The sequence below is a fragment of the Arvicanthis niloticus genome, chromosome 12 (genome assembly GCF_011762505.2).
Source record: "Arvicanthis niloticus isolate mArvNil1 chromosome 12, mArvNil1.pat.X, whole genome shotgun sequence".
Classification (NCBI taxonomy): Eukaryota; Metazoa; Chordata; class Mammalia; order Rodentia; family Muridae; genus Arvicanthis; species Arvicanthis niloticus.
Genome location: NC_047669.1, coordinates 58,874,991 through 59,019,169, shown reverse-complemented (window position 1 = coordinate 59,019,169; position 144,179 = coordinate 58,874,991). Strand labels below are relative to the sequence as shown.

Sequence of the window (144,179 nt, the reverse complement as noted above, 5' to 3'; positions counted from 1 at the left end):
CTTAGGTTTTTGGGCCTCAGCAACTGACTATTGACATTAAAAACTCTATATTGCTACTGAACTGTTTCTGTTACTGTTTACAGGTATTTTACGTTATTTTAGGTATTTATATTATTATAAGTGAACATGATTTCCTCGTGTTTTCATTAGTATTTCTTTCCCTGTGTTTATTGCTTATGATGATCTTTTGTCTAAACAATTTTAGGCCTACTATACAAACAACTTTAATACCATTTTTCTAAATGTTAACAATTGTTAGAAACCTGAGTCAAGCTAATACCTTCTTAGTATGTCAACCTCTAGAAACAGTTGGTATATGTTACTAATTAAAAATAATATGTATACTGTTTTTAAACATACATACAATCATACATCTGTGTTTCTAGATGTACACATATTTTAAAATGCTTAAATTATGGTAGAAGACATTCCTACATCCAGGGAGAGTTTTCCTGAAGAGAACTAGGTAATTGTGAGAGAGGGAGAAATTTATTTCCTCTATGTACCTTGTCTAGAGTATGGCTTTATAAATTGTATTTATAAAAAAATTGTATTTACTTGTGAGCACATACGTTGCATTGGCTTAAACGAATATGTGGGTTGTGAGTACTCTAGTTACTGCTCTATCTTCTTCTGATAATAAAAATAAGCAAAGAACCGATTTTAGAACTTATTCTATTTTTTAGTGGATTTTTTGAAATTAAGTAAAATAGACAGGAACGTATATATCTATCAAAAGGCTTTGAGACAAATCTTAGAACATGCCATCTCAAAAATGTGGATTTTCTTGTCCTTAAGAACTGAACACAGAAGTTATTGGTGGATGGTGGATCGGAACCTGAGACCACACACAACAATAGAACTTTGTTCTGTGTTTCCCTGTGCTCTGTGAACTGTATATGCCAGCAGATCAATTATTCAGAATGACTATCGAGTGGGTGCATCATCTAGACTATTTGACTCATATCCTAACTCCTGCCATCTGCCTTCTAATCATCTTCCTATTCGTGACCAGCTCCAGTGGGGATAAAGTTGAGACAAAACCCAGATACATTTATTTAATTCCTTCCACATGTAAAAAGGTTTTTATTGAGAGAAGGCGGTGAATAAAATGAGTTCTTTCAATAAGCTTATTATTTTATTTCCATTTGCATTTCTTTACGTCAATGAACTTTAATTGCTGCCTGTTCACATTTGTTACTCCCCACATTATTATCTTCATAAAGGACTAATTGAATGTTTACTAGCAACTCATTCAACTTTCTAGCATGAATTTCCAAATATCAGCCATTAAAAAAGAAATGGAGAAACAACGCATTGGCAGGTGTGGAAAATGCAGGATCCAGTGAAATAAAACAACACAAGAAATTAATAATGCTTCCTTATTTTTTTGACTATTTGTGTTTATTGTCTTGCTTGTTCCTTGACTATTTGCATCTATTGTATTGCTAGTTCTTCAACCTAAAACTGACCTTAATACTTGCATGTAATTAAAATGATATAAAAGCACACTGAAAAAAAAAAAAAACGTTAAAAAAAGTATTAAGATGGAAGGTCAGATCATCAGTACCACATAACTGCAAGGAGATATATTGTAGCATGCCTGTAATACCATCACTAGAGAGACGGAAACAGGGAACTCTGAGAGCAAGATGATTATCTAAACCAGATAAATTGGTGAGTCCTGGAATCAAGTGAGAGCTCCTACCTTAACATATAAGCAACTGAGCAAAGGAGTGATCAAGGAAGATACCACTATCAAACTTAGTAATCCATGTGCATGCGCACACGTGTGAATGAACACACAAATGCACACATGTGTGAATGGGCATATACCTGCATGTATAGCACCCAAACATACACATACTCACATGAGACAGAGAGAGAGAGAAAGAGACAGAGAGACAGAAACACAGACAGACAGAGAGACGAGAGAGAGAGAGAGAACTAGAGATTTAATTCAAACTGAGCACATGCCTGGAATGCTGGCATACCTGAGGACATATGTTCAATGTCCAGTACTGCAAAAAAAGGGGAGGGGGCAGAGAGGTTGCAGGTTAAAGACTTATTATCCTAAGAAATTAATAATGCTTAAAGGGCACAAAGTTAAATGATATAAACAAGACCCAAGGATGAATGTTGACAACCAGATGTAAGTATGAATGCTAAAAAACCCCAGCATCATAGAAAAACAAAACCAATTGTTTCATGTACCTAATAAACGACGTGCAAACAAATAGAGAATATATCCAAAGACATGAAGGAAGAGATCATTTAACAGAGATGGTCACTACTGGACAGCTATTGGCTAGTAAGTGACTAAAATTTTTCTGTCCTATTTTGATTTCTGTCTTTAGCTTAAATGATTCGGAAATACACTTGAACTCACTAGCCCAAGGAAATATTTTCTGAACTGCATACTGATAACACAGGCGTTAAAATCAACGGCTAATCAATGGGATCGCACAAAACTAAAAAGCTTCTGTATAGGAAAGGACACCATCAGTTAAGCAAACAGGCAGCCTACAGAGTGGGGGAAAAAAAGTTCACCCATTTTACATCTGACAGAGGGTTAGTTTCTAGAGAATACAAAGAACAACTAAACAAAATAGAAAACAAACAAGCAAACAAACAAAGCCTGGACCTAAGAAAACAAATAACCCCAGTTTTAAACTGGGAAATAGAAATTAAAAAAAAAAAAAAAAGAGTTCTCAAAGCTGAAGCACAAACAGCCAGGAACACTAAAAAGGAAAATAATGTTCAATATACTCAGTCATCAGGGAACTGCAGAGTAAAACTACTTTGGGAGTTCATCTTACCCTAGCCAGAATGGCCAAGATCAATAAAACAAATGACAGCAGATGCTGGTAAGGATGGAGGGAAAGGGTAACACTTATTCATTGCAGGTGGGAGTGCAAACTGACATAGTTACCATGGAGACCGGTATGGAGGCTCCTTTAAAGGCTACAAATTGATCTACCACAAATCCAACTATATGACTTTTGAACATATACCCGAAGGACCCTATATTTTACTACTGAGATAACTTGATCATCCATGTTCATTGCTGCTCTAATAGACAATAGATGCCCAACAATGGATAAGTGGGTCATAAAAATGGGGTACAATGATGATATATTATTTATCTGCTAAGAAAAGTAAAATTATCAAATTTGCAAGTAAATGGGTAGAGGTACAAACAGTTATCCTGAAAGAGGTACAGACCAGCCCCTCTCACAACAACAACAACAACAAAGCATTACATGTTTTCTCTTATATGAAGAAGTTAGTTTTTAGGCATCAGATTTGTGTGCTTCATTCGGAATATGCCCAGAGATTAGGAAGATAGTAAGAGATTAGTGGGAAGGAAGGGCTCTTCCAAAGAAGGAAAAATAGAATACAACATGATAAAGGGATATATGGAAATTAGAACAGGAAGATGAAGTGATGAAGATGCTGTAGGGGAGAACAGGGCAGAGAAAGGAAACTTAGGAGGAATACACAGGATCTGTGAAAAAAACCACATGGAAATCTACTAGTGTAAAAGCTCCTTAAAATATGCACAAATGTTAAAGGAATTGAAATGGAATTACCACACAGTGGAGTAGACAATGCCCGAACTACATAGGCTATGCAACCAAATAAACTCTCCAGTACCAAAAATAGCTCACATCTTTCTGAGTCATTGGCCAAAAGACTCCTATAGATGCCCCTCCACACACTGCAGGCTATTTATTACCAATTCTATTGGTTACTCTTCATAACCTGATAGGAAGAGCCTGGTGCTGAACCACATCTGTTAAGCCACTGAGCATGGAGAACCTCAGATGATGCTTTTACGTAGAGGCCTTACCCCTGCTGACAAACACTTCTAGTGCTGGAAGGAACTATGCATGTTCCTGGGGGCAAAAAGTAACCTATGGTTTACCCAGCTAGTAACTTTGTGAGCTCTATAACCTGCCTGTAATATATGCTCACTGGTGTAGTAATGGCACAAGGGTTACGGAAGTAACCAACCACTTCTTTATTTTCACTTCTTAAATTTACTTGTTTGATTGCTTATTTATTTATTTAATTTAAAGGCTGATCCATGAGCTGGAGCTGGCCTTGCTACTTACACCAATAATATGACTCTAGATAGGACATGAACTGAGGAGAAAACCCATCACTATTATTCTGCTAAATAAATACAGTAACAAAACAACTCCTAATGACACATTTCTATTTTCATAGATCCGTGCATGTTCATTGCTCATCAGAGAAACTTCTTAGAGTATGCAGTACTTAGCATAAAGACCCACATCTGAACAATTACAAAGAGTAAAAGAATTTGGAGTATTTAGCCCTTAATAGGATGTATTTATCATACCTCTTCCCTCGAGGCTTGGGAATCTATGCAGAAGTTGAGCTGGAAAGATGATAAGAGCCAGGGGTAATGTATGACTCCAAGGAACCAGCATTTTCTAAACACAACAGGACCGATGTACATACGCATTCACAGACACTCTAACAGCACACACGGGACTGGCACGAGTTCAAGCCAGGCAAAATCACAGCATAGAGCAAGGTAAGTAGGCCCAAAGTCACACCTGTTGCAAAGAAGCTATTTGCAATTAGTAGCTGCTGGGGAAGGCGATATGAGGCAATAAATAAAGGTTTATTCTGTAGAGTGACACTCGTATATCTACAGCATTCTGAGGTAGGCCCCCTGCTCAGGAGCAATCCACCATCATAAAATGAACTCCATGTTTTTGTTTTGTGTTTGTTGTTTGGTTTAGTTCTTTTGTTTGTCTATTTGTTTGTTTTCAGAGAGAGAAAGAACATGAAATTGGTTTGGTAAAGAGGGGAAAATCAGGAAGAAGTAGGGGAAGGGGAAAATGTGAGAGTGAAATTATGAAAAATAAAAATACAAATGAACATACAAAAATCTTGAGCGATCTGTCTTCCCTGTATCTGACTTCTTGTGTGGTCTCTGAAGGAGAAAATGACATCCTTACCCTAAAGGGAGTACAGGATGAAGAATTGATTATCAGAACACCTTTTGTTCCTGGGTAGCTCATGAGACAGGTGGGGTCAGTCAAAGCCAGAATCACTGATTGGAGAGAATGCTTAATGACTATTTTAGATATCAGATTTTTTTTCAAGCTGGACTAGGTAGTACTGTACTTAAATAGGGAGATGTTTCTATTATATTATCTCTATCAGGAGCTGAAGGTGAAGCTAACACCAGAGTGAAGAATAAGGTTGGCCAAGAAGACTGAAAGGAACCCAAGGCCACTGTTTGATCTATTACCTAATCCAGCCCAACCTGAAACCATCTCTACTCAACTCTTGCCATCTTTAGCTGAACAAGGGACTCAATTCAATCCTTTTCCTTTTAAAAGCCAATGTAAATTATGCTTCCACTCTATGAAGAAGAATTCTAATATCTATCTATCTATCAATCATCTATCTGTCTATCAATCATATATATATATATATATATATATATATATAATAACACAGAAGATATATATCATCTTCTGTATATATACAGAAGATATATATCATCAATCTGTGTATATATAATATATACATAATATACAATATATATATATTATAACACAGATGGGACTACAAGAAATATAGTCTTTAGTAAAAGACATTGGCTATTATAATATTACACAAATAACTTACCACTACTTCCCTTGGAAGACTCAGCCTAGCTCCTGTAACTGAGGGGAATTCTCTCTTCAACTAGGCAATGATTGAAGGTGTTTTACTTAACTCCATTTAAAAATGGCAGACTTTTCCTTTACCTTTACGATTGCCAAGAAAGTATGTAAAGTTGGCCTATTAAACATTTATCCGTAGGAAAAGCATGACATGTGAAGGAACATGGTTAGAACAGAGACTGAAGAAAAAGCGGGTGAATAAATGTGGGGTGATACAAAAAGAAGTGACAGTGACAGTTGGTTTCGGAGCAAAGTTTGGAAACAGCAAAATTACTTTCATTTCTAATATAATTGAAATCTCTTTGAACCCACGAGTATAATGCATACCTGGAAAACATTGCAAAATTTTGCTGTGACTTTGCAACTTGCTGGACAGCAGTCCCCTGTGCCCATCATACTTTGAAGTCTCAATCCAAGATTTGAACTCCTGGGAAAAGTTGAACAAGACCAAAAACTCTGAGTCACTAGTGTGATAACTCAATGCCAGGAAGCAAGGACTTTTTGGACGATGTCTACAGTGACATCAGTTTGCAATGGGTCACTAAGGATTGCTCAGGGGGACAAGGTTTTGTGCACTATCCTGTAAGAGGCTTCTTCCATGAAACACAAGACCTCCAATTCTAGCAGCATTACAAACAAACCTATGCAATTAAGGCTCTGTGCATGACTGGAAGCTGAGATAAGCTAATACAATTATGAAACAACTAAATAGATCCTAAAGCCATATGATGACATCATGAAATTTTAGAAGCTACAGCTGGCTTCTAGGGATATTTTTGCAGTTGAAAATATGTAGCATCTGGTCTTTCACTTATCATTCTTTGCTGAAGTCGTCGTCATCTTAAATTTCTTTTTATCATGTAGATGTGGTACGTTTAAAAATAATGTTGGAAATTTTGTTAGAGCATGCCATCCAAGTTCAAGTAAAACACAAGCCAGAATTCTTTGCTATTTCAACAATAAAGTGTTTATAAAGATGGACAGTACCCAGAAATCCTGTAATTGTTATAATCAGCTTCGTTATTGAGTTATAAAATTCTGTTTTTTTTTTCAACTGTACAATGTTCAGTTATTCACTCACATGTGTTCTCCATTGTGGGACCATGTATTCTTGTATAATACACAGATAATAGGTCTGTCTTTGGATATAAGTCTCTCATGTTCAAATCCAATTTGCCAACTGGTATCCAGGTAACATTGGATGAGTTATTTGAATTGTTTAATCTCTTGAGTTCCAGATTACTTTTTCATAAAACAGGATTAATAGCAATTGCTATTAAATGACACAATATTTATAAAGTATTTTGTAGCATGTCTGACATCCATAAGCCCCAAGTAAATATTATTTATTGTTAGTTGATTACCTAGCAAATATTTATTGGTTAACAAATATTTGTGTGTCTTGAGCACTGGGCTAATCCTTGGGAATACTTAGCCACAAAAAGAGAAATGATCTGATAAACAATAAACTTATGCATATAGGTATTCTCATACATATTTTCTCTGATATATATATGTATATCTATAACTATATATCTATATAGATAGATAGATACATATATATACATGCATGCATATACATATGTATACATACAGAGAATGTGTATACATATTCTGATTCTCTACTCAGCAGATTGTTTAGAAATTACTTTTCAGCAGATTTTTTAGAACTTACTTTTCTATCTAAGAATTCATACAGAGAAATAATAGTGAGAGTGGTAGATTTTATTAATATCTCCATGACATAAGTACCGTAACTGCTCATATAACCGCATGCTATTATCAAAAGTTCATTCTAAAAATTTTTCATGATGTAGGAGTGATTTGGGAGTACTCACTAGAATCTGAATCAGTTCCTACTGGGGAATGAAGCCAATCCTAATGGCTGCTTCTCCAGCCCCCCACTTCGCCCCCCACCCCACCATTTTGCATCTCTGCTTGATCCCCTTCCCCTTCTCCAGCAATACAGGAATGCCAGCTAGGTTTTCTCTACACCACCCTTAGCCCAGGCCTGTGCCATCTCATCTGCTCTGTGCCTCCTCAAAGGGCATCTCCATTCTTGCTTCCAAAGCTATCAAGGCCCCTGCCTCCTAGGAGCTTACTCCTAAGAGGAAAAGAAAAGACCAATTCAGGCAACAGCAAAACGTTCTAAAAAGATTGTCATTTCCATATTGCACACGTGTGCATACTGAAACACACACTAAACAATCATTTGGAGGTAGGATCCAATTTGAATTCTAAAAATCTAATCTTTATAAAATAACAGTACATTAAGCCTCTAGAGGTGGCACAATGGTTAAGAGCACTGGCTATTCTTTTAGAGGTCACAGGTTCAATTTCCAGCACCCACTTGACAGCTAGCTACTATTTGAGATTCCAGCTATGAGGGAATGGGCAACCATTTTCTGGCCTCCAGGGGCATCAGACATACAGGTCACGTGAAGATATAGAAGCAGGCAAAATACACGTAAAGATTGAAACAATAAATAAATACAAATTTTTAAAAAGAAATTTAAAAAGAGTCCACCACAGTGATACGAGTTCTTCCTCCTTTCTGCAGTCATTTATTTCATTTCACTTGTCATAAATATGAGACATTTGCGTACAAACCACCGTAGACTAATTCAAAAAACATTTAAGCATTTGAAAATTAATGACAAACTTTTATGTGGAAGACTTGGTTAATATCACACACGCTCATTATTCACCTGAGCCTTTTATGGGCTTGGTGCCTTTGATCTAACAGATATCTAGAAACGTCTAGGACAGGATGAAATGAGACTGTTCTGGCTCATGGTGTTTAGATATGTCAATGGGAGACCTTTAATGCCATCACAATAGCACTTCTTATCTCCTGTCGCCAGAGCCCGAACACAGCAGAGCAGGAGAAATGCATATGCCCAGGTCTCAACAAAGAGCTCATTACCATATTAGACTTAGCTGTGCGCAGTTAACTCCGAATGCTCAAAACACAGGCGAACGAGCCACGAAGTACACTTTATTGCCAAATGTTGTCCAAATTAAAGAGATGATTTCAGCAAATGTTTCATTAGTGTTTGACTTCACAGGCAAACGACTCTTTTCCCTGTGAGTATGTTTTCATCGAGATGAAGAAGGTGACAGATGCTGCCTAATAATCTTCAAATTTATACGGAAAAAAAAATTTTCTCCCACAGCCAGATACATTCACGTTCCTTTAAAGGTGACGTGAAGAATGCTTTTGCCCAAATTTCATAGCTCAGTTCACTTCAGAGCTTTCTTGCTATTTTATATCACTTCCCTTCCACACACCGTTCAGGCAGGATTAAATTATACACGCTTTAAACAGAAGATGTGTAAAAGTAATGAGAGTCCACCTGGCTTCTTGGATAGATTAATTAAGCACATGAGCAATCTCTAGGGTAGAAAGAACTATAAATTTGGTTCTGTGATAAAGAACAGGATGTTTCCCTCCCCATCATAAAAAAAAAAAAAAAAAAAAAAAAAAAAAAAAAATTGTCCAAGAAAAGTGTTGATCACAGGTAGGGCTACCCAAATCTTAAACTTTCTTATTCATGTTATGTACTTGAAGAAAGAAATTTAAAGTAGAGTTTGCAAAGAATAGGTCTTCTATTGTCTTTTGGTATATATTAAACTCCCACTTTTTAAGACAATCTTTATAATTTTCTCAAGACTCTTAATAAGGAGTCTACACCAACAATTTGCTACCTCACTAACAGAAGTTAGCAAATCTGTACCATGAGTAGGCTCCCTGAAGAATGAACTCAGTCAAAATTTCTTATGTTTGTTCAACAAACAAAATGGCTGTAGAACCCTCTCTCCGGAATTCTCTGAGAGCTTGTTATACTAAACTAAGTACGAATCTATGCTTTATGTAAATGTGATACCATATGAACCATGACTCTAGTTTCCCTATTGGTAGCACAAGCCAAAGACAAAATAGTGATTTTGAAGACTTCCTGGGAGCTAACTTAGTCCACTATTATCTCATTTTTAAGAATGGAAAGTCATCAAACATAGGTGTTTTTACAGTATAATCTGTGACCTGATGGATTAAAATTTTCAGTAGGAAAGAGGTTGAGAACGATAGTGTAGTTCTGAGAAGATTTAAGGAGTCCGATGTGCTGTATCGTCAATCTCTGAGAGGCTTGAACTGTCTGTGGACCTTACCTATGCTCCCAAAGAAATCATAGCTTTGCTTCCTTAATGTTGTCTTTGGGATTTCATGTTGGGTCAGCTAGCACTTCATCTGTCGAGGTCTACCTGACATACATCATGCTCAGTGACAATTAGGAGAGTCTCAGATAATGACATCTCTACCTTTACTTCTACCTCACAGAGCACCAGCTTAGCAGTTTAAGTTTTTAAGATGGCAAAAGAGCAGTCTTTAGAAGTACTGCATCAACAACATGTCTTGGTGGACAAAGAATACAATGTCATCTTTTAGAAGAGTAAACATTCATGTCTAAATCAAAAAGGAACTCTTAGGACCCATACTCAATGTGACAATGTTATAGGAATATGTTTAAGAACCTATTTTTTTTTACCTACATTAGCCTTGTATTTTTATGGAAGGCTGCTGTAAGAATATGTATATACATTTGAATAAAAATTTCAAAGAACTACCCCAGTAAGTATAAAAATTACAGTTCTATGCAATAAGACATAGCATTGTAGCATTGTTTAACTGATTTCAATCTTTCTTAAAAGTTCATGAAATATTTGATTTTGTGTGTGTGTGTGTGTGTGTGTGTGTGTTTAAGGTGAAACAAACAAGATACACAGACTTACAGCGTCATTTTAAAGTTACTGGGCAGCAAAGAGAGTGCTGTTCTAAACATGAATTAGAAATAATATATGTTTTGAAAAAAAAAAAAGGTTAAGTTGAGAATATTTTCCAGCTCTGTTTAAGGTCAGCCTTGAAAACTAGGAAGACACCAGACTGATAGCAGTAAGTCTTTCTGGTAAAGACACAAAGTTGGAATATGTATGCAAGTCATGGAAATGTTAAAAACAGGAAAAAAAAAAAAAAACCCTAGAAATAGCAGCAGAGAACTCTTGAGAAATGCTGTATCAACAACAGTGGTTTTCCATGGCCTAAGGGATTAAACTATGTTTAAGAACTAAACATTCATTCTAAATGTGCACATACATTCTATATGAAGAACTTTCTCCCTGTACATTGATGATCTGAGAGGGAAGGAAGAAAACTTAGTGACACCTGCAGAGCTTGATGTGAGAAGATGTCTTAATGAGTATAGAAAAGCTGATTAGTGCTAACTATAAGAGTAATGTGAGTTAGTAAATTCATTATTCACAACCTTAGTCAAAAAGCATTTGCTCAAAAGAAAAAAACATTGTTCAAGTTTCCAAACTATGAACCGTGGCTTCTTTTCCCATTCCCCATAGCACCTATCTTAATTACATCTTTATTTTAAAAATGTATGGAGATAAATATTACATGTCTCTTTCTTGTGGAAAGAAGAAGTAGCTGTTATTTGTCTACCAAGTGTCAAAGAAACATGATACAGTATACTCTGTTGACTTAGTATGCAATTAGTAAATGATTGGTAAAAAAAAAAAAAAAAAAGAATGAATATATTTAGTGTTTTTCACAGAAAAATCACAGAATTAATTTGCAAGCAGAGAATTTTTAAAATAAGATTAATGATGCCATTGCAGTATTACAGGTCCTAGCTTATGTGGAATAGAAGATAGTGACTATACTAGAGAATTAATTTATTCATCCACCACACTCATGTTATTTTTATGTTGCTAGTGCTATACACTGACTCAGGAATGTTATTTGTCTTTACTAAGTGAACTTTCCCTGACCCTCCCTGAATATGGCTGTGTAGGCTAGCACAGAATCCTGGCCATATAAGAACTGCTGGTAATGACAAAAAAGACCTGTGTAAGAGCAACTGAGTTTCTCCTTTGGAGAATCAGACAGTTATCCATGGTCCAAGCACACAAAGATTTAAGGCATGTAAGTGGTAGAGCATCAGGGGAAAGAGTATGGTCCCCTGGAGTCGATTATGGTAAGAAGTTCTGATCCAACTACATTTTACACATGTATGAAAAAGGTGATGATGAAGCCCATTGTTTTACACGATTAGTATATGTTAAAATAATCATAAAAATAAGTTGTTTTTGTTATGTCAGCCATCGTGGATACTTGTAACCACTGAAAGAGACTTGTCTAGGAGTCAGTAGAGTATTCTGTTAATACCAACCTGATCAGTATACAAGATATTAATCAATAGTCATTAGCCAGTGTTGCAGGAACTAAAACACAATGAAATGCAAACATAAAATTATCATATTATAACGTATTATATAGTGTTGGGTGAGTTGTGACTCACAATGCGCTCTAAACTACTATTATTGCCTCAGAATCTTTTAATATTATTTGTTCTGCTTTGTGTTCCTTCTTGAGTCTGAGTCGTGCTTACCTTGTACAAGGTGTTTCCCTTTCCATCAGACAGTTGCAGTAACTGGGTATTCATAGCAGCTCTGTGATAGCATCACACCATTTTCCACTCCTGTATCTCTACTAGGACACAAAAGGCTACACAAAAGGTCTACTATTGACACAAAAGGGCATCATCTATTAGAATAGAAAAGTATAGGAATGAACTGGAATTTATCTGCAAAAGGAAATATATATATATATATATATATATATATATATATATATATATATCAACGCTTTGAAAACATGACTAGGGTCTTTAACATAAAATGTTAGACCAAAAAAATTATAACATAGTACCCCAAAATGGGCAAAGGGAGCCCTGGAGAAAAGGGGGTCTAATGCCATATATATATCTGAATTTACTTCAGTTTTATGCTATTAATTAAAATGTTATTAAAGTTCAGAAATAAATCTTTGCCTACTGTGAGAGCCACCAGAGAATGGTGCAATAAATAATAATTTTTTTCTAGTGTACTTTCCAGTGCAGTCTGGCCATTTAAATCTTGGACTTAGGCAAAACTGGGTTTTTTTTTTAATCAACAAACTGTGTGTCTATGACACGGGAAGATGGGTATAAATTTTGGGAAGCCAAGTCCTCAGCAGTGCTAACTGAAGTGTTCGCTTGCATATACTTGTAATGCAGGTACTGGCGTTCGACATCATCTTGAATCTTCCTCAAAGGCTTGAGTCTTAAAGGTATGGAATGCAGCTGGTAGGATTATTGGGTATCATATAATGGAAATCCCACTGGAAACCTTAGGAGCTGGATCTTAGTTGAAGGAAGTGTATTACTGAGAGTGTGCACTTGAAGGGTATATTGGGGTGCACTTGCTTTCCCCACCTTTCTCCTTCCAGAAAACAGGCAACTTTATTTCAGTTCACGCCCCTGCTGTGAGTCTGGGCTCACAAGATTCGTAAAGCGACAAAACCAACCAACCATGAACCAAAGCTTCTGAAACCAGGAGCCAAAATACACCTTCTCTCCAAGAGCTGGGAAGCTGGTTCCGCGTGACATATGGTTGCCACTTGGCAGCTCCTTTGTACAGCTATTCTTTGTTCCTATGTGCCACCAAGCCTGAATCATCATAGAGCATAGGTTGCAGACCTATGATGTTATAATACATCCTTTCTGCGTAGATTAAGAAATGCAAATTTTATTCTTTGTGATCAAGAATCACGGTCATTAGCTGGGAGTGGTGGCACATACCTTTAATCCCAGTGGATGCAACCAGATCTCTGGGAGTTATGAGGCCGGGCTGATGTACATGATATGAAGAGTTCTAGGAGAGTCAGCTACAAATAGAGAGAACCTACATCAAAAAAAAAAAAAAAAAAAAAATCACAGTGTATTGAGTTTCTGCATGATACCAGTACCAATTATTTAATGGACTCAGTCAGTGACATAGATCCACTTTTAATGTGGTAAAAATATCTGGTTAGGCTGCTGTCTCCTCAGCTTGAAAAAACAGGCTGTTTGCTAGCGTAGGCTATAACGTTAAGAGATTTGGCATAAAAATTCAAAATATTGGTAGCAGGTAGCTTATGCCAGCAGCGTGACACTTCCTGCAGATTCATGTAAGTTAGATGAACGCTGACTAGAAGAAGTATCCCAGAATCCACAGTAGAAGAAAGCAAGCATTTGCTAGGAAAGGCACTCTGTCACTGTCGGCTGACTGCTCTGATGGTGAGCCCAATGACTTGAGTCTCGAGGTGCTAAAAGCGATCTGCTTTGTACCTAAAATTAAAGAAGTTTTCCGCAGTGACCATGAAACTGCAGGCATAGCAGGAGGCAAGACTCTTGCCTTGTCATAAAGCACCGGTGATTTTGCTAGCAAGAGGTGATAAATTGTATTGCCTTCCCACCTAAGCCTATTATTTCAGATGATCTCAAGGTAGCCACCATTAATTTAAGGACCAGAAGGATGAGCAGAGTCCAGGGCCTACTAAATAAAAGCAGAAAGTCTACAGACAGGAAAGCCATGCCTGGCAAGGCTTTTGACTGTGGTAGCTTGGCTACTGAATGGAAACAAATCAAGCTGGCTACACGGTTGACTATATCTTGCCAAAGAAGTCTCCCACATTGTCTGGTGCAGTGCATGATTGTGGGAATTTAGTTAAGCCGGTGTCATGTCGTGATCATTTAAAATTTGTGAGCTCTCCAAGAGCAAATATCCTCCCCTAGTACCCTTTTTAGGTGTACGTGTTGAGGAAATTTGTTAAGTATGAATGTCCCAAAGGAAGATCCAGGGACAGGCAGAGAGCAAGAGAAAAAGAACATCTGGGAGGAAGAACTGGTGAGTGTGGAACTGGTCAAACAAGACTGGGCAGAGTCTTGGCTATTCCGGCTCAGTGGGTTTTGCTAATTATTATGGAATGGTGGTGCATTCTTCCCTGTCCAAACAGAGAGGTTTAATGTGAAGATTCTCTTCCTTTTCCACTGTGAAAAACTTAAGTATTCTGGTTGCTGAAAATATCTTCAGATTGTTTGAGTGTCAACCTACCAAAAAACCCCAGTCCAGACCTATTGCAGAGGATTGAATATCATCTTATAATCTTGGACAGTCATAGATGTGGTGCCATATCAGAAAAAGATTTAAGTTTTTTTTTTCCTAAAGGTGACAGTGAGCCTGATCCAAGCATGTTTGTTTGGGAAACCACGGGGACAGACCAGAGCACAAACGCCCAATGTCTAACTGTGGTAGTTTAAAAACATGTCTACAAATTATTTGATACTCCTCCCTTCAAGATGACTTTCCCCTTGAGTATAGAATGAACCCAGTGACTCACTTCTAATTAAAATAAAATGGAAGTAATTGTGTGTGAATTCGACCAGGTCATGGAGGACAATGTGATGTCATCACTGCTCTTCTTGGATAATCCGCTTTAGCAGACGTTCACTTCCACTTGGTGACGTTACTCAGGCAACCTGTGGAGACATCCTCACTGCCCTGACCTGAGGCCTCCTGCCAGCAATCAAGTGAGGGAGGCATCTTAGCATTGGGTACCCCAGACCCAAGAAAACCTTCAGATATCTGCCACATCACCAGCACCATGTTTGCAGCCACGAGAGACAGAGTATAGCATGAGCATGGAACTAAGAAGCTCCTGCATCTGTTATCCCCAGAATCTTTGAGACAAACATTTGTAGTCCCAGCCCCCTCAATCTTTACTCTGTTTGTTTGTTTGTTTATTCACTTTATATCTTGATCTCAGGCCCCCCAGCTACTCCACCTGTTCCCCTATTCCCTTCTCCTCAGAGAAGGGGAAAGGCTCCTGGGCATCATCAAGTCACTGCAGGAGTGGGCACATTTTCTCCCACTGAGACCAGACAACATGGCTCAGTTAGAACAGGTTCCACAGACTGGCCCAACTTAAGACCCATCCCATGAACAAGATCCAATCTCTGACACTATTAATGATACTCTGTAATGTTTGCAGAAACAACTGGCATAACTGTCCTATGAGAGGCTCTAACTAGCAACCAATGGAAAAAGATGCAGAGACCCACAGCCAAACATTAAACAGAGTCTTATGGAAGAGTTGGAGGAAGAAATGAGGGATCCCAAAAGGACAAGGACTCTACAGGAAGACCAACAGAGTCAATTAACCTGGACTGTTGGGGGCTCCCAGAGACTGAATCACCAGCCAAAGAGCAAGCATGAGCTGCACCTAGCCCTGCCCTGCACATATGCAGCAGATGTGCAGCTTGGTTTTCATGCAGTCCTCCAACAACTGAAGCAGGGGCTGTCCCTGAATCTGTTGCCTGCCTGTGGATGCTGTTCTACTATTTGAAGTTTTAAGCCACTACATTTTGAGGCAATTTGCTATACAGAAATAAGGAATAAAAAGTGAGTGTTCCAATTCCTCCTCATGTCTCTGACAACAGTGTCTTTGTCCATCATCATAGCTATTCCTGCTGCATGGGAATTTTTGTCACATGGTTGTTTTGATTTGGATTTTCCTAATAGTTATATGGATCACATTCCCACGTATTTCATGTGTATCTTCTTCAGAGAAAAGCCTATCCAGAAACTTTGCTCATTAAAAAAAAAGAAATTTGTTGTTGCTTTTTTTTTTTTTTTGTATTTTTGAGTGGTAAGAGTTCTTTACATGTTCTAAAACACACACACACACACACACACACATACATATATACATATATATATTACATATGTCTTATTGTTGCATAAAAATTTCCATACACATACACATAAACACACACACACTTTAAAATACTTTCCACTATCCAATGTGTTGTGGGTTTATTGAGATTCATAGTGTTATCATTATAATTTACTTTTTTCCCCAATTAAAATACCATTTTAATTACATGCCACTATTAAGGTCAGTGCGAGGTTGAGAAACTAGCGATACAATAGCTGCAAATAATCAAGGAACAAGCAAGACAATAAACACAAATAGTCAAAGAAAAAGCAAATCATAAAACCCAATTACATAAACACTCCCATGATCACGTTTCTAAGAGCTTATCAGGATGACCAAAATATCTGAGCCTACTTCCCTGTCCTACTCCAAAGTTATTTTCATGCCTGAAGCCTACTTCCTTGCTCTAGCCTAAAATTTTGATTCCTGTCTGAAATTGCTTCTTTGTTCTAGCCTAATGTCAGATTCCTGCCTGAAGTCCATTTCCCTGTCCTTGACCAATGTCAGATTCCTGCCAAGCAGCTCCCAAATCTCTCCACATCTCCCCCTTTTTATTTCATAAACAAGACCGAGCCTGTCTTAGGTCGTTCTGACAAGAATGCCTTCCTTACCTGTCATGGAATTGCATTATTAAAAGCAGTACACTTCTGTCTCAGTTGGTAAGGTTCTGTGCAGAATCTTACCCATCCTTGGCTTGCCAGCCTATTAAGTTAATAACTTTGTCTGGAGGTCCATTTTCAGTTTCAAGGCATGTACTTTAGCTGTCAACATGTTGATGTTGTTAAAGACAAGCTGTAACAAGATGGGCAGAAATAAAAGTATTCCCAGGACAAAAAGGGCTAGCCTGATCAGGCCATTTTTGAAGTTTGACAAAAATGGAAATACTGACCTCAGGCCATGGATAATTTTATCAGCAGTAACTGCAGCATCAAAGCTCAGGAGAACAGCATTCTTAAAATTTATAATCTCACTATGCAAAGTTAAAACATCCAGAGAGGTGTTCAAATTACATCAAATACCCTGCAAGCATCTTTAAACTTTTTCCTAATTATAATGACTATCATTGTCAATTTCAGAAGTAACACAAATCCATTGGTATTTGGCATGACACTCGAGATGGCTCCTTACTCTTAATCTCTGAACCTCCTTCCAATAATTTGAATAGGATAATGAGCATCAATCAGTTGTTCCAAACACCTATCTAAATCCTCTTGTATACTCAATAAATTAGTAACTTTTTTTTTGCTAAATGATTAATAAAAGTAGCTGTCTTAACTCCTTGTGTCAAAGCAATTGCAGAAGCTGTGGTGCTAGCAGTTAATATAATTAAAGTTGTTATACCAGCAATAATCAAGCCCACTACCCTCTTGCTTCTCTTTAAAGCCTATGATACTCAGGGCAATAAAACAGAATCTGGTTGATAGACCCCCATAACAGACATGCCAGGTTTCAACACACTAACACAATTAAAAAGTTTATAATCAATACAACTTACATTAAATACTGTAGAAAAAACAAAAGTAATTTTAGCATGACAATTGAAAGAGCCTCAACAAACAAGTGCACTAACACTTGTTTGATATCCAGATCCTGTCCCAACTTTATCTCTTGCTAACATAACATCATAGAGAACTGCAGCTAACTTCCAAATCAGTCTCTGAAAATGTGTGTTCTGTTTCTAAATGTTCTAAAACCACAAACTAGTTAGCTATCCATTTAGGTCTATTATATGCTCATTCCATTTTCTTTAGTCACTAGTGCTTTATTTTTATGTCTCACATGATTTTGCCTCACCAGGGACTTAGGTCACCAAGATTTACTGATTTTTTTTTATTGAAGTACATAAAGGAGGGTATGCCCTCATCTGTGCCTGCTCTGGAGTATGCTTGTATATCAAGAATGAAGACAATTTGGCTTTGTGGAAAGATAATCTATATCAGACATTTTTTTTAAGGCTGTAAATCTATGCATATACCTAATTCTGTTCCTTTGGCGAGTCAAACAATTGCAAACATAGTAAGCATGCATATTGCAGTTTCTTTACAGCTTTTGTCACTATGGACCTCTGAATAATTTGGAAAATAAGAGGTCTACTTTATCTAGTTGAAGGCTATCTGAAGACAAGTCCAAAAATCAAAAGGATTACGTTTTGACTGAACTGAGTCCTGTTTCACATAATGTTCTCATATGTGTTTGTGAGATCCTGAAAATGAACGCTTGTGTAACATCTACTTTGATTGTTTATACTTAGGAAACTGATTTGCCATCAAAACTGGCAGATTTCCCTAGCTTCAGTGAGCATTGTATGTACTTCCTTGTTTGGGAAGGAATGAGACACATCATGCATCGTCCATAGCAATGTCTGCCTTTTTTATGCACACTTTGGGCTGCTTGTAGATAATCATTTCCAGACTTACATGTCTTTGAGATTAAGTTTTCCAGATCCATATTAGTGCAGAAACAGAAATGTCTTGATTTTGGCAGTCCTTGAGTCCCAAGTCCTACTGAAAGTGAGAGGGCTGCAGTCCCATTAGGGAAAACTGCATGGGACACCTGCAGCCAGTGTGTCTAAATGTCTTCACTTTTGCTCCTTTAGACTTTTTTCAGTCTTAGTGAGCTGCCATGCATTCATCCAGGCAGCTTGGGATAGGTGCCTGCCTCCAGCATGGTTGGGATGATTGAGATGGACTCTGAAGGGCCACATGTAAGTGCTGATAAAGGCAATCCGCCAGCTTCTTCAGCTACAAAGACTCTCAACTGGAACTAGTCCAAAGGTAGTCTTGTCTTCTAGAGAAGTTTTGTTTTGTTTCTTTTTATTTTGTTTATTGTTTTTGGTTGTTGTTTGTTTGTTTTCACTTCAAAATTTATAGTATTTTATTTCTGCTATAAATACGGTTTTACATTTACAGTCTACTACCCGAAGTTAAAAGAAATAGGAACAGTCGTCACTGCAGTATGGTTAATGAAGACACAGTACGTAAAATGTCAACTCTGCTGATTTTCTGATTGGTATCAAAGCCTCTACACCCCAAAGTGGGCTTTATAACACAGCATAAACACCAGTAACTGACGAATCAAATCTTATGCTTGACAAGCTTTAGGTTTCCCCTTAACAGATTGTTTTGTTGATACCATTAACAGTTTCCTGCAGTCTTCCTTGTCTAGAACTGTAGGACTCAATATGGCAGTGGTTTAAACTGCTGAGTGTGGTGAGAGGAAGAGCCACTGGATTTTGGAAGCCTAGTGTTCAAAAGAGTAAAAGATCTGGGCACAGTGGTGAACACCTATAACCCCAGCAGTCATCATGAGTTCAAGGTCAGCCAGGGCTACATAACAATACCATGTTTAAAAAAAAAAGAAAGAAAGACAGTTGAAATGTTTTGTATATATTGAATTAATTGTAGAATACAGTTCAAGCTAACAGCATTCTTTGTGCCTATGAGATGTAGCTACTGCAAATTTTAAATCACACATGAAACTCACCTTTTGTGATTCATGCCATATTTTTCGGGGTAAAGTTTACATGCTCAAGAGGCAAATGGCTAGTGATTCCATGTGTGTGATCAGTTACACACACACACACACACACATAGCAAACGTGTGTTCAAGTCTTTGTGATGCACATTTCTATTTTCTCATAACTTTCTACTGGTAATACTCTATTAATACTCTGTTTGTTTTTTTTTTTTCCTGAGAACCCCTTTCTTTCTTCTGTCTTTGCAAATTTTAACCTTTCATCAGACCCTGAAGCATCATTTTCCTGATACCATGTTTTCTAACTCCCTTGGCCTAATATCCACAAGTCAGATAAAAATAAACACTCTGTCCTCTAGGGCATGACAACGTGTTGGCCAACACCTACTGAATGGCTACTGTTTGTGGATCACCAAGCTAAGTGTTGGTGGTAGCTCAGTGTGAGCAGGGGCGGAGCTTAGACCCTATTCCTGCATACTGTCATTCTAGAAGGGAATGTTGCAAAAACTGTCTTGAAGGCGTCTGGACATGCAACATGCAGAGAACACATGAACATCTGTCTTTCCCAGGTTACTTGTAGATATGCATAGGAAGATAAACTAAAATATTGAGTTCCAGTGAACTGATAGACTTTTTAAAAAAATATAAATTGATTTATTTATATTTTATTTGCATAGGTGTTTTGCCTGCGTGTTTGTCTGTGTAAGGGTGTCAGATCCAGGAGTCACAGACAGTTGTGAGTCTGCCATGCGGGTCCTGGAAATTGATCCCGAGTGAGTCCTCTGACACAGTAGTCAATATTCTTAACCACTAAACCATCTCTCTAGAACCAATTGATAAACTTTTTATAACACATATGTTTAGGTATATAAACTGAATGACATTTTTTTTTTTTACATTGCACACACTTCTTATGAGATCTGGCTTCCAAATACAAATCATTGTAGAGACATTTGTACATCGCATATATCCCAACATCCATATAATGATCCTCTTAGCCTGGACATTTTTTATTTTTTAAGCATAAAATTATTACATAAACAATAGGAGATGGAGCATAGGAAATGGAGCTCACTGGGAGAGACCAGCCAGCAGGTATGAGGTTCCATTTCTGGGAAAAAAAAAATTTGTATGTATGTGTGTGTGGATGTATGTGCTATGCACATGTATAGAGTTCAGAAGACAACATAAGGGAGTCTGTTCCAAGGAGTAAATTCAGGTGGCCAGGCTTGTGCACTAAGTGCTTTTATCCTGGAACCATCTTACTGGCTCAGCACTGGTTTTTGTTTGTTTGTTTGTTTGTTTTGTTTTTGAAAAAAGAAACACAAAATGATCTTTACACAATTAGCAATTCTACATGAGGTATGCAATTAATTTATCACAAGTGTATTATCAAGAAGAGTCCAGGATTTTACTTATTACCTTGGGTTGGGGTGGTCAGCTTTGGCACATCACCTAAGATATTAGCACTGATATTGGGCAGGCAGAAATAAGATTTAGCCTTCTGGGCGATCTCGGAGATCTAAAACCTCTTTAAAAAGTGAGAACAATGTTTTACAGAGTAACATCTGAGTGGACTCAAATATCTGCTCCCAAGTCTGTCACTGTGCTCCCAGGTGGGAGATTCACTCTCTTACATACAATTTGTTACTTACTTTAACTTTATATTAATTGTGACAGGCTATCTGGACTTTTAGTCTGTTCCAGAGAAGAAACTGCCAATCCAAAGAGAAGAAAATGTTTGCCTATTGGTAAGAGAAACTTGAAATGTGATGTGATGTGATGTGTGTGTGTGTGTGTGTGTGTGTGTGTGTGTGTGTGTGTGTTTCGGGGGCTTGAACCCACTCCCTTACACATACTAGTCAAGTGCTGTATCTCTTTGCTTCATCCCTATCTTAGTTTTACAAAACTGGGTCTCATTTTGGAACTTCATCCTTGAACTTGCTAAAAAGTCCTATATGACCTCCAACTTCCACTTCCTGTCTCGGCCTCCCAATGGCTGGGATTACAGGCTAGTGCCATCGGTGGCTAACTGAAAGGAATCTGCCATAATCTACCACAAACATCACTTGTAATAAAACTGACATTATGTTTTCAAAAAAAGCTAAATAAGGCACAATAATAAACTGGGATACATTTAAAACGTCTTTGTATAATATTTACAAAAAAATTTTAAAGAGCTGTTACAAATATGCTGGTCATTTAATTTGCAATCATTTGCTTTTTGTCAATCGGGGATAAATGATGCCCTAAAGATAACGATGCCCGGGATAAATGTTGCCCTTACTAATTTGCTTTAAGCAGATTTTGACCTGTGGCATATGCAAATGCTACGAGGCTCCCTGAGATTTCCACTACATTAGATGACAACAGATTGCATAGGTGAGTCACTAGGAGAGATAATAAGTACTTTAAAATGCACCACCATCACCATTAAGGAAAATATTTCCAACGTGCTCAGGACTGTGCTAGGATATAGCTTTATTAAGAATTAATTTGAAAAATTGCTTTTACTTTAAAGATTGGGAAGATAGTCCAGACCTTGCTCATTTGAAAAATCTGAAAAACAGCTATAGAGCTATTATATAACAGTAAAGAATACAGTTGGGTCACTTGGATAATTTTTGGGTTCGGTGTGCATCCATGACTACTTCCAAATGCTACAGAAATTCGTAAGGATATGAACAGCATGAGAGTAGATAGCTTTAGTCACAAAATTGTCTTAGTATTTTAACGCAGGCTTAGCACTTCAGAGTTTAGGGTGAACCGAAGATATACTTTAGCCTTTTTTTTTTTAATGTCAAACAAAAACAACTTCTGCAACCACAACACTCTTCCTGCAGGTAATTCTTTTCATGGAATGATACTAGAGTCAAAAACAAACGTGCCATCTGGGGTAGGGGGAGCGTTAAAAGGAGGAAAAGAAGGGAGTAGAGAGAATAGAATTTTAAAGCAGAAACCACAAGGAGGGGAAGAGATCATGGCTTCATATTTTTCTCTCCTCCCTCCACTTTCTCGCTTTACCAATCTGTTAGCCCCCCTCAAATTTAGAGGCGGGTTCAGGAAGACCAGGCTGCAGGAAACCCAGGTTTCGCTGCACTGCCACCCTGGCTTCGTGATGTAATTGTTATTTATTGAGACTCCTGAACCCAGCAGAGCTGCTTAAAGAAGTGACAGCCCATCTCCCAGTCCTGTTGGGTCAGATCCTTCCTGGGGGTTGTGCAGATTGGCGGGCAGACCCTGCTGGGGACTTCACAGTGACAAAGCAGCTGAAGATAAACCAGGTTCCTGGGTCCTGCGTCCGTCTAGGGAGCTGAGCTGTGTACTCCTCAGGTCTCCTTCCCAGTTTTCCGCTTGGAACCATGCCATATTTATCCCTGGGTCCTACTAGGTGCTGAACATGGGGGTGGTCAAAATGACCTAGAGTTATAGCGCCGTAAGCTTCCGGGATTTAAGCGGGACACAGATTTCAAGGAGGTGGAAATTGAGGGTGGGTAAAGGGCGCCAAGAGAACGCGTGCTTGTGGGGTGAAACGGGGAAAAAAAAAAGGGAGACACTTAAGGTGCCAGCCCCTAGGTGGGGAACCTGGGGTAGAGTTAAGGCGCCCCGATTCCCCTGTGGTGCCCCCAGCGTTTGCCCCGGCATGGGTGACATGGGCGATCGCCTGGCCCCTAGCGGGGAATCTGTCCAGGCGGCTGGCCGGACGGGGCTGGGAAGCCAGGGATCCGGCTCGGGGAGCAAAGCGCCCCCTCCTTCTCCGGGTCCAACCGCGTCCTCTCTGTCTTCAAGGCCGCTCAGCCCCGGACCCCCACCCGGAGCACAAGCGAGGAGGCCTGCAGACGCCGGGTGGGCTCCCCGGCTCCCGCGAGCCGCCGGGTGCGCGCTCGGCCCGGGTGACAATGGGAGGGAGGGGCAGAAAAGGGTTAAGAAACTTGGCTGAAGAGCTGAATGGCGTGGAGCAGCGAGGGGAGGGACCCGGCCGCCGCGAAGTCGGCGGCGGAGGGAGGAGCGCGGCTGCGGCGGGCGGGCGGCGAGCGAGGCGCTCAAAGTCAGCCTCGCAGACATTGCAGCAGAGCCCCGAACTCGGGAGGCGACGGCGACCGCGGCGCAGGCGGAGGACGAGCCGGCCCCAGCCCGCCCGTGCGCAGCGCCCGTGGCCTCGCGCGGCCACAGGGCACGGCTCACCGGGGAAGGAGGGAGCGACGCGGATCGGCGGCCCGGAGCCGAGGCGGCCTCGGTGAGTGGCGATCGCGGCCCGGGCTCCGTGCGGAGCTCGCGGAGCGGACGCCGCGCCGCCCGGGCACGGCCTGGGTGCGCGGCCCGTGGAGGGCGGCGGAGGCCGGGGGAGGCCCGCGGGGAGCGCCGGGGACACGGATCTCGGGGACAGCCCGCCGCCGCGCCCCGCTCCGGCTCTCCCCGGGAACTCGCGGGCCCGGCCGGCGCAGCCGCCAAGTTGTGGAGTTCCCAGCCGCGGGCTCGTCCGTGCCAGCCTTGGCGCGAGGGGCGCAGCCGCCCTGGGTCTTCTGCGCCCGGACCCACGCGGGTGGCCGGGTCGCGGGGGCCCCGGTCGAGCTCGCCCGCCCGCTCGCCCGGCTGCCCCCGTTGGCCCCGAGCCCCGGGCGCTGGCTGCCTTGCCGCTCGGTCCTGCCGCCCAGCGGTGCTCCGGTGGCGCCCGCGCAGCTCCCCGCCTATCGCCGGCGTCTCCCTTGCGCGGTGCTCTCGGATTCCCAGCCGGGAAAAGTGACTCGGAGAAGGGACAGCGCTGAGCCCCAGGCCCGGCCTGCTGGGCACGAGCTCCCCGCCTGCCGAGGGAGGGCGAGGTCCCTTTCACCCGAGGCCTCATCCCAGTTCCCCCAGCATCCGAGAGGGGGTTCACTCGCGTGAGCCTGGTGAAGTCCTGAGAGACCGCTCTTGTCTCTGGTGCCACTGTCCTCCTTACTACTATTGTTGTTAGAGGAAACCCTCTAACGTGCAAACATTCCCCAGACCTTCCCATCCTTTCCAAAGTACTTTCCCAAATTTTAATCAGGAGTTGATATTCAGACTGAAGGAACAAAGGAATCCAGTGTGTTTAAAAGGCGGACAGGCAGTGAGTCTGACACATGTTGATCTCTGAGACATTCCAGGAGTTACTACCTTCCATCATGTCAGTAATTTAATTGGATTCTGGCGGTCGTAAATGAAGAACGGAACGTTAGGTAATTTTACGTTAAAATACTTTTTTTTTTTTTTTAAAAAATTAATAGGTCATTTTTAGTTGGGGGAAAGTCCGGACATTATTAGGTGCAAGAACTTGTAACTCATTTTTTTTGGTGGCACCAGACTGGAGTTTCTCTGCTCATGTAAACTGATTGTGACACTGAGAGAAAACCGTGGAGAGAGAGAGAGAGAGAGAGAGAGAGAGAGAGAGAGAGAGAGAGAGAGAGAGAATGAATAAGAGTCTAAAAGTAAAACAAGATCGGCATGTCTGTCTGTCTGTGTCTGTATATATGAATATATGCCTAAATGATGTGTAGTCTGTATTTCTTGGGTTTTGTAAAACAGGGGCTTCAGTAATTCATTCTTTAAAGTTATGAATTACATTGAACCCGCTTATTAGTGAATCATAGGTTTAGCAAGTGGGCGGCATCTTCCAGATGCAATTATCCCGTGGTTAATCATCAGGTTGCCACCTTTGTCTAAGAGACGGTGAAGTAAGTCGACGTTTTAAACGAACGGTGCTTCAATGTGCATGGCCCCCAAGAGTGGCTGCTGTCCACAGTATGTTGAAATCTTCCACTTCCAAGTGAGTTGCCCTGGTTTTCTTGCCCAGCAGTTTGTTAATGTCCACTACGGTTTAATTGATTCTGGAAGCCTGACTTCAATACCCACAGGAACTTTCTATATAGGACTTGGTTACTATAGACAAAAGAGAGTCAGTAAGGTAGCAGGCAGTACCTGCAGACTGGATACTTACTCCAGCCTGTTTTATACTCTACCACGGAGACTTCTCACCACACTAAGCCTTTCAAGTACAAGGAACATGAAGAAAATATACTTAAAAACTCTAAGGAGGGCAGTTCGGTTGCTGCTTGTGTACAGTTGGGTTCCCTAAAGTACCTTTAAGATAGTTGAAAACCAGGCTTACTGGGTACGAGAAGACTTAGAACCACCAATCTGTGTTTGCAAACTTTGTAGAACTTGAGTTTTTCTGATCGAGATATCCGAAAATATTGTGCGTTAGCAACGGAGAAATGTGTGTGGATGAGGCCAGGGCTTCTCTTGACTCCTCCAGTTTTAAGAGCAAAACACTGTGTTTAAAAAAAAAAAAATAATAATACGTATACCACCACCTAGAGTCTGCTTGTTAGTTTATTGCTCTTGGAGTTTGCTTACGTTGACATGTCCCTTATGGTTACTGTATAGTCAAAACATGATTAAGAAGTTCAGGCTTTCCAAAGGCCATGCGGAGAACAATTATTTAAGTAATGCACAAGCAAGTGCCAATTTAAATAATCCAGGCCACTTTCAGAATCCGAAAATCATGACATATCAACTCAAGTGGGCTAGTCTCCAAAAGATATTAATTTAAAAAAAATTTTTTTTAAGACACCTTCTTTTAGCTTATGCTCCAAGGAGTCTCTGACTGCACAAAGATTTTTCTGTGTTACTAGAGGTTCAAGAAATATTACAAAATAAGTGTTCTCAGTGCCTTTTGAGGTTCTGGGAGGGGGGCGGAACAAAAGCAATGATAAAAAAAATATAGAGGGAGGAGTGTTGCCACTACCAACATTTTAGATGTTGAGAAGGTGAGAGAGAATGTGGTCACTGCATGTGGGGTCAGGTGTTTGAGAACACAGTCAGTGTGACACACAGTGACAACCTGGGCTGCTGGAGGTTTGTGTGCAGTAAAGCAGTCTGTTAAACACAAGGCCTGAGGGAGGCAGCCTCTGCCATGTGGCTTATCACATTGTCCAAGGAGGAAGTAACGCGCCTCCTTTAACCGTGTAGCCTGAAAGATGGCCTCCAAGATCTTTAATTAAATATCAGCCGAACAGAGAGAACTGGAGCACTGCATTAATTCTGTCAGACGTCACTATTTTAGAACATTGAGGACAACTAAAAATGAATTAACTCATATCTGAAAGCAGAGTTTTGAGGAAGGTGACAGATGAGGCAAAATATGTCAGTCTAGTGGAACACATAGGGAGATCAGGATAGATATGCCATCCTTGGCTCTTGAGACAGTTGAGAGAAAAGGAGCTTATTACTAACCACATACATGTCATCGCACACCAGCAGAAGATCATTTTAACTCAGAGTGGCTTAGGACCTAGGAGGTTAAAGGTGTTAGATTTTTTTTTTTTTTGTAAGTCTGAAGATGGCAAGCAACTCCTGTCTTTCCAGAACAGCAATAACACTTTGATGTATGAAGTTAAAAGATCATTCAGCTAAAAATAATGTTTAAGGCATTTAAATTTTAATCAGGAAAAAATTGCTCATTTTAAACTGCAACGAGTCTCTTTTCTCTTTTATGTTTTAAGATTTAGGCTTCCCTGACACAGTTTTTAAAGTGTGGGTTAGTTACTTGGGTTTTCTCTCCACCCCCACTCCCTTCCCCTTCTCCTCTTTTCTCATCCTCCCTCTGTAAAATAAACAAGTTCCATATCCTTAGCCATTTTCCTCCAGTCCATGAGACTGCTTTAACTTGTTGACTTTGCTTTGTTCATGTGGCAGGATGAAGTTTATTCTGTACTTTTCTACCTTTCCTTTCAGGTGACTGAAACGCCCTGATCAATGCGCTTTTCATTTGCCAATGATGCTTTACTCACTCAGGGATGATGGCTGAGGAAAAAGCATTTGCTGTTCTTAGCAAAACCCTGTGTGCCCTTATTATCCAACCGGAGACAACATATTTATTTAAAATATCCTGACTTCTGTTGGAGAGTTAATGAATTGTTTTGAACAGAATTTGTAGGGCCCTTCCTGGATCTGTAAATTGAACTGTTTAGTTGTAGTTTCTCAAGAACCCAGGGATGAGCATGGTCTTTCAGTAATATTTAGATAACAACAGTCAGAAACCTAACACCAGAACAGACTGAGACAGGAGGAAGGTAAAAGCCAGGCTTGTCAGGGGATGAGGCAGCCAGCTGGGTGGAGCTAGGATCTGTGCAGCCATTGGGATGGACAAACAGTGAATGGAGGAAAGAGATCCTGTTTCCCTTTCCTGTTTGCATCTGATGCTGAAACGAGGGCTGGAACTTCTGATGGTAACGGATTCCCTTTTATGAGGCCAGCAATATTATATAAATAGTGATTGTTCGAGAGAATGAAAATGACAAGTCCTCCATTTGTGCAGATTCACATTTGGTTGTCGAATGTTCTTCAAGTGTATCTGAAGAGGAAGGTCAAAATTGGGCACCAGAATGGAACCAGGAGCTCGGTCCTTGGGAGACAATGAATATCATTTCCCTTTTCGTTCATCTGTTCTTTTATAAGGGCTGGAGTTCTATTAAGTCTTCCTGTAGAGATGGGAAACTGAGTTCTGAGGTTTGGATGGTGACATGGAGGTCTTTTAACAGAAAGACTCTCATGATGGAGAAGGCTGCACGTAACTGACTACAGGAAGAGGGCTTTAAGTATATTGTCTGGTTATCCAAGGGGGAATGGACAGCAGAGAGACCAGAGATCTCACCAGGGTTTCCTTACAAATACTGATGTCATTTTTTTTCTTTTTCATTATTGACCTTTAATGTTCAATCTGTATGTATACTGAGTGTGTAGAAATTCTAAAAGTTAAGTCGCAGTTTATTACAGACAAAACTTTTGTTTTGCTATGGGAATAAAAAATAAGTTTTAAGTTTTTCGTGATGAAAACTGGTATGTGAACTACTAGGAAGTTAAGTCATTTTTTTTGTTATATATACAGAATATATATATATATTCTGTATCGTGGGCCTTGATAATGTAGTTGACCCCCCGCCACACACACACTTTCTTGCAGACATGTCAAACAAAACGTTATAAATCTTGTGGTGTTATTGATCATTAACTTGCCTTAAACAGGACAATTTTTGTTAGGTTCACACAGTGGCGAAAAGGTGTGGACTTTTTAAAAAACCATGGTTCATTTTACAATGTATATGGGGATTTTGAATCATGCTAGGGGTGAATGTTTAGCCTAGAACCCTAGGAGCGCACTATAGAGAGAAGCAAGCCTTCAGAGTTCAGAAGGCTGGCAACCGCGAGTAACAAGAAAGAAGTTACTTGGGTTCTGAAGAGGAAAGCATACTTTCTGTAGGCTAAAAAAAAAAAAAAAAAATAATTTGTAATGTTATGCTAGTTTTGAAGATAGATTATTCTTGAAGATAATCACATGGATAATTAGAAGTTATGAGTCATCCGTTTGTTTGTTTTGGCTGAAGTAAGGGTAAGCAAAGCAGCAGCTTACACAGGCTGGAAAGGTGATTGGGACATCTGTATATCCATCACTTCTCTCCTTTCCTTCAATCTTCCTTTGTCTTTCAATTAACATGACTGGGGCCCTCCTAGGATTTTTGTCAAGACACTTGGCAATAGAATTAGCATGTGATAAGTGAATAGTTGTCATTGAAATCTTCACCTGTCAGGGTTTCCTCTCCCTCAGAGTTTTCACTTCCCACAAGTGGAATTCCCGCAGCTAGGAATTAAAAGTTCCAGTTTAAAACCCACCTCTTGTTGTTCAAATACACTTCCGGGTGGAAGGAAACTATGGGTTTGTTTGCCTTCAGTTTTGAGCGATGAGCCCAGACTTTCCACAAACATAGATTTCGAAGCCTGCTGCTAAGCCTCCAGCCTCAGTTTCCCATCCACGCAGATGAGGAAGACTGGCAGCCTCATGCACTGTTTACTGAGAGCTTAGTGCAAACAACTCTCTAGCCTGACTCTAGTTTTCTAATTAAGAAAGCCTGTTTAATGATAGGCAGGGCTATTCCTTTTGAAGCCTGCACTTTCTATCTTCTGTAAAGGATTGTGGGCAACTCCCGGAGCTAAGGAGTTGCCAGCTTGTATGAGTAGTTTGCTTTGAGTATTTTGCTTCATGTTTTTTTTTATCAGCTTCTCGAAGGTACGGACATAGGGCCAATTACCCTTAGAATAAAGGCAGTGGGATCGCTGATAGTAACTATAATATGCTTGCATATGGTGGCTAAGCTGGCTGCTTGTGGTTATGACCTTTTAATTGTTGAATTGGCATAGACATAACAGGTGACCGTGTTAAATATCACTTGACCATGTTAAATATCACTTCATTAAAAATGTCAGATGCCAATTTAGCGTTATAAGAGTGAGGTGAGGGGATTAAGCCTTGATACAAGCTTTAAGTGAGAATAAATACTAATCCGGTTTCCATGTGGGCTAGAACTGGATACAAACTGTTACGATCAAAATTTGAGATTTGGGAGTTCTGTACAAAATGGGACTTTCTCTAGGAATTGAGAGAGATGGCTCTTTGAGTATGTGTGTGAGTGTGTGTGTGAGTGTGTGTGTGTGTGTGTGTGTGTGTGTGTGTGTGTGTTGTTGAGGATAGAACCCAGGGCCTTGTGCATGGTAGGCTTATATGCGCTCTACAACTGAAGGACACCTGCAGCCCAGAGATGATATGTTTAAGCAACGAATGGTAACTCTAATGGGAAAAGCAAAGTTTTAAGTTCTCGATTTCTGAAATTTGAGTTTTTAGTAATCTAATCATTAGAGAGGATTTATACACTGGAAAGGAAACAACATCAGGATGGAAGGACAGAAGAAAAAACATTGGGAGACGTTGGAAAACTCCAAATGCATTCATGACCTTTTCCATGTTTACCCAGAAGGATCCTTCACGCAAAGGGTCGCACAGGACAGGGTAGAGTTTGGTTTTGTTTTTTGTTTTTGTTTTTGTTTTTTTTTTCCGAAAGGACATTAAAAATAGTACTTCCGCTTTTTCACTCTACTTTCTTTCTTTTGTGTAGCGTCTTCTCCTAAATCTGTTCACGGTTCTGGTAAAAGGGAAGTTTGTTTGTAGAGGTCGGATGTGACTTTAAATTCCGAGGTTCTGCTGTTGTATGTTAGTATAGTTGTTCGTGATTTCAAACTGGTGCTTTTAGAGAAGTGGAGATGACTGGGGGAAGACTTGGCCTGCACAGAAGTCACACTGGTATGAGTCTTCTACTGTTTTGCCCCCTCTGTCCGCCCAGCAGGAGGAGCAGGAGCAGAGGAAAGAAAGGGAACTCATCCTGAGGAGGCACCTGCATGTGCCTGGTGCTGTTCTGGCCAGCTCACATGCATTTTTCTCTTTTAATTCTTTTAACTACCCCCCACCCCGCCCCATCCCCCAAGAGACATGTAAATATTATTTCCTCTAGTTTACAGATACAGAAACCCAGCCACTGAGTTAGTTGCCAGCGTCACTTGCCTGAGGTCACACAGCTAATTTCATTTTCCATGAGAATATGCCATCTTTGGAAAAAGAAACTAACTGCCAGCTGACTTTCAGGAAGCCATAAGGAAACCCTGCTCTCCTACCTGATAGCCACAGAAGCCAGGATGCAAGGACAAGCCTCCCAGGCTGATGCTCACAGCCTGGTTTCTCTGGGAAGGCCTCTCTTTCATAGTTCCCTCAGCTGCCTACTCTTAACCAGAGGGAAATTTAGTTCCCAAGGGCAACTGGCCACTTTTCCCCAAACTTAGTCCCCAAGGGCACTCTCCTGCCAGTGCTAGCTCTTGTGAAGTGTACCACAGAATTACTGCAGTGTTCTTCAAGGCGATGAATGCCGCTGTGTTGTCTGATATAATTCATTAAAATAGCCTGTCATGGTCTTAATCTTGGTGTTCCCAAGGCTAACTGTGTTTGTCCACTTCAGAGGGCTGCTGGAGCCAGAGTGCCAGAGCCTTCCAGTTAAAAAATCGCTACTCTTAACTATCCTTAATGTGATTTTTTTTTTTGGGGGGGGTTTGTTTTTACTACCCTTTCCTCATCTACAGTAGTTTTCTTAAAGACTGTGACATGTTACTAAAGTAGTCTCCGAGCTCCAAACAGGTAATAGTTAAGGCATTTGCGAGTTTACTGAAAGGAGAGAGATAAGGAAGAGTTGGCTTCATTTGGGCCATAGACCTTGCTGAGAAGAGAGCTGTTAGTTAGGAGGCTTGCAGCACAGAGTACATTTTTAAGTACATACCAGCCATGTGCACTTTTATTGTTGAGGCCATGAGGAAGGGAGTTATAAACCTCTCCACCACCACCACCCCCCTTTTTTTTACTTTACTCATTTAAAATTTATGGAATGTTGAACCCCAAACCACTCTAACTGAGTGGCTCCTCAGACACAGAGAGGTACAAGTTAAAACTATATTGCAGACATAGAATGAGACAGAGAGTGGATATACATAATATTTTGTAGTGTGCTTTGGATGTCGAGTTTGTCAGTAAACATTGGGACATTTAGGATTCCCATAAAAGCTGCAAGAGAATGTTTTGGTTCTATCTTTTATTAAGAGGATAGATATTTTTATTGTAGCTAAATAAGAAAAGAGAGTTTCAAAATGAGCAGCCTGGGGACGAAAATCTTCTGTCTCAGATTAAGGATTCTCTAACCCTCCCATGCCTTTACTGAATTCACTGAAATAGACAGAATCTATGCCATAGCAAACAGGGTTGGGCTGAGAGGTTTTATTTGACCCTCTGGTGCTGTCTTAGTCTCCACATGCTTTGTACCCCTGAGGCAAAACCCAAGGCCTTGCATAGCTCTGGGGCTGGGGAGGTCCCAAACTCCCATTTGTACCAGTACTGAATTTTGAATCTTCACAATTGAAATAATGGCCTGGTATATCTTCAAGTCAGAAGAGGGCCTGATAGAAAGCTGTTGGACGAGAGACCATCTTGTATATTGTATGGATGTATCACCTGTCAATAATCTGACGGCCTATGGCTTAGGCGGGGAATAGATGGCCTATGGTTTAGGTGGGACATCTCAGAGGAGAATTTTGGGATAGAGCCAAGAGCAGGGGTTAGGGGGAGCCTTGGGAAAGCTGAGAGGAGAAGGAAGCATGGTACCTGAGTACAGGTAACCAGCCTTCGTGTGGCAAAACGTAGGTTAAAATAATTAGCTTATTTTACTTATGATTCAGTCAGAGTAGAGCCTAGCTATATGGTCAAGGCATTTGTAAATAAATTCTGAGTCTGAGACTTATTTCTGAGAGCGTGGGGCTGGGAAGAAAACCTGGAACAAACTCCAGCAAGCTGTGGATGGGGTAGGTTAGGCACACTGTGTGTGGGGTCTGGCCTAGCTGTGGATGGGTAGGTTAGGCACACTGTGTGAGGTCTGGCCTAGCTGTGGATGGGTAGGTTAGGCACACTGTGTGGGGTCTGGCCTAGCTGTGGATGGGTAGGTTAGGCACACTGTGTGTGGGGTCTGGCCTAGCTGTGGAGGGGTAGGTTAGGCACACTGTGTGGGGTCTGGCCTAGCTGTGGATGGGTAGGTTAGGCACACTGTGTGTGGGGTCTGGCCTAGCTGTGGATGGGTAGGTTAGGCACACTGTGTGGGGTCTGGCCTAGCTGTGGATGGGTAGGTTAGGCACACTGTGTGTGGGGTCTGGCCTAGCTGTGGAGGGGTAGGTTAGGCACACTGTGTGGGGTCTGGTCTGCTTCCTCTTTAGTACAAGCATTCAAGTCTACTTGCTCCCTCAGAATGATTTCTTTCCCCTCCATCCTAATCCTTTCTCTTTCATATTGGCCTGCCTTTACTTTTCGAATTTCTTATCTACCCACCCCAAGCGACCCAGGGGATACAATGGAGCCACCCATTTCTGAATCTGTTAATACTTTTTGTCATCGTTAAACGTGAACATTTTCCAAAAGGAGGAACTGAGCCTGTACGGATTTAACTGTAAAGACTATGTAGTTGCTGATTGGGTAGACCCAGGATGACAACTCAGTGTGTTGCTTTAAGTCTGTTTCTGTATGGGGCTTCTTGATACGGAAGGGAAGACGATCATGACTGGGTAGGAGAGATTTGTAATCTCCCCTCAGTGCTGGGTCCTGAGGGCAAGTGGTGGCCAGGTACATCTTTGTAGCCTTAGGACTTCGTTTTTGGGGGTCTTCACCGCAGCCTTGGATTCTTTTCATAGTTCTCTGACTTGGATATAATTGCAGGCCTTTCTGTAGTATAGATATGTGTGCGTTCGCGCAGAGACTTTGTTTTGTGTCTTCAGACCTTTTCTGTTCTGTTTAATTAGCGACCCGGTTGAGGTTTTCTGTTCTTTCTTCCTTCCAAAGTAGCTTGTCTATCGATGCCATCAAGTCTTTTTTTTTTTTTTTTTTAGGAAGTTTGGTGAGACTTCAGGGAGTGGCTTCTGTGATGTGTCTAAGTGACAGTGGGCGAAAGAGTTCAGAAGCACTCTGAAGCCCCTCACGTGTGTTTTTTCTCTCTTATACACTGTTATGTATTCACCGATCCCAAGAGCCCCATTTGTCTGCTGTCTCGTCTCAGTAGACAGTAAACTTCATGCATGCTCATTGTTAGATTGTTAGTGCCTTAGGACCTGCCACAGAGGAGACTGTCCAGTCCAGGAATATTTGTTGACTAGAATATTGCACCAATCTCAATCTTTGGTTCATGACATTTGATTATGAAGAACTTATGAATCATACCTGTTCTACGTTTGTCTATTTAAATTAGCACTTCTAAAAGGAATAATATTGTACGCTTAGATATGTCATCTTTTCAGTTGTATTAGTTATGGGAGAGAAAAACGAACATAACTGTTAGTGACGTAATTGACAGTTGAAATGAGAATGTGCGTTATAATAAATATTAAATGTCTTCAAATTATACAAATTAGATTAGAAAATATGTTTAGCAAAATCTGTGGACAACATTAAATTTCTTTCATGTTTATTTTTAAGGAAGTGAAACAGTATTTCTAGGTCTTTTAAGAAGTTTCCTTTGTTCACTTCTAGTAGTTTAAAGGGACTGTTTAATCCTGTGGAATTGACTGTTTTGGAAGATGGATGCATCTGTAAAACACATCTTAAAATTTTATTTCTAGCCAGATGCGGTGATGCAAGGGACCCAGAGCAGGTGGAACTTCTGTGAGTTTTAGGCCAGCCTGGTCTACAGAGTCAGTTCAAGGAGAAAGAGGGAGGTAGGGAGGAAGTGGGGGAGACCCTATCTCAAGCAAAACCAACAAACCAACCAATCAAACAAACAAACACCTAACAAACTTTATTTATAGACTTAATTTTAAGGGTGAAAATGTGGTTTTCTGTCAGTGGGACAGTATTTACTTTTTCTTTTTCTTTCTTTTTGGTTTTGAGGCAGGGTTTCCTTGTGTAGCTCTGGCTGTCCTGGAACTACCTGTGTATACCAGGCTGCCCTCAAACTCAGAAATATGACTATCTCTGTCAACTGAATACAGAGATTAAAGGCATGGCCACCACACCTGGAAAATTTTGGTTTGTAATAGTCTTACAAACTTAACATATCAAGAATAGTTGATGACCCAAAACCTGGTACATTGTAGGATGTCAGTAGCATCCAATTGTTTTAAGACAGGTCTGCTCTTCTCTGGACATGAATCCTGTTACGATATAGTGTCGTTGTATGACTGATAATTAATAACTGCTGATTGGAGGCAGAAAATAAAATTATATGGAAATGAAGTTCAGATATATCTAGCCGCTGAGAGATTTAGTTTCAAATGCTAAATAAAACATATATATTATCTAGGTATGTACATATTTTTAAAACGTATATTGTTACTAGCTTTGGTCTTTAACAAATGTTCTGAAAATGACTTTAACATAGGTTTATGTTTTTTGAAGACAAGGTTTTTTTGAAAACCATTTATTTGTGTTTGTCTGTGTGTGTGTGTGTGTGTGTGTGTGGTGTGTGTGTCTATGTGTGTCTGTGTGTGGGGTATGTGTGTATCTCTGTGTGTGTCTGTGTGTGTCTGTGTGTGTGTGGCGCACACACCCGACTGCCTGCCAACATGTCAGGGCACACTTATGATGCTTGGTATTCTTCCACTACTTCGGTTCCAGGGTTGAACTCAGGTCATCTGGCTTGGCAATACATGCTGCTACCTGCTGAGCAATCTCACCAGCCCACAACAAAGTTTTTAGTGGACATAACTTCACCTGTACCTGGCTATGACTGTCAGGTGTTTCTTGAGTTTGGTCAGTTATTCATCCACAAGCTTCACATTTTATTCCTTCTGGCATATTCCTCCCAGGAATGCCCCCAAATTCCTTTCTCTGAAGACATTGTTTTAATAACATGAATATATTCCCTGATTATTTTTCCCTTTTACAACTCCCTCCCTTCATAGTAGAATTATTAGTTGGCTTGCACACATCTAAATGGTACTGCTTTTGCAGACATACCTGTTCCATTTAATAGTAGCTTACCTTAAACCTGTGAGGTTGAGAATTAGAAGTAGTTAAGAATATTAATAAAGAAATAAGTTTTAAAATAGGTCCTTTTGGCAGCAAACAAAATGATAAAGTCTTATTTAGACCCTCTGAAAGGGTAAAGCTAAGTTATATTTAGTTTTATTCATGGTTATGCATGTATGTCTGTGTGAGTTTATCTGCACCATACATGAAGATACCTGTGAGCCAGGTGGCTTCAGATCCCCAGAGTTGCATTTACTGCAGTTTGTGAGCTTGAACTATTAGATGCGGGGCTGGGACCAGAACTTGGGTCCTTTTCATAAGCAGGTTTAACCACTGAGTCATCTCTCGAGCCGCACAAAACTAAACTCAACATGCCTTTTATCTTAGTTGCTATAGATATTTAAAAATTTATGGCATTGATTGTGTTTTAATTGTTATGTTACAGTGAAAGCAATAAAGGTTTTTTTTTTTTTTTTTTTTTTTTTTTTTTTTTTTTTTTTTTTTTTTTAGTAGTGGTGTGAGGTCTATGGAAGGAGAATGAATAACAGATTCCTATGTATAAAATAAAACAAGCATGCCAATTTGGATTGCTTTTGATTTATCCTGCTGTGGAGTTTTTAACATTTCTTGGTTCTGATTTTTGAGATTCTTGTAACTGAACAGAAATCCACTTTTACATGCGTAGAAAAGATCTATTCAGACAGATGTACGAGTGGTGTGTTTGTCTGGCAGCGCTGCATTCTGTAGCTCACATTATTGGCTCAATTGAACTTGTCAATAAAACATTAGAGAGACATTACCTGTGTGCATATTACCTCTGGGATGTCGCAGTACTTGACAGTCCTCGGTGGCCATGGCGATACTGTTTCTAAAAGGCAAAAGAGGTGAGCACGGAAGAGGAGGAAGTCTTGGAGGAGAAAGGAAACATCACTTCTAAACTATACTGAAGTTGTGGTTTATTGTGTTTCAGGAATATCTATCCATCCATCCATACACACACAACCATCAATCCATCCAACCATCCATCCATCTATCCATCCATCCATCATCTATCTATGACATATCCTAAAAGATACTTAAAAGTAAAATTGTATTCCTAATATTGTAATACTAACCATGGTAGTTTAGCTGTTAATCGCAGACACCCTGGTGTTTGATAGCCGTGGCCGAGCTATGGAATGGGTGAGTCATTTAATGTCTTTCAGATTGTTCCTTTTATAAAATAAGAGGGTTGGTTGAGAACAGCAATGGGGTTCTTCTCAACTCTGTAAAAATCAGCATGGCTTCAGAATGGAACTGGATTTTTTTTTTCCTTTTTAAATGCATTGAGTATCAAGGTGCCCAGAACCTAAAGTTAGGATGATGCCCCTTATGGTTTTTGGAGCTTGGCATTTAATATTTTACAGCAAAGTTTTTAGTGTAACATAATTGAACTTGTACTGGATAGGGTTAATAGGCTGGAACAAAAGGTCAAAGCATAAGGCATTAGGCTTAATTAAGGGCTAGCAGGAGTGGCAGGGCAGTGCGAGAGTTAAATGGGTCTCCCACAGACTAATGTCGGTTACAGTGCAACCATGCCTCAGCCTAAGCAAAGGGCTCCAGTGATTAGCAGTTTGACATGCCAGACACTTCTGGCCAATCCCATCTGATTTAGAGGTTAAAAAAGCACACCTTTATGAGCTGATGGATTGATTTGTGTGCCCGTCTGGGAAAGATTAGAAGTCCAAGGCCGATGCTGTAAATGTCAGTTATGGAAGATTGTACTCTCTTGGTTGGCTCATTCTTTTAACCGTCGACTGTTTTATAATGGGGGATAACTGCTGTTTATGGAGCTGAATGCAAAAGGGGTGGGTGAGCAGGTAAGGTAGGAACGGGAGTGTTTCCTAGACGAAGTTACGATGTAACATATTCCGGAGCAGGTGTGTCTAACTGTATGGAGTTCTCTGGGCCTCTCCTTTACAGTCGGCGGTGCAGTTTTCTCTTGTGTTAACCTCTAGGATTTCCTTTTGCTTACAGAATTGATAGGCGTCTTTACTTAGGCACCCCTTTTGCAAGCAGAAGAATGGTTTATCTTCATATCATTACACGTGTTTTACAAGGTGGAGAAAGAAATAAAAGGAGTCTCCATAGTCCTGCGCGCGCGCGTGCGCGCGCGCACACACACACACACACACACACACACACACACACACACACTATTCTTTGTTAGGAATGTATAGACACAGAAATGAGAAAGTCACTTAGAAAAAGAAGTTACTGTGCTCAATTCTTCTCAGAACATGTCAGGTCAGGACATAGTGATGTGGAGAGCACCAGTGTTGCCAAGAGACCCCAGGAGGAGCTAAGGAAGAGACCGGGCTGGCGTTTCCATGGGACAAGCATTGAAGGGCTGGGCAGGATGAGCAAGTTTTAAGACTAGGTAGTCTTAAATGGCTACATAGTACTAATGATGCACATCTTATATATAACAATATGATAGCTGATATTACATAGTTGCTTTCAATTAGCTGTGGATATATAACTGATATACAGGAATAATCTTAGTTTGCTTCAATGGTGTAAAGCAAGCAGAAAAATATTGCTTGTGGGCCACATGGAGGGGGTGGGATTTTGATTGATCATTGTGCTTGTCAGAGCACAGTGGCATCGTGTCCCTTGCTGTTCCAAGGGGTCTTTCAGATAAAAGAGGATATTAAGATGTTGGAACACCGTGATCTACAGGAAAGTAAAAGTAAAGCATGTGAGCCCCATGCATGCACGCATTGTGGGTGGAGTTTCTCCAGTCATCTAAGAATGAGATGCAGGATCTGCTTGTGTTCCTTCTCTCTGCAGAGGCCGGCCAGAACTTCAGTTTAACTGTGTTATAGGCCCAGCCCGCTTCGACCGATTCATTCCCACAAGGAACACAGTCGAATACATATTTAATATTACATTTCTAAATATCCAGTACCATGAGATCACCTTTCCTTGTATTCATCTTCATTTTCTGTGATTTTTTTTCCAGAAAACTATGGTATACAGTTAATATAGTTGATTTCCAGTCTAAGGTTATCGTATTATTTAACAATAGATGGAAGTTAAATTGCGATTAGAAAACTTGGCATTTACGTGTTCTAATGTCTAAGGAATGGAAAAATCCTGACTTTTTATGGACATTTTAGAACTTAAAGTAATATCCTAGTCGATTTCCTAAGGAGGTTAAGTCGCTGTCAGTGAGGTGGGCTTTGAAGAAGTGTGGAGAGAAACAATGTGGCCCTTTCTATCAAAAAACAAATATGCCATCAGAGGTGTTAGTTCAAATAAAAAAATGTAGCAAAGTCCACTGGAAGCGGTGCTGGGAGTATAACCTCAGCTTCCTACTCCTTCTGATAATAAAAATATGGGCCAGAATTTCCTCTTATAAAGCTAAAAATTGACCTTGAATTGTAGTTCAAAACGAAGCTCCTCCAAAGTGAATTAATTTGTAGATACAAATAAAGCCTTTTAATTTATTACTTTAAAAGGACACAGTGGGTGTAGGGAGAAGGTTCAGTCAGTGAGGTGCTAGCCTAGCCTTGTAAGCAAGAGGACAGGGAATTCCATCCTCAGAACCCGCAGTCACAACACTTGCGTGGTGGAGACAGGTCCCAGCTAGATCTGCAGGATGGATTGGTAAGCTCCGCATTCACGGAGAACCTCTGTCTCCGAGCACATGATGGACACCCGGCATCAGCCTCTGGCCTCCACACACATGAGCAAACAAAAGAGAAAGGTTAAATATGGGATCTCGTGGTATTGGAGTGTATTTAGACATGTCACAGGAAGTGTGCACGCATCCACGTTCTTCGTAGAGAAGGATAGGTTGAAGTGGGCCGTGCCATTGGAGGTGTTAGTTCAAATGGAAAACTGAAGGGAAGATCATTGGAAGAAGTGCTGCTGGGAGTTTGGGTTCAGCCTCATTCTCCTTCTGATAATAAAAAAATGAGCGAGAATGTCCTCTTATAAAGCTAAAATTTTTGCACTTCTCTACAGAGAGAGAAGGTGAAGGAGCCCAGCTTTTGTAGTGTCATTTCTCCTTCCCTAAGTCATTTTTAAATTGCAAAATGTTGGCTGAGGTGGCATAGTGTCAAACGGTTTGATTAGTAAATTAAATATAGGAGATTTCCCTAGTTTAACAGAGAGAAGCATTTTGGGACAATTTTCTGGGATAGTACATTAAACCCCAAACAAAACAAGCAAGTGTTTGATGCTTTATGTTGGTGCTAATATATATATATTATATTATATATCATATATATATGATATATATGTGACATGTATGTATGATATATAAGATATATTATATCCACAGATATAGATATAAAACAATCTAATATATAATATTGTGTACATATATATTAGTATTTTACAGCCCATCCGTGTAGTTTCCTTTCTTTTCTTTAGGTAAATTAAAGTGTTGTGATATCTAATTTATTTTAGGCTTGCATTTTATTCGGGTAGAGGACCTGTTTGATAGAGTTGTTGTTTCAGTGTATCTTGATATGTTTTGGCATTTTGAAGAGTATTTTTTGTGCCCTGTCATTTATGGTCGTGGATTTCTTTCAACCTATGGTATTTCCTTTCTTTTATTCATGCAGTATGATTGGACCCGAGACATTGGAAGCACGGTCCTCTAGCCAGTTAGTGGAACGTATGCTTGTTCCACTTATTAAAAATGAAACAGAAACTCTTGGCTTTTTTCTTTTTACACTGGAGATGGAAAAATCTTGTGCATGTTATGTAAGAACTCCACCACCGACCTACAGTCTCAGCCTCATAGATCTTTTTGTTAAGGAGGAAAGAAAATCGTAATTAAAATATAACTACATCAGTTCCCCCTACCTTTCCCAACCCCTCCCACGTAACCCCTATTTGCCCCCATCCAATTTTCTGGCCTGTTTTCCTCTAGTAGTTATCATTAAATAGGTAGCTGAATGCAAATCATATATAAAAACAACCTGACAAGTCCCTTTACTATTCTTGTGAGAAGATTTTTTTCTCCTGTTCTCTCATTCTTAGCCTCTCTGTTGTAGTTATCTGTAGTTCTGTGTCTATGCGTAGGGCCCTGTAAGATTTCCTTAGTCCCCCTCCCCCATGCTTGCATGTTTATAGGTGGTGTCATTGTCCAGACCTTGTTTACGCAGCCATATTGTTGAGGATTCATGGGTGAAGTCTCCCAGTTGTTTCTGTCAGATACAATCTCACAGAGGACTTCCTGTTCTCTGGCTTTTATAATCTTTGTGCTCCCCTCCTCCGTAATGTTCCTTGACCCTTAGGTAAGGGAGTTGTGTTGTATATATATCAATTAGGAAAACAATTATAAATAAAGGGTGTTGTATACATTTGAAGAGTTAGGATTTTAATATACATAACTTTTAATGACTTTTAATGACTTTTATGGATTATTTTTAGCTTCCAGAAATCATACTAGCTGTATTATATATTTTGATTTTTTTAATGCTGCTAAAGTATATGGAATTATTCTTTACCTCAATTTTAAGCGGATAAATTTTAGTACGAGAGCCAGAGTATGTGATGGACTTATTCAAACATATTGTTTTGTATATGATTGTAAAATCAGTATATGTGTGTGTGCATGATGCACAGATGTGTGCACCTGTTGATTGCATTAAGCTTTGATGTCTCCTAACTTGGGTGGAGGAGGTGCTTCCACGCGCTTTTCAGTGGATCATTTCTCCTAGGTGAATTCCGCACATCCTACTTTTCGAGTTCTGTGACCTTGCAGTCATGACTTCAGCCCAGAATAGTTTCAAAGTCATGTAAATGAATGCAATTAAGGTATTGCTTATCATCATACGTAGTTCAGATGGAACCTTACTGGATAGAGAGGTTTGTTTGCCTCATGAGGAAGGTCGGAATAAGGTTAGATTTTATTACATAAAATGATACAGGGATGTTTTTATTAAGCTGATGAAACAAATGTCATAATAGAGAAATCGTAATGTTTTTCTCTTCTAATTATCTGAATGTCTTCTTCATTTTTTCTTTTTCTTAGTTTAGTTTTCTTTGCTTGACTGTTTCTCTGTAGTAAATAACACTTTAAAGGAGATGCCTTTTGTCTACTGGTAAAACCTTGGGACATCATATTCAGTTGTAATTCTAGGTGTAGTGACTAACTCACCTGAACTGACACCTTGGCTGTTGGTGGGAGGTGGCTCTGGGCTTGCTAGTGTACATCCTTAGAAGACTTGTGATGTGCCAATTACCAGGCAGGTGGCACAGGACTTCTAAACTGTAGGAAAGACAGTCCCACCACACAGGTAGACCTATTGTCTGTGGGATAGACAGACCACGAAAGTAGACACTGGAGGCTGTACAGAGAAAGAACTGAAAGTGGGACTGTGTGGATATAAAGCAATTAAAAGAAAAGTACCATTCTCTTTCCTTCTGTGATATTTCAAAGTATGTTGTGTTCATTGATTCGGGATCTAAAGCTCATGTTTACTTAACAGCTATGTACTGAGAGTCAGCTAGATGCTGTTGCAACAGACATGACAGAGACTTGGGGAATATAAAAGAAAAATGAATGGCTCCCAGTCACAGTGAGAACAATAGACACAGAGAACATTACCCAGAGATGTAGTGTTACAAGCCTGCTTGGTTAGCATGGGGGAAGTACCATGCCAAGAAATCTGGTATCTGTGTAAGGAGACTGAAAGATCCTTGGAAAATGAAGGTGAACTAGCTGCTTCATTTTGTAGGTTTGTATTTTGGTTTATAGATTTTTTTGTAATGTTACGATCCTGGAAAACTTATCCTAAGTTATGGATGTTATGGATTAGACATTGAGGAAGCCAACAGTGTAAACTCTGAGCGTCCAGTGGAACAGTGCTGTACTGAGATCAGGGTCTATCCATTATACCTTCCCTAGCATGGCTGACTGTACCATTGGCCCATTGATCAGCATAACCATTAACAGTCCATGTTGGCCAAATGTATTCATCCACCAAGCATATTCATTGTAGCCTTTGGGATTCCCGCATCCCAAGATGGTTAAATACTTATTGATAGGGCCACAATATCCTAACTCCTTGTAAGAGCAGGGGTGGGGGGGGGGCTCAGTTGTGTGGTTCTTGAATTGAGAGAAGGGGACAGTTTGTGGTTTCAAAAGTTTGGACACACCACCAACCTTTTCCTTGTCTCTGCCACTCTGAGCTGAGGATGGTTCTAATTCTGAGTTTAACTTTCTCTTCCTACTGGGTGAGAAGCAGCTAGGTGTTTCAAACCCTTCCATGAATATCAAAGACTTCTAATGTGTTTTTCCCCAGAAACTCATCTCTATCCTAGCAAGGGATAGTCTACTGTTAGCATGAAGACAGGTGTCTAAGTAATTCTATAGCATAAGTGGTTTCACTAGACGCGGTCAGGAGCCACGGTCAAGGGAAGCGTGCCTACATGAGATTCTCTCAAAATACATTCATCTGTCGCTTCTGTGAGGTAGCTTTAGTCCACGGTTAATACTTTAGTCCATGGTTAATACTCCCATTTCAAACACATTATTGAAACAATTTCACAAACTCACAGTAACACGTATCTCTCTCTTGCTTTCAGAAAGCGTGGATTGTGAGCGGTTGCAGACCTGTTCTCAGGACCCTCCCCCCCCCCTTTTTTTTTTAACATCTGGGAGAAACACATCCAAAAGGTACTGATTGTACTTTGTCTCATTGCTCCATTTCTAAATTACTTATAGTCGATTCTTTCAGGGAAAGGACCATGAGACTGCTTTATTCTGTTATTCTCCTTTAACTTTCATCTGTTGACAAACTAGCTTGACGTTGGTCCCAGTCTATCCTCTCGAGACACATTATCTCTTGGCTTGTTGTGAGGCATGGTGGCACGTTATGGTGGCCAGGGATATGGTGGAACAAAACCTCTGAAATCTTTATGAACAAGGTGCAAGCCGGAGGTGGAGGTGGGGGTTGAGGGAATGGGAACGGAAACAAGATACACCATTGGGAGGTGTAGGGGTAGCATGCTACTTGTAACTAGGCCCAACCTACTAGTTACCTATCCACTTGTATATTCATCAGAGGTTCAATCCATTGATGTAGCCAATGCCCTCCTGATCCTGTTCCTTTTCAGTAAGCCTGGAGAGCTGCACCAAGCCTTTATAAGTGAGCCTTCTTGGGGACCACTTCAAAGCTAAACCCCAATGGAAAGGTTTCCTTCTTAATGTCCTGTTTCATATGTTTTCTGTCTTGAATGTGTCTCCATTAAAAAACACTGCTAGTTCTTTTGCCTGGAATAGAAATAGATGACAGGAGAATACATAAATATGGTTGATAATGTAGTGTGTATCTGGTATGTACAATGACTAATGAGTTTACTGGTAGGTCATATCCATGGGACACAGCAAATACCGGTCTTCTCTCTTATCTCAGCCAGTTCTCAAACAGCGTGAATACAGAGGATGGGGTGAACATTGCTCTGTTTCCCAGAATATGAGAATGCTTCATTCTGAGAGATCTTTCGCTCTGAAAAATTCTTGGAATTTTTACTGTATTTTTGGAAAAAGTAAGATCAGGATTTTTAAGGAGCTTGGAATCATTTTTATTTAACTGAAGATAATGATTAACTATTACAATTACATATTTAAAGATAGGAGCATTCAACTGTAGTAGTAAAGAGAATTGTTCTTTTTTTTTTCAAGGCCTGCAGGAGTTTCCATTTATGAAAATGTACCATTATCTCAGAAGACAAGTGTGTTTGATGAGCTTTGAGCTGGATGACACTATTAAAAAGAAATACAACCTTGAAATAAAGTATAAAGTGGACATCCCCTCTTATAAAATCAGAATAGGAATTGTTTTCAAGTCATGTCTTTCCTTCAATTGTTGCTTAGCTAGAAGACATTCTTTTTACCGAAGTATAACTTCCTCCTGGAAAGGAGACATTCTTCCTTGCAAGCTCTGAGTAAGTGTGTGCCTCAGTTGTCAGGCTCCACAGATGTGCCTAAGTTTCTCTGTGCAGAGTGCAAGGCAGCCTTCTGGCACTTGTTGAAAGTCACGTATGACTGAAACTCCATCTGGTGAGCATGTCCCTTCCTTACCCCCCTGGCCATTCACTGCACAGCCTCTCTTCATCTTGCTTACTTTGATGTCAAATGGGGATTAGCATGCTAACTCAACTCTTATACCAGAATCATGTAGAACAAATACAGTTCCCTCTTCCTGCAGTGGATTTGTCCCAACCCTCTGTGAATCACTGACGACTCATTTTGATTTCTGTGTACTGGCTTGCCCTGTACAGACACTGGTCCAGTGCCCCTTCTGTCTTACTTAAGCACCATTGCTTGTAAGTACGACTTTTGCAGTATGAGGTGTTATAACGAAACTAACAGAAGATTCTTTTCTCTTTTTCACAATTTCATGGGTTAGGTTTATTCTTCCCTACCACCACGTCAGCAACCTCAATACGAGCTTTTCTTATGGAGTAAAGAGTTCTGTTTGTCACTAAAGGAAACACTTTATGCTTATTTGACACACTTGTAAATAATGTGATACTCTGACAATGACCCTGATAAAAGGTGGGGACCCTGAGTAATGGACAGGTAACATATACAAAGTGGACGTGCTCGACCAAAGCGTTCTTCACCTTGTGGAAACGGACTGAGAGTTCTTCAGGTTCTTCACAGTGGTGTGTCGTTCTACCTACCTAGACTTTTCCAACTAATGTTTTTAGACCATAGTTGATCTTAGAAAACTGAATCCACAGGAAGCGAAACTCTGCATTGTTCTAGCACCTTCCGTGAAAATCCACAGATAGTCACATTTCTTATGACATGTTGTAGCATTTGCACAGAGCCCACTTCATTCCGACTACATCTTAAATCAATTCTAGAATATACCCAAATACACTATAAACGGCATGTAAATATCTGTCTGTGGTAAAGTTTGGAGCATAATGTCGAATTATTCTTATATGTCATCATTAATGTTGTTATATATCATTATATAATAATAATGCCATTACTCTCTAAAGTATATTGGGCATAGAACAGTCTGTATATTCTCAGGAAATAGACTACCTCCACTAAGTATTTTCTATCCAATTTGTCTAAACCTTTATACATGGGTGGATGCCCATCACCAGTGTTTGTATTTTACTTGTGTAGACACGTGGGGTCACTAGCTGTGTAGACATACGGGGTCACCACATCATGACAATATTTAATTTAGTTGTGTGCTGAACCCTTAAGGGCCTAAGAGTTACATTTAAGCCTGAAGTACTTCATGAAGACTCTTCATTAGCCGTTCTTTAGTTTCTAATTACAACCTGAGGCTACACTGGAATATTGAGAGAAATGAACAAGGAAACGTAGTGTGTGGTCCTTGGTGTCCTGTTAGAGAGAAAATGCAGCAGACCATGGTGGGGTATTTGACATTGTGGATGATCATGGAGACTCAGTTGTGTGTCCTTCTAAATCAGGACTTGTCTGTCCACCGATCACCAGCTTTTCTTTCTCTTCTTGGACGTTTAAGAGTTGTTCCAACTCTGTGGATTCTGTGTTTGTTAATTCCTTGCCTTTGAACATGTAAGGGTCTGCCAGCTGCTGAGGGCTCTCCATTCCTCTGCTGTCCTCGAGCCCCTTGCTTTTGTGTGTGCAGCGTGTAAACCAGTCCGAGTTTCATTCTTGCAAGCATCCAGATGGCAAGGGCTAGGGATGACAGTTTTATGACTTTGGGCTATAACACAAAGCAGTGTATTGGAAACAATGATTTTCATTTTTCCTCCCAGGAAATAGTGTCCAGGTAAATAATTAGTAGACTCTCACCTGGATTTGTTTTTCCTCTCATGGCAGGCTGTAGGTTTTCAAAAAGATTTCTTTTGACATATCCAGGTTAATAGAAGCCTTTCCCTGTAAAGGGTGAGTTTAGAAGTTGGCTTACCACACATGGAGCTGCTTCAACACACATGTCCTTCACTACTGTCTGTGCTCTTACAGGTTTATAGTTTTACTCTCTCTGCTTCAAAATGAAAGGCCCTGTCATTCTTACTGTGTCATGATTTATTTTAAAATATCAACTTGTTTTTCAGGATCTTTCTTTCTTTCTTTCTTTCTTTCTTTCTTTCTTTCTTTCTTTCTTTCTATTTACTTAAAAAAATATGTTTTGAAGATTTTTCTGCAAAATGTTTTAACCAGCTTTCTTCCAGTAAAGAAAATCCAGGGTCTTTATTCTCTGGTAGTAACAGAAGCAATGCATTTGGTAAGTTTGCTGCTGAGAATTGTCAGAGGCCAAAATACCTAATAATGTATTCTTATTCATGGTGCCTAACTGGGTAATAAAGGACTTGGATATATGTCTGCTTGTGCATAGTTGCAGGCACCGAATGTAGTGGTTTTTGAATAGGTTGTCTGTCTCTGGTGAATGACTGGGAGACTGGCTGATTCAGGCAGTTTTAGTGAGATGCTATGGAGGGCCTATTTGTGCTATAGGTGACTTGCATTACAAAACCAAACTGGTTCACATGTAAGTCTCAGCGCCACCTCTTACCTACAAATTACCTGACCTTACTAAGCTTTGGCCTTACCCTTGATTGCCATCCATTTTACAGTTAAATGGATCAGTATGTGATTTGGGACTATTGGCAATAATGTCGACTGGTCCTGTCCTAGCTAGGGTTCGTATTGCTTTGATGAAACACAATGACTAAAGCACCTTGGAAAGGAAATGAATTATTTGCCTTAGGCTGCCACATCATCAAGACAGGAACTCAGGGCAGTCACCTAAGGCCAGGAGCTGACACAGAGGCCATGGAGGGGGTGCTCTTTAATGGCTGGCTACCACCCATGGCTTCCTCAGCCTGATTTTTAAAACAGATTCAGTGATTGTGTTAATGCTACACTACAGAATTGTCTCCACCCGTTTGTTTGCTCCCAGAGACTCTGATGAGAAAATATTGCTGGAAATATCTCCATTAAGTATTGGCCTTATATGTTTTTCTCTGCACCATTGTTAGCCAAATTATTTTTTTTTAAATGCTAGCCAAGGGCCAGCAAGATGACTCAGCAGGTAAATGCAATTGCCTCCAAGGCTAATGACCCGAGTTCCATCTCTAGAACCACATTGTGAATGGAAAGAACAAACCCTTCTGACCTCCACTTGTGCACCCTCCTGCACATATACTCACAAAAATACACAAATAAAATATAATCGACTCGCTATAAAATGTAATCAAATATCTTCTAAAAATTAGACCTAATACTGATAACTAGTCATGGTCTAAATTACAGATATCATAAATGTAGGGTTAAGTTGAGCCTGTAGGAAAACTTTGTAATGTTGCCTATTTTGATCCAGTTATGCCCAGAGTACATTCTTTTGTTATTACAAGAATTTTATAAATTTGTAAATTTTTTTTTTTTTTTTTTTTTTTTACAGTGTGGTGCTCTGGTTCTGAGACCTTAAGTTCTCAGTTTAAAGAGATAGTTTGAGCTTTGTGACTAACCAAAGGTTTGGTTTTAAATTAACAATCAAAGGGCTTTTTGACTCCAACTGACATTTGCCCTCTCTCTCCCACTATATTTCCAGCCTAGGATTTGTTTGGGGTGAAGGGTGGCATGTATAGTGAATGGCAGTGCCCTCGGGCAGCATTCTAAAGAGTGTGCACACGCACGGAGAACATAATTACTGCTTGTAGCTTTGTATAATTCATTATCACTTTAGTATATTTGGCCTTGAAACCTTTCTGCCTATGTCCTTATACATAGCTTTCCCTGTCTCCTCTCCACTTTGAATGAGCGTTTATCATTTTAAAGAGTGTTTTATGCACGTAGGGATGTAAGCATAATCTTATAATCGAAATAATGTTAAAGAAATAGTACATGTGGATGGCCTCTGCTCTGGTCATGTTTGTTTTCTGTTCTTGTTTGTTTGTTGGCATTTTATTTTTTGGTGCAGGGTCTCACTATGTATCCTTGACTGGCCAAGAACTTGCTGTGTAGTCCAGGTTGGCTTGAATTCAAAGACATCAACCTGCCTCTGCCTCCCGAGTGCTGAGATTAAAGGCATGTGTCACCAGAGTCAGCCTATTTCCTGTTACATCATGGGGACATTTATAACATTGCCAGGAAAAATGGATTAATGTTAAAATGCCTTGTTTTCTTTTCTCATGGGTCATGTTCTATAAATATGCCATGTTAACAAAAGCTCCAGTCCCTCAGGTGAGTGTATCTACCTTTTTGTTTGTTTGTTTGTTTGTTTGTTTTTGTTTTTTGACTGTTTGTTGGACTTGTGTAGTTGAAAATATTTTTGTGATAATCGGTCCTTACCCCACACATGGAGATTGTGAGCAGTGGGCAGTTCATTCCCAGGATGGATGGATCCCTGTGCTGTCACTCATGATGTCCTGCCATGTTGATGTCTCAGCCCTGTAACTCATCCCATTTGCAACATGGTCACTTGACTGACTGTGCCATTTGCTTGTTATTCGAGAGAGAAAACAATTGCCAGTAAGCTCAAGGGGCAAAGTCTCATTATCTACTCCTGCTATGACCCCTATGATCAAAGAAAATAATAGTTGTCAATCATTGATAGCTCCACGTAGTTGGACTTAATGGGAGAGAAGTTGCCTGATTTTGGCCGGCTAGTCAGGGAAGGACACCAGTGTTGCCATCTGTGAAGACTGGAGTTTTGTTGGTTTCCAGAATCTGTCTTGTATGATCACAAAATACCATCATGTTTAGGCAGCGACACTCTTTTCTAGTGTTCGTTTGTGCTTTGTGGGTAGAGAAGTCAAACGCAAAAGTCATTGCTGTCGTCCCAGAGTGTGGCTGTTGGTTAGACAGGCAAAGCAGCTGAACACTGGCGTCTTCTTAAGGGCTAGATAGAAATGGAAGCTGAGAATGCAGCAGGGAGACATAGTGGAAAACAAGGACAAGTTTAGCTTGTGATACCGAAGGTCTCATCTGCCCGAAGGCTGAGAGATGGAAGTTGTAGAGAGTCTTGGACGGGAGATGTGTGGCTGCTCTGGGGGAGTGAGGAGTCACATGGCATGAGGGCGGAAGGGAAAAGAAACCCTCAGTCAGATTGCCATGGCACAGTGACCTGAGACAGCACCTTATTGTGTCATTTTCACTGCAGGTAAAACCACAAACAAATCTACAGTACATATTTACAAAACAATCCAATGTAAATAATCAAAAATAAAAGGGAGCGAGTAGTCTGTGTTAAACAAAAGGAAACATGGGAGTAACTTTAGAGCAAAGGACTCTTCAGATGCTGAATGTAGATTTAAGGCCCATTTTTTTTTATTATTCCAGTCTTTAAAATTACATATTAAATGATTTTATTTGAGTCAGTTCCTCAGTTTTGAAGGCACAAACCTTAAATTAGCCATGGTAGTTTTTTTTTTTTTTTTTTTCTTTTTTTTTTTAATAAGAAGCACATCTCAGACCCAACAGCATGGGTTGTTTGTTTGTTTGTTTGTTTTTTGTTTTTATTTGTTTGTTTGTAAACATTCTTTTCCTCAGTAATGTGATGCACTAGGCCTTCCAAACTGTATAAAGATAATCTTTCCCACCCCAGCTGCCTAGTTGTTGTTTAACAGTTTCCTCTGAGGTTGAGACATTCCATCTTACAGGGGAGGTTCTTAGACAGGCAGGTAAACAATTCAAATAGCTCCAGGAAGTCCCTAAAACTGACCAGATTCACTGGGCCCCTCCCTACCAGAGTAAGGAATAAAAACCTTGAGTGCCTCAGACAAGCCACGCTACAAAGAAGGCTCTGAGACCCTGGGAGAAAGTAGAAGCCAGCCAAGCTGTCTGAAGAGGTTTAGGCCAACTGAGTGTAAGGTCAAAGGACCAGGGAAAGACCACCCCAACCCTCACTTGACCCTTAGACAAGGGCTCAGGAAAGAACACCTCAACCTTGACTTTACACCAAGCAGCCGGTGTAAAGGAAAACTAACCTGACCCTGGCTTGATCTCAGGCTCTGAGACTTAGAACTTGAAACCCTCTCCCCCAACTCCTCAACCCCCATGTACACTCAGGGTTAATGGCCAAACAATGTGTTCTAGAGTAGGATACTTTCCTACTAAGCTCAATTCACATGCTCCAAAAAGTATAAAAGCCTTTCCCTGCGTTCAACCGTCTGCTGTCTCTCTTCCCACTCAGAGGCAGCTGCCATTCTGTTCTCCCTGATAATACCTCTTGTGTGAGGGTTTTTGTGTGGTGTGACTTTGTGGTATTCCTTGGCTCTCGACTGCCAAGATGCCCTTGCACTGGAAAAACCCTGTATATTGAGGCACCTGGAAAGGACACGCTCCACTCCGTTTAGCTGCCTGCAGTTTGTGGTGTGCTCCAGAGGGTTTGTGAGCTGTCATCCATGCTCGGGTGGGCCAGAGAGGAAAAAGCAGCTGCCTTTGAGTGGTTTCTGCTTCTGTGAGGAACCCCTCACCCTAACACTTGCTATGGGGTAGCAAGGCAGGGTAGTTTTCCTTTACACCGGCTGCTTGGTGTAAACTCATGGTTGAAGTGTTCTTTCCTGAGCCCTTGTCTGAGGGTCAAGTGAGGGTGAGGGTGGTCTTTCCCTGGTCCTTTGACCTTACACTCAGTTGGTCTAAACCTCTTCCAGACACCTTGACTGGCTTCTATAACCCCAATAGGACTTAATTGTTCACCAGGTTGAACCATGATGGTATCCGATCTGGGATGAGTAGACTGTGTGTCACCAGTAGGGAATGGGGACACAGCAGAGCCACAGATGCGCTGGTGAGGAGTGAGTCCTGGCTGTGGGGTAGCAAGGCATGCAACCTAGGCAAGCAAGGCAAAGCAGCTTGGGACAAGCATTCACAGAGGAAATCCCAACACAGTTCTTTTACCTCGTGGTGAATGTTGTGCGCCATTATTGCTATCCATGACAGGGGTTGTATGTTTCTTGCTATGTGTAGTGAGATCTGCAAGTGAGGCTGAGCCATCGGGGTTAGGAGTGTCCGGGGGAGGAATCCCAGGGCATCATGTATGTGGCATGAGGTGGCATGCCTACTGGATGAGTGGGGCCTACCACATGGATATGGAGCTATCCTAGGAACAGTTAAAGGTTTGGAGGAAATTTTGATGTCTTTAAGCTTAGCACACAAAGGTGGGGTTGCCAACAAACAGCAGCAGAGTTTGCCTGGCCACTGTTGTGTGCAGTTGAAATTCATCAGTGGACAAGATGGCTACCAGGCAGGAACTTGATTTTGTAAAAGAGCAGTTCCAGTAAGTAAGAGAGATTCTTTGTGTTAGCCTCTGGTTTGGCAAGTACCTTAGACAAACAAGAGGATGAGAGGTGGTAATAGCAGTAGATAATACCCTGAAGTCTATCCTTAAGTCGAAAAAGAGGGGAAATCTGTGATCCAGTGTGCAGAAACTGGCCTTTACAATGGATCCATATAAGAAACCTGGGTGATCAGTAAATATTCTACACTTGAACTGATGAAATTGGAAAAGACTTAAACAAGCAACAAAAGCCTATCACAGCCTCACTTGTCAGGCTGTGGAACATGGGAGCAGATGGGATCATTCAGACCTCTGAGGATGCAGGAAAAACTGGGTGATGTATACCAACCATCCTTTCTTAAGACAAAGGCTCATAACCTGAGACAATATGAGAGAAATCAGTCCCTGAGAGACCGCCTTACTAGCTCCATTAAAGACGGTTGCTTATTTCCATCTAAGGTCTCCACAAGGCAGGGGCTGCGGGGGGCGGGGGAGAACTATAGTGGGGGATGCTATGAAGGGAACCAGGCATAAGAGAAGCTGTGTTTGAATCCTGATCTATCCAGATAAAGTTAAAGAAAAGGCCGATCCTGCAGCAGCCGCCAGTCTGATAGGGCTGAGTCTGCTGGTGGAGCACAATCTTTATAATGTAGGGAAGGCTTTGGCTGGTCTCAGTAACTTAGACCAGAATGTAAAAAGAGTTGGGAAAGTGAGAGATGATCTTAGAGGAGATAAGAAAAGAGTAAAATAGAGAAAGACATCTCTGTGGGTTACTGGAAGACAGATGTGACAAGGTTTTTGTCGAGCTGGACTTCCTAAGGAAAGAATTAATAGAAAGCCAACCCTTGTTCTAAAGAGCTGCTGGAAGGCTTGAGGGCCCAAGAAACAATTCATAGAAGACACCTAGTATAGAACAGTACTGGTGAAAGTGATTCATCTGTCCCAGAAGCAGGTACATATCCCCCCAGAGTTAGGAGGCTACATTTCCGTCCACCAAGAGGCTGTGCTGGGGTGGAGATGGTTGGCCCAGCCAGAAACTCCCCCTCCAGCCAAGGATGGGAAATGGAAACCAACAGTATCAGCTAGAGCCAATATGGCCAACCCAGGGTCATGTTGACCCAGGGAGCCAGCAGGTGCAGCAGGGGGGCAGGGCATGCTCCTCCTTGGCCATGAGTAGGTCTAAGTGGAATCAAAGTCAGACTCTTGAAACTCATCATGTGTGAAAACCATGGAGGTGGGGGGTTGGGGGATCCATGGAAGAGCTGTCGGATATGGAAGCATAATGGCTCAGAGAGAATTCAGGAGTTACAGGGAGCTAAGAACACCTCCCGTGCGTGCTTTGTACACACTTTGATCTGTGGAGGAAGCAACCAGTACAGATGGATGAGACCTTTCTGTGCTCTGTGCATCTTTGCTGTGTTCCACTGTAGTATCGGCTTAGTTGGGAGGCTCTGGGGTCACCTGACACTGCTCACAACAGGTGACAGCAGACTCCGAGAGCTTCCCCGGGTTTCCCTTGTAATCCACTATTTGTTATGGGAGGGTGGTTCAGTCTGTTGCTTTGTCTGGACCATTGTCTAGAAAAGGGTTTTCTCATATAGATGACGTAAAGCTGAACGGAGTGCTTTTCACACATGGAACGCCATTGGAGAGACAGCTAGGTGTGATAGTGTGTCCACCTACCTTATAGTCCTACTGGGGCTGGGCTAGCTGAAAAACAAAATACAAAAGATACCTTGACTTGGGTGGAAAGGGACACTCCCAGAAGCCATATGGTTACTGAATGAAAACTTCTGGCCACGAATGCACTACCTCCTGTCAGTTGTTGGTGAGGGCAGCCCCTGAGGCACCCCCAAACTGTAAAGGATATTGTTACTGCTGTTGGCTGTATGCCAAAACGAGACTGTGAGCCCTATTGCTAAAGACACTACACGAGCATTCTCTGACTCCAGAACATGAAGAAATTAAGCGGGGACCGAACTGGAAACTCCCACCTTGGTGGCTGGTTTTTATAGAGCTAGAAGCAGTCACACAGGCTGCTGGTAGAACGCTGTCACCAACATTCCTGCTTGGCTAAAATTCCTGTGTGCTAAGATACCACATGCCAGTCAAGAAGTGGCCGCTTGTGCAACAATGACTCAGCTTTCGTGGATAAGATCAATAGCCTTCTCATGGAATTTGAGGCCCGATCTACAAGAAAGAGGTCACCATGTCTACAACAGTAAGCCAGGATAAAACCGTGTGCCTAGGGAGATTATAGAACCCAGCAGAGAAGAACATGTAGGTGATAAATGTGTGTTCACATCCAGAGATCACTGCTGTTATCAGCCTCAACTCAGAGCCATTGTCCCAAGAGCAAGTGACCATGCTAGGGTATGATAGCTTATTTCTTAGCCATAGGTGGACGTCTATGGTCACCCCCTCCAAAGCTCAGCCTAAGCAGTGAAAGCTAGGAGTCTCTTTCACAAAAGCAACCTACAAAGAAGACTCAGACTCTGGGAGAAGAGGACAGCAGCCAAGCTGCCTGGAGGAGGCTCAGGTCCACCGAGCTGCATGTAGTGTCTCCTCCCCAGGAAAAGTTCTGTCATGCAGCACTAGTGTAGGTCATGGCCAACTTACAGTTAAATGCAACTCAGAGCTATCAGAATGAATCAGTGCCCTCTGGTCATGTGATGTTGCAATGGGTGGCTTTGCTTCCCTTTCTTCTGAAGAGGAGTTAGTCCAAGAAGTCAGAATACTGCACTCATCTGAACACCACCAGGCCAGTAGTGAAGAACTTCAGCGTGAGCAGTTCATGTTCTCATTTCAAAATGCCTTTCCCATGGTAGATACTGTGAAAATATTTAAATAGAAAACTTGATCTAGAACATTATTACAATTCATGATTTAAATGTTTAAAGAATACTAGGTTTCATACAGCAGTTTTCTTAAGCAATATGCCCACCTCTGAAGCTGCATCATTGGATAGTGTTAGTTGCTTTTGAGCTAAAAGCAGTATATAACAAATATAAGGAGTTCTATGTTGGGCAAATACTTTGCTTTGAAAGATGAGTTAGGCTTTTCCTCTGACCCTTTTGGTAATCGTGACAGATCTGTGACTGTTGGCCTTTACCCTCAACTAGGGAGAAAACCTATAAAGACACCCAAAGCTCTTGGAGCACGCTGGGTGACTTCCATCACCATTTCCGGGGGCCATGAGCAAGCAAGTCTTTGGATCGTCTGTTTGAGACCTCGGTGACTGCTGATGAGTTAGCCTCATTCTTAGATTAGGCAAGCTGTAAGTGCTGCTTACCTGCAGGTCTGCTTTCACATTCTTGTGAATGTGTGCATCTTTTTATATTCTCCTTTGTTTTTATTTATTTGTTGTTAATTAAGGGGGGAAGATCTACCTCCTAGAGACTGCCATGCATATGTGGGCGTTTTCGAGATGCATACCCCGGCAGCTTCTCATCACAGTAGAGTTCCATTGGCCACAGCACAGCTCAGCTCAGCTCAGCGCAGCGCAGTGGCTCATTTATTTTTATTATGTCTCACTTACTGTAAAGGGGGCAGCACTTGAATGCCCCCTGTCTGAGGTGCTTCATACCTGAAAGTTCCTGCCATTCTTGATATCTGCATGAAATTTACTGGACTCATAACCCAACTATCTGAAATGCTCTAAAACCTGAAGCTTTTTCACATCATGGAATTTTAGGTTGTGGAGCATTTTACATTTCAGATTGTCAAGTGAAGGCTGCTCACCTATGGTTACATTGTGAGTCGCAGTATTGAGATGATATCACAAGAATTGGTCCCCTACTGCAAAGAGAACATCACTAATGTGATCCTTCTATCAACCAGCGCCCGTCCTGCCCACACAGCTTTGTTCTTACCGTTGCTTGCAACCCTGGACCATTCTGAATTTTATGTTAGTCACTTATGTTGTTCTTAATAGTGTGCTGCTTTTCCCACCTGGATACTTAAATTCTGTGTTAGTTAATTTTATGCTTTTGTTACATCTTGTGAAATCACAGTATTTTGAATGTAGTCTCCCGAGACTTGTTCTTTTGAATTCCTTGTGGGATTTTGGAAATCATTTATGCTGCTGTATTTATGGTCCATTTATTTTCTCTGCTGGATAATATTACATTGTGTGACTTTATTCATTCCTTTGTTGGTTGATATGTGGGCGCTTTTGTTTGCTTGTTTCAATTTGGTTTGGTATTCGTTACTTTCCTGTTGCTGTGATAAAATACCAAGACCATGATCAACTGATGCAAGAGTTTATTTTGGCTTGCGGTGGTTTCCAAGGTTAGAGTCCATTGTGGGAAGGGAAGACATAGCAGCTGGTGGCGGGAGCAGGAAGCTGGCAGATTACATCTTTCATCTATACACAGGAAACACAGGGAGAGGGAGTGCACACAGGAAGTGGGATGAGGCTCTAATCCGATAAACCCGCCCCAGTGATGTACTTCCTTCAGCAAGGCTGAACCACCTAAAGCTTACATCACCTCCTTAACCAGTGCCACCAACTGGGAACCAAGTGTGCAGTTATGTGAGTCTTTGTAAGACTCATCATTCGTCAAGATCACAGCAGCTGTATCTGTGGTGACACATGCAGACACACATATGATACACTTACTGTTATATACGTGTAACAGCTCTTACAAAGCATTGAGTTTATGGGTATTCACCAGGTAAGACTCTAGAATACATACCTGAAAGGGAAGTGTAAACAGTATCAGAAGCTGTCATTCAGCAATAGCTGTGCCAAATCTTGTCACTATCAGGGGCCCAGGGGCTGGTTTGTGTGTGTGTGTGTGTGTGTGTGTCGGGGTGGCGGGTGGCGGGTAGTGGGGGAGACATCCTGAGAGCTGAGAGAGACGCACAGAGACAGAGTATATTCTTGGAGATAGCAATTTTTTTAATATTAGTTTGCTTTTCTGTGCTTTCTGATGAGATGTTAAACATTGTTTAACTGTTCACTATTGTATTCTTCAATGAAGTGTTTATATATGGGCGGGGCATGCAGCTCAGTTGGTGTAGTGTTTGCTTAGCATGAACAGGGTCCTGAGTACAAGCCTTAGGACTACAAATAATAGTGATATGTTAGGCTGCCTTCTCTGCATCTTAACCTTTTTAAAATAAAATTTACTTACTAATGGATGGAAGGTTTTAATGTTAACGAAATTGACTTGATTATGCTTTCTAGTTAGTTCTAAGTCTCAAGAAACCTTCTGTGTCTTTTCATATTCTCTCTCTCTCTCTCTCTCTCTCTCTCTCTCTCTCTCTCTCTCTCTCTCTTTCTTCGAGGAGTCCAAGTTAGCCTTGAACCTGCTAGGTAGCTGAGGGTGGCCTTAATTTCCCATCCTCCTGCCTCAGCCTGTACCACTGCCCAGCTTGGGGGTCATAATCTCTTCTGTATTGTTTGTAAAATGTTGGACCCTTGCCTTCATATGTGAAACTTTAATTCCTTGTTTTCCGTAGATAGATAATTAATTGTTTCAGGACATTGAATGGCACTGGGACCGACAATGTAGTGTGTCCCCTGTGATGGCTCCCACCCAGATGTCAGTTGTCTGTTTTTCTTCATAGCACAGCTGTTTAACTTCCTGAGCTTTATAGTGAGTGAACCTTGGTGTTTGGCAGAGCAAGGCCCCTCTTGGAGTCTCTGTGGACTGATGGAGTAATGAGATTAGCTGTTTCAGGTCTGTTTAGTCAGTTTATAAAGCCTTTTGAAATTAGATTGACATTGTGTGAAATGTATTGATTTGATTTGAGAAGAATTGTTTTCTTCCATTGTGGCTTCCTGCACATGGCAAGTTAGGTTGTTTAGTTTATACCGATAATGTCTTCAATGTTCTTTCCCCAGACAGGAGTCGATGGTGTTTACAACTTACTTGTATTCTTTAAGTAAACTTCATTGGTGAGTGTTTCCATGTCAGTTTCTGTTTTTTTTTTTTTCCACCTCAATATACATACACATGTGCTTTTTGTTGACTGGCTATTTTTAGTATGTGTAAACAAATTGAAATGTTTGTAGAATGCAGCACTACTTTATTCTTTTTTGTGGTTGAATAATATTCCACTGGTCCGATTTAACACATTATTTACCATTTGGATACTGGACAGTGATAGTATCATGGGAATTCTTGTGTAGACCAAGTTATCACATCCTGTCTCTATATACCTAGGAATAGATTCTCTCCGAGGTATAGCAGCTATCAATTTTTAAAGAACTGTTAACTCTTTTCATGGCCTCTATGCAGTAGACTACATTCCCTCTGTGGTGTGTGAGGGAAATGAAACTACAGACTATTTCTGAATTCTCCAAGGACTAATTGTAATATGTTGGGTTTATCTTAGATTGTGATTTTTCTTTAAGTAATAGAAATGAACAACGCATGACTTCTTTTTACATGAGATTGCTTTTAAGAGAGTTTCGTTTTCAAAATGCTGTCGTGTGTGTGTGTGTGTGTGTGTGTGTGTGTGTGTGTGTGTGTGTTTTCTTTAGTCTCTGCTCCAGCTAGATCTGTCATTGAAACACCACATAGTTCACACACTGGCACTATTGAGTTTGAGGATTTCAAATAAATATTCAAGATGTCAGTCATTGCGACTGTCTTTTTTAGCAGATGATGATGTCGCCAGCAGCCTCTGCTCACTTACAGTGGTGTCCCTTCCAGGGCCAGGAGTTGATCTCCTTTCCTTGCCTCAGTTCGGCTCTTCTAGCTGCCCTTCCATTTGGAATATGGCTGTACAACATGGGGCTCCCTCCATCACTGATCCTTAGGCTCTGAGCCCTGGTCTGCAGTCACAGTGGCTTCCCTTTGTTTGTGTTTTGTTTCTGGTTACCGCCTCACACTTATCACTGCAGGATTGTTTGCTCTGTTTACAGTCTTGGCTATCGCGATTGATACCCATCTCATTTGCATGAAGGTTTTGGACTTGTTTTGGTTTCTCTTCCTTAAATAACCATGTGTGAAACTGTCGGGACATTGTGAATGTATACCTGCATGTAACTGTACGAAACTTTCCAGCTCTTTCCCAAAGTGAGCAGACCCCACTATCTGTTTGTCTCTCTCTCTCTCTCTTTCTCTCTCTCTCTCTCTCTCTCTCTCTCTCTCTCTCTCTCTCTCTGTGTGTGTGTGTGTGTGTGTGTGTGTGTGAACTTGACTCTAGCTATGTAGGACGTTCTGGGAAGAGGGAAATTCAGTTGAGAAAATGTCTCTACCAGTTAGGCTTGTAGGCAAGCTGGGGTGTAGGACGGGGTGGGGTTTCTGGTGGTGGGTGAGGGAGTAGAGGAATGGGAAAAGTGAAGGGGTGGAGTTTCTTCTGTAATGATTGGTATGGGAGGACCTAGCCCACTGTGGGCAGTGCCACTCCTGAGTAGGTGGCCCTAGGTTGGAAAGCAAGCTGAGAAAGTCAGGAAGAGCAAGCCAGTCAGCAGCACTCCTCCCTTGCCTCTACTTCAGTTGCTGCTTGAGCTGCTGACCTGACTTCTACTCATTTATGGACTCTTAAGTTACCGGTAAGATAGAGTAAACCTCTTCCTCTCCAATGTGGCTTTTTTGTTGGTATTTAATCACAGCAGTACGAAGTGAATTAGTACAACCAGATCCCCCCACCATCATTTCCAACTGACGAGTTTCTTCAAATGAAAAATGATAAATGTTGGTGGTGTGGTCTCTGTCACTTCATTGACAGTTCTAATGAGGAATTAGGATGGTTGCCATATTGTGTGTTGGTTAAGCCTTCTTCTTTGAAGTGCTTTTCAATCCTCATCCGGTTTACTAATTTTTATTTGATTGGATTATCTCATTCTTGAGTTCTAAGGAATTTAATACATGCTGGATGAATTTTTCCCATGTATGAGTTGCAAACATTTTTCCCTACTCTGGTGTTGGCTTTTCAGACAACTGACTATCTCTTGGAGACTTTGATGAGGGTCAGTTGTTCAGTTTTTATGGATTGTGCTTCTCCTGCTCAACACAGGAATCTTTCTTTAACCTAAATTCTCCTGCTCTTCTTCTACAAGTTTGGTTCTGTGTGTTGCTTCAAACCGTGATCCAGATAATTAGTTTAACACATAGTAAACTAAAGGGCGATACGTATTTATTTACTCGCGTCCTTAGGATTTTATGACTATTTACTGACAAGATTGTACTTTCTCCCTTGAGTTTCTATGGAAACTTCTTTAAAAAATAAACAGACACTGGGTCTGAAAGTTCCTTCTGGTGTCCCCTCCTACCCCTTCCCCTTCTGTTGTGTAGACCTTGCTTTACAAAGCAGTACACATGGCATTTTGTTTTGGTTTTGGTTACTGTCTCACGTTTATCCTGTCATAGGTGGATGGTTGCTTTGGTTACAATCTCCGCTAAGAGGATTGATACTGATCTCATTTGCATACAATTTTTGGATATACTTTGGTTTCTCCTCCTTAAAGAGCCATGTGTGAAATTGTTGTGATGTTCTGAATGCATGCCTGCATGTAACTGTCCGAGACTGCGCAGCTCTTTCCCAGAGAGGCCAGGCCTCTTATGTTCTTATGAGGTACATAAGAATGTGTTGCTTCTCACAGTACCTTTAGAGTCAGTTTGGGCATGAGGTGGTTTTAAGTCTTTTAAAGTTAACCATTTTTAAAAGGTTTATTTAATGTGTACTTGTTCATGTTTGTGTGGGTATGTGCACAGGAGCACAGGTGTCTGCCGAAGCCACAGAGGGGTGTTGTATCCCCTAGACCCAGGGTTCTCAACCTTCCTAATCCTGGGACCCTTTAATGTAGTTCCTCATGTTGTGCTGACCCCCAATCATAATATTATTTTAGTTGCTATTTCCTAACTGTAGTTTTGCTACTGTTATGAATCATGCTGTAAATGTCTGTGGTTTCTAGTGGTCTTGGGTGACCCGTATGAAAGGATTCTTTTGTTCTGGGTCTTGTCATCTGTCATAAACTTTTGTAAACTTTTTTATTAATCTTAAGTGATATGTTGTAGATGTCCTACAAGATTACAATGCCTCCGGACAAAGAAGATTTTTTTTTCTCTAATAATTTTTTTTACTAACAGTATATTATTTTAAAAAATATTCATATGTATGGGCGCATGCCTGCATGCGTTTCTGGGCACCTGCATGTGAGTTGAGTGCCTGTCGAGAGAACGTTGAGCGTTGGATATGGAGTTGGAGTTAGATAGAGATGATTGGAAGTTACAGAAGGGGTACTGGGAATTTAACCCAGGTTCTTTGGGAGAGGAAGCGCTCTTGCCCTCTGAGTCACCTCTTTAGCACCCCAGTAAGGTTGACTGTAACTTGCCCCAAGCTAGGTGTTTTCATATTTATTGCTTCAGTTTCACATTGAGCGGATGGTATTTCAGCATCGTAGGCAGCAAAGTCTGCAATCTTTAACGACTTGTGTGATGTTAACTGCATTTACACCAGCAAGGAAGGGTTGTTTTAACTGTGAAACAAACCTCAACACACATTAGTAATGGGATGGAGGGCGATCCCGCATGATGTCAGGAGCTGTAGCAAGAGCAGTTGATGATGTCCGATGTCCAGCACAATGACAAAGCCAAGTGTGGACAGGCAGGCACAGATGGTCCACCAGTACCACACCTGTTAGTGAATGAAGGGTTTTCTAGGAAGTCTGTCCTGTGGTCCTCACTCAAAACATCTGACACACTGAGTCATTGACTAACTTAAACATTTTCTTACATAAGAACTTTGTAAATGTTCATCTGTGAAAGTTGTTACTCTATGTTAACGTTTGTTGTTATGTTTCAGTATCTCTATTTTCTCCTGTGTTCAGACATAGTTCCAACGCTATATAACAACACCGGTGGAGAGTAGCCAAAGAAATGACTAGCTCTAGAATGTAGTGAGTGTCCACATAGATGTACACTTGGTTTTACTTCCTCCATGGAATAGACAGACGTCATCTGCTTAGTGGTTTTGTTTTCCAATGTGTCTGTGATTCGAGAAGCCAGGAAATGGATTACTACAGAAAGGTGACTATTAATATTTCAGATCATTTCCAAGGCTTGGATTTTTTTTTCAGATTAAATGTTACCAAAATTTAGTTTCTTCTTTTTTTTCTTTTGTTTCTTTTTGTGAGAGAGGTCTCACTTCACAGACAGGCCTTGACCTCACAGAGATCTGCCTCTCCACACCCGACCTTACGGCGTGATTTCTTCATTAGCTTCCTTTAACTCTGTGACTTGGGGTAGCTGACGTACAGTTTTCTCATCCATCAAATGGAAATGATAACAGTTGGCTTACAGGGTTCTTTTAAATTGCGCACATGCAGAAGGATTCACGTCGTGCCAGTCTCTGATAACTGTCCTTGGGAATGTGAGCAAGAGTTTTGTTGAGAAGGCTCCTATACTTTACCACCGTCACCGTTTAATATGTTACTCTGCAAATCCTCCCCTTTGCTCTAGTCAGGAGCAGGTAGCGTTCTTCATAGAGCATCCCTGCTTGGAGACTATACTAATGAAGATACAGCTTGAACTGTAAAGTTCCATCTGTGCTGCATTCTTAAACAGTGAGATCATGCTCTTCCTCCGTATTTAAAGACCAAGTAATGGTATTTCTCAGGAAGAGAAGAAATGTAATAACACTGAAAAAAGTATTAGGATCTCAGTGGTTTGATACTTGTCAACTAAGTCAAGGCCGACTTATCGGGGATAGTTTCCAAGGCTAGGAATTAGGTGTAGAGAATCCCTCAAGGTCTCTGTTGTAGTCTAATAAATGTAATCGCAAATGTGGTTGTTTTAAAGATCACATGTGAATAACTTCCATCTCTATATAGTCAGGAAAAATGATCAACCCTCCACCCCCTTACTTTACTGAGAGCTCCTGTCAGAATTTGTTGGCGAGGTCTGATTTGACTCCAAAATATAGAACTTGGGAACCTCTTCTGAGTCTGCTGTTCCTGTATAACATCACAATAAGGTTAAGTACGCCCAAGCCTAATAAAGTGCTCGGTAACTGGGAAAGCACGAACCTTAATTATGGCTTCTGGTTTCTCCCAGTGTACCCCGCCCTCCCTATTTTCTAGGTCACTAAATACTAAATAGTGGAGCAGGGTGACAGCAGAGCCACCTCCGATGTGGGATAACTCTTAGAGGTCTTTCGTTGTGCTTGTACCAAGCAGGTCCACTTTTTCCTGGTTCTTATATTCAGCTTTCATTTATTAGAAATATCCATTCATTGAAGAAAATTACAAAATATTTTATCAGCAGAAAGAAAAAAATAATTACGTCTGAATGTAGAAAGGATGCCATTATTTTGTATCGTTTTAATGAAAAAGTATTTGTGCTAAACATAGGGTTTATTTAATTCTTAATATATATCACTCAGCATAACTCAATTTCCTTAGATAAGACTTTGTATATTATACTGTATCGTATATACTATTTTATGTTGTAATAGATTATTATTTAGCTAATTTTAGGCTTTTTAATTTAAATATATATTAGCTATTTCTAATTTTTTGCTATTAGAAATAATACGTATTATAAACTTTTATTTTTGCTAATTACTTTCACCTTTCATGTTCTGTGTTTTCTTAGAAAATAGGGTCAATCTTAGGATTGGGCAACATTAAGGGGCATAAAACATTTTGTGGCATTTCAAAGCAGAATGAAACCAGCACCACAATTTACTGTAGCCTGTTTGAATTCCTGCCGTGTGTAAGCTCCTAACCCAGAAAACCCATTGATCTATTTTTTTCCCCATAGTAGATTAATTTGCATTGTCTAGGAGTGTGTGCAAATAGGACTATACTCAGTGTTTTTGTTTTCATCTAGTTTCTTGTACCGGGTAATTACTGTGTTCGTTATTATTGTATCAATAATATAGTGGCTCCGGGCTCTACAGGTGTGTGTGGACTTGCCGCAGTCTATTTATTTCAGCTGGTCTACGTGGTTCATTTTTTGTCTTTTCTCCAGTTTGAGGGCTGTTAACGTTAGAAGTGGTTCTAGGTTTTCTCTACTGTCCTTGTATGAATGTAAGATGGCTGATGCCTATTGTTTTGGAAAGCTTAAATTGTTTCTATTTTGAAAATGATGAAATTCAATATGATAGAGCCTACAGTTGTTTTTCTTGGTTTTCTTTTTTGGTGATGTCTTTAGGGGTACATAGCATTTTGGGGTGAATCATAATGGATGAGTCTGTCAGAACACTAGGAAGTTCGCCATTAACGTAGGTGAACAGGCACTTCATAGCAACAACACCATCCCTTGTCATGATTTATTTTGGCATAGCATCTTCTAATAATTAAGCAAATGTATTATTTGCATAGCGAGGACCTTTTGCATTCCTTTAATAAAGTACTAGATATAAACAATTTATATCTATCTGTCAAATGACTCCTTCTGTATTGAATTTGAGCAAGGAAAGATTCTGAGAAAAATGTATTATTGACTATCACAAAATAATGTTGTTTCTAAATCTTGTTTCGAATGGTTGCCAAAATGTCCTTTTCCTGTTCTGAAGGTGCGCAGTTGACAGAGGAGCACGGGAGAATCTGAAGACTCCGATGACATCAGAGCTACTTTTCAACAACCTTCTCAGCTTCCTTCCCCACATAGCAGAGGCTCAGGCCGAGACAGACGGTGAGAATCCTTTCCCTCCTCTCCTTTGGCTTCATCCTTGTGGCTTTAATCTGTTTTACACAGTTCTTTCTTGGTTGTAAATTAGCTTAGAGTTACCAGATATCTATTATGTATTTTATCTATACAAATTATCTCTTTAGGCAGTGTGGTTAAGAAAACAAGGTCCAATCTAAGGAATTTACAGTAAAGAATCAAATCAGTGTAAGCAAATGGTGAAAGAGACTAAGTGCCAGAAGAAAAGCCAAAAATCAAAATTCTCGTGAATAGAAGAATCAGGAGGATTCTTTCTGCAGAGATGGGCTGTGAAACGGAAACTGTGTCAGTGTTGATAATTTGCTTTTACCCAAACTCATAGAGGTTGTAAAGCTGATATCTGCAATAGAAATCCTATTCATGTACAAAGTTATTGTTTAGATAGGAAAATAGAAATGTTTAGTTTTTTGTGGGTATGGTTTCACATAGGTGGGTCAGTACGTTTGGAGTCGGTTACCTCCTGCAAGACATTTTTGAGAAATGATTAAATACTTGGTTTGAGTTAAAAAAAAAAAAAAAAAAGAGAGAGAGATGGGTGAATAGTAAGTTCTGGTTGAATTGACTCAACTGTTTTTCCAGTCTCGGGCCTTACAATTCGTTTCTGGGCTGCAGCAGCCTGTACGAGCTGGGAAAAAGCAGAACGCTCCAGTGTTGTGCTTGTAAGTTCTAGGGATGAGTTCACTTGTGGCCAGAGACCTGGAAACTCTGCTCAGAAAAAGCAGCTTCCATACCCTAAGCCACCATATGAGGTTGGGAAAAGTGGCTAATAACGTTGAGCCAACTTTTAGTCCGAAAACCTAGCAGTGAGCTTAGCTTAATTGCTTTCCTTAATTTTCTTCTCACCTCACGAAGAAAAAAATCCTTAAAACATTCTGTGTAAAAAGTGCCTAAAAGCAGCTGTAGATGGGCACTGGCTGCTTTCCAAGTTCGTGTCACTCCTCTTGTAGAACTTGTATCAGCTCTGCTTCTGTCTATTCCCAAATTCTTTCATCCACGCATGTCATGTGGTCCCACACTGACACCTGTTTACGTGGAACTCCTTTCTCAACTTGTGAGTTTGTTAAAGTGAGTCCAGACACTGTAATGAGTTTGACGATGGCCAACACCCTTGTTTTACTGAGTCACAAGAAGTTGCAATCACTTAAGAGTTGAACAGGTGACTCCGATGGCGAGCAGATAAAAACACAGCGAGTTCCTAGCAAGGCAGCACATTTAGCTGCTGTGGTGGCTCTGCAGTTCCCTCACCAGATGCTAAGACAGGACAGACTGGGCCACCTGCTACTAGTGAGGGACAGCCGAGCTCACAAAAGAGGTGGAAGAGGGGAAGCGGTCAGTGTAGATTTTCCTTCTAAGGAAACTAAGAATATTTAGAACAGCGGACAACTTTCAAAATACAAAAATTAAATAGTCATTGAGGATGATTTATTTATTTATGATCTATTACATATAATTAACATGAGTCAATATCTTTAACATATATTTAACATGAGTCAAAATTTTTAAGATATATCTATCTGGCTTTTGTAAAATGTGTTCATCGTTATCGGGGCTATAGCTTCTGTGTTCAATCCTAACATTGTATAAAACCAGGCCTAGTAGCATAGGCATGAAACACCAGCACACAGGATCATCTTGCCTACGTATATACATATATATGCATATTATATGTATATATAACATATAATGTACATATAATGTATTATATGTATGTGTATATCTGTACATATGTGTGCGTGTGTAGGTGTACGTGTAGGTATATATTCGAACACTCGTTCATCAGAGCCATGGTCGAGAAATCTTGGATACGGCAGGGTCATAATTTGTAATGTCTGTAGCAGGCTTCCTTCCCATCACTCAGTGGACTGTGTTTTATCCTAAGCAAGATGTGGTAAACAGCATTTGTCAAATTGAAGTTATTTATTATATGTTTTCTTTACCATAGTTTATCACACAACCACACTAAAGAAGCCACCGTTAAACTTTTAAGGATGGTAATACTTTTTGATTGAAGAAACAATTGGATTATTGAATATTGAAAGCCATATAAAACATGGAACACATAGGAAGCTTTTAATGTCCTATACCAGTTTTTTCGTATGTGTTAGCTTTATTCTTTCAAGAAATGGAGTCATTCCATATAGTAACTAACAAAAGAAATTTACCCTTAAGGTGAATTGTACAGGACCCTGAGCCTTGCTCGCTTTCTTTGTGCAATATTCATTAGTTTACATTTACAAAAAGTGATTTAATAAAATTGATAATTGACTCTGAGTCACTTTAACTTTAATATGTGACCATGGTAATTTTTCTACAGAAGGAAATGCTTTCTGTGATACACCTTTTCACTAGTAAATTTTGCATATTAATTAATTTTTTCTTTAGTCTGATTAAATTGTGGATAACATTCAGCAAGTGTTTTGAGTGTTCGCCTTTATGTCAGAGAAAGAAATTTCTGTAGAGACATGAAAATGGCCAGAGATTTAGTTGGTTCTGAGAGATGGGGATGCCAGGTTGCTAAAGTCAGGGGAAAAGGCACATGGAATTGTCTTCCTAAAATGTTCTCATTTACAAATAAGCTCTTTTGGGACTGATCGTTCCTTAGCACGTAAGGATGTGGTCTCCCACTCTTAGTTCAGGTTCTAGACTCATATGTAGAGGAGAGACACATTCTGGTCAATTGTTCTCCAACACAGACAAGCTGGCTCGTGTGTACTCATAAAGTACATCAAAAAAAAAAAAAAAATATATATATATATATATATATATATATATATATATATTTTATTGGAAGACTAGTACTCCTTCAGATCCAGAGGCCTCCAGTGTGTGCCTGATATCATGTAAAATACAGAATTTCGTAGGTACAGTATGCCATAGTTTATGTACGTGTTTGTGATGAAGTTTGATTTCATGTTTGCTGGAATAAGAGTTTAGCATTAATAACTAATGATAAGACAATACAGAAATGAAGTATAATAAACCTTCTGTGGAATTGTCTTTGTCTAGAAGCATCTTACACTGTGTTAACTGTTCTGGTCCAAGGTGACTTAAACCAGAAGCCCTCACGTAGCACTGAAGCAGTGCCTTTTGCTTAGTATGTGTAACAGTTTATGAAAGCATTTAGACTTCTACACAGTGGGCGTAGGAACGTGGTGCAGGCAAACCCCAGCTCAGTCCATTTAATTGGAATTAATTGCCGTAAGTCAGGTTGGCTGCCACCAGCCAGTTTGGCTGCCCCCCCTTGGAGCTTCTCTGGCTATGGACAACTCTGGTAAGGAGATCTAGATTCTTGGCTCAAAGGAAGTGTTGTTAATTTCCAACATTGCTTCCATCTACTTATAATTCCCTTCCTCGCAGCCAACCATCTTATTTCAGAGGCTGAGCCTGCAGCCTAGACATTGTCCCAATGTCTCAGCTACCACATTTCCCCCAAACTCCAATTGTCTTGTGTTGTTTTTCTAGTCGTTTTATGCTCGAGTGATTCCCACAGCTTAATGATCATAGGAAAGTAACAAACCTTTCTTAATTAATCCTGAGTTATCATTACAGTGGGAAAAGCGTAGTTAACATTTCTTCCAAATTTGATATCTGTAAAGAATGGCCTTCCCTTGACTCTTCTGAATAATTATACGACTAACGTCATCTGGGAGGGAAACCCCTACTGTACTAAACTTCCGGATGCGCTTGGAATTTTTGCTATTCTGTGATAGGTTCAAATGACGTAAATAAAACAATGAAAAACTTGCATGGCGGGCCAGCCTCAAGCCCACATTCTTGCTCAGATTGCGGTCTTTTTCATTTGGTTGGCTAACGAGATCTTCTTGATTACCTGTTTGCCACCCCAACTTAGCATGTTTCTAACAGTAGAGCCTTTTATTTTGGTAGCAAAACTTTCTGTCTGGAATCAGACATCAGTCTTATTTTCTAACCCTGTTGGTCCCTCTGTAATTTCGCACAGAAATCTGGTTCCTGGGGTGGCCTGAGTAACACATGGTGAGAAGTCTCAGTTAGTGTCTTTGCCTTTGACCCTACCCTTCCTTGCCATACCTATGTGTGTTCTCCATGCTGGTGCTTTTAGTGTGTGCACGATGAAGCTCTGCTTTCTCTTCTGTTTGCTGCCTGTTTCAGTGCTGTAGTAGCGCCCATTCTGTGGCTTTACAAAGGCCTCTGTCTTGTCAGCAAAAGGCATCCAGATCCCATGTCCCAATCTCACCAGACTCAAGGATACTGTATGAGTGCCACCCTGAGGAAGTCCCTAATTCCTGCCAAATTCTGTATTTTTGAGGAGGTACCAATGTTTCTAGAATGTGTTGTGTTACCTGCACACATCTCTTCCTTCCACGCCCTAAAGTGTTCCAGTTGGCAAAGCCCTTGATTGTCCCTTAAGCCAGTTCCTTTGCCACGTCTGTAACCATGGTCACCTTTAGTTCCCTGCTCTCTCTTCTCGGTGCTTTCTTATTTTATTCGTGGCTTTGTTTAACTCTGATCTCAGTATGTTGTTGATTGAAAAGCTTGTAAAGCCGGTTCAGGAGGGCTTGTCATTGATTAGCCTTGTAGCCTCAGTTCCTACCACACAGCAGCTTCTTAACCAGCGTCTGTGGATGTTACTAATGGTAGGGTAAGTGTGGAGTGATGCTGCCTGCGAAGATGGAAAATGGTTTAAGTCCTTTGCCTTCTCATTTACAACTAACACCCCTTTCTTTCTTCAGCTGGATCATGGGGAATTTTTGACATGGGATATCTTTCTCCTCCCCCTTTCTTGCTTTGCTTTGTCTTCTATGTTATGAGGGATTGAGCCTGTCCAAAGATTTGCCGAGCCACATCCCTAGCTGAGAGCATTCTTTACCTGGCATAGTTGTAGTGCACAGCCTGGAAGCTAGAAACATGTTTGTTTGATGGGAGTCAAGATGTTGCTTCTTGGCTTTTGCCCTAGTGTGTCATCTGTGGTTCCCGAGTTCTCAGGACCACTTCATATCCCTAATCTGTTGAAGATCCAGGTGAGTTTTCATCTAGGTCAGCCATGACACCTGTTCTTTATACATGAGCAATGTGAACGTAGAACATTTTGAAGTTAAAAAAAAAAGTATTCAAAGATGCATTTCAATAGTCATTAAAACAATGGCATGTGGTTTCTGAATGACACCGTGTAGACACGTTAGAAAGATACACAAAAGCACATATGTGTGATTCTGTGTGTGTATATGTGTGTGTATCATGAAAGTAGTCTTGATCTTTGTACGTCTTGAATAAGGACCTGTGAGTATCTCTTACTCATATTCTGAGACTGCTGTTATTAAAATTCACATTGCCAGCAGAATGGTCTACACATTCCTCCTAAAGTCACCTAACTCGTGTTTGCAGATGTGTATGTATGTGTATGTTTTCTTCTTAACTTCTACAGAGTTCATCATGTTACCTACTCTTCTATTAATGTCTAGACATAGACTGTTCTGGAACCTGTTACCAGTGTCAGCTTGGCAGTCATAAGACAGAGATGCTTACTCAAGAAGTCATTTTATTTGTGGATACGCATAAGGTCATTCCTAGTCAGGCACTGTCAGTAACCCTGGCTTTCAAGAGGTGTCCCTTTTTATGACTTGTGACACTCCACGCCCTTCTCCTGTGGAAGTCTCACTCTTGAGATTGTGAAGTTTGCTCATTAATGCAGTCTTAGGATGAAGTCCATGTCTTCTTTTGGGATTACGGTAGGCTCCCCTTCCGAGTGTTTCACTCTCTCCTCTGTGCGCCCTTCCTCTCCTCTTGCCTCAGCCTGACCCCTGATGCTGGCTTGCCTTTGTGCTCTGGCAGATATTTCTTTGGCCCTAGTGACTCCTGCTCCCCACACCCTCCTGTTCTACCTTGGCTGACACTCTGTTAAATTCCTTCTGAGGTCTTAGCAGGACAGTCGGTCTCTAGAGTATTTAACGACTCTTCAATTCCCTGAGTACTGGGTCTTCCTGAGAGTTCTGGGAATGCAGCGTGCACCTTGCAGCTGGATGGTAATCCCAAAATGGCTACTCATCACACTCTTGATGTATTAACAGTTCATAGTCTCTTATCGTATGGTGATGTCATGATGTGAGCTGGAATTTGGGACTTCATGTGATTACCAGTGTTAATCTGGAAGCACAGCAAGAAACCCATAGAACACTGGGAGTCCTTTAATCTTTTTATTTTTTAATTTTTGTTGTTGTTCTAAGCATAGTAGGCCCTCAGTTAATGTTTGTCAAGTATTTTTTTTCCTTTATTAGTGTTAGATGAAACTCATAGCTCCAGCAACGCAACGATATAATTAAGCCAGAAAGATACTTCAGCTTCTGGCTCCTAGCCAAAGGAAATATACCTTTGAGGTGGGCACAGTGACCCAGTCCTGTAATCCTGGTACTTTATTCAGACAGAGGCTAAGGCGGTAGAATCATGAGTTCAAGGCCAGCTGAGACTATGTAGGATCTAAGACCCTTTCTCAGATGAACAAACCAACAAAAAAAGAAAAGCAGAAATATGCCTTCACATTGTTTAAAAACGTTACACACTGCTTTCATAATAAACAAAGGCTGAGAATATATTTGTGTTATGTACAGTTCCGATTTTAAATTTTGATTTCTACTGGAATTTTTGTTTTCCCTAAAATTTTGTACAGATCATATCAACACAGTATCTTATATACCTGTGTTAGAAATCTGATAATTATGTTATTTTCATCTTTTGCACTTAATTAACATCTATTTTGTAGCATTCTTTATGTTACACAAACTGCTTTCTAAATGTTCGGTCCTGATTGTACTATTTCCTGAGCTGTGTTGAACTGGGCTGCCCACGCCTTCATTTGACTCTTCTTCTTAGCACCAGCTGGTCTACCACATCTTCTCTCTAACCCATCAACAATCCCACAGTTTCTTTTGTTTGTTTGTTTTGTGTTTTTAAAACATTCCTTTAATCATATCATTTCCTATAAGCCATCCATTCCCAACAGATAAAGGCCTAAGCTCCTTGGCATGGCCTTGACTCAAAAGTCCTTGGAGCTAGGAACACTGTTAGCTTAATCTCCAGTCACAATAAGTAGCTGCCCCTTCCTGTGTCACACCAGCTCAGCTCTGCCTTCAAATCCATTGCTGTGGCCTAGAATGTCACCATTATCTTCAGCCACCATGTCCCACCATTTGCACATGCAGAAAAGCAACACCTAGGTTATCCCTGCTCGGTGTGTGCAGGGCACGTGTTACGTGAATGCTTCCAGCATAGCACTTACGCTCCACACCGAGAAGAAGAGATGTGCCCCGCACAGCGCTGTTAGAAACTCGCTAGGGATTGCAGCCTGGCCCTGTGGTCTTTGCAACCACATACCTGAATTCATGTGAATGGAAATGTGGTCAAGGTTCAAATAGAATCTTGAACTTATTTATTCTGTTTCCTAAAAAGAAGTAATTTACAACCTCTTGCTTCTTCTAACTACTGGCCTTTTGTTGTTGTTGTTAATCGTGGGATGGAGTGTGCACATGTACAGGTCCGGGGACAACTCTGGCTTTAGTTCTTCCTCTCTAGCTTTATGTGGGTTCCAGGGATCAAACCCAATTAGCCTAGCTTGTGTAGCAAGTTGTTTTACCTGCTGAGCCCCTCACTGTCCAGTAACCACAGTCCCCAGTTTACTCCTGGGAACTGGAGTCAGTGCTAGAGCTGCTGTGTGTTTGGGGGTTTTGTTGTTGTTGTTTCCTGTTTTTTTTTTTTTTTTTTTTTTTTTTTTTACCAGACTGGGTTTCTCTGTGTAGCCTTGGATGTCCTGGAACTAGCTCTGTAGACCTGGCTGCCTCTAACTCACAGAGATCCCCCTGCCTCTGCCTCCTGAATTCTGGGATCAAAGGTGGGCACTACTGTGCCCTGCTCTGTTTGTTGTTTTGTTTTAGAATAATGATGTTACAACTTGCCTACTATAGCCCTGCATTAAAATGCAAAGGCACTGCTTAGCAAACAGCCACCTCTCTTTGGTCTGTTTTCTGTTGCTCTAACAACATACCCAAGGCTGAGAATTAGAAGAGAAATGAATGTGTTTCTGGGGCTCAGGTACTGAGCAGTCTGAGAGCACTGTGCTGACATTTGCTCGGTGTATAGTGAAGGCTTTGTGGTCCAGCCTAACAATCATTGGACAGCAGGGGACATGACTTGGTGAGAGCACTCAGAGCCCTGCCTAGTTTCTAAGTGCTAATTTCTTCCTTTATGATGTCATTCTATCCGATTAGTGCCATTAGTGGATGAAATTGAGGATGCAGTTTCTAACACATAAGTCTGGGGGCGTCACATTCAAGCCATAGTAAGCAAGCCTCAACTGCCATGCTCTCTTTTGGCCTGTATTCGGAGATGCTGAAACTAGTGTGGGGAAGGGCAAGTCTTCCTCTCCCAATAAACAGCACTAAGCTAGCTTTACCAGATTCTTCTCAGGTCCGCTCTCCCTCTGCGGACAGTCCTTCCCAGTGTATCTTTCTCTAGTCACACGATACTCTTTGATTGTCATCTTAGCAAGGTATATGCAGTTGCACGAAGTCTGTGATTTAACCAGCCCTAAGCTTATTTTTCAAACACTGAAAGTCCTAGATTCGTGTCGATGGAGTGATTTTCACAGTCTTAGCCTGTCACTGTGCTGCAGATCTCAAAGATGTAGCTGTAGTTTTCAGGTTTATCTCCATGTCACTAAAGAATAGGCAAGGGAAAAAAAAATACCCAGCTTGAATTCATTATAAACAAAATGGAAGAAGTGTTTACTTTTGAGGACTAATAGTCCCCCCTTCTTTTTTTGTGATTTCTTGCTTACATAATTTGTTATGAAAGAGTGTTTCTAGGTAAACCATCTCTCCAGAATGCCTGTAATGTGTTCTGTTCTGCTCTGGAAGGGTTAAGGGGAGACAGCATCCTGTCAAAGACCTTGTTTTTAATTTTGCTTCTCATACTGGCGCTGATCCTGCTAAGAGCAGCCCAGATTAGTTCGGGAAACCTTTGAAGAGATTTAAGATGTCCTTCAGCCAGTTTGAAGGTTTTTGTCTTGCAAATCCAGTACAAGGGCGCCTGCAGGCATCTCGACCCTTGCTGAGCCGCCGTAGCAGCTCAAGGTCACACTAACCCGCCCTGTGACATTCAACAACAACAGAAAAAAAATTATGCAGTGGAACTGCTTCAGCATTCAGCCAACCAACAACTTCCTCAGTGAGGGAACTAGGGAAGAAGTCTCCCCCCCCCCCCACTATTTCTTTTTTGGGGGAGGCTTTGTGAATTTTTTGCTGTAGGAAATAATCTGGGATTTCTGGTGTGCGTGATGACAAGGTCATTTCTTAATTAGAACACATGTAAAGAACAAAGCTAAATGGCTTCAAAACAGCTTTGTAGTTGATGGAGAGGATTTAAATTATTTAAAGAGATAGTCACCCATGTATGATGGAAACTGAATTCTAAAGGCATTAACTCCTTCCTCCCTGTCTCCATGCTGTTCCTTTGCACTCTTCATGTCTGATATTATGGGGTTGCATCCTAAAATAACGAAAATTTGTCCAAATGTCTAGTTTATGTTTTGCGGAAAAACATAATTTGTAAATGTAATCCTGAGATAAACTTTTAATGGAGTTTTCTCTCCATGACACGGGTCCTGCAAATTTTATCAAATGTCTGGAAGAACTAAGGCTGTCCCTCTGGCAGCTGTGATTTGTTTATACTCTTTGGAAGGGAGGTGAGTAGAGGGCCTGATATCTTTTTTCTCTCTCTGACACACCCATTTCTGATGGAGATGCCTCCCTGAACATGCTAGCCTCTGTTTCTTTAAAAAATCATCAGCTGATAGCGTACAGGTTTTTCAAGTTTCGAAGAATTAATAAGTATTTAAAGTGGACTTTATGAACTTTGTTTCTGAGGGCAGTTGACATGTTAAGGCTAATGACACCAGGCCCATTAATACTTAGCAGCCATTTTGGATTCCCTTTCCACTGAGGTTTGGTGCTCTACTGTGGGCTAGTGTTAAGTACCCAGTACCTCAATGGGATAGATTCCAGGAGAGTCAGTGTCTTCTGCTTGGACTTCATGCATGACCCTGGTGTAGTATTAGGACCCAATAATGAAAGAGAATAATTTTATGGTTGTTATCTTTATAGGCATTGGATATAAAAACCATTAAAATTCTTATTTCTTCATGTGAAAGAAAATCACATTTGGGCAGAGAAATTTGATTTGAGTTTTATGATATTGGCAGAAGAATTTCCTCAGAATTCAGACCCTATTGCTTTTCTGCAAATAGGAGTGAATGGGAATCTTGCTGACTAGAGTGTAAAGATGGATAGTATTTTTTGGGTATTTTAACAGAGGTTTTGGATGCTGCGGGCTAAACTTAACATTTTTAAGTTTGAGTGGATAATATGGTAGATTGTATAAGAACTATCTTGAATTTACTAAACCTGTTATTGTGCGGGATTTTCTTCCTGTCAAGAAACATTTGCTTGGGTCCATAAAAAGAAAAAGGAGCCTTACATGGAGACACATAGTTTTAGGTATAGGTATCTAAAGAGATTTCAGGTTTGCCAAGAGACGTATTAGAAGGGAATCTATATGCAAGGACATGGCACGAGGCAGTGAGCCTTGCCCTTGCCTAGAGTCTGGTATGCCCTAAATGTCATGTATGACCCAAGCTCACCTGCTACTCGTTCTAATTTACTGTCCTAATTCATCGATTTGTTATCGCTAATTGTTCTTCATTTACTTGTGTGTAGTTTCCAGTACCTAAAGGGTTGAAAGGTTGCTGTAATTGGCACCCGCAGCTGCTCTTTCTTTTGACAGGGGATAATTTTGCAGCCTATGCTTTGTGTGACAGCTGCCTAATTGGGCATTCTCCCCTTGTAGCAAGCCTGCCTCCTCCAGCCTCCCTGCTGACAAATGGTGGTGGATTATAGATGAGGACAAGCTGACCCATTCGACCTTGCTGAGACAGCGGGGAGGGGCCTCCTGCTACTTGAGGGAAGCTTTAGGTCATTTAGAGGACAAGGTCATGAGCCAGGTGGAGAAATGACATGATATCACATGACAGTAGCCTGATGACATGGCCAGCATGTCAAGGACAAAGGTATCAGTATTGATTAAGCATTCCTGCAATACTTCAGTGCGTTCCCTATTTCTTAATTATTGCTCCTGAGTTTTTTAGGAAAGGGGAAGAGTGCAAGGAGCAAAGGAAGGGCACAGAACGAGATAGGCGGTGGTTTAACTGTTCTGGGACATTTGTTTACATGAAAATAGACGTGGTTCAGGAAGCTTCCTAATGAAGTTTGCTCAGTTCCAGGGACTCTTCTGTTCTTAATTATAGTTTAGTTTGCAGCCCTTTGACTAGCAGGACTTCTCAAGGTATTCAAACATAGAGGCAGACAAATTAAAATGGGGTAATGTGCGTTGTTCTACAAGTATTTCCCTTCCGTCATCGCACTCCCCAATGACTGGCGTGTAGCTTTTGTGTGTTGAATAAAAGAAAAATAAGGCAAATGTGAATGGCTAATTAAAGAGAAACCTGAAAACTCTAGATTTAAGAGATCAAACACAGGACTGTGCCTCCAGACTCTAAAGTGTTACAGATACTCTTTAAACCACTTCTGAGACCTGAACATATTTTTAAACGGCATGGAATTATACTTAGTGTAATGGCTTCAAGATAAACGGAAATTCTTTCATTGTTATTAGTAAGGCACAGGCTCTTTTTGATAGTAGGTTTGAGCTATTCCATTTTAAGTGTAAAATCAGAAGAATCCATGCTGAATGTATTAACCCTGTCATAATACTTGGAAGTTCTTTCTGTGAGTTATGCACTGAATAGCACAATTTGTAGGGATGTCTCATTTTTTAAAACAGTGAGCATTTTTTTTTTTTTTTAATACTCAGGACAGATCATGATTCTCAGTAGTGGAAACAATTGTTTTACATGCTGTTAGGTAGAAGACCTCAGCAGAACAGTGGATCCTTCTGAGATTAAAAACTGAAGAATGCTAAAATGTGCGTGTGTGTGTGTGTGTGTGTGTGTGTGTGTGTGCGCGCGTGTGCGCACTCACATGTAAGATGATTTGCCTACACTAGGCATGTGTTGAGCTGTTCTCAAAGCCCGACTAAGGTTTGGTGGAGGTTTAGTGCTGTGCCCTTGTGCATGTACACTTGATTAGTGGTTGTGGTTATCTCAGCAGAAGACATACCGCCCTCCTCCTTGTATTGGTCGGGACCCGGGCACTGGGGAGTCAAGGCAAAGGAGAAAGAAGAGAGGTTTTGCATTAGTATGCTATGATAGCCTTACTGTCTGCAGAACAAATTGATTGCTCCGGTGTACCTGTGCTTGGCACCACTGCTGTGAAAGAAAGGTAAGGCTGGGATCTGTTTGATTGTGTGACATATTGTGACACTCCAGGAATATTTAGCATGCGCTCTTTCTGTGGCACGTGCTGGATGTGTAAGGAAAAAAAAAAAAAAACCGAAATGAATGAAGGTGTAGAGGAGGAGTAGGGTACAGCCTGGCTCACTTCAGCCATGAGTTCATCCGAGTAAGATAATTTTGCTAAAAGGCAGCCACTGGGAACGTAACCTGATTGATATTGAGACCCTGGAAGGTCTTGAGGCACTAATGTGTTTCCTCTCTCAAAATGTGTCAGGCAAAGACAAGATTCATGCTAACTCGTGAGATTTTAACTCTATAGTGGGAGGGGCCGTGGGAATTGTTATGCACATAATTAGTTTAGGAAATTATTTTTAATCCATCCTTTCCTTAAAGGTCCAGTGGAGTACAGTGGATAAATAAGAGATTTTTTTTTTTTCAGGTTAGCAGGAAGTGAAGCAGCCGCTACGTTGTCTTAAACTATATTAAGAAATGTATTATTTAGTTTGATCTTTTGATGGTTCTTCTGTATAAACATACTCTTAGTGTTCTGTGGTAGGAAAAGATATTATGTGATTTTGTTTTCTCATGTCTTTTTGGAAAAAAAAAATCTCTGACTTATTTTCCAATAGGGACTTGCAGCAGGCAATTTGGGATTAGGATATATGAACTGAATGGATGTTATAGAATTTTTAAATATGATTCATGTAAGTGCAGTTAGAGTTGGACGCCTCCTCTATCTGAGGCACTCCCGACCATGGTCACTGCATGTTTGGCTGTGTGTATGTCTGTCCTGTGAGGGGAGAGCCATACTCCCTCTTGCCTTAGCTCTTACCTCATGTGAACTCCTGGTGCTGGTGCCCTTTGCCCTCTCTGCCCATGTCTCAGTCTGCTGAATATCATCTGAGTGCTAGATCTCCGGCTGTTAATGTGTGATGGATTAAACATGGTTCATTGTTTACTTTTTTATTGTTGAAATGAATCCATAGCTTTGCTAGAGACTACAGACTTACTTTCCTGGTTGAATGCAGGGTTGGTGTGTGTATGCCAACCTTTAGACCTTATAAAGACTTCCTGATACAAATGGAGCCTTATAAACGGTAGGTTGTGATCTCAGCTTGCCCTGTGTTGTTTAAAGGTAAATGGATGACCAGGGGACGATTTCACACATTTGTAAACTCAAACACAAAGACTCTGATTCTTTGCCTGGTGAGGATATGATACCATTTTAAAAACTGTTATATTACGTGGCAAAATTAGCATTGCTAAGTATATTTTAAATTGGATATAGCCATTGAAGGTCTCAGTACTGTATTTTAGTGCAACTCATTTGTGGGTTACTTACGATCAGAAAAGATGAAGGACTTATAGGCACAGATGTAAGAGCCAGAGTATTTTATTTTCCAGGATAAGAAAGGTTGTTAAAGTCTTTGCTGGTCTTACATTTTCTCGTTATTTTAATTTTTTTGATAAAGTGTTGACATGTTTTTCCTCTTTTTAAAAACTGATATATATATATATTGCCAGGCGTTGGTGGCGCACGCCTTTGATCCCAGCACTTGGGAGGCAGAGGCAGGTGGATTTCTGAGTTCGAGGCCAGCCTGGTCTACAGAGTGAGTTCCAGGACAGCCAGGGCTACACAGAGAAACCTTGTCTCAAAAAACCAAAAAAAAAAAAAAAAAAAAACCCAAAAAACGAACAAACAAACAAACAAAAACCTTACATTTTTTATGTTTGTTCTTGGACAGTGTCACACAAGTGTGCAATGCGTTCTCTTGTTCCTCTGGTCCCACCCCACCCAGGCTCTCCTTTCCACTCTTGTCCACATCGCCCTTCCGTTTCTACATCGAACTCTTTTTCTCCTTTTTGTTTTGCTCTGTGACTCAACAAGTTGTATGAGGAGGGACCGTGTGACCAGTGTCACCATGGAATTGATGGGCTCACCTTGGGAACAGGCGGGCCTGGCAAAGACTGCCCAAGGATAGAGACTGGGGGAGCAGGGAGGAGGGTTGAATGGGAAATCCTCATGGAAGCCTGCTATATTGTAATCCAGTGACAAAAAGATTAAGGGTGGCATCACACAAGGCTGAAGAATGCTAGGTCTAAAAGCCAAGAGTTTCTTAAATAGAATTCCTAAGACGTTTCTTATGAGTGTTGGTGTTTCCCACTTTCAGAACAAATTTTAGGCATCTATATATACACATACACAGGTATAATCATGCATATATACCATAATAATTAGCCAAGGAAAATAAGGATAGAAGAAGAACCAAAGAAAAGTTTGAGTTTTTATATTTACTAGTTTCTTATCTAAGAACCAAGGCTATGATATCCATATCATATCCATAATGCTTACATGTTGTCTGGTACATAATAACTGCTCAATAAATGGATTTTGCACAACTGAAGATAGACTAGACATGAAACCCCTCCCCACACATATTCCTCCCTCTTGTCTGCTTCCATCTTCAGTGAGCACTGTGTCCATGGAAGTGAACTTTTTAGTATCTGTTGGCTTCTAGAAGTATTGTAGCTATTAAAGAAACAGGAATTCAGTTTCTTGGAACCAACTACAACACCTTTTCTTGTGCTTCTTTGTCTTAGTTGTTCAGATGTCTGACTGAGCGTCACATTGGGCCCCTTCATTTGTATGCTTAGGGGACCTTTTCCACAGCAGCTGCCTGCGTTCCCCCCCACCCCCTTGCTGATCTGCTGATCTATTGCGATCTTAAGTATTTTTAAAGGCTGTTTTACTTTAAAGCCATAAAATTCTCTAACGATGTCATTTGTGAATTTACCTGTTTGTTAACTGATATCTTGTTTAAAAGTTCAGGAAAATTGTATGCCAACTTTAGTCAGAGAGCCCTGGGTAATTGGGAAGGAAGTAAACATTTAGTTTTGACGATTAACTGAAACCATAAAGTTAAAATTGTTTACAAGAAAAGCATAATGTGTGTGACACCTTTCTAAACCTACTTAATAAGTCAGCGGGTTTTTTTGTTTGTTTGTTTTTTGTTTGTTTGGTTTTTTTCTTATTTGGCATTTAACCTTATGTGGACATGAACCAGTGTCTCTTGAGCCCCAGATCAAAGACATTAATGAAGGGAAATAAGGATGGGGGAATACAAATGAAAGAAAAGTTTGAGTTTTATTATTTGTGTTTCTTACCATTAGGAACCAGAAACATAGGAACTGCTGTCACAGGTCATGTAATCATTGAGAACACCAGACTTCATATATGTTGTTTCATATAGGCAGCCTACCACCTAGAGTGCTGGGTCTGTCTTTGTGAAACTATCTTTCTGTCATAGGAACTGTGTTGAATTAATTTTACTAAAATATTAAGACTGTTCGAGTTTTATACTCATAGCCACAATTAAGATAGTCTATGACTAAGTAGACTATAAATAGAAGTAAGATGACACTGTGCATGCACACATATGTGTATGCACACAGTATGTACATATTACCACCTACTCTTATGGATTGCCTCCCAAGGATATAAAGCCAGAATTATTTTTATGTCAAGGATGGGTGACAAAACACTGTGTACCACCAAGAAAAACAAAAGGTTTAAAGATGATTTTATAGAGACATGTAATAAATTTCTGAATAGTATATTCAGGAACACACTGTAGTCTCTTGGTAACTCACACTTTAGGACACTGTGTTCTTTAGTGGCATAGTCATACGGGAGCTGAGAGAGGAAGCACTTGCTAGACATGGAGTCTTTCAAGGCCAGTTACATACTGAGCTGTCAAACTTAAGAAACATGCTTCCTCTGATCTTATGGAGAGGTTAGACTTCAGGGGTAGACTGCAAGTCTGCGGGTATGTCCCTGCAGAACACGTCCTAGCAATACAAGAAGGTCCACAGATGAGGTCCTCGTTGGAGCAGTTGATAAAACGTGATTGAGCTACGGGTGCGTGAGTCCTTCATCCATCTGGGTTGGTATCAGTGACTGGGTTTTGTTTACAGGGGAGAAATGAGTAAGGGATTAAGGATTCTTTTAGAGAGCCGAGTCAACTGTGCATGGATGCATTGAGAAACCAGTGGGCATTGGGCATGTGGGTGGGGACTTGGCCTGTCTGGTAACACAGATAAGGTTAGTATCTTACAAGTCATAGGGTTGGCAGTTTAACTCTCTCTAACCCTTTCCACCCCATTCCTTTATGGAAAAGAAATCTCCAGGCCTGGGACCTTTAGGTCAACACTTGAGCAAAGTTTACAAGCAAATTAGCCTGGGGTGCAGTGTCTCCCACTGAAGAGACATAGGATTGTCATGGAGCATCGTGGATGAGACAGTGACTTTGCAGGGTCCCATTTCCCATGTGCCTCCACAGATGTTTTCTTATCCCACTTTTCCTATGACTAACAGGATGACCAGGTCACATACTGTGATACATCTAATAGCTGCTCTCGAACTTCTTAGTGACTAATGTGATTTTCCCCTTTTACTTTTGGCGTTTTTACTGATTTTATCTATCCACATTTGCTCAGACTTAACCTAAAATAAGGTCTATGGCTCAGTGATAGTATGAATCTCTCAGTGTGCACATTTTGCCTCTGTCTGTTACATAATGTTTATTTACATTGTTTTTCATTAAGATATCAAATCTTTACGTAAGTTTTAGTGAGCATGCTTATATGTCAGTGAACCATGACTTTCAGTGAAAAACACAGTGATGTTTTGGAAAAATGAGGCCCCGAGTAGCATAGGAGCATTTGCTTTCTTCAGGTTACTGCTCTGTTTCCAGACCTGTGGAGGCTGCAGCAGCTGCTCACCCTCATCCTCTTTCTCCTCTTCCCTCCTCCCTCTTCCCTCCTCTTCCCTCCTCCCACTTCCTCTTCCTCCCTCCTCCTTCCTCCTCTCTCCTCCTCCCTCTTCCTCCCTCTTCTTCCTCCTCCTCCTCCCTCCTCCTCCTCCTTCTTTTTTTACTTGTAGAAATTTCTGAGCGGTTATATAATTTTGGGTAGTTTCTTTTTATTTTTAGAGAAGATAGGCATGCCATGACTGTACAAGAATAAATGCCCAGTGGAATAGCAGTTGGGTGGGCTCTGACAGGCAAGAGACTGGGAATGTTAGACACACCTTAGGATTTGCTGTGAGTTTAAGTAGTGTTTCTCTTTTTCATCATACAGTATTATGGTTGTAAGAGAAGTATTTATTGATTCTGCGGGAATCATACAAGCATGGTGCTTACAGAAAATAACAATTTCACTTATAAAACACCTTCCTTTGTTTTACATGATGATTTGAATCCTTGCAAAGTCTGCTGTACCCGTTGTTTCCTGGGATTGTATGAGTGCGCGCATGTGTGGGTGTGTAAGGACCAGACATACATTTGCTCACAGATGTGCCTCATATGTCCTATCGAGAACAGTAAAACAACCCACTGTGGTCTAGTGGTGGTAGGAGCTAATGGTAAACAAATCATATTAAAAAAAGCAAAGGGAGCAGAAGTTACCATATGAAGAAGGGCCAACAGAAGGGTTCTGCTGGGTATTTGTCAGGGTATGTAAGCAGACTGTTGGTCACTGGGAAAGTAAACTTATTTGAGGAAGTGACATTTAAGCTGAATAAAGTGAGGAATTTCAGGTGAACAGGCCTGAGGTAGGAAAACAGCATCCTTGGTAAGGATACAAGGGATTCTGTGAGCTGCTGGCCCTGCAGGGCAGAAAAAAGCCACAGGTGTCTCCCCCCTCCCAACCCCCTATCCCCAAACAGAGAGCACAGTGAAGATAAAGTACACACAGCATACAACTAAAAGAATCTAGTAAAACTTAAGAATTTTTATTGTTTTTTACATGACAAATATTTTGGATTAGATAAAAAGTTCTCTGATTTTACCTTTTAACTTTTAAATGAGTTTTCATATAGGAAAATCCAAATAGTATTTATGGGCTTCCTTACAAGTTTGCTGAGCATTGACTGAAAAGACAAGTCTGGATGACCTGGGATAATTCTTTAGATTCAGATATTTCAAAGCCGTCAGGCCTTGGTCTCAATAGTGGGTTAGGAAGGAATTTCAGCTTGAGTCATGAGACATGATGCAGTCTCTGGGTTACAGGAGCTCTGACTACAGACTGTAGGATGTGCTCGAGGGGTCCACTTAGGAACAAGTAAGATAAAAGGTATGCACAAGCACAGCCTAAAGCCAGTCAGCCCAGCGCTTGCCAGGAGGATCTCGAAGCCCACCCTACGCTTCCTCCTACAACGCCATTCCTACTTTAGTACCAGACCTTTTAATAGTGTTATTTTCCATGGGCCAAGCATATTCAAACCACCACATTCCATTTCCCATGAGTCAGTCAGGGCCATACCTAGCCATAGCAGAACGCAAAATACATTTGATCCAACTTCAAAAAGTTTTATCTATAAAAGTCTCAACAATGTTAAAAGTCCAAAGTTGAAAATCTCTTCTTAGATTCATCTAATCACTTAACTGGTAATCCCCTATAAAATCAAAATCACACAGATCTCATACCTCCAGCGTCACAGGATATATGACCAAAACATCCTAGAGAGGAAATACTGGCCCAAAGCAAGACCAAAAACCAAAAGTTGGGCAAACTCTAAACGCTGCATCTGCATGTCCGATGTAAAAAGCATTCTTCATCTCTTCAACTCCTTTCATCTTTGTTGACTGCAACAAACTTCTTTTTCTTGGGTTGGCTCCACTCCTGTTAGCAGCTTTCTTTAGCAGGTATGGTTCTGGCTTTGTAATGTACTTTTTAAGTCTTTGGCCTCTAAGAATATTGTAGGGAAATTGAGTGGAAGCGTGATTTTTTTTCTTTCCATAAAAGAGTATATTAATTTCTTGAAAAAATAATTCTATTGCTTTTAACTACTTGTACGTGTGTGTATCTGAGTGTAGGTATGTTCTCATGAGTACCGGTGCTACAGAAGCTAGAAGTATGGAATCTTCTCTAGCTAGGATCCCCTGTAGTTTTGGACAGTTGCCAGCTGCCCACCATGACTTTAGGAATCAAAGTCAGGTCTTCTGCAAGAACAGTACGTGCTCTTGACTACTGAACCATATCTCTGTACCCCTATATTAGTTTCTTTATTAAAAGAAAACGTGGGAACTTGGAGTCATATATACTTTCCTTTTAATATCAGATAAAATTATCATTAAAACTTTACTGCAAAAAGTTTACTACAGTGTTATCCAGAAGTGATTCTTCCTCTTCCTCCTTTTCTTCCTCCTCTTCCTCCTTTTCTTCTTCCTCTTCCTCCTCCTCCTCCTCCTCCTCCTCCTCCTCCTCCTCCTCCTCCTCCTCCTCCTCCTCCTCCTCCTCCTCTTCTTCTTCTTCTTCTTCTTCTTCTTCTTCTTCTTCTTCTTCTTCTTCTTCTTCTTCTTCTTCTTCTTCGATTAGAAGGAAGATCAAGTAGTGTTTTATCCCATCTGGAGTGGGCAGCACATGCTTTTGCCTAGAAGGAACGTCTGTGCTAAACAGCAGAGCAGACCAACCAAAGGCAGAGGAATCAGATTTAGCTGTGACAGCCCTTTGTAATAAGGAGGCAAAGTATGCAGAGCCCAGAAACACGAAGTGAGATCTTATAAAGGCTCTTGTGGAGCCTTCTGCTTTTAAATGAGTAAAGCAGATAACACTGAGGAGATGCTATGCTTTGTTTTTCTTCAATATCTCTTATAGTGACAGAGTTCAAAAATTGGCCTACGTGGCCCACTCTGTGCTTCTGTCTCACCTCCCAGCCTTGACCTGTTGGCAAAAGGCAAGGTGCAGGAAGGGAGTAACACAGTGTGATGCACCCAGAGAACTGGAGCAGTAGAGCTTCTGCGTAAATCTGCCCAGATTCTTCCACTGTGGAGTAACTAATGCATCTAACTCTGCCGTTTTGCAACTGTCTAAACATTCAGGATTGTAATAGAAAACCAGGAACTACCAAAGGTTAAAAAGCCTTGGAGACATGTAAAGGCCCAGTAGTCATTTATGGTAGCAAAAGAAATGAGAAGTTTCCAGAGTGCTTAGATACAGCCAGCCTTAGTTATCCCAGAGTAACCCTCCATCCTATTCCACATCAGTGAATTCTGACAGAGTGAGGGCTGCTTGCTGTTAGAGCCAATGAATATTTTCTATGCAAAATGGGACAGTATTTGTCTAATGATATTACCAGTTGGCTAAAGCATGATGTGTCTGACCATCTGAGGAAGAAACATGTGGTCTTTGCTAGCCCATGTCAACTTAACCGTTCACTGCCATCTTTCACACGTTGTGCTTGGAATTTTCCGAATCTGCCTACTTACTCGGCTTTAATCCCATTGTCTCCTTTAATGCCTCATCACTGCCTCTCTGATTCTTACCTTTGCTTCCTGGCCTGGACTCCTAACATATTATACATGCAGCCCCAAGATTGCATGCTAGGTATAGGCGTTTCCTCTGTGCTTGCTTTTCTCTTATTGTCCAAGGTTCCCTTGAGCCTTGCTCAAGGCTCATCAGCTAAGGCTTAGGAAACCTCAACTCTCTCCCACAGTTAAGCATGAATCCTTGCATTGCTTAAGAGTAACCCATGGTCTGGAGAGATGGCTCAGCCATTAAAAACTAGGCTCACAATCAAATATATCAGAGTAACCTACTCCAGTGTAGCATTTCCCAATGTTATTTGTCTGTTTGCTTGTTTGTTGATTTATTTATTTAAACTTAACTGTTGTGTCAAGGAAAAGAAGCTGGAGGTGCTAACGCTGCAATTCAACTACTTTTCACTTCATGTTAGAAGCCTTTCTAGTTCTGAGTGCCAGGAGTTTAAGCCCTGAGAATTAATCAAGTGGAAAAACAAGGCATCAACCCTGTCCGACCAGGAGTCAGGAAGCAGGAACATAGGAGAGGAGGAACTCAGCTTACCTAATGCTGAGTGGCACTTAAGCTAGTGGCACTGAAAGTCACCGAGCTGCACTTGGTGGTTGTCTGTCTGGTCATAGGTATTGGCCATCCATCTCTCTTGAACATGTGACTTTCAGAGAGAGAGAAGAGAAATGAACAGGGCAGGAGGATGCACGTCTTCAAGCACTGCACCTTTTTCTTGGGTTGATGGGAGGACCCATATGTTTAGTGTTCGTGTGAAAAAAATTGTCCTTGCCTGAGTATTTACTTGCTAATAGTCTTAACTGTCTTCTTTGTGGATATGAGAATTTTATATTTAAAAACTTTCAAGTTCCAGATCCCACATCACCACCCATGTTCACATACACACAGGCAAATACATGACACACATATGCATGCTCGCACACAGGTGGTGCTTCCCTTCATGTATGTGCAGTAACTTCAAAGTCACTAAAATTGTGTGGCTCATATGAAAATAAAAATGGATCTACTTTCAAGTTTCATGGGATAAAAATTAATAATGTTTTTCTAATCTGACTCTGTCATGAATTTTTGTAGTTGTTTTTGGTGATAGATAAGTGCATGAAAACGTATTTTATATTGGAAATGTAAAATCCACCCCATAGTGCCATAGCTTCAGATTGCCTATTCTCAGAAACCACATGATCAATGAGATATATATACTTTGGGTCTGGTTAATTCAATGTGATGTTTTTTGTTTTAAATTTCCAAGGGTTTGGTTTTTTTTTCGTTTGTTTTGTTTTGCTTTGTTTTTGTTTTGCTTTGTTTTTACAATGAAGTTAGTTTAAAAGTTTTTAAATACATTGAATAGGCTAAAAGGGAAATAGTAAAACCATTTAAAGTAAAAAGTTCTTCAACATCACTGAGATTCACACAGCTGCAGGGATAACTTGAGGAAAGGACATGTGCAGCCAGATGGCCTGTGCTGGCCTCCTTCCCATTCCTGCAAAAGATATGTTATTCCCTCCCAGGGTAGCTCAGGCAAAGAGCTGATTATGGAATTAAAACAACCAATGTCCAATTAACCCCTGTTTTGGTCAGTGTTTTCTACACAGTCTGAGTAATTGGCACCCTTTCATTCCATCAGGGGAAGCAGCTGGGTTCTTGGTTAGTGCAGACCCCCGAGGAATAAGATATCTGAAAGGCCGTTATCATCAACTCGGCCCCTACAAACTTAAGTGTGACCTTGGACATCCTTATTTTCTTTGTGTCATTAGCTTTCCTTTCTTGAAAGTCGGAGGTGTGTATTGCTCTTTAACCGCTCGCGAGGGAAAGTTAATAGAGAAAAGTGAGGAAAATAGCACTTGTATGGGCTGACTTCTTCAGGATCCCAGACTGAAGATGTTTGCCTTCCATGTTATGAGTATAGTATGTCAGCAGAGGTGTGAAGACATGCGCAGACACTCCCTGGACCAAGCTCAAGGGCAGGGGTTTATAACAGATCTTCTGGAACATGGCAGTTTTCTGCAGCTCCCTACAACAGGAAGGCCTGGCTTCAGTTCCAGGCTGATTCTCTATCTTAACACTTCTCACAGTGTGACTACGCCACTCTCCTCTCTGCACGCGCGCTCCTAGATGCTTGTGAAACGTGACTTCATCGAGGCCACAAGTAATGACACTTTCTTGCTTTGTGTTCTGCATCCTAGGAGAGGAAGCAATAGATGTCCGTTTTAGTTAGGTTCACAAGTGCTTTAAGAAGACGGTCTGTGGGAAGAAGGCTTACTAGCCATCTTTCAGATGTGCAGTTTCTCCTTGCTTTAAACCTGTGCTGAAAGATTCTAAGGTTCCAGAATCTGCTAGGTCAACACCTGTCATGGATCCAAGTGCTCCCACCTCCCACGTCTACGTTGAATGCACTGGAAGATTCAACAGATAATTTCAGGACCTGTGAAATATGAGAACACAAAGACACATGCAGTCAACCCATCGTCTAGGAACCTGATAGTAGGTGACAAGCAAGTAAAAAAAAAAAAAATCTCGGCAGTCAGAAGGCTAGAGTGGGATTGTGAGTTAGTGTGTGCTACATACTAAGACTACCCCAAAAACAACAACGTAAGAGAATGTTCCCTGGTTTGGTGCTAAAGAATCATTAACACTAGTCTAGAAAATGCTAGGTAACTGTAGTAAATATTGTATGTATTTATGAGGCAGATGCTATTATTCTTTTTTCACAGTTTAAAGAAACAGAGTCCCAAACTTGGAAAAAAGTTGATCAGAGTTACTCGCCTGCTGAGTTGCAGAGTCAAGAATCAAATCACCTGAGTGCCTCCGTCATCAATGCACTTTGTAGCTGTTCTAGAATAATTTAAACAGCAACAACAGCCAAACAAAAACAAACAAACAAACAAAAAACCCAAGAAATTAGAATATCAGAGATAAGATTTTTGAATGGGAAAAGTAACCTTATATTTTTCAAGTGCTCCAAAAGTATTTGCTTGGCCAAATGTTTTCAAGCCCTTTTTTATCCTTGTCTGTAGCCATCTGATATAGCAAGAGGGGCTGGAATTCCAAGGACCTTCATTTGGTTTCCTGCCAGCCACCAGCTGAAGCCATCAACCGGTGTCTTGGTCCTTGCAAACACTAGTGCCCTTGCCTGGTAAAATGTGATTGAGGGTAAATACTACATCAGCCGCCTCCTGAGGGAATTCAAAGACAATCTATCCTACTGTTTCCTCGGAGCAGGGACTATGGCTGAAACACACCCCTGGGAAAGCACAACTTTGAAAGGCATAGTAGGCTTGGTAAGAGTCAACAGTTTGTGACAGTGTTTATCTGCTGTTTTGACCAGTCAAGGATGTACAAAAAATTGTGACTTTACAGAACCCAGACACCTGGAGTGGTTGTCCTCTTTCTGTACCCTTCGATAGAGTCCTATTAACAGCTGTTTCTGTCTCACCTAGACCTTTGGATTGAGAGAGGTAGTCAGTGGCATGGCACTGCTGTTTGCAGTGATCAGCCTTCTTTCCTGGGTCTCGCAAAGAGCCCATGATCAGACAGGAGCAGGGGCTGTGGAGGTGGCTTAGTCAGGGAAGGGTGTGCTGCATTGACCACGGGGACTTGAGTTGGATCCCAGCACCCAGATGCACTGGTACATGTTTGTAATCCTAGTACCGTGGAGGGAGGCAGGGACGGAAAACTGTCTGGGACTCACTGGCCAACCAGCCTAGCCTAACTGTGATCTCCAGAGCCTGTCTCAGAAAAGGAAAATGTGGCTGTCTCCTGAGGAAAACATACCCAAGGCTGACTTCTGACCTTGTGGACACACGTGCATGTTCACACACATGCGAACACAGGAAAATAAGTGAAAGAAGGAATAAATTAATAAATGAAATGGGAGGCAGTTTAGAGTGGGGTACAAGGGAGAAGCTCATAGTTTGATTTGTACCAATATAGAAGAAATTCTCGGTACAAGTGTATTCCCTCCCTCTGAGTATAGTTATTCCTCAATATGGTTGTATCAAATAGATACTGGTTTTGTGCATTTATAAATAATAACACTTTAAAGAATGGCTAGCTTCCCCAGGGTTAAACAGTTGATAAATCAAAGACCCAAAAATTGAACTGAACCTCCTCTGCCTTGAGCCTATGGATTAAGTAAGGTTTAACACTACGTTCACCACTACTACTACACAGTCTGGACTTCCTTTCACGAAATAATTTTTTTCCTGGGAGTTTTAAAAATCACAGAGTTAATTTTATTTAATAATATTGCTGAGTCTGCCAAGAGTGAGCTTGAACCTTCAGTTTTTAGTCCGGATCCCAGAAATGCTTTCCCTTGTATTTCTAATGATGGCCATGGGCCAGTGTTTTAAAGACACAGTAAACAATATGCTCTTCATCTGGGTCAATATTCCAGAAAGTCCAGCTTGGTGGGGAAGGGACACTTCCCTGTATGGTTCCAGCTCAGCAGGTCTGATGAAGGTGGGAGGAGAGGTGGCAGGGAATAGAGCTCCCCCAGGAATAGCAGGTTGCTTGGGGCTGAAAGTCTGGCTTGGTGATGTCTGTCTGTTTTTGATGAAATGGTTTTCAGTTTATCTCATTTTGTGTCTTGTTACCGGCATATATTCATGTGTGCTAATGTGTTTATGTGGTGTGTGTGTGTGGGGGGGTGTAGTTGTGCATGTGTACAGTGTGTGTGAACATATGTGCCCATGTTCTGCTTACGAATGCTGGTGTGTACATGTCATGGCATGTGTGTGGAGAGAGAAAAAGTCTCTGTAGATCCTCATGCACCTTCTGAATCGAGATAGCATCTCTGTCGTTATCAGACTACCTGCCTCACAAACTTCCAAAGAGTTACAAGTCTCTCTCTACCTTTTGTCTCTCCTGTAGGAGTGGTAGGATTACAGATAGTTCTGTGATGTGTTAGCTTTTAAGTGGCTTCTCGGGATTTGAACTCAGGTCGTCACATTTGCACGGCAAGCACTCTTAGCCACAAGCCACCTCCCTAGCTGCACTTTTACATATTCAAATGGAATCACTTTAGGTTAAAATACTATTTTTTTGTTTAGTCAAACTAAGTGAAAGCTTCCATTTGATGTTCTCCAACTATATGACTATAAGTGAAGTCTTTTTCTTCAAGTAATAAATGTTACTTCAGTGATTAATATTTAAAATGGGTATGAGGAATACTTTCTTGGTTATACTTGATATAGTAAAAGCAAAAACTTTAAAAAGATTTCTTTATTTTGTCTCATTATAGTTATTTTATAACATATGTAATTTCTTTGGTTTTAAAGAACAACTCTTTCAGCGTGACATTTTGTTTCTTAATATGTCTTCATCTAGAGAAATTCACAAATAATATTTCAATTACAAATGAGTGTTACTCATCTTTCTATCTGGTAACAATTGGAAAGGGGTGGGGCACCAGTATTCTGAAACATGCTCTTGCTTTTGACATGATCTTTGTATAATGACTTGTACAATAGCAAAAGAAAAAAAATGTGTATTCAAAAATGCATGTATCTTCTGGTTTTCTACCAGAATGGTAGTCTCTCATTGAAGATTAAAACAAACAAACACCTTTCTTTATTTACTTCTGGGGATTATTGTTGTTTTTCTGTGTTACTAAGGACTAACCTAAGGCCTTACATGTACGACACAGGCACTCTTAGCCCCCACCCTTGTTACATTTTAATTTTTTGTATTTTTGTTCGTTTACCTTCAGAAGAAACAAGTCTCCAATATAAAGCCAGATGTTAGAAGTAACACCGTATCGTTTTAAACACTGCCGGCTCTCACAGTTGAGATAGCCCACTCCACGCTTACTAGAACTGAGACCCACACGGGTTCACTTCTTTGTGCATTCTTGGATTACTTTGTCTGCCCAGTTCTGTGAACACAGGATGAAAAGATCTGCTTCTTGCCTGTAAGGAGTTTACCCTGCATTGAGGAGCAAGGCATACACAAACAAACAAAAACAGACGCAGTTTTGCAAGTGAGATGGTGGAAAATTCCTCTGTGTGCTCTGGAGCCACAGATAAAAGGCTACCCCTGCTCTGCAAGTTGGGGGGGGGGGCTGCCTGCACGAGTTGTTTTTTCGTAACTGTGACCCCTTGTGTGGAATGGGGATGGTGGTGGGGATTAGACGCACACATGGGAAGAAAATTACTGAGCACACGTTCCCTCTCCCATACCACATCAATTCTCCCCTGCACACTTATTTACGTCCTTATGTATACTGATAAGAATTTAAACATAAAACAAATTATCTGTGTGTATAAATGCTCTAGTGGAAGGCACGGTGAAAACAAAATCTCGGAGCCAAATGTAAATATGAAAAGCTATTGCTTCAGGGATCTAAGTGATTTCAGAGTTGGACAAACTGAGCAGAGGAGTAACCACCATAGTCACTTCCCTGCTGCACACACACTGCCCGCAGGAAGCCAGCAAAGCAGGCCAGGGAGCCGATGAGTGAGTTCCATATGGCTAAGGGAGTTAGTTCTTTAGCAGCGCACACTCAGTTTTATTCAATGCCAAACAGTAAAAGTTAGGTGTTTTCTATTGTCTTCATCAGTGATAAGTCATTCTGGCATATTCTCAGCCCAGTATGTGAAGTCAGAAAAGCTTCCCCTGGGTCCCTCACAGCACTGTTCTTCCTATTCCTCTGGCAGCTCACCAGGGTGCTCTTCTAAATCTCCCTTCCTAACCCTGACCCTGTCTAAATCTACTTCCTAGTGGCAGGTGCCATGGTGAGAGCTATCCACAAGCCACCCCTATGGCAGAGACTTAAATGTGAATAGCAGTAAAGCTGTCTCAGATTAGCAGTTCCTGACTGCAGCTAGAGATCACTTCAAACACTAGGTCATATGCACAGATGGGCCAGAAAGAGGTCAGAGAAAAGTATGCATGGCAATTTCTTAAATAAATAGGAAACCACTTAAAGTAGCCTACTAATGGTATGACAGTATCTTCCACTTACTAGTTGAAGGACAAGGGTATGTGCTAATATTTAAAGATGCAGAACTTTCCCAAGAACCTTATGCATATTGTATCCTTGTGCTGTGATTAACATCTGAATTCAGGTTTATGAAATTCTCCTTGTTACAAATGTTGTCACTATGCATGCCTGTCTGGCCACAGATTATGTCTGTAGTGGTATCAGTCTTACGTATCCTATTGAAACTTTCAATCTAAACATACTTGTGTTCTGAGCCAGCACTGGAAAGAGCAACAATACATTATGTTTACCATTTCTGGAAAAGTATGGTCCATTCACAGCAAGTCAGTACTTTGACCTAGGCAATGTGCAAAGGACCAACACTTCGTTAACTGATAAGTGCTCTCACTAAGACAGCTTGGATGGTGTGTTTTACTTGTTTTCTAGAAGAACTCATCAATGTAACTTGCATTTCTTGGCAGAAATAGATTGCAATTTTTAAAATAATTAATTGATAATAATTTATATATTACCCCCCACACACGCACCGACTTTCTTGACAGTCCTTATTATGTAGTTTTAGCTGTCCCAGAACTTGCTATACAGAACAGGCTGGACTTGAACTCACAGAGAGATCCAGCTGCACCTCTCCATCCAGAGTGCTAGGATTAAGAGCATATGCCACTGTTCCCAGCTACATTTCTTGCATCAGAAGCTGATATGATAATTTGAAATTAATTTACAGATCTATAAGTGCACTCTGCTCCTTGCGTGTGATTTTGTTAGACAATTGTATCTTTCATAATTTTATTATAAAGAAAGCACTTCTGTAGCAATTGTTGATAACTAAATTTTCTTCCCAGATATATGGTAGAAACTGTGGTGGAAATATTACAAAACGCTCCCATAGAATGACTACTCAAAATCTAGGCATGGTCTGAGATACTATCAAACAGTATGAAATTCGGTCTCATTGGGATTGGATTTATAAGGGAGCAGGGTTTGTTTGGGGATATGCAAATTTAGTTTGCTTTCAAAATTATCATGAAGATGAGTTACAACAAACAAAAACACAAGCATGTGTATGTATATGCATCTGCACAGGTAAAAATTCACAATTCTGAGATGCAAAGAGTTGTCCTTGAGCTGAGGCTATATATTTAGTAGAATCATGATTTGTAATGAAAAGAGTAAATGAAGATCTTGTCTTTGAGATGAAAGGAATATTTTTAAACCAGAGTGTATCCTGTGAGTAAAGGCAAAATGTCTGTGGAGTGTGCTAGGAACCCTGGGAGCTTTGATCAAATGCCAGCTGTTACATCAGTTCTCTTGGTAATCTTTCTTGCTGATCTGTGACCTTGACCTTGGGCTTCTGTCTGTATGTCAAATCTATTTTAAGGATGGAGAAACTGTAGTTGAGTTCAGTAGAAATTATGCACCAGTCTGAAAAGATGCCCCCGTGCATACATGTTACAGATAAGCAATTCCAAGAGAAAGGACTTTGTTTTGCATGGTAACTCATCATTCTGATAGAGGTTAGGAAATAGACTTTGAAAGCCAAAAGAATGGTCTCCAGTTACTCTGAAGAAATGCTAAAGAAACCTAAAAGCTATCCCCTATGTTATTTATGGATTTAGACTTTTAAAAAAAGAAAAGAAATGTGTTACCAAAGTAATTTGTTAGTGATTGTTTTCTGGATTTCAATCTTCTGAACATAGTTCTGAATTGTATTACATCACCACGGAGAGACTCATTTCTGTCCCCAGGATGGTCCTGTCATCGCTCTTGCATTTTCTAGGTACTCAAAGATCCTGAGTATTTTCTTGCATTTTATTTAGTATATAATCATTATGAAACAAGTCAAGTTCCAGTATAAGTTCATCTTTACCTTTTAAATAAACACGGGTTTAGAATATCGAGACTTTCTGAAAATGAAATTCATCAAAAGAAATAATTCGTAGGGGATTGAGTGGACTTTTCCTTCCTCTAGAATTCACTAAGAAACCCATACAACTTGTGTCTTTGGTACACTCCTATGCCAGTGTATCCTTCTGGTCAAAATGTGTCTTATTTTTGTCAACTACAATTTAACAGAATGCTTGGAATTATAAAGTTAGGTCTGGCCCATAATGAACACCTGAGTTAGTCAAGCAGGTGTCTCTCAGTTTTGCTTTTTTAAATGGGGATGGGGGGAGGTGGGGATTAAGTGACTGATTGCAACCTGTGCAAGCCCCCTACAGGCAAGCCAAAGGTGTGGATCTGGAAGTTAGAAGCAAGTGCAGCCTTGAAGACCCTCTCCTCCATTTTCAGTACAGAGGAATGTGGGTGTCAGTGGATGCCTTCTGTGATCCCTGCCTCTGTGGGGCATTTATATGAACTGTGAACCCTCTTGGGGGAGGAGGGAGCTTTTAAATTTTAATTGCACATGGTGAGCATCTCATTTGAGCAAACTGATTTAAATAAGCTCTTTAGTGAGCGCGCGCGCGCGCGCGCGCGCGCGCGCGTGTGTGTGTGTGTGTGTGTGTGTGTGTGTGTGTGTGTGTGTGTGTGTGTCCATCCATGCCTGTGCCCATTAACCCTCCAGCTACACATCCATCTTCAGATGACGATAGTACTGCAAAGAAAGTTATCTTGGTATTTGGCTTTTATAAAAGGATGCACGTTTTGATAAGAAGAGTTTACTCAGAACTTCATTTCAGGCTTCCCCTCTACCTTCCAGTTGTCATCCCTGCTGAGTGTAGCAGCTGCAAAAGAATGGGTGTTCTACTCTTTCTTAAGTTTTTATTCCCAGCAGCATCCTCGTGTTCGACTTGAGTCACTGTAGTCCTTCCTTCTTAGTAAAGAGTTAGGGCCTGTATCCCAGATGTTTGCCTCTGTCTTGCTCTGTGAAACTGTTGATTTTCTGTTGTGATTTGTCACTAATACTTGGTCAGAGAAGTGCTTTCATCCCTCTGGATAAAGTGGTCAATGAGCAGGACTTTGGAATGTTCTTACCACGCTTTCTACTAGTACTTGATGAAATACTCTATTGCACTTTGTAAGAACTCTTTGTCAGGAAAGCTCCTCAAGGGACCCAAAGTGTAACCCACAGTAGATAGAGTTGTCAAAGGAGCTACTACTGAGGGCATAGAAGGGTGCCTTGAACCTGTCTATAGTTTTATGAGCTAGAGCCAAAGATCAAAATGTTCATTAAAGCCTCAGTGCAGAAATTTCTTGAGATTTAATACTCAGGTAATTATGACTTGCTTATGAAGAAACTGGTAAATTTCCATGGGAACAATTGGAAGTCATTGCTTAGGCTTACTTTAAATAGCATGCTATGTGTCATTATAGGTACTGAATCTAAAAGCAACTGGGTATTAGTCTTTATTATGTATCTTAAACCTGAAGTAATGAAGAATATTAAAAAATAGCTTTGAAAATAATCTAGCTACTTCAAAGAATTAACATTGTGCTCATTCATAAACTGCTCACATGTGAACTAGTCGCATCCCCTTTTGAAAAATATACTCTTATAATTCAAACATTGATAGGTGTTTCACTAAAGCATTCAATGTTGAAATATCTATCTTAACCGTATGATCAAGATTCCATAAATGTTTTCATTTATTATTTTTTAGAATTCTCTCAGAAATACTTTATTTTCTACTACATACTAAAGAACCAGTAAAATTTCTTTCATAAGAAAGATCTAAAAGGTATTTTATGTTTATAAGTACTTTTAAGTTAATAAAAGCAGGGTTTGCTTTACAATTTTAATGTTGTTGAATAACAGACATTACATTAAATTAACAGAATTACATTAAATTTCTGTGAGATTAATTAGTCTCCGGAGCACTATCATGGTTTTTTAGACCCTGTTTTGGTCTTAAAGACCTATTTAAAAGACTCTTTATTAATGGATAATAAGGATTGCTTTACGTGGAAATTATTTTTAAAGTTCCAGTGATCTACGTGTTTGTGTGTATGTAGTGCTGAGATCAAACCCAAGGCCTGGGGCTGTCTATTGTGCACTGGAAGCAAGTATTTAACACTGAACTCTGTTCCAACCCAGGAATACGTTTTTAGAGTATAGTTATATGTGTGTAATATATATTATGTATATTTTATTATATATTTATCATTGTATCATAATATAGTCTATGCGTTTTTAAATAAGTGTTCTTCTAAGCATTTTTCCATTTTGTTGTTGGGGGAGTAGCATTGGAGTTTTTGATGATAATATGTTGAAATGCCAGAGCAAAGCAATTTATGTGCTCATACTTACAATGGTTTCCGTCTGTTGGGTGGAGTGCAGCTCACATCCTGGTGGACTGGAGGCAGAGACCACCATGCATTTTCTCTTTTTCACTTTTCTCCCACCTGGGCTCCGAGACTGTGGGATGGTGCTGCCTGCGTCTAGGGTGGGTCTCCTCAGTTAATACACTCTGGAAAGAATTGTTCTCACAGGTACACCCAGGGATAGGCTTTGCTGAGCTTGGTGTTTCTCAATCTCAACAAGATGACAAGATTAGGGATCATCTCGATTCACTGTGCTCTGGACAAAAGGAAAGTAATGGAGTCCTAACAAAAGGAGGCAGGCAGTCATGAAGTGTCTTCACTGTTGAAAGGCAGCTGCAGGCCAGTTGTGTAACCCACTATGCTGCGTCATCTCTCAGAACATAAAACGTCTGCAAGATCCTACTTGTAGACTCATGTTTAAAAGTTTGTATTAAGCACAATAAATTCAATGTACTTTATTTTCTTTTCTGTCCAGGATGTGTTACTCTGAAAACTTTCAACAGCTAATTATTGCCGAATCGAGGGCAGGAACCTTCCTTGTCTTAATAATTGGCAATATTTTTCATTTTTAGATTAACTACAACTGTGGTTGTAGTTAACCAGTCGAATAAATGGCCTCATTTTCACACCATCTCTTTCCTTCCGACTTCTTTTGTCATGCCTGCCTCCAGCATTTTCCCAGTAATGAAGAGTCTTGCATGAACTTTGGCTGCTCAGAGTCTTGATGGACAGAAGGGGTTCTGACTTCCAGACATAAAATCTCAGAATGAAGAAGTCCTTCCAGTTTAGTGACTGATGGGATGAAACCTCCGTACTTTTTATCTTTAGTGCGACCATGTTCACTCATTTTATTCTTGAATTTGAGAAAGTCCACCTGTGTATTAAGCTTTCTGAACATGGTGATCAAGTGTAGCTTACACAAGTCAATGGTGTCATCGCCCTTCAGGGGCACAGGACTAGGAATCTCTGTGTTCAGATTCTGATTCATCTAATGGAAACCCTTCTTTTATCAACTTTCTTTGGTATTTTGGGCAGAAAATGAAAAATATTTAAATCTGTCTTCTTTTTATTAAATTTTCACTTAAAATTTTAAAGCAGTCTTAAAGTATTTTCTGAATCACATTTACTTTTTAACTGTATCCATGTTCATTGGGCATGTAAGAAGAAATGGAAGGGCCAGGGAGAAGAGAGTTTTCCTTATACCAGGACTGTTGTAGAAGTGTGGGTAAAGGTTCAGTGTCCAGTGCTAGTCTTCCCTGTCATAGCTCCCTGTCTTCATGCCATTCTACAGTCTTGAAACAGTTCTCCATGTAGACTGAGGTCTGAGAGTTGTGCTGTATGACATGGGAATGCGAAGCCGTGTGTGCTGAGGATTTCCTGCTATCCCACTGTGTAATGCCAATGAGATTACAGTGCACAAGTTCAAAGCTGTGATTTCAGTCTTTTAGATTCACGTTTATCCAAACTTCCGAGGGTAAGGACATTGTCGTATGCATGCAGGCGTGTTTTAATAACTAGTTTCCCTTTCAGAATTAATACACAAAGTTTTGTATCTAGTGTGCTGTGTGTACTAATTATAGTTAGCTTAGGCCCCATAGAGGAGGAGCCTATATGTATAATTTTGTGTTCCTGATGATAAGTTAAACAACAGCTGTGGCGTCTGATTTAGAAAACGATTATTATTAATCTGCCTTCAAGCTTTTCAGGGAAGGTAGAAAATAAACAGTGAAACACCTAAGCGCATGTTACTATATAGCATTGGAGCACCTTTGTAGACTGTGCTGTGTTCACAAGGCCTTAGGTCATCATCCTTCAGTTGCAATGAAGTATTTTTAAGGATACTCACCTACAAACACATACGAAATGGGTGTGGCTGTCATGTGTATGTGTACATAGTCTCTCTCTCTCTCTCTCTCTCTCTCTCTCTTTCTTTCTCTCTCTCTCTCTCTATATATATATATGCATACATACACATATATGTATATCTTATATGAAACTCATAATGCTCTATTCTATTTCTTATAGGTAATGAACGTGTCTCCAGTTATATATATCTTATATGAAATTCATAATGCTGTATTCTATTTCTTATAGGTAATGAGCATGACTCCAGTTCTGTTCCTCCTTAACTATTTTTATTTTTATATTTTTAGATGCTGATATGTGCATCTGGTGAACAACAAAAGATGAAGAAAGAACAACAACATATTCCCTAAGCCCTGGGTGCCGCTGCTACCACTGTGTTAAGGAAGTTGCGAGGCTGGTCTTTGCCTAGCCGGTCATCAGTGCTGACATCTGCACCGGAGTTTGCCAGCCTCTTGGTTGTCCCTGCCAGGAGATACCCTGGTCAGAATGTAAGAGTGCATCTCTGCCTGACTGCTATGGGAGGTGATAAGCTGACGCTCACTTCCTGACATCGGATCTTACAGGAGAAGCATCTTTAAAGTGAACAAAAGCCGAGCCCCTGTGAGCACTTGTATTGAACATGACTCATGGAGAAGAGCTTGTCTCTGATGTGCATCAGGATTCTATTGTTTTAACTTACCTAGAAGGATTACTAATGCATCAGGCAGCAGGGGGATCAGGTACTACTGCCGTTGACAAAAAGTCTGCTGGCCACCACGGAGAAGACCAGAACTTCAACCTCTCTGGCAGTGTGTTTCCCACCTGTCAAAGCAATGGCTCCACTGTCAGTACACAGACATACCAGGGGTCTGGCATGCTGCACCTCAAAAAAGCCAGACTGCTGCAGTCTTCCGAGGACTGGAACGCGACAAAGCGGAAGAGGCTGTCTGATTCCATCGTGAATTTAAACGTAAAGAAGGAAGCTTTGCTGGCTGGCATGGTTGACAATGTGCCTAAAGGCAAACAGGATAGCACATTACTGGCCTCTTTGCTTCAGTCCTTCAGCTCTAGGCTGCAGACTGTTGCTCTGTCGCAGCAGATTAGACAGAGCCTCAAGGAGCAGGGATATGCCCTCGGTCATGAGTCTTTAAAGGTGGAGAAGGATTTAAGGTGCTACGGCGTGGCCTCTAGTCACTTAAAAACTCTGTTGAAGAAAAGTAAAACTAAGGATCAAAAGTCAGGTACCACGCTCCCTGATGTGACTCCAAACCTCATCAGAGAGAGCTTTGTCGAGTCACCTCATCATGTCGGACAAAGTGGAACAAAGGTCATGAGTGAGCCCTTGTCGTGTGCAGCGAGATTGCAGGCTGTCGCCAGCATGGTGGAGAAAAGGGCTAGTCCCGCCGCCTCCCCCAAGCCTAGTGTCGCCTGCAGCCAGTTAGCACTGCTCCTGTCGAGCGAAGCCCACCTGCAGCAGTACTCTCGGGAACATGCTCTAAAAACGCAGAATGCACATCAGGCAGCCAGTGAAAGACTTGCAGCTATGGCCAGATTGCAAGAGAACGGTCAGAAGGACATGGGCAGTTTTCAGCTCTCCAAGGGGGTGTCTGGCCATCTCAATGGGCAGGCCAGAACACTGCCGTCAAGCAAACTGGTGGCCAGCAAGAATAACGCGGCCACCTTTCAGAATCCAATGGGTGTTGTTCCTTCCTCCCCCAAAAACACGAGCTATAAGAACTCACTGGAAAGAAACAACCTAAAGCAAGCTGCTAATAACAGTTTGCTTTTACATCTTCTCAAAAGCCAGACCATACCCGCACCGATGAATGGGCACAGCCAGAATGAGAGAGGAAGTAGTTTTGAGAGTAGCACACCCACCACGATTGATGAGTACTCTGATAACAATCCTAGCTTCACAGATGACAGTAGTGGAGACGAAAGCACATACTCCAATTGCGTTCCCATAGACCTGTCTTGCAAACACCGGATCGAAAAACCGGAAGCTGAGCAGCCCGTTTCTCTTGAGAACCTAACCCAGTCCTTGTTAAACACATGGGACCCCAAAGGCCCCGGGGTTGACATCAAAGAAGATCAAGATACCTCAACAAACTCCAAGCTGAACTCACACCAGAAAGTCACTCTTCTTCAATTGCTACTTGGCCATAAAAGTGAAGAAACTGTTGAAAGGAATGCCAGCCCTCAAGAAGTCCACAGCGATGTGACTAAGTTCAGTCCTCAGAATTACACAAGGACTTCTGTCATTGAAAGCCCCAGTACCAACAGGACTACTCCAGTGAGCACTCCACCACTGCATATAGCCAGCCAAGCAGAGTCTCCCATTAATCTTTCTCAACACTCTCTGGTCATCAAGTGGAATTCCCCTCCATATGCCTGCAGTACTCCGACTTCAAAACTAACAACTACCGCGGCTAGCCACCTGATGGACCTCACAAAAGGCAAAGAATCTCAAGCAGAGAAACCAGCCCCGAGCGAAGGTCCACAAAATTCGGCTACGTTCAGTGCCAGTAAACTGTTACAAAATTTGGCTCAGTGCGGAATGCAGTCTTCCGGGCCAGTGGAGGAGCCTAGACCCAGCAAACAGCTGTTAAGTGGAAACACAGACAAACCTCTCAGTCTGATTGATAGATTAAATAGCCCTCTGCTCTCGAATAAAACAAATGCAGCTGAAGAGAACAAAGCCTTCAGCAGTCAGCCTGCAGGGCCTGATCCAGGACTTCCTGGTTGTGAGATAGAAAATCTACTGGAAAGACGCACAGTCCTTCAGCTGCTCCTGGGAAATTCCAACAAAGGGAAGAATGAGAAGAAAGAGAAAACTCCTGCACGAGAAGAGGCTCCTCAGGATCATTCAGAGAGAGCCGGCAATGAACAGATACTCATGGTGAAAATTAAATCCGAGCCTTGTGACGACTTCCAGACCCACAACACTAACGTGCATTTAAACCATGATGCCAAGAGCAACCCGTTCTTAGGCATGACTCCCACCATCCAGAGGAGCACAGTGGCCTTACCAGTGTCGGAGGACTTTAAATCAGAACCTGCTTCACCTCAGGATTTTTCTTTCTCAAAGAACGGTCTGCTAAGTCGATTGCTGAGACAGAATCAAGAGAGTTACCCAGCAGATGAGCAGGACAAGGGTCACAGAAACAGTGAGCTGACACCCTTGGAATCAAAGAACTTTTGCATGGTCCCTAAGAAAAGGAAGCTGTATACGGAACCAGTAGAGAATCCATTTAAAAAGATGAAAAACAGTGCTGTAGATCCTGCCAGTAATCACGGAGGCCCAGAAGTACTCTATGGGTCGTTGCTTAATCAGGAAGAACTGAAATTTAGCAGAAATGATCTTGAATATAAATATCCTGCTGGCCATAGTTCAGCCAGCGATGGTGAACATAGGAGTTGGGCCAGAGAGAGCAAAAGCTTCAATGTTCTCAAGCAGCTGCTTCTCTCAGAGAACTGTGTGCGAGATCTGTCCCCACACAGGAGTAACTCTGTCACCGACAATAAAAAGAAAGGACACAAAAACAATGTGCCCACTAGCAAACCTGAATTCAGCATTTCTTCTTTAAATGGACTCATGTATAGCTCCCCTCAGCCTGGCAGTTGTGTGGATCATAGGACATTTTCATACCCAGGAATGGTAAAAACCCCTCTGAGCCCTCCTTTCCCAGAGCACTTGGGCTGTGTGGGGTCCAGACCAGAGCCTGGGCTTTTGAATGGATGTTCTGTGCCCATGTCCAGTGAGAAGGGACCCATTAAGTGGGTCATCACAGATATGGATAAGAATGAGTATGAAAAAGACTCTCCAAGACTGACCAAAACTAATCCAATCCTCTATTATATGCTCCAGAAGGGAGGCAATTCTGTTACCACGCAAGAAACACAGGACAAAGACATCTGGAGGGAGCCTTCATCTGCCGAGAGTCTCTCCCAGGTTACAGTCAAAGAAGAGTTACTTCCTGCTGCAGAAACTAAAGCTTCTTTCTTTAATCTAAGAAGCCCTTACAATAGCCATATGGGAAATAATGCTTCTCGCCCACACAGTACAAATGGAGAAGTTTATGGACTTCTGGGAAGCGTGCTCACAATAAAAAAAGAGTCTGAATAAACGTGTACCTGCCATACCATTTTGGATCTTTTAAAAATTAGTCAGTATGAACTTGAGGTCTGTATAAATAAGAGCATGATTTGAGAAAAGCATGGCATAATTGAAACTCCTTCCTTTTGAAAGTATTGGTCACTGGTGATGTTTAAATATGCATACTAATTTTTGCTTAACATTAGCTGTCACGAGGAAACTATTGAACTAGAGGTTGATTGTTTAATATTTCTGTATGCATCAGATAACAACTGTGACTAGCCTACGAATGATCCTGTTTTTATAATCGTAAGTAAGAGACGTACATTAAAATGCACAGCTTCACCAGTAGTGGATTGATGCAATTTGCTGTCTTTATTAGGGTTGTTCATTTCCCATCTCAGAAGCCAGCCTACATAACATGTTTGTAAAGTCCAAAGTGTTAGCTATTTGGAAGATAACCAAATTAGGAAAAACCCAGAAGCCTTGTGCTGATTCACACCTCATCAGTCCAAAAGTAAGACAAAGCAATGCATACATTTTTCACTTTTGCTAAACAAAATTCTTTTTAACTCTTGGAAGGGGTTTTGCGGTTCCCAATGTGTCTGCCCCACCCCAGACCTTTTCAATATATATATATATATATATATTTCTTTAAACCTTGTACTATTTAGTAACAATTGATTACAACAGAAGGGAGTTTAATAGATCCTTAAAAATAAAAGGCAGATTTCCATTTTTTTATATTTTGACGACTTTACTAAATTAATACTCCTTCCTCCTTTTTCAGAATTAGAGAAGGTAATATTCACCTTCGGGCTGTTTCCTGAATAATTGACTACTTAGAAATAGTTTTTAACAGAAGCAGAAATGGGTTTTCTTTGGATGGTTTTCACCGTCTCTTTTGAAAATTAATCTTCTCCACTCCTGTGGGACCTGTAACCTTTACAACCAGGATTTCTTAACTGTGGACACAGACACTGCATTCATACTATCTGACTATCTGGAGCAGTTGTTTAAAGTGCAGATTCATAGGCAGCACCTCAGGTCTACAGAACAGGGCCTCTGAGTGGACCCAGGAGTCTTCCTTCCGCCTGTATCCTGATATGCTATTATGTGTTTCTTCTGCACACTGATGTTGATAACCGTGGCTTATGACTTTTCCAGAACATGGGACTTTAAAAAAAATATTTGATGCCTATATTTTCCCCCAATACCGTCACATATCCAGTCAAAATTTGCAATATCATAGTTCCTATATTGCCGTTATATCTTTGGAAATCGGGTTCAGAATACTTTTTATGACAAAAAAAAATTGGGTAGAGGGGACAACTTTCCTATTATCTGGGTCAACATCTCAGGAAAATCTGTGATTATTTATTTGCTCTAATTAGTAAGATTAACTTAATTAGCCTTAGGGGTGGAATAACAGGGCCACTTAGCAAACTCAGGTGATCCCAGGATGGATGGGAAACTTCTTGAATACATCCTTACCTGCTATTCAAACTGTCCTCTGCACAGCAGTGCTTATGGAGTTAACATATTCAACCTGAGACATCAAACTCAGATTACCTGAAACCAAATCAAAGGGCACTTATCTATCCATGACAGGACCTACACAGTCACTTCACAGATCAATTCATTTTAAACAGGTATTAAAAGTAAATACTGATACTGTCTTGAAAGAACTTAATATATAATTGAGCCACGTGGAATTTCAATCTTGAAACAAGTTAGTTTTTCAGTTCAGTTTGTTTATAGCCCACAGTTCCTCCACCACACAATATTTTGTTTTTCAATTTTGAGCCAGGCTAACAACCGACTTAATCAAAAGCTTATTGTATACTCAGCAGTTAAGTAGGAAGAAGTTTATTTGAAAGTTGTTGTACGTACTTGAAGTTGTTTCTAAGATTTTTTATATTACAAATGGACATTATTTCTTAATTATCTAAAATTCTAAATGGTTATTTTTTTTCCTCAAGATGATTTGTAAATAGTTAATGGATATGTTCTATGGTAATCAGAGTGTATATTATGCTACGTCAGAGGAAGGAGAAGGCGTATGCTTATTCTGCTATGAGAAATTCCACTGGCCAGTGAAGATACTTTACTCCATGTCTATACTGTGACAATCTCATTGTCTACACTATATAAATAAGCTTTACACTAAGTCATTTTTCTTGGTCATGGTGAAAGGGCTGGAGCCTTAGAAATACATTGTAGGATGCCGGAGTCCGTCTTTCATTGGAAGCAGTAGTCTTCTTACAATGGGACAGCACTTAGGTCAGGGACACGTCCAGAGCCAGCATCGCTTCACTTTGTTTTGTTTTTGTTGGAATGAGAATCTGTAATTCAAAAATAAATATGACTATAAAGGCTGCTGTTCTGACTTACTAGAGAATACCCACCCCACCCCCCCATGTTTTGTTTAAAGAAGAGAAAGGGCATTCAAATTCCACAAATTCACTTCGTTTGCATATGTAGATTAAAATATGCACATACACATTTTCAAGGACTATTTTCAATATCTGGGCAGTTTCTTCCTAATAAACTCACTTGTGAATGGGTACTGCAGCTCTCATTGACATCAGTAAGGTAGCATTACCTGTTTATTCTCTGCTACATCTTACAGAAGAATGAACTGGTGAGAGTATATATTTTATATATATATATATATATATAAATGTGTATATATATATATATTGACTTGTTACATGAAGATGTTAAAATTGGTTTTTAAAGGTGATGTAAATAATAATTTCCTTAATGAAAAAAAATACATATTTTGTACTGTTCTAATGCAACAGAAAAACCTTTTAATTTCTTTGGTTCCTGTATATTCCATGTATTAAGTGTAAATATAATCAGACAGGTTTAAAAAAATGTGCATGTATGTATACAGTTGCAAGTCTGGACAAATGTATAAAATAAACCTTTTATTTAAGTTTGATTACCTGCTGCATGACGACAAGTGCATGGGGAACCCTGTGCATCTGTGCATTCGACAGAAAACGTCTTAAGTCAGGTCAGATGGTCATCCAACATGACAGTATTCCATTTCTGGACATGACCTCTGTGGCTTATGCTTTGTGAGAAAATGTGCTTTGAATCCAAGGGTCTTAATTTTTTTTCTTGTTAATCAACCAGTTTCAACATTAAAGAACTCACATAGCAACTTCACAGATCTTTAAATCCCATTGGAAATATAACCAGGAATAGTTCAGTGTTCCTAAATGCTGGAATACAGGCACATTACCATTCGTGGTAAGAATCTTGGGGTTTACAGCCAGTTTTGATGCAATCTGCTTAGTGATATTAATTTGCCATTTTTATTATTAAATTTGATTTCTTTATGTGATGTCATAAATTGTACATACTGCAGTGTGAATTTTTTGGTTTTTTTTTTTTTTTTAAATCTTTTAGTGTTTACTTCCTGCAGTGAATTTGAATAAATGAGAAAAAAAATGCATTGTCTCTAACTTGAAATGACTTATTTTTCAGGGCTTTTTCTGGTTTTTAGGTTTTTCATCACTGTTGAAGTCCAAGGTCATAAAGAGAAAAAGAAAAAAAGCAATAGATCATGTATTTTGTCTGTCTCAGAAAAATGAAGGGGAAAAAAAATAAGCAACTGACCAGCAAGTTAGTATATTTAGAAACCTGTAATTAAAGCATAGCTCAAAATGACAGCTGGCCTGTGGTCTGTCTTCCATTTCTCAGTATGTAACTGAATGACCACTACATGTTTTTTTTTAAAAAAAAAAAACAAAAAACAAAAAAACTGGAGTTTGTACAGTGTTCCAAAATAAAGTTAATTAGATACATATACTTTGTCCTAAGATTTTTATCAGAGGCTTTTTTTCCTTTTTCTAAGGGGGTTGTTTGTTTTAAATCCAAGAAAAAAGTTGTGTCACTGTCAAAATAAAGCTGTTTGTGTACAAGAGAGGAATTGAACATGGTGAGCTGTGCGTTATCAGTGATGGAGGCCATTTTACTTTTTGTATTCGAGTTAGTGAAGAATGAGCCCGAGGCCTCCATCTGAACAAGAGTTCTACCACTGAGCTGTATTCACAGCTCTGTTTTCACTCTCTGTTTGGAAGCAAGGTCTCTCCAAGTTACCTAAGGTACTTTGAGTGCACTTTGTTGTCCACACAAGCTTTGAGTTTAGATTCTTCTGTCTTTGGCCTCCTGAGGAGCTAAAACGTATATATCTGAGCCATCAGATTCAGCTAAGGCCAGCTTATTAGGGGGGTCGGGTGATAAACACTTGTTTTTCTTGCAATCTGATATAGTAATGGTTTATATTTCTTCATGAGCTATCGGTAATTGAGGAAGGCATTTTCCTAACAACAAAGTTTATTTCCTGGCACTAAAATATTCTTACAATCCCAGCTGGTAGTCTCAACAGATTTATGGATGTTTAGACTGAGGTACAGCTCAGTGTCAGAGCCCTCTCTAACACTCACAAAGCCCCAGCCCAGAACTTAGAGACATACCTTCCTATTATACAGGCTATTGCGGATATTGTTTTGTCTTATTGGTTATATAGATGCTAACTCCAAAATGAGAGGTGGAAAAACTATGTTACATGGTGGGAAATCCTAAGTACATTGTCTGAGATGAATCTTTAAAAGCACCACCAGTTTGTGTGTGTGTATGTGTGTGTGTGTATACATACATATACATATACATATACATATACATATATGTTCCTAAAGCGTAGTGTCTTTAATATGAAGAGTCTTCAAAGCTAAATTGAGTTACAATTACCCATGCTATGCAAGGTTCTATTTCATGCTTAATTGACCTGGGGATATCAACAACAACAAATTGAAATTTCATTCCCTGCCACTGGGATCACTAAACTGACCTGTTCCGCTAGAGCAAATAGATTTTAAATGTTAAATTGGTAAGTGTGCTGTGGCCTTATGGTTTTTATTGCACAAAATTTGTAGGCAAGAGGATGCCATGATGTCTCTTAAGGGTTGGCGTTCTGTTGGCAGCAGCTAGCATTGAGTTAATACTCCAACTGTGGAAGTAGTTACTGCAATACTATTTACGTTTTCAAGATGCTATCTTCTGGAGTAGGCTAAAGACCTCTCCTCCAGAAGTCAGTTAACGTACTCCCAAATTAGCAGAATAATTGGAAATAGTCTTAAAATCCTATAGTTTTCTGCCACACTTGACACACTCCTGTGAGTATGTGTAAGTAAATTTACTGGAATTTTTGAGCCATTTACAGCCTTTTTAATGTCACAGAGGAGCTGCCATCTGCCTCCTGGTTTTCTCAAACATAATGGAAATGTTCCCCCCAACTTTGAGAAAACCGTGCAGTCTTTTTCTGCTAATCTCGTCTCATTTTTATTTGTCAATTTTGACCTTTGAGACCACTGTACAGGAGGCAACGTTTTTCAGGTATGGTTCCTGTGTGATCAGTGCCCCAGAGAAGGGGGCTGGTCCAGGTTTATTGCCTGAGGCTGTTTAATTCAAAGACAACAGTGGGATGCTTTTCATATAATCAGAAGACTACAGTTTTACTCAGAGGCTGAAGCCTTTCCTCTGTCAGCCATTGTGTAAATCTTTCCAAAAGCTAGCTGTTGCCCCCATTGAAGCTTTGAACACTCCATTGGCTGTGTTAGCCAACCTTGTGGTGTCTTCAAGTGTGCCTTTACCTCTATCCTGCTTTTGTGCATTGATTTGTATTCGTCCTTCACAGTCACATGGAGACCTTTGAATGTAGTTGTTTCTGGGGGAGAAAGTAAGAGCCATCTTCACTCTGTCCTCTTCATAACTTCATAGGCTCCCTCTGTGTTGTCTAACTTTGTTAACTGGGCACAGGCTGGAGTCATCTGAGAGGAGGGAATCCCAGTTGAGAAAATGCCTCCATAAGATTAAGCTGTGGGCAAGCCTATAGAGCATGAATTAGTGATTAATGTGGGAGGATCCAGAACATTGAGGATGGGGACACCTCTGGGCTGGTGGTCCTGGGCTCTATAAGAAAGCAGACTGAGTAAGCCATAGGAAGGAAGCCAGTAAGCAGTACCCCTCCATGGCTTCTGCATCAACTACTGCCTCCAGGTTCCTGCCCTTATTTGAATTCCTGTCCTGACTTCCTCTGATGGTGAGTTGTGATATGGAAGTATCAACCAAATAACCCCTTTCCTCCCAGGAATAGTAACTCTAACTAAGGTACTAGTAAAAACCAAATTGACTCACTTACCTCTACTCGGAGAAGAGCGTCATTCACTTAAACTTATCAAAGCAGGTATCTGAGCCCTGTCTTCATGGTTTTGGTCTCAGGTTAGGCCTTAGAAGAGACTCTGTATAGGCTGTGTGGCTATAAAGAGTCCATGGAGCATCCCCACCCCCACTGTACCTTATTTGGTTTTCTCAGGAGTGACGAGCTGAGGCGACCAGCTAGACCAGCTACAGTTTCCTCAGGGGAACTTTAGATCCTGGACAGGTCAGAGGGTAGGAGTGCTACCCCTCATTTCGCTGAAAGACTGGTAGCTGAAAACTAAACACATACGTGAAAACCACCACTGGGAGCTTTCCCAGGAAGTGTGGTGAATGCTGCATCTCCCACAAATAAGCCTGGAACTTCCACCCCACAAGACCTTTCCTTTGTTTTCTAATTGTTTTTTTCCTGCTAATAAAACTAAAATTTCCCTCACAGGATCATGGCTTTGGATTTGATAACATCCCTTACCCCCACTTTGGCAGTTTGAAAGCTTTGAAAGTATGGTGGGTGTTTACTATTTAAAAAAAAAAAAAGCCTTTTAGGAGGAAGGGGCACAGTGGGGTTTTATGATGTAGTCCTGTACCCTTGTAGTGCAGGCTAGCCTATTTGCAGCAGCCAAGCCTCATTCTCCCAGGGTCTGGGATTACAGACCTAGTCCACCATCTCCTACCCATTCTTGCTTTCCTTAAAGACGGGAGGTTAAAATATAAAAAGCAAATAACTTCCATTCTTCCCCAATCTCAGCAACACACAGACACTCAGATATCTTAGAGTCTAAAATAGGGCCTCAGGTACATAGCTCTGATCATCTATGGTGTAGCAGGCCCAAGCATGCTTTCACCTCCACAATCAAATGTGCTGATAACCTCACTCTGCCTAGTTTAATGGCAATAAACATCTGTATAATCGTCTCTCCAACATGAAGCGCAGAGGTGAGGGTGGTGAGACCCCTTTCTGATTGCTTGCCACCCATGAGATGCTGCGAGTGTCATTGCCAGCTCCTCTGCCACCGAACATGGGCCTCTAAAGGGGACCTTTTCTGTTCACTTTGGAAATGTGTGCTTAGAACAAAACAGCTGCTCCAGTGAGGAAGTCCTGGCCTACTTTTCATAGTGTTGTCCTGGGAAGTCTATAATGTGACTTCAACAGTCACCAGAAATTAAAGATCACCCACTCAGAAACCCAGCAACCAGAGGCAGAAACAGCAAGTTCTGTCCCTGCCTCCCATCCTAGCTAGGGAGAACTGTTGATGTGATCTGTTTGATTTTTTTAACCAAGTGTCTTTCATTCCTCTTCATCTGTGTTCAACATTCTCTTCCATTAAGACTCCTTCCTATACCTACATTCAGGGATACTAACCATCCCGCCCTTCAAACAGCTCAGACTTCAAGCTTCTTCCAAGTATCCAGCCATTTTAAAGTTTATCTCTCTTTCCTCTAACTTATATCTACCCATCTACCTTGTCATACTATTAACTTCTGAACTTCAGCTTACCCCAGTCTCAAATTCAGTGTGCATGCTGTCTCCCAGGTTGTTCTAATAACCCTTTCCCCATGTTGGCTCGCCATGACTCAAAAACAAGTTTCTCCAGGACTTTGGTCTAAGGTCACTATCATTCATCTGAGATCTCCTTAATCTGTTGCTTCCCACCCATCTCCTATGACGTCACTCTGAGCTTTAACATGTCATCTCAAGTTTTCTGCATCTGCTTGACCTTCCTCCTCCCAACTCTCTAAAGACATTCTAGTTCAAAAGTGTAAAAACCCACTGGGCTGTTCAAAGAAAACCATTGATGACAACCGAAGCCTAGTGTGAATTCAGTTAGATTATTCCATTTATTTAAGGTCTTAGCGGTCTATCCCTGCCTGCAGTATGACTCACTGTCTCTGAGCACTCCTGCCTGCCTGCATAGGTACCTTCAGTTCTTTACCACTCTTTGCCAAAGGATCATTTACCGCTATGGGATAAATGTGTTGTTCAGTCCTCTACAAATGCATAACACTTTTTGTAAACTTCTCATATTGTACTCATTAGAATAAATAATATACATCACACTCCTGTTAAAAAATAAAAGGCAAGCCGGGCAGTGGTGGCGCACGCATTTAATCCTAGCATTTGGGAGGCAGAGGCAGGCAGATTTCTGATTTCGAGGCCAGGCTGGTCTACAGAGTGAGTTCCAGGACAGCCAGGGCTATACAGAGAAACCCTGTCTCGAAAAACCAAAAAAAAAAAAAAAAAAAAAAAAAAAAAAAAAAAAGTAAAAGGCAGGAAAAGGCAAACAGAAATTTTTAATGATAAAGATTCTGGACCTCGTAGAAGCCGCAATTAATATTAAATTAATATTAGCCTACTTCAGATCCCCTAAGGAACTGTGAACTCCTGTGGATACAGAAAAGCCAACTGGTACCAGATGCTAACTAGCTCACCCATCAGCCATTGGAGTGTTTTGAATGTGGCACCTTCCCTATTATGACCAAATCACTAGGATTTTGGAGGAATAATATATGCCAAATGAATGTCCATAGCTTGATCTAAAGCTTATCTCATGTGATGCTAAGCTGCTAGATATGAATTCCCTTTATTCTGATTCCACAGAATTGGCATAAGTATGTTTAACAAGTATGTTCTGTTTGCCTAGGATTGGAATGCGAATTCATTTCCTATCCCTCGAGAAGAAAGCTCTTGCCTGAAATTTTGTTGCACTCAGAATATTTGTGACTAGCCCTGAAAATGTAAACCTAGAGAATATTCAGGATGAGTGGGTGTTTTCAATGACGATGGACTAGTTCACTTTCTCTAGCGAAGTGGAGCTGATAAAAGTCATCCCTGGTTTCTACTCATTATAAGACTGGAGGTTGTAAGAAAGAGAGAAGGGATGTCTTGCGTCAAGGCTTTTTAACATAAAAGGGATATTTTAGAGTTAGACCTTAATTGAAGGACCATGAGGACAGATGGCTAGAGTAAGAATGAGAACAGCAGTTACAAGTCCAGTATCTCCGTCTTTGCTAAAGTGAGGTCATTTCCTTATGTTCCAGATTTGACTTCCTGGACTGAAGAGGGAAAAAAAAATAAGATTTTGCTTTCTTGCTTGAGAAAAGCAGGATGTCTTTTAATCTTAACTATTTAAAGGATAATCCTTCTTTCTACATCAAAGATAAGAAGTCTGTTGGGAATCCATACATTTAAATCAGATTTATTTCTAGTGTGTTTTTGTCCTGAGGTAAGAATGTGGGCTCACGGAAACCATGGACTTCATGGTAATAAATGGCCCTATAGGCATAATTTGAATCTGAAACATGCCCCCAAATCCCACATGTTAAATAACTGGCCCCAAGGGTGGCACTATTGAGAAGGGGTGGAGCCTGAGAAGATGTTATGCTACCTAGCAGGAACTCTTCATGGCATCCCTTCATCTTTTCCTGCCCACGGGGAGGATGGTTTTTTCTGCCATGTACTCCCCATCAGCTTGTGCTTTCACAGGCCCAAAGCAATAGGACCAAAACTACAAGCCAAAACAAACCATTCTCTAACATAACACAATTGTTTCAGATGTCTATTACACATGCACTTTGTAGTGTTTCAGTGACTTTTCAGTATTTAAAGTTACTTAACAAATGAGCAAGAAACAGCTAAGATTTAACATACACCTCATCCAAGTTCCCCTTCTATTAGTAACATTTTGATTAATGTAGTACATTTGCTATAACTGATGAATCAATATTACTATATTAATAGCTGAAGCCCATAGTTTACATTAGTTTTCAATTTTTGTATCTATTCATTATCTATTATTTGGTGAATTGTGCAGTATAGCAAGCACTATTGTATTATCCTATAGAACAGATTCAGCACCTTAAGACTCCCCCATGACCATGGCTCCCTTCTTCACCCAAACTACACATCCCTAACAATACTACACTACAGGAGTTATCTCTTTTCTAGAATGTTCTGTAGTCAGAACCTAGCAGTATGTAATGTAGCCTTTCAGAGTTGCCTCTTTCAGTTAGTGATAAGCACTGTAGATTTTTCTACATCTTGTGGTTTGATAGTCCACTTACTTTTATTGCTGAATAACAACCCATTTCTGAATCATAACAAAGTTTGCTTGTGTGTTGACCTACTGGAAGACATGGTGGCTGTTTCTAAGTTTGGATAATTATATGTAAAATTCTATAAACATTAGCATGTAAATTTTTTGTGAAAACAATGGTCTCTTCACCCTTTTTGTAAAATATCTTACAGAAATCCCAGCCTTTCAGTAATTTAAATTTCCCAGCTTCCCTGGAATCAAGCAGTGCTAAACTGTCATTCTGAATGTGCCAGTTTCATTGGTTGACTCAGAATAGGCTAAATTAGGTTGCAGTGTTACACAACCCTAGACATGAGATAATGAGGAACCAATTCCTATCTGTGATACCTATCTATCCTCAATCAGAAGACATTCTCTTCTACCTCCCCCTCACCCTCACTGCAGAGGTTAGCAGGATGGTGCATATACTACCTCAGACTATCAATGGGATAGTTATAGCAGAGGGCAGAGAGAAAATGGGAAAACCGATTCTCACTTTTAAAGAACATAATACCATATTGGTCCAAACAAAGTATCATTTTGCTTTGTTCCAACAGATAGGAAGTGAAATTATATAACTTACATGAAAGAATAATCATAAACATTCATGAATGCATTGTAGTGCTTTGTTTCCTAGTATATAATAATGACCTTTAATCACTAAATAAAATGTGATTATATTTGATGTTTGCCTTTCTTGTTCCAACTATAGACAATAGTGTCTAGAAGCAAAAAAAACAAAAAAAAACAAAAAAAAAAAAAAACAAAAACAAAAAACAAAAAAACAGTTTTGAGAACTCAAAGCAATATTTGCTAATTCCAAGGAAGAGGCTTAGTTTGTAGGACTGCCCTTTGGGATTGCAAAAAAAAAAAAAAAAAAAAAAAAAAATCTACTAAGATATTGATTATTTTTGGCATTTTTAACAGTATAGAACTCAAAGTGAATGAGAATACATTCTTTTCATCTAAGTTCACTACAAGAATAGGGGTATTCACATATAACTATTTATCTATCATACTTCATTTTTTAAATATTAGTTTATAAAGGTTTCTATAAGTTCCAGAGTAGGATATTCTATTTGATTCTAAACACATCTGTGGTAGGTTGAATGAGAATGGCCCCTAGAGGCTTGCATGTTTACATGCTTACTTGTCAGTTGGTGAAATGTTTGGGAAGGATTAGGAGGTGTGGCCATGTTGGAAGACGTGTGCCACTGGATAGGTATGCTTTGAGATTTCAAAAGCCCAGTGTCTACCTGCAGCTGATAACAATGTAGCTCTCAGCTACTTCTTCGGCACCCTGCCTACCTGCCCGCTACCATGATAACAATGGATTAACCATCCAAAGCCATAATCCAAAGCAAGCCCACAATTAAATGTCTTCTTTTATAAGAGTTGCCGTGGTCATGGTGTTTCTTTACAGCAACAAAACTGTAGCCAAGACAATGTCCTAATGCAAATTTTAATCCAAAAGACAAGCTTTTCTTAGGACATTTCAATGTGTGGCTCTTGAACTCATGGCCTGAATAAATTATTGTTTTCAATACTTGCTGGCAATTTCTGAATGACCAGAATGTAGCTTGTGGAAGTTCTTTATTGTTGTTGGAAACCATTCTGAGAACTAAATGTTGGCTCTTTTGTTAGCCTGTCCAGAGAAACTTCTCTTCCTCCCTAACCTGCTGACCTTGGAAGGCTACTCTCTGCTTCCTCCCTTCTTTCTCATGTATGTTATCTCAGCATGGCTGTGCTCAAGAACAATCCATGGCCTTGTCCAGCCCTCCCAGTGCCATTCAAGTTATGATCCATCAGGAGCCAAATTTATCGTGCTCTTCCTACTCAGGTCCTCCCTACACAAGAATTCTCCCTAGATCCTATCTCAAACTTTATTTTTCTTCCATATGAGCATTTCCATCTCCAGGGTATTGATTTCACCATTTTCCCAATTCCTGCCTCTAAAGAGAAGCTGGCATGGAGCAGAAGACTCATTGTTTTATGAGTGAGGCAATAAGAAGCAAGAAGCAAAGAGGAGAGAGTCTCTTTCAAGCATGATACATGGTGACTGCCATCCCAATGCATCTTAAGGAGAAGCCTTGAGATCTAGAATAGCGTAGAACACAAGCCTTTGAATTTCTAGTTTTGAACTTAAACATTCTTAAAATTGAAGTGAACCTGCTTGAGTTTCAGCCTCGTGATCTGAAAATGAACCTGGTATCCTGAACCCAATGCTATCTCCATCAGCATGTTAGACAAAGTGATGTTCACCTGCTTTTTTAAGCATGCCTATGCTTTTTAATCATAACAACTGTACTTATTCATGCAGACTATCAAAACCTCAGAAGAATACGTAAAAAAATTTAGACATTATAATTCTACCACCAACAAATTAAATACTGTCTCTATTGACATAAAATAGTATTAATATTTCTTTTTTATCTTTATGCACGTACATTGTGAAGATTATGCTGTGTATGGAGTTGTGTTCTTGTGTAGCTGACTCTGTTTTCCCAAAAGGGACACATAGTATTCTTCAGCAGGGTCTTAGTCTTCATCCTACATATGGCCAAAGCTTGTGACCTCATTGATGAATTGAATACGGCATAACTGCCTGGCCCATAAAGCTGTGTCGTAGCAGGTGACACAATAGCTTTTGTTGGTTCTCATGCTTTGGACAATAGCCCTGGGACCCAAGACATCATGTTGTGAGAAAGGGTAGGTCACCATGAAAGCCTGTGTGATAATGTTCTGTCCAGCGTATCAGTTACAGTCGTGAGTGAGCAAGCTTTTGGATGACTACTGCCTTAGAGCTACTTCAGCTAAAACCAAATGAAATGGAAAGAACTGTCCCCCCCCCCAAAGCCATGTCAGAATGACAGATTGATGAGCAAAATAAACATTGTTATTTAATTAAATCCTGCATGCACATTTTCTCATCTTTGTCGTGATTTTCTATCAGTGTAACCCGATGGCATGTGATTCGTGCCATATAAATCTCTATATGCTGTTGCACCGTTAAGTTCTCCATTGTGTGTGTGCACGCTTTGTTGCAGGGAATGACTAAGGGATTATCTCACTGCGTACCTTAGGCTGCCCTCAGATTTTTAAACCTTCTGCCTCAACCTCCTGTTCCCAAGTTTCCTATTCTTGTTGATGTATACGATTGATAAAAATATCCTTTCACACACTTGTTGAGCATTACAATTCTTATTATTTCTGTACAATCAATTTTAAAGACTAAAAGTAAAAGTTTTCGGTTTTCCTTGAGTCCATTAATTGACTTCATTTGGCTCAGTAGAATAAAAAGGTACTTAAGTATTACTGTTTCTTGGAGTGCTTGGAGCCCAGATGAAGTTGTATTCCTTGATTCTTCCAGTCTTGGGCGACTCCTAGCATGCCTTGGCATGTGTGCCTCAAACACCTATTCCCCAGTTCCCTAGTCACACTGCGAAAGTCACTCTGCCCACTGTTTTTCCTTCTTGTGTTGGGGGGTGCTCTCACCTCGTGCAGTAGGGTTAGTAGGACCTCCAAAACTATCTGCAAATTACCGGAAACTACACATTTTACTTACTTACACACACACAGAGAGAGAGAGAGAGAGAGAGAGAGAGAGAGAGAGAGAGAGAGAGAATTAAGGTTGGGATTTTCAGATGTAATAAGTAGTATAAATAATCCAAACCAAGGTACCAAGTGTAATCTCCGACTTATAAGAAGAGGCAGAGGGAAGAAAACAGTGTGACTATGGAAACAGGCAATAGGTGTTTTGAGATGCACATGCTAAGGCATGCTCGGAGTCACCCAAGATTCAAAGAATCAAGGAACATTCTGCTTTAGTGCCTCTGCAGGGAGTGTGGCCTGCTGTCACCTTGACTTTGGTTCACTCACAATAATTTCAGACAGTTGGTCTCCAGACCATTGTAAATAAAATTCAATTATTTTAAGCCACTGAAAATTTCTGTTTTTTTAAAAAATTTTTTATTGATTTATTTTTTTTTTTTTTGGTTTGGCCTAGGGCCCCTATCACTTGCTGCTATGTGGGATAGAAACAAAATATGGGAGAATTCGTTTCTATCCCTCAAATAGCTTTCTCCGGTAAACACAAGCTCCAGGAAGCATGCACATAATCCACTGGAGGTTTGTCCATTGCGTAAGTGAATGGTGGTAAATATTGTGTACTTGCTGCCCTATGGCCAACCATAAAGCAAAGATGAGATGCTTGCGCTGAGGCATGTATAGTCTCAGTTGGGGTACACATGCATACATACACACGCTTGTGTTCAAACATACACACACATCTTTCGAAACAGAGTTAGTTCAGAGTACTGTGTTTCTGTAAGTTTCCCCCTAGGCACACACTTGGATGTATGTGGTAATTCAGAGCCCACAACATGAAAGTATAGCTTGACTCTTCTCCCCTTGGAGACATAATTGCAGTCATGGAATAGGAAAAAACAAACAAACAAACAAATAAAAAATAAACAAAAAAAACCCCAACCAACCAACCAAACAAACAAACAAAAAAACAAGGAATCCCAGATAACAGAGCCCAGAGATTTTAAAGAACTAGGTTAATCTCACTGTGGCTCCGAGCATGTCATAAAACATCAGTGTGCACTGGATTCCCCGCTCTTTCTCTCATGAGAACTGCCCCTTTATTGTCAAGGTCTAAAAACGGCAAGACATACCAAATGAATCTTCAGTGATGTTTGAAAAATGTGCTCTGACACATTTGGAACATACCCACTGTTCAAACTCTGCCAGCTAAGGGATGCTGATCCGAAAAGCTGGCATGGCCCATTGGGAAGCCACATCCGGGTACCTGTTACCTGCCGTTGTCAGCTCTGCCTGGGGCCAGCACGGAGCCAACGTATCCCAGTTGTCCGTCAGCTCTGTGTAAACACCAGGCTGCTGGGAGAAAGTCAGCCACACTGTTGATAAAAACAAAAAAGGAAGGCTGTCCTGACTAGACAGGGTGGGGAGGCCCCACTGGCCTCCTTCCAACCAGCAGCCTCAGCCTTTTGAGGAGCCTCCTTAATGAAGGAAACATCTTGGCCTGCCTCGACTTTGCCACTATTGTGTATGTCTTCATTTGTAATCGGAAAATGTCCAACTGAAACCTCTTCCCTGAAGTTCGAAAACAAGAACAAGTTAGAGTGATCGGTTCCATTGGTGTGTGGGTATAAATTGAGAAGGAAAATCCTAAGATTGGCCCAAAGCCCTGTATTCCATCACTGCATGGTGGATTTTAAATGTATTTATAGCCCCCACTTCCTTCCTTAGGGTGAAAAATAAAACCTGCCAGACTTCATTTAGCATGTATCATTTTTATAGTGTAATACATTCTGAAATAAATCATTAATATGATTATGAATAATAAAACGTATAAAAAGTTCTCTAGGAATGAAATAAGTCAAAACGGAAGAATTGATGTTGTAAGCCATGGGCAAAACAGCCATGATCCATGGTGTAGAGAAACTCTACTCAGTGGAAAAGCAATTCATACATGTATTCATTCATCCATCAAAATATTTGCCAACATTCACTTTATATCAGCACTGTGCAAAGTCCTAGAAATAGAAAAAACTAGCAGAGATGGTGTTTGTGCATACACTAGAGAGGTCAAACTCATCACTAGTTGCTGTTCAGTTAATGTCCAGTGGGAAAGCATGTAACCCAAATATGAAGGATAGTCAGACTTTGTAGGGGAAATAATATTTCCTTAAAATGTAGGAAGCAGCAGAATTAACATTCAGAACCAGAAAACCAGAAATGTGAGTCTGGATTTGTAGCTCTATAGTTCAGTAGTATAGCACTTGCCTAAAATGTTCAAGGTTCTATATAGAATCCCAAGCACTGAAAAGTGAGAGAGCTGGGAGAGGAGACAGGAGAGGGAGAGGGGGATGGGAGGAGGAGGCAGAGGGAAAGGTAGGAGAGGGAGAGAGAGGACATATTAAAATAACTGAAATGCTATCACAGTGGCTGAGATCTCTTAATAGATCGTATAGTTATGGAATATTGAGGTCACTAAATGGTGCTGCTCCGGTTAGTTGTTGTGAGCAATCTACTTGTCATAAAAAGTTCTTCAGCCATTATGCAGGAGATAGCTGCTAAATATACTGAGGCAAACATATATGGCAGTGAATCCAGTTGCTGACACTGGAGATGCAGATGTGGATGCTGCAAGGGAGATGTACGGTGATGGGGGAGTCAACAGAGACGAAGGAAAAGGACATACCAAGCATGGCGTCCAGTTTTTCATACTGACCAAGAGGTGAAGGTAATGAACTCAATTTCAAATAATTACATTGGATGTGTCTCAATTCGTTCTAAAAGATACTCAGCAAAGAGTTGGATAAGTATGTGATTTCAGGGAAGAGATTTTTTTTGACCAAAGTTTTAGTCTTGGTTTCTGTCAGCTCACAGTCAGTGGGTTATGAAAGTCACGGATCCAGGATCCAAAGAGATCCCTTGGGAACTTGTGAGCACTCCATGCCAGAAATATAGACAAATGTGTTTGCATCTTTCCACAATCTCAGAATTTTTTTTTTTAATTTAGTGTCTTAGCAGTTTTAGTGATTGAAATTTGTCATAAAAATCCATTTTACAAGGTAACCTGGCTGAGGCAAAAACAATTACTTTATTCCAACCTTAATTTCTGATATCAACTCTCCAATTACCCACCACACAGTAAATAGACCTATGTCTCCCGTGTGTGTGTGTGTGTGTGTGTGTGTGTGTGTGTGTGTGTGTGTGTGTGTGAGCCTGCTCTGTCTCTCATGTATCTATGGGAGTTACAGAATAAATAAAAGTTAAAGTGGTGTCATAAGTGGACTGAGAAAGAGTCTGTGTTGAAAAGATAACCAACTAGACCAGTACTTGGAAGAAGTTGGAGCTGGAGACAGGTTTGAAAAAGAAGCCGCAGAATTAAGCTACAAGGTGAAAAGTCAACCATAGTCTGAAGCAAGAATCAGTAGGCGAAGTCCCAATCCAGATGGACAAACAGGTGGTTGGGTAGCAGTCGACAGTGGGGAATTGAGAGGACTCGGATAATGCACACATGTGCTGTCGGGTGATAGACTGATGTGAGACCACGCAATTGCAGTGTCAGGTGTTCAGACCTCTGTGGGTACAAGTGAAGAAGTTATGTTCTTTCCTTAGTATGGCTGCTTGGGTAAGTTCTTTGACCTGGTGTTTCTGGTCTAAAATTAATGACATCTATGTGCCTTCCCAGATTCATTTCTCCTCAACAAATACATATGGCAGTTCCCTTCCTATTCGCAGGGAATTAAGTTATTTATCTGTCTATGTTGGATGGGTTGTACCTGATAGAAAGTGCAATTTCTTGGTCCATACAGTGATGTGGTCATCATTATCCCTCAAAATGGAGCAAGAAGTAGCTTGTAAAACAAGCAAGTAAGAAAGAAAACAAAAGAGGCTTGCAAATAGAGTCTCCAGTGTACAGCCTACCCCACTATTATAAATTATGTATAACTTAGAGTACATAGGATAATTTCAACAGAGATGCTGTAGTTAAGAAGCAATCACTTGCACAGAACCTTGATAGATTTTCTATTTTGAAGAATGAAGTGTGAAGAATTCTAGAAGAGGTATAGCAAACATGAGAAAAATAGAAGGAATGTATATCATGGAAGCTCAAAGAAAAGCATGTTGAAAGATGGCACTTGTTAAATGCCACCTTGATCAAAAATATGCCCAGTGTGTATGTGTGACACTTATTCCCAGTGTGTGTATGTGTGTGTGACACTTGACCCCGTGTGTGTGTGCGTGTGTGACACTTGATCTAGTGTGTGTGTGTGTAACACTTGTGTACAGTGTGACACTTGTGCCCAGTGGGTGTGAGACACTTGACCTAGTGTGTGTGATGCTTTCAGCCAAAGTAGTTCTATTATTAGATGAAGTCATTTGTGTTATAAACATAAATGGATTAGCAATCATGTTTATTTTCTATATCTTTTCTTTGTTTTAAAGATGAACATACTTTCAAATGAACACCATTCTATTTTAAGGGTTTTATCCAACCTTGGTATACCATTTCACATATGAATTTTAATTTATATAAAATCAACAAAGGACTTCTCACAGTTTATACTCCTTGGTTGTTTCAAGTTCAAATACAGATTGAAAAACAAACTCCTAGTGGTGACAAAGTATGTCTTGGGTATACAATATAACTGCAAGCTCCCAAAACCAACTTCTGGGTACGGATCAGACACATTGAAGAAGTCATGAAATTATGTTTATTAATAATTTAGATCTGGAAACATTGCTCAGCAGTTAAAAGAGTTTGAGACTCTTCCAGAGGACCCAGGTTCGGTTCCCTGCACCCACATCCAATGGCTCACAAGAGTGAAAACTTAGCTCCAGAGCTCTGATGCTCTTTTCTGCCTCCACAGGCAGTCGCACACACATAGCATAAGCACAAAAGCAAGTAAACCAAAAGCAAGAATAAATGGTGTTTCCAAGAAGGTTTATAGCCATGCAAATGCACATAGCATATCAGGGAGTAACATATACAAATAATGATGTACTCTTTCATGTAAATCTAACTACCATGCTCTTTAACAAGAATTTGGGGAAGACATTTTTATAGCAACATTGCTTAGAAATTTTTCATGCATTGCAATCATAAAAAAAAAAAAGCTGATACATTTGATCACATCATATCTACTCTTTTAAAAAATATTCACAGAGACTTTCTTATTCCCTGTATACAAGGTACATAGATCTCACTGTCTGAATTCTGTTTCAGTGACGACTCATAAAACAGTAAAACGAAACCTGAAAATCATCCCTGGAGACATCCTAATTAGGTCACCAGTTGCTTTGACAAAGGCAGTTTAGAAGAGAGGAGGCAGGGAGACTGTACCTACCATGGTGGGTTGAAAAGCCAGTATGTAGAAAAACAGGCTTCACCAGTCCATTCTTCCTGCTATACAGCCATTGCTTACCCTTCCGCTCCAGCCCTGACTGTCCATCCTTCTCTCTGGACATGCTAAATATGTCTTTTAGCCTGAAGTTTCTTGAGGACCTCCAGTGCTTAATACTTTGGTGCTTAGCAGTCTTGGGACCTATTATTTTCATTCCTTAACAAAGGTCTTCCTCGCCGATTTCTTTCCTTCTCTTCTCCTGAGCAGTTTTCAAGGTCACTGGCTCAGTATGAGTACTCCCCAACGTGAGGTCCCAGTTGATCCGGTCTGCCCCAGGATCTTCTTCATGGCATCTGACAGGTGCTATGCGCTTTAATTTTTCTTTTCTCACAGTCAGCATCAACTCTTCCTGTGGTACTCAACGATTTTTGTTGAGAATACAGATGGGACAAGTTAGAACGAGTGAGCACATGACAAAAAGGAGAAAAAAAACGAATGAGAGAATACAATTAGGAAAAAAAACCCAACAAACTGATGACCAATTAGAAATCCATAGGACGGATTAAGGGAAAGAAAGCTTTTATCTCCTGAAGGAAAAAAAAAATAGACTTTCTAAGTCTTCCATCCCCCTTCTTTAAATTAAAGAACAGATTAAAAGTTAAAAATGATTACTGATTCATTTATGCTTATGACACAAAAGGCATCTGGTAACAGGGGATCTGTGGCAGGTGTTACATTCACCATGTACACTTTAACCAAGGTGACATTTGTGTCCTACATAAATAGCCACGAGAGGGATAACTGGATTGGTGGCAAGATGTTGACAAAGTCACATGTGAACTTGGTTTTGACCAGATGATTATCTAAATCTTAATAGTATCATTATACTACCAATAAAAGTGACCAATGTGTGGTCCCAAACTACCTTTTCAGCTCAGAGCCACTCTCACCTGTCCTCTCAGTTCCTTGGCTGTCTTTCTTCATTTTTCTGGCACCAGAACGGTGGGGGAGAGGGACATTTTAATTCTGTAGAAAGAAGGAAGCAGAGCCAAGTTTCCACCAGAGAAGTTTTGTTAGACCAATCGAGAAAGTCAGTTGAACAAAACAGAGGTTATTGTTGCTTAATCTGTTCTACCTGACCAGGAAAGGCTCTGCTGGGCTGTCAAAATGAATGATTCAGAGGCATGTAAGGATTTACATTTGTTTGGGGAAGACTGCGATTTCGGAATGTAATTCGATATACACCTTTCTGCCTATTTACACAGCCTCTCTTTTCTTGTGCTTTGTTACCTGTTCAATGACATGTAACCAGGTGGCAGTTGACACCAAATGGTCACTGAAACTGAGTTGTGACGTCATTTCCTAATGCTTCACATGGTGGGAGTTTCAGCCCTTTCCACTCTCCATGGTCACAGTCTCTCCGGCACTTGATTTATGCAGTGTTAAACAGGATAGCTCTGTCTCCAGCACCCTGGGAACAACTCAGAGTCTTAAAGAAAGAAAATGGACCTGCTTGAGGTCAGTAGAAAATGATCTCTTGGTTTTCTGTCTTGTGGGGTGAAGCGCCCTGCCTCCTTATTCTGGCCTATTCCAACAAGAGCTTTTAGAATATTTGCAATGCACTTCCCTTCACTCAGTACAGTTGAATAAATAGGGGAAAAGATCAATTTTTGTAACCAAACAGTAAGTCTCCATAATACCCTTTAAGGTGAGGCAACATTTATGGTTTGCAAATATTAGAAAAATCTTAACCCTGTGAAGCGTGGGCACTATGACTAGGATACTATAATATTCATGAGTGCATTGTTTCTGAGAAACAAAGCTCTGTGTTTTGTGGCTATTCCATCTACAGTGAGAGATACACTTGATTGGAAAGGCAGATGCTGAATTTTCCTCGACCAGTTTCCAATCAATGAATTGCTTGACGTGTGACTAAGCATGCTTTAACTTGGCTTTACACACACATATCTGTTACTGACAAATGTCTCAGCCATAATTGCGTACAGTCAGGTCAGAAGGAGAACAATAGAATCTTGTTATGTGGTGATGAATGGTTGGGAAGGGAGCATACTGGTCCTAAATGAGACTTGAAAAGTGTTTTGATGTCATAGTGATACTGACTCCACTTCTGCCTTGGCCAGTGAAGTTACCAGGTAGCCTTAAAAAAAATCAATTCACAGTTCTGAGCTTTGGCTTCCCCATTCTCACAATGAAAACACTGGATTAGACCAACAGCTTTCAACTACACCCTTAAAAGGCATAGATTCTTTTAGGAGATGTAAAGTCACATAGGGTCTGTCTCTTCTGTGACATTTCTGTGCTCTTAGTTTCTTAGAGGCTGCAGTTTTGCTTTATCTTGTGACTGGCCCATTGGGTTTGAATTTGGTCATTATTTGTGGTTCACGTAGTGTTTTCTCTTAGTGTTTTCACAAGACTCCCACTCCGGACCTCGAGTCTCCCTCCATCTGTCCATGCAAAATAACTGTTGCCTCCATGGGAATAAGACCTAATTCATCCTGGGCCAAGTCTGAGTGACTGTGGCCCAGGAACCGGGACTCGGCTTGCTCTGAGTCATGTGGCCAATGTGTATGTGGTTCGGTGAATTATTACAGTCAGAGAACAGAAGGAAGTCATAAATCAAAGAACTTCTCAGATACGTTGGTGGGAATATCTGGGATATGATGAAGGAGAAACTCCATTAGAGCTTTCAGATGCTATTTGGTGACTTTCTTCACTTTTGGGTTAGGAGAAAATAGTGATTTGTTAAGTTCATACAGTCCAAAACTTTTACTTGATCAATAGGAAGGATGCTAGGGCAGATACAGAGGTTGAAATAGTTATTTAGGGAGGTGGGCAGAAGCAAAGACAGTCAGATGTCATTTGACTTTGCTCAGACTTTTCACATCCAGGAAGCTCTACCCCATTAATCAGCCTCACGCCTCACAGGATCTTTAATATAAGTAAGCCTTTAAAAAATTTAAAAAATGTAAAAAAGAACCCTGATATGTATGAGTTTATTTGATTGTTTGTCTATTTGGTTGTTTGTCTGTATGTATGTCTGTGCATGACATCTCAGTGTGCTTGGAGGCCACAGATGCCATAAGAAGGTGTCAGATTCCCTAAAACCTAAGACAGGTCTTAGCCACCATGTAGGTGCTAGAAAGTGAATCCAGGTTCTTCACAAGAGCAACCAGTGCTCCTAACTACTGGGCCATCTCTCATATAGCCCTTAAGTAAGTTATTTTTCCCCTCTATTTTCCTGGAAATCTCATGTAACATATCTGAAGACAAACTCAAGTACTGGCGTCTATGGTGCCTCCATGTAAGCTTCAATGGAGCCAAACTTTCTATCCTTCTTTTTACAGTTTTATTTCTTTGTACAGTTTTCTCTCTGTGTGTGTGTCTGTGTGTCTCTTTCTCTGTCTCCCTGTCTCTGTCTCTGTCTCTGTCTCTGTCTCTGTCTCTCTCTCTCTCTCTCTCTCTCTCTGTGTGTGTGTGTGTGTTACTTTTGGCTCAATAAGAAGATTGCAGCATCTCTGAGAGCACCGAGAGCATAATGCTGGAGCTCTCCCGTCATCTCCTTGATGTGTCCCAGCGATGCACAGCTCAGTGGAGCATTTGGCCACATTTTCATCTAACACTTATGATTTATGAGTGGTCTAATCTGGTTAAGTGAATCCTGGTGTTCCTTTTCAGGCTTGTAGGCCTGAGGTTGACCCTAGCATCTAGTTCTGCTTAGCACAATTTAAACCAGTTAGAAGTCTGTAGGAGAGATTAAGAGAAAGAACGCTTTTCTACCCTCCTGGGAAATAGTTAAAAATTGCCTTTCTCATTCTTCCTTTCCTTGGCTGTATGTATGATGGCTGGGATGGCAAGTCAAGAAAATATTAGAGACACATGGCCCTGCCGTAACCCTGTTAAAGTATAAAGCCATTGGAGATTTCTTTTTTAAGTAAAAAAAAAAAAATGTATTTAAGGAATAGCTAGAATTTGCAATATATACCTGCATCATATGTATTCATCCATCATAAACCTTTATCGTATTCCTATAATACTCTAAATGTAGCACATAAAATATGTTAGAAACTCAAAACATTAGTTTCTATCTTCAAAGAGTTTATATTCAGTAGGTAAAGAAAGAAAACTAGGAAGAGTCATGATAAATCATTACCAATGTTAGACAGAAATCCTAGGGGGTCTGGGAAAGGGAAGGACAGGATATGGAAATTACACCACTCAGCTTTGGTGGGGAAGCCTGGTTGTAAGAACAGCAAAACACGGAAAGGTGGCCTGAGTTAAGACAGTGAAGACAGCCTGATGCTGAGGTAGAAGCATAAGCAGTCACACACTGGGTGTGAGCATCCCCCCCCCCCAAGAACTGAAGGAGAGAGGGAGGGAGAGAGGGAGGGAGAGAGGGTGGGAGGGAGAGGGGAGGGAGGGAGTGAAGTCTGCCCAGAGAGACCAAAGTGACTGCAGTAAGCAGCCTCACATGGGTGTTAGGAAGTGAACTGGAGTCCTCCACAGGAACACTATGTGCTCTTCACTCTCCAACCATCTCTGCAAACCCACAAAAAAGCTGTTTCTTAATATATTGGAGTAGAAGCTAACAAGTAGTAATACTCTTGTCAGTTGTGTACGCACATTAAAGATGAAGTAAATATCACTAAGTATAAAATTCTAGTCTTTAGGCTAAATCAAAAGCATGAAATTTTACCATTCGTGCCTTGAAGAACATTTGATTCCACATTACAATGTAACATTACCAATGCTTATATGAAAACAAGTATTTATTGATTTTTTGAGACGTAATCCCATTATCCCCTTTTAATCCTGTTTGAGTTGCCTCACAAGTAGTTTGAAGAACCTTGCAAACATGAGACTTCATATGTTACGAGTGCTTCATAAATACAATAATACAAATTACACATCTAGTTCTCTCTCTCTCTCTCTCTCTCATTAGTGTAGAAAAAAGAGGGGAAGGTAAAATTGATCATAAGTAGCTTTCAGTCATTTGGATTTGCTCACAAAATTTGGTTGAATACCTTTGAAGAGTTCACTACCATTTCAAGCTGGTCACTTGAGATCCTAAGGCCATTACAAGAACACTACTGAATTTGTGTGTACATAATGTCTGACCATGGTGGATCAAATGGAAGGAGATGCTGTAAGGCTAGGTACTGGTGAGACAGGAGAGCTTAGATCCAATGCATGTATCCAACAGCATGTGAGTTGCCCAGTGTGATCAGTGGGGTTGTAAAAACAGTCGCAGTGATGACACAAAAGCACATTTTCTGCTTATGTAAGACAATGTCTATTTGCAATGGTCAGTCTTTGGCTAACGTTACATTTAGAGTCTTAAATGGCCACCAAGACTCAAGGCTCATTCATCAGCCCAAGGCTAAAAGAAGTGGTGCACAGCAGAAGAAATTCAGGCCACTGACAGGCAAGTGCTTGAAGGGGTGTTGGGATCTCCATTCCTTCCCCTTCTTGTTTCTAAGATATCACCAGATAAGTAGTTCCATTCTATTCTCTGCTTCCTGCCTCAATGTCCCGGCCCTCTATAGGTCCAACATAAAGTGGTCAAGCCTCAATAGGCAGAAGCCTCTGCGCCTGTGAGCCAACATCTGTCCTCATTTCTCTTAGGTTGGTTATTTTATGTGTTTTGTCTCAAGGATGGGAGTCTGACTAACTCCATGAATTAATCAAGAACTGTTAGAAAGAAAAAGGTCTTTCAAGTTTTTCAACAAGCTAAATCCATGGGAAGGAGCAGAAGTCATTACCAAGTCTTTCCCTAAAAAATGTGTCAGTTATAAATTAAATATTTATCTATTCCCACTTACAGCTTATTTTGAAAACATTTAGTTTTAATTTTTGTTTTTGTTTTCCATTTAAGGAATAATCTCTTATTTATATTTAGGGAAGATATAAAAGCTGGTCAAGAAATGCACCTGTGCTTAAGATCAATATGGTTTGTAGTCTCACTTTTTTGTTGTTGTTTGTTTCATTTTGTTCTTTTTTTAAAATACTATCAGAATGCTCATGGAAGTTACAGGACCCTCCATACAAGCTTCTGGGGGCTAGAAGGTCAGAGTTTTAGATGTAGAAGAAACCCCTGCGACTTTGTGATTATAAAGCCAAGTTTAATGGCTTGCTTCACTTGGACGTATAGTAGGAAAATACAGGGAGCGAATCCAGGTTTTGAAATGCCTGCGCTCTCTTCTTACAGATAGGTGCAGTTGGTCGGGAAGAGATTGTGGCAGGGAGAAGGGAGGCTCTTAAGTTAATTGGCTAATTTTCCAACAGTATAAATACAATTTTAAAGATTGAATCAAATGAATATGTAAACATTTATAAGTGGATCTTGGAAGCGACCCATCATATTTTGGAAAATTGCTTCAGTGTTGCAACTGAGCATAAATAATGTGGCTCCTGGTGAGACTCGCTTCATTACTGCAGGACTGTCCCGACCCTCTCTAAGAAGCAAGAAGTTTGGTTTGGTTGTCTGTTCGTTTCTTTGTTTTGTGCACCCCCTCCTCATAATCTGTACCTTATTGTGAGGCTAAAATGTCCTCCATGGGAAAAGCCTATTCTTTAATTCTTCTCTACATCTTAAAGGAAAAAAAAATGCATTTCTGTCATTTCACAATGTTGTTGTTGAAAGTAGTTCCCAATGGTGAGAGACACTATAGTAGGTATGACCATACACACACCACACACACACACACACACACACACACACACACACACACACGTATATATCTCTGTATGTATACATACACATATATATTGTATACACAGATATACATCATATACACATACTCATATACATATATATACACTACAGGCTGCAATCTCACTTTATGGTGGCTATCCACTTATTAGAAGTTTAATTGGTGACTTAACCTCTCTGAGGTTTAGTTTAATTGCATTAAAAATAAATCATAGTGGCTAGAGAGATAGGTCAGTTACAAACATCTTCAAACAGTCTTCTGCTCTTGCAGAAGACTGGAGTTCCCTCCCCTTCACCAGTGTCAGACTGCGTACAAGCAACCATAACTCCAGCACCAGACTTCCTGACAGCCTCTTCTGGACTTCATGTACATCTCATGTGTGTGATGTCATACATCATACGCATGCATATGCATGTGCATGACTAAAAATTAAATATTAGAAAAGGAATAGTAAGTCATAATGGGATCACTGCAAAGATTGTTAAAATACTAATTAATTAAAATTGGATCTAGACACAGTCAGATGAAGACAACTGCTGTTCTTAGAATGCTCACTAGGCTTAGGCAGTACAGATTAGAGTCACAAGTAGGTATTCGTGAGACATCATTGTATTTTATAAGATGGATGTTTCTGTGCCAGTCTACATCTCTCTACATAGTGAGGCAGTGAAGCCTGTTCACTTTCCCCAGTATAAACCTTTCACATTTCCATTAGTGACACCTTCCAAAACAAAACATTTACTACGTAGGCTTGCTCTTCTCCCACACATCAGTGGGCCCTCCCCCAACTTCAGCTTTCCTTTTCTACACACCAAGAAGCCAGCATTTGGTACTGTTTGAAACATCATATTCCCTGGGCTATTAGGGAGGACATACAGATCCAGATTCCCCACAATATTCTCTTATGTGAAGCAGGGAGACCACCTATGTGCTTGTGTTCTTTGATTAAATCTTTTTTTTTTTTTTTTGTTAGACAGCAAAAGCTTGGCCTGTGAGAAGGGTCTCAGTAGGAGGATAATTAACTGAGACTCCAGTCATTCTTATTTTATTGCCAAGGACTAGATTCCATATATAGCAGATCTTCTATTGTGGGATGTCTGTGTACTGACATAAACCAAATATTTTCTTATTTATGTTAGCTCTGTATTCTCTGTTTCACTCAAGTAAATGTCAAGTCTAGGTACTCTTCACACCTGGAACTGAGGATCAGGTGTACTGCAAACCATGTTCAGTAGTACAGCCCTGGTTTCTTAGGTCTATTCCATTTAGTACACAGGGAAGGTTGTGTTTTAAACTATTTATGCATCTCATGAAAACTGATGCAAGTTAGGAAGCTATTGGAAGAAAAATTGCTATTAATATTGCAGGTATATATAAAAAACTGGGCTGGGGATCTAGATCAATCATAAAGCACTTGCCTAGAAAAATGAGGCCCCAGGTTCAGTCTTTAGTATGACCAAAAACCAAGACCAAAGAGTAAACTAATACTTGTGAGTAGCGAAGAGGTCAGCTTTTGTTTCAAGTCCAGTCTTTTCCAAGGATTCTTTTTCTGAGATCCTGAAAAGAGCTGTTATTTTTGTAAATGGCTGCCTGTCACAAGACACTGGAAGTGAAAAGATTTGCCATTTTCTTTTTCTGAGTTTGCCATGTCTCAGCACGTGAATGCATGCATGTCTAAATGTATCTACACGGATGCATGAGAACACTATTCTCCATGTCCCCAGATATATTTCTTATCCAGAGGAATGTCCTTCAGTCTGGAGATTGTACCACAATATGAGAGTTGAGCATATTTTCAAAACCTTGATAACTCTGCTTGGGGACCTGCCCTACCTCTCTAGCAATGGCTGAAATGTAAGACATTTAGGTTTTCCCAAGTTCACTGCAGCCAAACCCCTGGTCAAACTTAGCTTGAAAAAAGCTAAAGACTCAGACAGCTTGTATCTAATAACCTGGTATCTTAGTTAAGGTTTCCATTGCCATGAACAGACACCGTGGCCAAGGCAGCTCTTATAAAGGATAACATTTAATTGGGGCTGTCTTACAGGGTCAGAGGTTCAGTCCATTATCAAGGCAGAAACATGGCAGCATCCAGGCAGGCATGGTGCTGGAGGAGCTGAGAGTTCTACATCTTGCTCCAAAGGTTAACAGGAGAAGACTGTTTCCCATGTGGCTAGGAGGAGGGTCTCAAAGCCCACCCCCACAGTGACAGGACCACACCTACTCCAACAAGGTCACACCTCCTAATAGTGACACTCTGGGCCAAGCATATTCAAACCACCATACCTGGGGTAGATCTAATAACCTCCTTTAGCTTCAGGGATGTTTAAGTTGTCAGGGCATTTTTGGCATTGGCAAGGTGTATCATATATTGTAAAATAATACACTTTAATAGACAAATGGCTAGCAAACACTACAGCAGAGGGAGTGCATTCTTGGCAGAAAATGACTGCACTTGGCATCAGTCTCAAAGGCATAAGAGAAAGATGGGAAGCATGACCCTTTCACATCTGTCTGTTTTTCTAAGATACCTTTCTAAATACTGATTTGGAAGCTATCCATCTTATTCTTCTTTCAAGTTTTATCATAATTCTGAAAGGTTGTATTTTTCTATGGATATATAGGCTTAATTAATATCTGTATCCATTCCCTTCAAAAGGAAAAACTTTTATTCTACCAACTTTGCCACAGTATATTTCAGTGCAATTTTTATTTCCATTAGATTTGACTTTGGTTCTGTACATCTACAACTGCAGTAGACACTCAACTATGTTCAGTAGTCCAAGCAGCCATGAATTGAAAATATTTGGAAACAGCAATAGCATCCTTTTGTCATTATTTTCTAATGCACTGAAACAACCATTTACATGGCTAGGCCGTCTAAAACATCTACAGATGATTTGGAAGACATAGGAAGATGTATAAAGGCTATATGCAAATATGAATGTACTTTAGATGAGTTGTGAGGATCTGCAGATTTTGGTACTCATGGGAGGTGCTAGTACAAGTATGCCCATAATACTAAAAATTTGCTTCATCTGAAAATACTTCAGCTCAATCTTTCAGCACAAGAACTCACTGAATAGCCTGATAATATTGCCCAAGTATAAACTTTCTGTGACTAAATATGTAATAGGAAGCAGCTGGCAGGAACAAAGGGCCATGTGGGTTCCCAGTTTGAGGAGCCACAGTCTCTCCTTGAGAGGAAGACCTGGTTACTTGTGGCTGCATGGTGGCAGTTGTATGCTGCTGGGTCTATTCAACCTTTCACACCTTTGTGAGATGGAGGCAGAGAGTGAACAGAAAATGGAGCCAGACCCTGAAATGTCAAGTCTCACTCACTACTGATAAATTTCTCCTCTTGAATGTCCACAATTGTCTCAAATAGCACTATAACCTGGGATATATGTGTTGAAATAGCCGGTAGAAGGCAGTTCACATTCAAACCACAGAAAATGTATTTAAGTATTACTGAACATTTGCTTATTGCTCTAATATTGAGGTCTACAAGATAGGTCTTTGGGCTCATTATTTTTCCTCAAGAACTTCCTTTGATAATCTTAGGCAGGAATCTAAATATTAGGCTAGAACAAAGAATAATTTCAGACAGGAATCTAAATTTTAGGCTAGAACAATGAAGTAGGCTTCAGACATGAAAATGACCTTGGGCTAGGATAGGGAAGTAGGCTCAGATACTTTGGTCATCCTGATAAGCCCTTAGAAACAGTGATCATGGGAGTGTCCATGTAATTGGGTTTAAGGCCTTGCCAATTCTTCAACTATTTGTGTTTACAGTATTGCTTGTTCCTTGACTATTTCCATCTATTGTATTGCTAGATCCTCAACCTAGAACTTACCTTAATACATGCATGTAATCAAAATGGTATAAAAGCATAAAGGAGGAGGGGGGATGGGATAGGGGGTTCTAGGGAGGGGAAATGGGGAAAGAGGATGCCATCTGTATTGTAAATAAATAAAATATCCAATAAAAATAAATAAATTCACAATAATAGTGGGGGATTTCAACACCCCACTCTCAGCAATGGACAGATCATGGAAACAGAAACTAAACAGAGACACAATGAAACTAACAGAAGTTATGAACCAAATGGATTTAACTGATATCCATAGAACATTTCACATTAAAACAAAAGAATATACCTTTTTCTCAGCACCTCATGGTACCTTCTCCAAAATAGACCATATAATTGGTCACAAAACAGGCCTCAATAGATACAAAAAGATTGAAATAATCCCTTGCATCCTGTCAGACCACCATGGACTAAGGCTGGTCTTTAATAATGACAAAAACAATGGAAAGCCCACATACTCATGGAAACTAAACAATGCTCCACTCAAGGATGACTTGGGCAAGGAATAGATAAAGAAAGAAATTAAAGACTTTTTAGAGTTTAATGAAAATGAGGACACATCATACCAAAACTTGTGGGACTCCATGAAAGCAATTCTATGAAGAAAACTCAAAGCTTTAAGTGCCTACAAAAAGAAACTGGAGAGAGCACACACTAACAACTTGACAGCACATCTGAAAGCTTTAGAACAAAAAGAAGCAAACATACCCAAGAGGAGTAGACAGCAGGAAATAATCAAAGTCAGGGCTGAAATCAACCAAGTAGAAACAGAAAGAACTATACAAAATATCAAAAAAACCAGGAGCTGGTTCTTTGAGAAAATCAACAAGATAGATAAACCCTTAGCCAGATTAACCAAAGGGCACAGAGACAGTATCCAAATTAATAAAATCAGAACTGAAAAGGGAGACATAACAACAGAAACTAAGGAAATTTAAAAAATCATCAGATCCTACTACAAAGGCCTATACTCAACAAAATTGGAAAATCTGGATGAAATGGACAATTTTCTAGACAGATACCAGCTACCAAAATTAAATCAGAAGCAGATAAACCATCTAAACAGTCCCATAACCCCTAAAGAAATAGAAGCAGTCGTTAAAAGTCTCCTCACCAAAAAAAGTCCGGCACCTGACAGTTTTAGTGCAGAATTCTATCAGACATTCAAGGAAGACCTAATACCAATTGTCTTCAAACTATTCCATAGAATAGAAACAGAAGGAACACTACTCAATTCGTTCTATGAAGCTACAATTATGCTCATACCTAAACCTCACAAAGACCCAAGAAAGAAAGAGAACTACAGACCAATCTTTCTTATGAATATTGATGCAAAAATACTCAATAAAATTCTCGCAAACCGATTCCAAGAACACATCAAAACAATCGTCCATCATGATCAAGTAGGGTTTATCCCAGGAATGCAGGGATGGTTCAATATTTGGAAATCCATCAATGTAATCCACTACATAAACAAACTCAAAGAAAAAACCATATGATCATCTCACTAGATGCTGAGAAAGCATTTGACAAAATTCAACATCTGTTCATGGTAAAAGCACTTGAAAGATCAGGAACTCAAGGCCCATACCTAAACATAGTTAAAGCAATATACAGCAAGCCAGTAGCCAACATCAAACTAAATGGAGAGAAACTTGAAGCAGTTCCACTAAGATCAGGGACTAGACAAGGCTGCCCACTCTCACCCTACCTATTCAATATAGTACTGGAAGTCCTAGCCAGGGCAATTAGACAACAAAAGGAAGTCAAAGGGATACAAATAGGAAAAGAAGAAGTCAAAGTTCACTATTTGCAGATGATATGATAGTATACTTAAGTGACCCTAAAACTTCCACCAGAGAACTCCTAAACCTGATAAACAACTTCAGCAAAGTGGCTGGATATAAAATCAACTCAAACAAATCAGTAGCCTGCATCTACTCAAAGGATAAACAGGCTGAAAAAGAAATTAGGGAATTGACACTCTTCACAATAGCCACAAATAATATAAAATATCTTGGAGTGAATCTAACCAAGCAAGTGAAAGATCTGTATGACAAGAACTTCAAGTCTCTGAAGAAAGAAATCGAAGATCTCAGAAGATGGAAAGATCTCCCATGCACCTGCATTAGCATGATTAACATAGTAAAAATGGCCATCTTGCCAAAAGCAATCCACATATTCAGTGCAATCCCCATCAAAATTCTAAATCAACTCTTCATAGAGATAGAAAGAGCAATTTGCAAATTCATTTGGAATAACAAAAAAACCCAGGATATCAAGAACTATTCTCAACAATAAAAGAACTTTTGGGAGAATCAACATCCCTGACCTCAAACTGTACTACAGAGCAGTAGTGATAAAAAACTGCATGGTATTGGTACAGAGATAGGCAGGAAGATCAATAGAATTGAATTGAAGATCCAGAAATGAACCCACACACCTATGGTCACTTGATCTTTGACAAAGGAGCTAAAACCATCCAGTGGAAAAAGGACAGCATTTTCAACAAATGGTGCTGGTTCAACTGGAGGTCAGCATGTAGAAGAAAACAAATTAATCCATTCTTATCCCCTTGTACAAAGCTCAAGTCCAAGTGGATAAAGGCCCTTTACATAAATCCAGATACACTGAAACTAATAGAAGAGAAGGTGGAGAAGACCCTCAAATACCTAGGCACAGGGGAAAAGTTTCTCAACAGAACACCAATGGCTTATGCTCTAAGATCAAGAATTGACAAATAGGTCCTCATAAAATTGCAAAGCTTCTGTAAGGCAAAGGACACTGTCAATAGGACAAAACAGCAACCAGCAGATTGGGAAAGGATCATTATCAATCCTACATCCAATAGAGGGCTAATGTCCAATATATACAAAGAACTCAAGAAATTAGACTCCAGACAACCAAATAACCCTATTAAAAATGGAGTACAGAGCTAAACAAAGAATTCTCAACTGAGGAAACTCGAATGGCTGAGAAGCATCTTAAGAAATGCTCAACATACTTAGTCATCAGGGAAATCCAAATCAAAACAACTCTGAGATACCACCTCACACCAGTCAGAATGGCTAAGATCCAAAACTCAAGTGATAGTAGATGCTGGCGAGGATGTGGAGAAAAAGGAACACTCCTCCATTGTTGGTAGGATTGCAAGCTGGTACAACCCCTCTGGAAATCAGTTTGGTGGTTCCTCAGAAAATTGGGCATAGCATTATCTGAGGACCCAGCTATACCACTCCTGGGCATATACCCAGAAGATGCTCCAACATATAACAAGGACATATGCTCCACTATGTTCATAGCAGCCTTATTTATAATAGCCAGAAGCTGGAAAGATCCCAGATGTCCTTCAACAGAAGAATGGATACAAAAAATGTGGTACATTTACACAATGGAGTATTAATCAGCTATTAAAAATAATGAATTTGAGGAATTCTTATGTAAATGGATGGAACTAGAAAATATCATTCTGAGTGAGTTAACCCAATCACAAAAAAACACACATGGTATTTACTCACTGATAAGTGGATATTAGCCCAAAAGCTTGAAATAGCCAAGATTCAACTAACAGACCACATGAAGCTCATGAAGAAAGAAGACCAAATGTGGATGACTTGGTCCTACATAGAAGGAGTAACAAAATACTCAAGGGAGCAAATATGGTGACAAAGTGTGGGTCAGAAACTGAAGGGAAGGCTGTCTGGAGACCATTCCACCTGGGCATCCATCCCATGTGCAGTCACCAAAGATAGACACTGATATGGATGTCAGGAAGTGCATGCTGACAGGAGCCTGATATAGCTTTCTCCTTAGAGGTCTGCCAGAGTCTGACATACCCAAAGGCAGATGCTAATAGCTAACCATTGATCAGATCAAGGGTTCCCAATGGAAAAGTTAGAGAGAAGACTAAAGGAACTGAAAGGGTTGGTGGCCTCATGAGGACAGCAACAATACCAACCAACCAAAGCTCCCCAGGATCTAAACCACCACCCTGTACCCATGGCTCCAGCTGTATATGTAGGGGAGGATGGCCTTGTCAGGCATAGGTTGGAGAGAAGATCTTTGGTCCCATGAAGGCTGAACACCTAGTGTGGAGGAATTCAAGGGTGGGGAGGTGGGAGTGGGGGGTAGGTGGGGGCACACCCTCATAAACGCAGAAGGAGGGAGGATGGGATAAGGGGTTCCTGAGTGGTGAGGGGAATGGGGTAATGGGATAAAATCTGAAATGTAAATATAATATCCAATTTTAAAAAAGAAAAAAATTAATTATTTAAAAAAAAAGAACTTTCTTTGAGGTTGCTTAACTTGGTATATACTGGGAGGCTCTGCTTGTCTGCATATGTACACTTCATATTGTCTTTAACTCAAATAGCAGCTTGGCTGGTAATAGTAGTATAGGGTTGGAATCATGTCTACTTTAATTAGGAGGAAATTTATTACTTGCCTTTGGAAACTGCGTTGTGCACATGGGAAGTTATGCTGCTGGCAGGCGGATCTGTCTTTCTTTTCTTTTGTTTTCAAGTATGTTCTAAAATTTAGTCCTGAGATCGTGAGTTCTCAGCTTCCTTCTCTGGCTTCTGTGCCTGCTGTTTGCTGATATGCTTACCTGCTACAATGGGCTTTTATACCTCCAGAATGTGGAGCTCAAATAAACCTTTCCTTTGTAAGTCACCTTGGTCCTGGTGTTTTGTCACAGCAACAGAAAAGGAACTAATACAGTCTCTAAAAGTCCACAATGTCAGGAGTTGATTTGGGTCTTTTACAACCTAAGGGCTTCTCATTTGAAGATCCAACCTTTCTTCAGATCTGAAAGTAATATTTTTTTTTTTTATTATTTTTGACTATGTATGTCACTGTATTCTCTCTTTTCTCTTACTCTGACATCCTGATGCTAGGAGTTTGGGGGATTTTTCTTTAACTCTTTTGTATACAAGTTCAGCTCTACCTGAATATGCTTTAGCTTAGTGTTTCAAGCCAAGATCTAACTGTTCAGCCTGTGTTCCTGATACTGTTGACCACATATCAACATGTTTTTCATTTGTAGGTCTTTAGATCCCTAAGCAATACTTCTATATGCAAGCAGTTTTAAGTCTTTTTAATTATGTGACTTATTATGTCTTCTGCTAAGGTTATCAACCTCTTAGAGAGAGGCTTGTTCTTAGTTCTGTCAGTACCTCATTACTATACTATTGTCCTTTACAAAACATTGAAGACTCTTGGATATCTATAACTTTGTATTTGAGCATCACCATTAAATGGTTCAATGTACAAAGAATATCCTGAGTACGAATGTTTCTTCTAAATGTGAAGGTTGACATTATTCTTAGAACTGAATACAGAAGTCATCCACCGTTGTGACCTTCTTCTCTAGCCAGTTAAGGTCATCAAGCACAGAAGGCAAAGAGAAGAAGAAATAGAGGAAGTTGTCTCCCCAAATGCAACTTCCAATGAACTTCCCGTTGACTGTTGTCTGAATTGCTTATAAATCTTGAAACTATTGAAAGTGGACTGAATGCCTTTAAACCTTCCATCTGTGCACAATAACACATAGTCTCCATCTCCCTAAGGTCCCATAATGAATGTGGTTCACTGATTCTGCTTTAAACTAAAATAAAATGTTTCGCTATTCAAAATAAATAGATTTGATCTGGAGTGAAGTGAAAATGTAAATACAAACTCAGTCTATCCTCTTTTAAAAGCCGTCCCTGTGAGAAGGATTTACAAAAAAAGTAAAATTTATTTTCTCCAGGGAAGACTCTTTAATTCAAGAGTTCATTTAGCTTCCAGAGCTGGTCTTCATAAATATGGGCATGGTAAATTATATACTGCAGCAATCTTGGTTCACAAATATTTTATTACATCTTATTGTAAAACAATAAGGTGACAACAAGGTGCCTTTAATTCTTTTCTTGACCTTATACCCTGCTATTTTGAGATGGTATTTCCTAGCAATGTTCTCATTATAATAAAGTTTAACCACAATAAAAGCAAAATCTTTTTCCAGTTTATTGTAATTGGTGGAGGTATTAATTTTTAATGGAGTGCTCATGAGGACAAGGATATATCCTTTGGGATTATGTGCTGGTTTTTATCCTTAGAGAAGATGAAGTCATTTTGAATATAGAGCATCCCTTCCCATGCTTAATGGGATCATTGACCAGTAACTTTCTATCGGTGACCCGACTTGACTTCCGTGCTGAGTTGTCTGAAATATATGCAAGACTGTGACATTTAATTACAACACGCTTTTCAGAAATAGCATCATTACATGTTAGCCACCGGATCATGTACTTTTGGCAGTGGATATGGTCTAATTTCAACAATGCAAGCTTGGTTTTTTTTTTTGAACTGCAGTTACAGGGAGAGCACAGACATTTTGTGCTCTCTCTGTAGCTATGACAGTAGATGAGAGCCTTGTAGGTGGTTGATAGAATAGCACTGAACAGTAATCTCACAGACTTACCTTTCACTCCCTCCATTTCTAACCTTTGTTAAGGACTACATCACAAAGTTTGCATAGCAAAGCAATGACATGCTATCTGCCTCTCAGCATTTTTACCCATGTTTTTAAAAGTGTACTTCGAAATGATGAAGGGAATCACTAAAATTGCAAACAATAAACTCATTCAGCAATCTGTTCAGTGGTAACTGACCTATATTTCTCCTGTACTCTTTACGATAAATAAGAATGACTTAGTATTTTCCTACTTATAAGGAGATGGCCCTTTAGTAGAAGTATAGTATAAATATTGCTGACTAAACAATTCAACAGGATTGGATTTTAAAATAGAAACAATAGGGAGAAGAATGTACTAATGTTAACTTTTGGTTTTCTGCACCACATTTGACCTTTTTCAGATCAAGGTCAATTAGAACACCACTAGTTCTTTCTGTGTATTAGCTACTTAATACACAGAAAAATAAAATTTCTGTCATTGGAATTATACTTTTTTCTTTATTTTATTAATAAGATAGAAAAGCTCACTGGCTTCACTCAAGTCAGATAAACTGTCATGGGCACGGCCAGAGTTAAAAGTCAGACAATCGTATAGAAATGCAAATAAAACATTTCAGAGACTAAATAAAGCCTAGTAAAATGCATACATATTCTATCAATTTAGAGGGTTGAGAGAAGCAAATGAAGAAAAGAGGGAGAGGAGGCAGAGGGAGAGGGAGGAAGGGAGACAGACAGACATCATCATTCAGAACTCCAGATTCTGAGTAACACTTATAAGGGGGTTGGTTAGATGACTCAGTGGGTAAAGGATCTTCCTGAACAAGCACGATGACCTCAGTTTGACCTGAAATCCACAGTGCAGAAGAGACTCTGACTCCCAAAAGTTATCGACTGACCTCCTGCCATCCTTTGGAAAGCAAGACACCCCTCCTCACCCCTGCCTCATGTGGATACCAGAAGAAAATCTGTGCTGAAATTTGAGGCACCATTGTTGGAAATCCTGTCTCCCTTTCTCATATAATTTTAAGCCAGTGGTTAACTGAATTTCATTAAAACTGAAAACAAAAGTATAGCTTTGTCAATTGTTAGATTGAGTCAACTCAGGAACCCTCACTCAGACATGACAAAGGACATGGTTTTTCTATAAGAAAAGCTGTTTTCCTTTAGTCATTTCTGTTCCTTTTTATTTTAGTCAAAAAAAAAAAATACTGAACAAGTAACAAAAGAAGGAAATGCACGCAATTTGAAAAGACTCAGAATATAGTCAATTAAAACAGTAAGACAATAAATAAATATCTCAAACTTGGCATTGCCACACAGGAAAATTAGTACAGCCAATACAGGAAAGGAAAACAATACATATAAACAGAAAGGATTTGTTTTAGATGTGAACAGTTTACAATAGTGAGAAGTTGAAACACTAAAACTGAGAACTCTGTACAAGGAAGATGTCACTTAGGAAACTTATTGACAATTAACTGCAATGTAGACAGTGATTGATGAACACTGATATGGATCAGTAAAAAATCACCTAAAGTAAAATGCAGTTGACAAAACACTGAAAACAATGGAACAGACACACTAAGGCTTATGGGACAAAAATACTAGAGATTTAATATGCCTACCTGGAGCTCGAAGAGAGGACAAAAATGAAGTAGAGAAATTATAGGAAAACATAATGAGGAAAAAAAATTCCCCAAGTAGTTGGGGACAAGTAGTTGGAAGACACCAAAGAAGTACAAGCAATCGTTGCTATGTGGAGTATAGAAAAAGCATCTTTACCTAGGCACATCATACTCAACTGATTGGAAAGTGGCAAAAGAACTACAGTCTCTTAAAAACAGACAACTTACAAAGATAGTTTTATACTACAGAGAACAATGATAAGTGTAGTGGCTACCTCCTTATCAGGAAGGACAGAGACTAGAGCAGTAACTGAGGAAGGTCTCTGAAGTGCTAAAAAAAAATTGTCAGTCTTTCATTTCAGATCTTGTAAAGACGACCTTCCGAAATGAAGATGAAAGAGTTTCTGAGAGACAAGAGAGGTTGAGGCGGACAGTGGCCTTAGCACTGAGCAACCCTGTCTCTCCTTTACCGTACTTAAAAACCCACTTTCTTTAAAATAACTAAAACAAATGAATGAATGAATGAATGAATGAATGAAGAGCAATAAAAAAGAACAAGAAAATAAAAATTGAGAGGGTTTGAGAATCTGTAGTAGATCATAACCACAATAAATATTTTTTAAAAATTCTCTCAACTATGAAGAAGTAATGCCATGAGGAAGCCTGAGTTTATTAAAAAAAAAAAAAAAAAGAAAGAAAAAAAAAAAAAGAAAAACTTTAAGAAATCTACACATAATGGTTATGCTGTCACACATATTCAACACCGAAATAAAGTTCTCTCTCTATCCTTGTGAGATGAATCTAGAAAAGGAATACAGAGACACACATACAGATTAGAAAGAGTTGAACAAGCCGGGCAGTGGTGGCACACGCCTTTAATCCCAGCACTTGGGAGGCAGAGGCAGGCGGATTTCTGAGTTCGAGGCCAGCCTGGTCTACAGAATGAGTTCCAGAATAGCCAAGGCTATACAGAGAAACTTTGTCTCGAAAAAAACGAAAAAAAAAAAAAAAGAAAGAAAGAAAGAATTGAACATATTCTCATCCACACATGATTTGTACAAGTCTAGAAATTTTCAATGTAATTCAATATATACATATTAATAACTAATAAGTTAATCAACTTAGGTCTAATATTTGAGTTTTATTTTATATTGCTAAAAGTGTACAGACAAAAAGTATACTTTTAAAAAGACAGTGTTCAATGCACAGCACCCAAATTTGATTTACAAGGGCTGGCAGTATGGTTCAGTGGTAGACGGCTGATGTGCCACAGAGGGCCTAGCACCACAGTAAGAAGAAAAGAAGAAAAAAGTTTGTAATAACATTTTAAAAATCCCCTTAAAGCATAGTAATAAAATAACAATTTAAAAGTCCACTAAATGTGTAGAAGTAATTTAGGTTTTTTTTTTTTTTTTTTTAGTGGACTTCAAAGTACTGCCAAGAGTCATTAAAAAAAAAAAATACCCAAATAAATCTTATATTCAGAAACTGGAGGATTAAAAAATTGTTACTGTACATGTGTCCCTAAAATCATTGATACACTTTCAATTAAAAAAAATTCTCAGCTTATTTTTAAAAAAATAAAGTCTAAAGGTGTAAGGGCTCAGAAAAAAAGATGGGTAAAATATCACAATTTATGGATTATTAATACTTGGTTTCTAAAGCCAGCATGGTATTGTTGGAAAAAATAGATTGCTGTAGGCAAGAAGAATAGAAAAATCACATTTTAGAATTATTTCTTCCTAATTGTAAAAATCACACAAACAAAAACGTATAGAAAGGAAACAAGAATTTCAAGTGTGAGGAGCCACTATTCACACTTGGTTCCCTCTGGGTGTGTCTTCAGAGCATAGGGATATTGACTGAGTATAGGCTTTTCAGGGCGCAGGCAGAAAGAAGGAGCGGATGAGGTCAGCCCCACCTGGCTCTGGCTCTCTTCTCACCAGACAGCAGATTGCCCAGTGGCTCCTCCAGCTTCTCTGAGCGCAGGGAAGGTGGCAAAGAATCCAGGAGCCGTATGCTGACAAGATGGACACCATATGTTTCCACATGCATTTCCTAGCTGTTCTCATTGTCTCTTCCCCTCTCCCCTTTAGCATGTGAAATCTGGTGACTGCAAGAACTTAATGTAAGAAGACACTGAATGTCAATACATATATACATATGTGTATGTGTGTGTATATATATGTATAAGTATATACATACATACTTATATATATATGTATACTCATATACTTATACATGCATGTATAAGTATATATATACACATATATGTATGTGTGTATGTATATACATATATATGTGTGTATATATATATGTGTATGTATGTGTATATATATAATATGCATTACCTGTGTTTATTCTCTGCAGCTTTTGGATAGCTTTTATTTATGAAGTTATTACCAAAGGTTTCAGATTGTATCTTAAAATGAATATTCCTATAATGATAGTTGTCAAAATGATTAAGATCTCCAGGACATACTATTTAAGTATCATATGAAAGGAATTATCAATTAAAAATGTTAAATAGACAGATTTTTTTAAAAAGAAACAATACCAAAATCATACCTAAAGGAGGCACTGGAATTATATAACTGTGTGTATATGCTTATGTGATATGGAGTTCATACATGTGTGTGTGTGTGTAGGAGTCAGAGGTCAAACTCAAGTGCATTCCTCAAGAGTTGTCAACCTTGGTTTTTGAGGCAGTCTCTCACTGGTTGGTTTGGAGCTCAGACTAGGCTGCGTTCACTGACCAGAGAGCAGCAGGCAACTGTCTCTTTCTCTTCATGCTGGAATCACAAGTGTGTGCCACCACACCTGGGTCTTACATGGATGCTGAAGGTCAAATACCTCCCCTCCTGCTTTTATGACAAGAGTGTGATTAATTGAGCCATCTCCCTAGCTCCAAGAAATTATATTTCAAGGATAGAATTTTCCTGAACTATTAGGATGGGTCGATTGTTGTTTAGTATGACTAGGGTTCAATCCCAGAATAGTCTTTTGTACAATTTGAGCTTTGTCTATGTCTGCCTTCCTCTGTTCCAATTGCACAGATTCAAGAAAGCAGATCAGTTTTGGGGTTTTTCTTCAGGCATCTGTAAATTTTTATCCTGGAGATATCTGAAGCACCCTGTCTTAGTCAATATTGTACAGCTATGAAGAGACACCACGACCACAGCAACTCTTACAGACGAAAGCATTTGATTGGGACTTGCTTACAGTTTTAGGGGTTTCGTCCATTGTCATCGTGGTGGGAGCATGGCAGCACGTGGGCAGACACGGTGTACCTCAGAGTTCTACATCTGGATCTACAGGCTGCAGGAAAAAAGAGGTGACTAGACCTGGCTTGAGTTTTTGAAACCAAACCCCACTT

The 144,179-nt window shown here is 40.2% G+C and overlaps 1 protein-coding gene across 2 annotated transcripts; it reads left to right on the top strand.

Moving 5' to 3' along the window:
• The first annotated feature begins 23,830 nt into the window (after positions 1 to 23,830).
• Nrip1 (nuclear receptor interacting protein 1) lies at positions 23,831 to 106,765 on the top strand. 2 transcript variants are annotated; one of them, XM_034515308.2, is made up of 4 exons: positions 23,831 to 24,067; positions 43,811 to 43,901; positions 64,939 to 65,057; positions 99,142 to 106,765. In XM_034515308.2, exon 4 carries the CDS (start codon positions 99,474 to 99,476, stop codon positions 102,957 to 102,959), a length of 3,486 nt encoding a protein of 1,161 aa, XP_034371199.1. In that variant the 5' UTR covers positions 23,831 to 24,067; positions 43,811 to 43,901; positions 64,939 to 65,057; positions 99,142 to 99,473; the 3' UTR covers positions 102,960 to 106,765. The 2 variants fall into 2 exon arrangements, with proteins under 2 accessions (XP_034371199.1, XP_076799205.1); XM_076943090.1 differs by lacking the exon at positions 43,811 to 43,901.
• Positions 106,766 to 144,179: the final 37,414 nt, after the last annotated feature.

Coding starts and splice junctions, on each gene's coding strand:
- Nrip1 (XM_076943090.1), top strand. CDS start 99,474: ATGACTCATGGAGAAGAGCTTGTCTCTGATGTGCATCAGGATTCTATT.